The following is a 144,179-nucleotide window of genomic DNA, read 5'->3' as shown; positions in this document are numbered from 1 at the left end:
TGGTTGACTAGATAATGCTTCTAGCATTAAGTCTGCCAATCGTGCTATACATTTGTTATTGGGCATTGAAGTTTAAATAAATAAAATAAATAAAAACTGAAAATGTTCTAAAAATAAAGAAGTAGGTGTCAATTCTTTGTTATCTAAACAAGTTACTTAACTTCCAACTAACGTTACAATAGAATTCAAACGACGGCGTGATAAATTGTTTTTCGTCTAAATAACAAACACCAATACTGTTCGATGTGGGAACAGTATTTTTATGGTTACAGAAGAATAACTTTATAACTGCGAAAATTGGGATTATAATTTGAGAGTCAGTACGTCTTTTATTTTATTTATTGCTCCCTAAGGTAGGTATTATGTCTATTTGATCTAAATCTGAAAAAAATTGTGTGTCTGCAATTTTCTGAAAGCTGTAAAGATAAGAAATAATATTAAGAAGCAGGGTCAGGTCGAGAGTAAATGAAAGCTTCAATGTAGAGATTGATGAATGTGGGTGCACCGAAAGAAGTATGCATTGATCGTGGCAAGTGGAAAAAAGGAGTATCTGCTTACGCATTCGCTTTTTTGAGAAGCAACATTTGCCGGATTTTATAGATTTATATCTATAAAAATCTATGAACACTCTAAAAATACAAATGTTTACCTTCTTCTACGTTTATGCTATGGCGTGAAACACCAATCAGGGCTTGATTGATGGACTTGTGGAAATTTCAATCTAGTGGAGGCGTCTAAACGACCGGCCAACCTTTAACGGGTTAATGTTTTGCCGGTAGAAGGATGAAACCATTAATAGAGATGTCTTTTGGGCATAAAATTGTCATTGTTTTATATATTACATACGTATAATCACGTCTATATCCTAATGTCAATTAAGAAACTAACTCAGGAGTATTAACAAAATTCTGTGTTTGTTCCGATGCAGGAATATTACTATTTTAATCGCAATTGCACCATTAAGTAAATATTCTATCAACTTAATGACCTAAATAAAAAGCTTCTGAAATATGGTATGCTACCTAAGTATATGAACTTCTATTTACGGGCAAATTAGAGAAGCCAAAGAAAAGGCTTATAAATTTGGGCTTTGGCAATTAACTGGCTAGTAACCTGCCACTATCTTTTACTTTTTGTGCCATCATTAAGTTAAATATGCCACATTTAACTATGAAATGCTCACTATTTAACAGACGTAAATCCGAATTTGCAATACGTTTAAAGAAACTTCGAATCAAACTTTGTATTTTACGAGTGCCATAAAATAAACCTGGAAGTTAATGCGTCTTACAAACTCGGTCAATGAAATTGTCGTTGTGTAGGAAAATATTTAGTAATTATACAAGTATTTTTACTTTGTTAGGGTTTTACAAAGCAGAGATATTACCAGTTTGTTCCAAGTTGTGCACGTTCGAACTCTATATATGCAACCATGTGCTAATATATCCTTTGAGAGTATGATTATGTTAGAAAAATGAAGAAACCTGCGTATTCATGCAACTGGAAATATGACCATGATTGAAAGCCTGCAAGGTGGCGGAGGTCAGACGGTGAGTGTTGCAGATCCAGGATTGTAACTCCACATTTTCCGGTACGGTGAGGACGTTCTCAGACGTTATTCGTGTTTTTAAGCTAAGATAAGATAAATTTATATGCGAAAACATGTGTACATAACATATAAATGTATTAAATGTTATGAACACATGATGTCAATATATCCTTCAACTTCTATAAACAAGGGTCTACATTCAATGGCTAGGTTCAATTATTGATATAGAATTACTAGACATGCTCATTTATCAACGCTCAGAAAAGCCACGTATCTGATTTCATAATTATCCGCGATGAAAACATAATAAACACCAAGGATATTACTTTTTGTTCAAAAGTGTTCCAAGACGAAGCTTTCACTCGCACGGAAAAGTTGGCTTTATGCATGAACTATTAGCAATATGCGACGTCCGCGCGACTTAAGCTTCTTGTAACAGCTGACAATTCAGTATTGCGACATCGAGCGCATGGTTAGGGGACCCATCGTAAAGGATCAGGCTTATCGACGTCAGTCAGACAGAAGTCAGGTGTTTACCTCAAGTATTTCAGGTAGTCGAAATCGACGAGCTTGCATGGAAGTTATGATTACGGATGCAGCGAAAGAAGTATGCAGGGATCGCTGCAAGTGGACTATCCTTAGCTCTTCGGGATAGAGGTGAATCGATGAATCGATGTTGAATCTCAACACTACCGTTACGCCTACAATCCAATAAAAGTAAAGGCTGTTACAAAAAATACAGATGACACGACTGTACTCTATGTTGAATGTACTCTATGTGAATTTCAACACTACCGTTACGCCAACAAACCAATAAAAGTAAAGGCTGTTACAAAAATACAGATGACACGACTGAATGTACTCGCATGTAATTATAACAGCTATTCACGATGCGAAACGAAGTGTTCAGGAAAAACACATCATTTTGCGTGAAAATTCCTGGTTATGATTTGTAAGCAACAAAGGGTAGGAAGGAAATTTGACATGTGAGAATGAGAACGGGGCGCGAATAGAAATAAAATATGAACATGCAATAGAATACAAACGCGATGACGGGATGAATGAGGAAGTGGCGATGTCAAGGGATGATTTTTTTATGTTTATGATGTACTACTAGCTTTCACCCCCGACTGTGATGGTCTAAATGATGATGTTTATTTTCCACGGGTACTTAAGTACTATATTTTGATTTCGCTGTTATAAATTTATTTTTACTTTAAATTAGAATTCAAAATGACTTTAAAAACATCAAGTAAGATAAAAAAATAAACAAAGAAAAATTAAATATCAATTTTACGTTAATAATGTTAAATTGTAAAATAATGTTAATTATGTTAATCCTCGTTAATCTGCTTTGTAAAACCCTAACAAAGTAAAAATAGTTGTATAATTACTAAATATTTTTCTACACAACGTTAATTAAGAGATCGTGGCAAGTGAAAAGAGGTAGTCTCTGCCTACCCCTCCGGGAAAGAGGCGTAATTTTATGTATGTATGTTAAACCTGGCTTGATGTCGCAAAAAATAATGTAAAGGTACCTACAATAGCCTTTAAGTTCATTAAAACGTCGAAAAGCTGCTACTTTTGGATCCAAAGTTAGACAACTGAAAAGAAATTTCAAAAGCATTGCTTTGGACGATGCAACTGGGATCCCATAAGGATGAGATACAGAATATTAGATTATATAATACCGTTTAGTAATATGAATGATTGATAAGTAAAATATAAATTTGATGCACAATTTCATAGGTTTTATTGTGTGAACACTTTTACACAGTCTAGAAATTTGTCTGCTAAGACAACAATAATAGAACTATTTTATAAAGATTCAAAAGACTGAACGCTAAAGACTGAACCGAACTGACTGTTGGCTCTGTCTGCCCCGCAAGGGATATAGACGTGATTATATGTTTATGTTATATAAATGTTATTTTATAAAGATTCACTCTGTAAGTAGGTAAATAAAACGGAATATTGTATTTTTTATGTTCCAAATTGTCCATTTGTAAATAGGCACTTATCTCGCGGAATATCAAATTGGGGAAAAATATGGTAAAGCATGGTTGTCCTCGGGCGATTCTCTCATTTGTATGAAAGAAATCAAGTTCACATTACGACGAAAACAAGGAAATGAGTTGGTTCTATTTTGAGAATTTGCCTTTTGAACAAAGAAGTAATTTATATTAAAACTAGGGTACACCTGCAGCTCTGCCCGCGTGAAACGTAAAATGTCGCTGAACAAACAAATCCTACTGCGGGAATTTGGGAATTCCTCTCTTATGTACCTACTATTAGTGTATGTCTAACCGGTCTATGTAATTTCACACATATTTTACGGTATTTTTCTTGTTAATTTATTTCAAGGGTTACATTTATGTAAGTCTATTATTAGTAATTATACATATTAAATTGAATTTTAGTTTGTAATCATAAATTTTTTCTTTCTTTTTTATATCATAGTAGTAGTAGCTTTAATTTTAATTTGAGTTCATTTTAATTAAGTTTTCTATTAGACAATACTTATTTAACTAATAAACATTTGTAGATTGAAAAAATAGTAAGTATATTGTTTGTATTTGCAGGCTTATGAATTGGGATTCTTGTTTTAGGCGATGGGCTACCAACCTATTCACTTTTTGCATCTTAATATTATGTTTAAGCCATTCACCTAAACGTTGCCTATCAGTTTTTGTGAGAATGTCGGCTCTGTCTACCCCGTAAGGGATAAAGACGTAATAAATTGCATATATGCATATATATATACAATACTTCATTCTGGACTCAGAACCTACCTAAAAATGCAATCAGTGGCGAAAATGACGATAAAATTGTGAGAAAGAGCCCAAAAGAAAATGAAATGACAAATGACGTTATACATTATGGCATGAATTTTTATCTTTACGCAGATAAAACGGTTTCCCTTAAGGACGGAAGAACGTGATGGTGTTCCTTAAATGGATTAAATGCAGGGTATCGGACGCGAAATTTTCTTCTTATGGTTTGTTTTTGTAATAAATTTCTCATCTGTCATGTTGTAAAGTTATTTGTTGTAGCGATTTAATAGACGTATAACTATTTTATCCTTTACGGGGTAGACGGATCTAATGGTTTGGAGAACACTGAAAGGCCACGAAGCTACTCTAAGTTAAGATTAGATTTTGCAGTAATAATCCATTGACATGAAAAAATCACTCACATTTCTTAATGTGATATTGTACATACATATATAGAGTCACGTCTATATCCTTTGCGGGGTAAACAGAGCCAACAATCTCGAAAGTCAGAAAGAATAAATTCATGATGGAATACAGATTTATATAATAAATTTCCAGGAACCACACGGCACAACCTTAATAGTACAATTAAGTTATTAAATATTCCAATGTTTCACGTCTAGGAAGAACACGAATTTCACGGTCAAAATTTAAGATATCCATTTATTTTCCAACTGCTGGGGATGACAGAAAACAACAAAATGATACTTAATTGAGTTTACCTCACTTTTGACAAATGATTGGCGTAACCACGGCTAAATTTTAAGACGCTTTTAAGGTAACAAGTTCCGATGTAGGTACATAGTATAATTTTGGAAATTGTCATAAACAGATCGGTTTCCTGGTAATAATATTTAAGAGGAGATACTCTTAAATGAATTGATAAATGAAACACTTTGACGTACATCTGGAAATGAACAAAAAATTAAACATGTGCTTGCAACTTGTAAAATAAATAATGTAAAAAAAAAAATGATTCCAGTCGTGTTCTTTGAAATATGACAACTCCATCTCTTTCCTATTGATTTCGTAAAAGGCGACAGAGAAAGGCTAAAAAACTTAGGATTCCACTTTTAGGCGATGAGCTAGCAACCCGTCACTTTCCTGTCAATCTCAATACCATCATTAAGTAACTGTTGGCTCTGTCTACCCCGTTTGAGCTAAAAACGCGATAAGTTGGTAATTTTATATATCAGCAGTAAGTTAATACCGTATTCAGAGCAAATACCGCAAGGCAGCAGTTTACAGGGCTAGTTAAGAAAATACAAAAGCATGAATAATTCAATAATGCATCGCACGGTTCAGTGGCGGTCTTTATGCACCTGCATATATTTGCATTTGTGATGTAGAAACATCAGGGATATTTATTTGCAAAGTAAATGTTTATTGGTTTAACACTGATTGAAAATAAAATAAAATTTCACTACCCAAAGGTTGACTGTAAGAGATTGGTTAGCGATAAGTTCGCCTTAATCGCGTGATAAGGCCGCTCGGGACTTCGTCCGCATAGAACTCCGGGATTAAAAGTAGCCTATATGTTATTCTGGGTCTTCAGCTACATACCAAATTTTATCCTAATCGGTTCAGTAGTTTTTGCGTGAAAGAGTAACAAACATCCATACTGACATCCTGACATACTCACAAACTTTCGCATTTATAATATTAGTAGGATGTACATATTTTTCTACTAGCTGTGCCCGCGACTTCGTCCGCGTGGAATTGTTATTTTGAGCATCATTGAAGCCCTCAAGGATGAATAATTTTCCCCGTTTTTTTCACATAGTCCATTTTTTGTTTTCTCGTTAAAGTTGCAGCGTGATGTTATATAGCCTAAAGCCTTCCTCGATAAATGGTCTATTCAACGCAAAAATAATTTTTTATTTCGAATCAGTAGTTCCTAAGATTAGCGCGTTCAAACAAACAAACTCTTCATCTTTATAATATTAGTATAGATTATGCAAAAAAATTGATGTACCTACGTGAGTGCTTGTTTGAGGATGCTATTCAATCACGCAAATTCTATTGGATGGATTTTGATGAAACTTACGTACACGGGAAGAATAATGCCTGGAATAGAACATAGTTTATTTTTCTTACACAAGCAAAGCTCGGAAGCGCAGCTATTAAAAAACGAATAAATTCTAAAGACAAAAAAAGGAAATTATAATAATGGAAAGTTAAAGTACCTATCTCTTTGTTTACAACATTTGCTGTCTTGCCCATTGGAGACATCACAAATTAACTGTCACAGCAGGTGACCCGCGAGCAAGCGACGTAGAGTTGTCCGTGTGAGAAGCAAATCGTCCTGAGGTCGACTCCGGCTGCTCCAAGTATTTGACCTTGTGATTTGTTAATTGTCATCGCGAAACATATAGCCATTGGAAACTGTACACGCTTAAATTGAAAAGGAAAGTTGTTGGGAATGAGGGGAATGCGCGGTATAAAAACAATTTCACCAGCTGCACAACCAGTAAGAATTTTAGCTTCTATTATAATGTTATGAAGCGACACCACTTTAAGGCAGTCCCATTACAAAATGGAATGTCTACTTTTAGAGCAATTGTATGCGCGGGCAGTCCAGATGCCGAAAGTGAATTAAGGAACTCTACCGAATAAGTACCGATGCTGCAAGCATCGGTACTATCTAATTTTGCCAGCGGCTACAATCGCGTTATTTCTTAAATTCTCGTGGCGCCATCTCGTATCGGATGGTCAAAAAATAAATATCTAAACCACGGGAACTAAATCAATGGTGAAATGGTAAGTACTGGCGTTACTACATGTGTGTTATTCCTGCTAATCTTGCGGAGCATGGCAACCGTCGCCGATGCGGGGCGCGTCAAACTACCTACATAAAAAAAAATTCTTCTCAAAGATGTGGTGAAACGGTAAGTGCTGGCGAAACTAAATCAATGAATAAAAGAAGTTTTAATTATATAATTAATTAAAATTTTTGCCAGCGGCTACAATTGTGTTATTTCTTAAATTCTCATGAGGCGCCATCTCGTATCGGGTGGGCAAAAAATAAATATCTAAGCCACGGGAACTAAATAAATAAACAAAGCATAATGAATTTAATCAATAAAATGCTATTTTTTTAATCATAATAAATATGATAATTAATTATTTATAGCTTTTTATATCGATTCAAATATGACGAAGTTCCATACAAACTTGCACCCCCTATTTCATCCCCTTGGGATAGAATTTCAGGATAAAAAGTAGCCTATATTCTAATCCAGGTTACTAACTATATCTGTGCCGAATTTCGTTCAGATCCGTTCGGTAGATTTTGCGTGATGCGCGTACAAACATACAGACAGACAGACGGACAGACAGACAGACAAAAATTCTAAAAAAAATTGTTTTGGCTTCTATTGACCCTAAAAAGACCCCTTATAATATTTTTTCTTAAATATCTTCAATGTACAGACAATGTTCAGTTACAGTTTTATTATATGTATGGATTACATATGTATTTTTTGATGAGCAATAAAGATAATTTGTATTGTATTGCCGTGTTGTTTCCGTCACCAATACAAAAAAGAATAGGACCACTCCATCTCTTTCCCATGGATGTCGTTAAAAGCGACTAAGGGATAGGCTTATAAACTTGGGATTCTTTTTTTAGGCGACGGGCTAGCAACCTGTCGCTATTTGAATCTTAAATCTATCATTAAGCCAAATAGCTGAACGTGGCCTATCCGGTCTTAACAAGACTGTTGGCTCTGTCTACCCCACAAGGGATATAGACGTGACCGTATGCATGTATTGTATTGTATTTATTTGAATTTAATTGACGAGACAAATACAAAAATTGAAATACCTTGATCGTAACCTGATCCAATATGGGTTAGGTTTCCCTGCCCGCGTCACTATTATAAGCCAGCCTTTGGACCGAAGCTTTAATTTTTCTCGGAAATGCCCAGACTTTTTTTTGGTATAAACCTATTGATGAGGACAACTAGTCCTGATTTATAATTTTTGACGAAATAAAACTCTGGACTCGATAAAAAGATGTGTATTCGGACAAACGTTCAAAAAAAGGCGGGAAGATTTTTCTTCTTTTTTTTTTACAATGGAAATTGCGCACAGATAATTAATTGGCGCAAACATGCCCCCGGGCGTTGAAAGCCTCTCTTTCAACCAAACTCTGCGTCGACGGGTAGAGGGCAAATCCTATTGAAAGCTCTTCGTATGACTCCAACAGATGTGGTGATGTCTGCCACCCGAACAATTCCATCTGATCCAGGATGGACGGCAATGACTCTTCCCAATCGCCATTTGAGAGGAGGTAGATGATCTTCCTTTACGACGACCAATGCTCCCAGCTTCAGTGTATCGTTGCCCTTTTGCCACTTGGTTCTGTGCTGCAACTCAGATACGAACTCCTTACTCCAACGAGCCCAAAAATGCTGGCGTAACTGCTCTATTCGTTGGAAATGTGATAATGAAGCAGTGGAATGGTCCTTGATATCATGCCGTGGAAGTGAAGTAAGAGGCCGGCCTATCAAAAAATGTCCTGGAGTCAATGGGGTGCAATCTGCTGGATCGGAAGACAGAGGCGTCAGTGGACGTGAATTTAATATTGCCTCAATCTGGACTAATGTGGTGTTAAGTTCTTCAAACGTAAGGTTACAATTTCCCAACACTCGCCTAAGGTGGAACTTTGTTGACTTAACACCCGCTTCCCAAAGACCGCCGTAATGAGGGCTATACGCAGGGATAAAATGGAATTTGATACCATCATTAGCTAATTGTTCGCTCAAGGAATCACAATTAGTTTTAAGAAACTTCGAAAGTTCATTGCAGGCCCCTACGAATGAGGTACCGTTATCGGAATAAATATCATCGGGCTTTCCCCGTCGCGAAATAAATCGAAATATAGCTAGTAAATACTTATTACTCGTTAAGTCACTTACCAGCTCCAAATGGATAGCCTTGGTGGTGAAACACACAAAAATTGCAATGTACACTTTTATCAGCTTACATCCGCGACCTTGCCGACTAGCAGCCATGATGGGACCAGCATAGTCCACACCAGTGCACTGAAAGGGGTAACCGCCTGGAAGGAGACGCTGCTGTGGTAAATTGCCCATTATAGGACTAACTGTTCTACCTGATATGCGACAGCAACGTACACACTTACGATAACAACTCCTCGCTAAATTTCGTCCGCCTATAGGCCAGTACGAATCTCTAATAGAAGCCAACATCAATTGTGGGCCTGCATGCATTAACCTTATATGTTCAAATTCAAAAAGTAATTTTGTAAATTTATGAGTGGACTGTAAAATAATAGGGTGCTTTTTCTCAAAACAAAACAAGGAATTAACTAAGCGTCCTCCAACACGCATTATTTTATTATCATCAAGAAATACATTAAATTTAATAAGGGCGCTTTTATTTGGCAATTTACGATTACCAGAAAGCATTTCATACTCAGGAAATGATTCCTTTTGACTTTGGATAATGACAACATTTAGTGCATCCTGCAAATCGTCTTGTGACAGAAATTTACTAGCTGTAGGCTTTTTTCTACCCAATTTAATAAATTTTAAAACAGTACCTACAGTGCGGATAAGCCTTAAATAATTTGAAAATCTACTAAAATCTATAAGAGTGTAACTTAGACTATCATTACGAATAGTAGCGCTCAAAGAAACAGAAGGTCGAGTTTCAGGCAGATCGTTTAACTCTAATGATTTACATGGAGAAGGCCAATGTGAACTATGTTGCTTTAGAAAGCTGGGACCGCTCCACCATAAGTCTAAAGATTTTAGAACACTAATATCCACACCACGAGATATTAGGTCTGCAGGATTATGATCGGTTGGAACGTGTCTCCATGTGCAGTGGCCCGCCTTGTCTAAAACTTCAGCAACGCGATTGCGTACAAATGGCTGAAGCTTAGCAGGCAACATCTGCAACCAACCCAATACTATGGTGGAGTCAGTCCAGAAATAAACTTGACTTGGTTTTACTCGCCAAGAACTAAGAACCTTCTCACATAAACGGGCTCCGACCACAGCCCCACACAATTCCAACCTTGGAATGGTGGTCGGCTTAATCGGTGCCACTCGACTTTTAGCCGTTAGAAGCCGTATCAAATATTCACCCTTATGATTAACACTACGTACATAGACGCACGCGCCATAGGCACGCTCAGACGCATCTGTAAATATATGAAGTTCCAACGTAGTGTAAACGTCACACACAACAAGGCGCGGAACACGAAAATCATTAATAATTGGCAATGCCTTCACAATAGTGTTCCAAATATCATTAAGTACCGGAGATAATGGCTCATCCCATGAGATTTTATCCAACCACATGCGTTGCAATAGCATTTTCATAGTTATTACACAAGGTGATAAAAGACCTAAGGGGTCGAAAATCCGTGCTATGGCAGAGAGTATGTCACGCTTAGTCACACAATCCTTAGGAGGCAACGTGGAACAAGAAAATCCCAATTCATCAGAACTAGCAAACCAGTCTAATCCTAACAACTTATTAGATTCGTTAGATCCTATATCTAACTCTAACGATGACTGAGAAGCTTCAGAAACTAATTCCGTAACATTAGATCTCCATTTTCTAAGCGGCATACAAGCCGAAGCCAGTGCGTTGGTAACCTCTGTGCAAATAAACTTAACCTCATTTAAATCATCACTTCCTGTCAGCAGGTCATCTACGTAAAAATCCTGCATGATAATTTCAGCAATCTTATCTTTGCTACATGGGTATGACTCACCCATTTGGGAATCGTTATTTTTATAATCAATACCTATTTGCTGAAGGCAACGCGTAGCAAGATATGGTGCACTAGACGTGCCATAAGTAACTGTGTTTAACTCAAAAACTTTGACAGGATCGCCATCATTATCGCGCCACAGTACCTGCTGCAGGTGCCTATCAGCAGGATGAACATAAATACATCTATACATCTTTGCAACATCAGCTGACAACACGTATTTGTGTTGCCGGAACCGAAGAAGTATAGATATGAGGTCATCCTGCACCGTAGGTCCCACCATCTGCACATCATTAAATGAAAGTCCTGTAGAAGTAGGGCTACTTGCATTAAAGACTACACGCAACTTTGTAGTAGTGCTACTTTCACGCAGCACTCCGTGATGTGGAATAAAATATCCTTTACTAATATCAATATTAGTTTTTTCAGTCATGTGACCTAACTCTATATATTCAGACATGAAATCTCGATACATAGTGCCATAGTCAGGCTTTGATTTCAGTCTACGTTCTAGAGAATAAAAACATTTAGATGCCCTTTGGAATGAGTCTCCTAACATGGAAGGACTTTGCTTCATTGGAATACGAACACAAAAATGACCATCATCTAAACGTGTCGTATTTTTCAAAAAATGTTCCTCACATAACCTTTCTTCAGGTGAATAATGAGAGAATGGAGGGTTTATCTCTTCCAGATTCCAAAACTTCACCAAATCATTGTGAATTTTATTAAAATCATTATTAAAAGAGGAATCTGTCTGAGTAAAATAACAAGAAATATCATTTGACCTACGCTTACCTGGATTATAAGTAACAGGACCGGAAACTATCCAGCCTAATAATGTGTGACACAGTGCCGGCTTACCTACACCTAGTCTAATTCTCTGTGACCCGACCAAGTCCCAGAAGAGATCAGCACCTATTAATATATCTACTTCTGACGGCTTATTAAATGTGGGGTCCGCTAAAAATATGTTATCTGGAATATTCAAGTCTAAAATGTCGATTTCACGACAAGGCATAACACTCATTAATGATGGCAAAATAAAACAACTTAACTTTGCAGTATAAGAGTTGCATAAAGACGTCATCTTTACCTGACAAATTTTGCCTACGTGCGAACTCACGTTATTTATGCCATAGACTGAACCATTAACATGACTTGTATTCAAATTGAGCCGAGTACATAAGCGTTCTGTCATAAATGATGAAGTACTACCACTATCAAGCAGGGCGCGCACTATGTGCTCACGATCGTTCTGATCACATAACTTGATGAGAGCGGTAGACAACAAAACACCACCGCGGTGTTCACCGTTATCACCACAAGACGAACTGAGATCCGCAGACAAAGTTAAATTATTTGCACTCGCATCAGTGCTTGTCCCAGCGTCAGCGGACGGTAACGAAGGCATGGAAACAAATGAGCTATCTCGTGATGTATTTTCATTAGCATTATTATTGCAAGAATTTGAAACATGCTTGTTATCCGTCAAATGCAACAATATATTGTGACGGCGTTTACACAATTTGCAACCCGGCCTTTTACAACGATTGGCGAAATGACCAACACGAAAACAATTATAACAAACTTTATAGTTAGGCATTAACTTGTAACGGGCGTCTACACTAAGCGCAAGGAATTGTGAGCAACTACTTAACAAGTGATCTGACTTACAGTGCGGACACAACTTATTATTTAAATTATAATTATTGGGATTCGCAACAAGCATAGATTGTATTCTACCTGTACTATGCTTAGAGGGAGAAGCATTATTGCGAGCTCGCGCTAACTCTAAGGTTTCCAACAAGTCAGAGCGCGTGCGAATGAATTGTAGGAATGTACTAAATGTTATTACGATATCTTTATCTATGCGACCCTTATGATCCTCCCACTCACGCAATGTTTGCTGAGGTAATTTACAAGTCACTATATATATTAATAAAGTGTCCCAGTGTTTCACAGGCTCACCTAGTGACTCCAATGCACGTAGATTTTTATTAAGTTGATCAATTAAATCTTTTAATACAAAAGATGACTCTTTCACTATAGTGTTTAAATTAAATAAGGAGGATAAATGATTCTGCACCAATAATCTTTTATTGTCAAAACGATCACATATCAATTTCCAAGCTATGTCGTAATTTCCGGCTGAAAACTCAACGGCATGAATTACAACAGCAGCAGATCCCTCCAAAGACGCTCGCAAGTAATGGAATTTATTAATTTGGTCAATTTCGTTATTATAATGAATAAGGCTGATAAAAGTGTCACGGAACTCCAACCAATTGCTATAAGTCCCGTTGAACTTTGGGAGCTGAATGGTGGGCAACCTAACAGGCTTACGTTGACTAATACGGGTAATTTTATCACTACTTACCGATTCTTTATCATTATTGTACTTACATAGTAAGTCCTGTGCCCTAGACAGAGAGTTGTAATACAAAGACTCGAACTCAGCTCGTTCGGTTAATCGAAAATTGATATCGTCAGCTAAACATTCTAAACGTAACTGTACCTCATTGTAAAGTTCATACATACTTTCGATCTTCCCCATCCGTAATTGCAATTCCCTGACCGTACAACTGTCTAACTGTTCATCAAATTCTGGCAACCCATCCAGGTAATTGATGAATAACGTCAAACGTCCCTTAAAACTACCACGTTTCTTAACAAGATCCTTTTCTTCAGACATATTGGGAAACGGATGTGGTCAACCTGAAATGTTTACAATGTAAATATAAACAACCGATGTTTAAAGTAAAGATACAGTTATGCCTACCAATTTAATGCGTTAATTATCTAACAATAATTTGTCGACAATTAAAATAACAAAAAGCATTAATTGAAAATGAATGTGTCGATAATTCTAATAAAACAAACTTTACTGTCTATTAAATCATAACAAGGGCCTTAGTGATTTTTGTTGCAAAATTAAACTATCAAGTTAACTAATTACTTTGCATTGAAAATAAGTACATCACCATAAATAAAATAAGCTCATTAATCCGAAATAACAAATGACAATCATACACGACGGCAACCAAAATTGACCTACCTAGGTTCCTATGATACACCTGCGATGATAACTTAGTAACAATAAATTGACCTATGCACCTTTATTTTACGTGAATAATAAAAGAATTTGCTAAAATAACAAATAATATATCCAAATAATGAAACAACAATGCTTCCTATACCTATTTAATTAAGTATAATTTGGATATAATTATAGCAAATATTACGTAAAAAAAAATGGAGAAAGATGCTAGGTATTAACAAACATAAAGTGTAATAAATAGTACTAACCTTATAAAATCCTTAATTAACACACTTAACATTACCTGTTCGAGTGTTGGGTTAGTTATTTAAATATAATATTACTACTTAACACCATATAAATGTACTTCGTCATCTGCAGAATTTTCCTTTAGGTAGTAATGCCGCCTCGAGTCCGGTGATATTAATAATCGTCAAATTTACTGAAATTATTCATATTAACGCTGATCCTCATTAATTATTCATCCGGCTTCGGTTTTGGACCATGATGAGGACAACTAGTCCTGATTTTTAATTTTTGACGAAATAAAACTCTGGACTCGATAAAAAGATGTGTATTCGGACAAACGTTCAAAAAAAAGGCGGGAAGATTTTTCTTCTTTTTTTTTTACAATGGAAATTGCGCACAGATAATTAATTGGCGCAAACACCTATCTTAAGCTTGTTTATTCTACATAAGACGCTTATTGTGTAGACAAGACACAGGTTTAGGTAAGGGCTTACAAAAGTACCTTAACATTTACTTACTTTTGCCGATCAAGTGAGATATGAATGTGAATGAAGTGTAAGAAGTGTGCAAAGATCGTGACAAGTATGAGGTGTAATTTTTATTATGTAGGTACGGTGGCCTCATTGTGAGATAGCTGTGCCATTTTGCTTTGATTGGTGTATGAGAAGTGACACGTGTATCTTCTGAGCGGTGTGTACTATGTGTAACTTATAAAAGTAAGGTGTACTACAGACTCTGAAATAAAACTGCTAAGAATGCAACTGGGAGCATGCTCAGATGATGATTGTGTGGAGTTGCTACGTTGTAGACCTGCTACGAGTACATCGTAGACTTGCTACGCCGTAGAATTGCTATGCTAAAATGCGTTTGCTGAAACGCATTTTAGCGAAAAATTATTAATGTTATCTGTGAGCAGCGAAAATTTAAATAACTTTATTGAGTACTAAGCTCTAAGCGGTATCACACTTAAGAATAGTTTATTTCATTTAAATAAAACTTAATCAAAAGACTTTTACTTAGTTGTCCGAAAATTAAGGTAACTTTTGAGAAGAAAGTTTAAGATTTTAAGTCTTGAAGTATTAAATTTAAATAATTCAAGGCTTTTGAATTTACTGTTAATCTCACAATTATTTGCGTCATTTATTTGTAAATAAAATATTTCAAAGACCGCATTAATACCATTATAATGAACCAAACAGTATGAAGCGTAATAAACACTCGTCATTCACATATAAAAGATACTCGCACCAAAGCAAATGTACCACAAAAAGGCAATAACGCCACTCGATCAACCGTATCAGATACACAAATAACGATAAAATCACTGTTATATTTCATCTCGTGAACACCTGGGTCTCCAAACAAGTCGAAAGGTCTATCTCACACTTCACGGCCCGTACCCGGGACGTGGCTGACACGTGTCTCGTCTGGAGGTTAAGTAATATATAAATATTTACGGAACAAATTACACAGATTGAGTTAGCCTCGAAGTAAGTTCGAGACTTGTGTTTCGAGATACTAACTCAACTATACTATATTTTAATAAAAATACTTATATAAATAAACATCCAAGACCCAGACCAATCAGAGAAAGTTTTTTTCTCATCATGCCCTGTCCGGAATTCGAACCCGGGACCTCCGGTGTCACAGACAAGCGTACTAACGCTGCGCCACATTGATGTAAATATCGCAGATTTTGTTTATGGGAATCTTCTCATATTGTATCACAAAACACATAACTTTGATACTAAATTTCTAACCCAGGGGTTTATGCTTTGCATTGATATATCAGAGAATTAGTCAGTCACTGTTCTTTTTTATTATTTCATTAAAGACGATACATTTTCTGTAGATTGACTCTCAAGCTCCGTGGTCTGCATGGACGTGTGTGTTAGAATTTATAGAAAGTGTAGGTATGTACGGTAATTTTTTTGCAAACCACGTCCTTGATGTTTGGGAAAGACCTTAAATAAGTTGATTCGAGACTTATTCGTTCGTTCACCGTACCAGTCGTGATATGAACACAAGTATTTGAATACGTTCTGTGACTGCCGCTGTTTTAAATTTAGAATTTCTTGATATTCGAGTTTGATTGTAACTGGCATTAACGAGAAATATTGAGTTAAAAAATTAATTTATAAACTTAAACCCGACTACTAAAACACGATCTAAAAATATTTTTATTTGAAAAAAGATGTTGGTCCCATTGTAAGGTAAGAGGCATATTGTGAGCTTGCTGCATTCCTTCTCCCGGTTATATCCTCACTTTTTTGGTGAGGAGACTAGAGTACGCCTTCTTGAACGGATTGGGCGCATTGCGGGCTCAACAAACTATATTTTATGTGCGATATATACTATTGTTGTTCCGTTTCAGCTCATTATAAAAAGCGAAACAGCGATAGTTTATTGTGCGATAAAAACGGCGTCGCGCGTGTTATGCGCATGCTACGGAGGCATATATCAAATCCATTTGATTCGGTTGGTCACACTTGTCCACTACACCAAAAAGGCTCAAATGAAAAATGTGAATGATAAGTATCGTTACATATCATGCATTATTGATGAATTGTTTTCACAGCAAACAATGGGACCAATCCGGACATGTTCCTGCCAATTTAAAGGGAATAATGAAATTGTGTTGATTTTAAACGAATATGCACGCGATTAAATAACTCGATCGATATATCCCTGATGAGCTATTGACAAATGGGCAATTATTGCTTTTTAACAACTGTTTAAAAAAGTACCGTGTGATTCCCGGTACCAATATGAAAAAAAATAGGACCACTCAATCTCTTTCCCATGGATGTCGTAAAAGGCGACTAAGGGATAGGGTTATATATAATTGAGATTCTTATTTAAGGCGATGGGCTAGCAACCGGTCCCTATTTAAATGTCAATTCTATATAGCCAAATGGTTGAACGTGGCCTTCTTCAGTCTTTTGAAACCTGTTTTTATGTATATTTAAAAACATTACATACATATGTATACTCACGTCTTTATCCTTTACGGGGTAGGCAGAGACAACATTTACGTTGTTCGTAACGTTTCGTGCATAAATAAACATATTCATTTCCATAAATATCTTTGACATATGAGTATCACAGTTTTATTGCTAAAGCCATAGAATTACGAATAATATGTGACTTTAGAGGTGACAAGTACAGGTATATAAAGTCACAAGTGATATTTGTGACATTATAACGTTAGGTTTAAAGATATTTGTCGATTAATAAAGATTACGTAAATAAATTTACAATGAAACTTGGATTGATAAGTAGTAACTTGAATTCAAAAGTAGGTTCATTATGTTTATTAAGTTATTACAGCAGTTTTTAACCTATGTTTTACATTTTTAAATGAATTGTGTATGAATTGTTAAGGTTTTTATATTGCATCTCAATTCTGATTAATTTAACAGGTTTACTACTGCGTGGAAGTTATGTCGAAGACACATCATTCTCAAAGTTTCAAGTACACTTTGGAATTTCTATTGTTTTATAATATTACGATTTCTATACTATTGAAACAAACGGAATAACTACAAGTTCTGGTTTATGAAGATTTTGACTTCAAGTTTATAACTTGTGAAACTTGAAGAATTGAAAGTTTCTTGAACTCTAAATCTTTTTTGATCATACCAAAAAAACATAGTTTGAGTTATAACATAACATCGACATCAATAAACAAGTTAAAATAGTATGTAGTTGCTATCATCTAGATAAATGTAATTGCGTCTTTGCCCGGAGTAGACGGACCCAAAAGTTTAAAACCTCTCAGAAGACCACGTTCAGCTGTATGACTTAATGATATCGTATCATTAAGTTTACACTTCCCAATGTGCGGCAGGCAAATGTGGATATTAGTATAAGTAGTAAAAGATTAGATTTTGTTGATAGTACTACTTTCTTAGGAATAACATTAGATTCAAATTTGAAATGGCATGCTCACATTTTAAAACTTTCTAAAAGGCTTAGTTCTGCAGCATACGCTATTCGTCGTATTAGGCATTTGACGGATGTGGCAACTGCTAAGCTAGTATATTTTAGTTATTTTCATAGTTTAATGTCATATGGTCTACTGCTTTGGGGATCAGCAGCAGACATACAAACTATTTTCATTTTACAAAAAAGGGCAATTCGATATATCTACGGTCTTAAACAAAGAGATTCCCTTAGAGATTTTTTCAAAAACCTAAATATTTTAACTTTGCCCTCCCAATACATATTCGATAACATCATGCATGTTAGGAAAAACTTAGACTCTTTCAAAAAAGTAGGTGAATGTACTAGTAGATCACTGCGGAACAATTACAAGTTGTCGATCCCAGCACATCGGCTGGCTAAGGTAGGGAAATCATTTCTGATTAATTGTATAAGATTTTATAATAAATTACCAAAAAGTGTTCTTGAAATGAATGATAGAAAATTCAAACAGTATATTAAAGTTGAGCTTTGTAGGAAAGCCTATTACAGCACGGATGATTATATTAATGATAAACATGTGTGGCCCGAGCTGGACATAATAGCCTCTTAATTCTTGTGTATTTTGACATGATCTTGACATAATTTGTACAGTATGTACATATTTTATTTTATATTTATTTTATTTGACGAAATATTCGTATTGACATAATCAGTTCTACATTCATACATGTTTTTTAATGTAGACAATGTGCATTCGTCCACGATTTTGATTTAAGAGATCTATATTTGTAAATTGACGTCCTATGAAAATGCTGCAGTGTAGTTTGTTCCGCCGCTTCTTCTACACATGCGCTTTGGAAGCGGTAGTAGTTATAATTAGATTTAAGTTATGTGACGTCAATAAGTGATACCTTGTATCCAATTTTGAAAATAAATCTATTCTATTCTATTCTATTCTATTCTATTAAGTCTATAAGATACCTATTCAAATAGTGACTGGTTGTTTATCAATAGCTTAGAAAAAAATACTTTTAGTCTTTCCCTTAATTGACTTTTACAATCGGTACGGGAAGAGAAGAACCAGCATTGAACCTTGCACTAGATGAATACTATTCTATTGCCATTACGACATCCATGGACGAGACATGGAATGTCCTAAATGACACGGCACCAGTAGGTATAAATTTCCCGAAAATCGAAGTTGGAGAGGCGATGAATAATTTGGAGTAAGTCGAACTCAATTTCCAACACGCACACGTCACGCCATTAGTTCCGTTGTAACGTGGGTCACCTCGGTTCAATAGACGTTTCACGGTTATGAACACGCGTTTCAAATGTACAGCCGGGGGTAGGTTAACCTGACCCTTCTATGGCGTAGGGTAAGGTCCGTCGAGTGTATTAATTTCGATATAATTTTGTGGTTTTGATTATAGGTCAAGTGTATATTAAATTAACGGGTTTGCAGTAAAAAGTTGAATGTGGATGTAGCAACGGAAAAGGTAAAGACTTAGTCTCTGCCTAACCCTCAGGGAAAGATTTATGTGATACGTGATTTTATATATGTATATAAGACGATATAATTTTTGCATAATAATGATGGGTTGGCGTCTGCGCGTTAAAAGATTAAGTGTAACGTTGCAAACATTGCAGTGAAAAACTCCAATATGACTAAACACAAAATATATGTATACATCCCCTTTTTTAAAGGGTAGGCAGAGACTCAACATATTAAACAAGATTTTCTTGAAAGCAAAGAAAGTTTAGGATACACTTGACCCGAAGTTATAATAAATAGTAAAACCTATATTATTTTACCAGTGTAAGATAAATATTACTATAAATTTCTGGACGCCACTTTTGTTCTCAAAGTGAATACAAAGCGTATGACTCAAGTTTACTTTGTCGAATTCCTTTCACTTGCACGCTAGTGGGACACACGGCAACATATTACATGCCAAAACGCTTAGTTTCTTCTTCTTCTCTTAACAAATTAGCAATTAGCTAAAAACTTCTTCGTGTTTCTTATTTCTAAATACTTATTAAGGCCAAGCACCTTGCCCCCATTTGAAATGAGGTACATCTGACTAACCATCCTTGTTAATTTATAGATTACGACCGCGGCTCCATTCGTAAAACGAAAAATTCTGTTGATTACCGTTGCTACAAAATTTTGGCAAAACAAAATTAAAGATACCAATAGCTCTTAGATATCATAAGAAATCTACACCTCAAATTATCTACATATATTATAAAGAGAAGTAAAATCACAGTTCCAATTTATTAATTCGTATAAAAAAGTGCTACGATAAGGCTATAATGAACACACAAGATAAACATACAAAAATCTTTCAGATTAAAATTAAGAAATGCCATACAGATCCCAAAGGAGAAAACCAATCTGCTCGACTTCATCCAAAAGGTTGAGAGGTGTGATGTTGCTTTACACAAACTAAGTACTTAACTTACATTTGACATTTAGTGAAGTGTTTAGGTTAGTCAATGAATATATGTAATTATCTTCAGTTTATACTTAATTCTAAAGATTAGAAATGTGAAATAATTAAAAAAAATATTTAATTAGCAAAGCAAAGACGATTTAACACGTAAATTTAATTTAATTTATATTTTCTTTATATTTAAAATCACTTTACAAGCAACTCATATACTATTTATAAAAAATTAAACAAATCATTACACTGAAATAAGTACATAACTGAATATGACTTAAAATAAAAAAAAGTAATAATAAAAGATAAAATTAAAAATATTGTGATCTAAAATTTAAATTTATTTTGCTTAGAAAATAAACTCATTCAATGTGACAATGCTATCAGTCTTCAAGGCTTTTAGGCACACTTCCGCTACTGGAAAAGATGCAAAATTTTAGTTTTTATTTTGTGTTATTAAATTTTTATTGTAACTTAACGCTTACTTACTAAGGACATGTAAACGCGCAACATTTTCGCTTAGTACTTAATCCTACCGGATTGAATGCGTGAAACATGATCCGACTAACTCGTCCCAACGGGACTTACCTCTGTCCACTTGAATGACGCGGGTGACTTAAAATACATTATTTCGTATTTTTTTGCTCACAATTTCATGTTTTATCTTACTTTTGAGGATATGCAACAACAAATTAAGCCAATTTTTTTTCAGGTTACGAGTATAATCTGCCTTTTTTCACGCACATACTGTAAAAGTTGGTCGAGGGAATGGGTGTTACATAAGAAAATATGCACATGTATTTTAGTTGTGTTTTTTATTGGTTTAAATAACACAACTAATAAACATACAAAATATATCAAAATCACCCTTATTTTCGGAGAGACTACATCTTTCACACAGTTACCTACCACAGTTTCTGCATATTTCTATCGCTTCTTCTTCTTCTTCTTCTTAAATTATATTCATCACTCTTTTCATGCGAGCTCGTGGTTTTACGGCTCTTGACCTGACCTTTCGCCAGGACGTAGATACAAAGCAACTCATACACTATTCATAAATAATACAGGTATTAAACACGCACATAGACATATATATATATATAGTAACAAAATTCATTTATATTATTTGTTACAGCAATTTCTTTTACAAACAGAATTCTCTACCGTATTTTTGTACTTCGGAAACGTTTGTCGTGCCGCACGCGAATTCTTACGTCTATTGAAGTGGCAGTGTGTTGTACTTGCTTAAGACATATGTAGCGTACATAATATCCCTATGTGATTATGTAAAGTCGGGAATTTATAAAAAAAAAACATAAAGGTATTTTTGAGAAGAATTTTTAGAAATAAAATAACAAACGGTTCATTACATAAAACCGTTTGGAAATCACATTATAAATTCACGCTCGATTCGGTTTTAGTGAGAATATAGGAAATTCTTCAACGGGAAAACTTAAAACTTAGTTATGAGCTGATAGATCACTCACCCAGTTGACATTAATGTTTGTAGCACATATCAGTCATAAAATCTACATTCTAGTTAGGTGAAAATGGTCAGCTACAATAAAGATACTTTGTTTTTTAAACTACAGTTGAAAGACTTTCCCAACAGAACCATGTCATTAAGTTTTTAACCACGTGTTTTCTTTTATAACGCAGAAAAGTCTTTGTCGTGACGTACTTGAAAAATTAAGTTGAGGGAGAACATTGTTTCAGGAACAAAAGGATGTGTAACCAAAATTTAATATGCAGTAAGATCTCCTGCAAAGATTCCCGGAAAGAGACAGGACTCGCTTCATTTAAAAATTTAACTTACTCTTAGATCATGGTCACAGGCAGAATTCGGATTCTTTTCCAAAGACGTCAGGACGCCACCTGTACTAGTCAGGAGGATGGGTGATAACATGCTAAAATCTACGGATGTAGAAGACCCGCTCGCCGTCCCTGCTCGATTCAAACTGATATTTAAAATTCTTTTTCACTCGGTAAACGAAACAGAGGCGATTAAAAAAGGTCGTTAATGACATTTTCCGCAAATAAAGCATAGTTATGTGCTCCGGCACGTTTTATCCACCACTAGAGCAGAAAATGGTCCGGTGCGGTATAAATTGAATTCGCAAAATTCGAAAATTCACTACTAACAGCCCTCCCTGCTACCTTCTATGTAAAATAGTTTGCATACATTTTGAGTTTGTAACTTTGAAAACGGATAGGAAGTGGAAGGAAAAAAGCCACCGAAATTCGTCAGAAATCATGTTGCTATTGCGCGCGCTGACAAAATTTGTAAGAATTATATCAATGATTTAATAGTACATTAGAAGAGCATGGTTGGTTCAATACATACTCGTAAGTAGTAAGAGAGTCAAATGCAAGATTAGTGCGCATAGGGCCGAATCAAATCATTCTTCGGCGATGTACCAACAACTCTTTTCTGAGTTATGTACATCAGGTGTCATCAGCACAGCTGCACATTCATACATCTACATGTGAAACTTTGATTATAATTATATTCTTTAGGTTTCGCCACAAAATATAACGGTTGTCAGACAAGTGTAGATCCGTGTAAATAATCCCATTCAGAATCAAAGCCTTATATAGTACCTGGGCTTCACTTTAGGTAGGTGAGGATACAACAAATACTAATGTCAGGAATAGGTCTAATTAAATACAATATTTGGGTTTCTATGTTAAGAAGGAGTTGATAAAATAAGATAAACCTAATGTTATTACAAATTAAGGAATGAAAGTCCTTAATAGTATAAATGTGTGGGGAACAAAAAACGTACCAAATTCCAACTTAATTAATCGGTCCGATGGATTCCGAGCGTTTGGCAATTGGTTGTGATAAACGTATTGGCTGATTGAGTGATCCATTTAAGGTTATTTTTCGCATTATAAGATCATCCACTGCCCTTACGTAGAATTAGTAACGCTTATTTCCTGGAGCGGTAAGCAAAGACTACGTTTTTCCCTGCATAGTTCTTTCGCTTCATCCATATTCATAACTCTCTTCATGCAAGCTCGGCGTTTTAGGATATTCTTGACATGACCTTTTGTCAAGTCAAGAGTAGTAGGGTCTTTATTCTTTAATTAAATAAGTTACGTGCTGTTTCTGGCACTTGTGAATAAGATCACTCTATTTCTTTCTCATGAATGTCGTAAAAGGCGGCAAAGGGCTATATCCCACTACTATTATAAAGGCGAAAGTTTGTATGGATGTTTGTTACTCTTTCACGCAAAAACTAATGAACGATTACCATGAAATTTGGTATGTAGGTAGCTGAAGACCCAGAATAACACATAGGCTACTTTTTATCCCGGAGTTCCCGCGGGATTGATAGGGTTTCCATGCGGACGAAGTCGCGGGCGGCCTCTAGTAGGCTAATAAACTTGGTATTCTTTTTTCCGGTGATGGGCTACCAACCTGTCACTGTTTGAATTTCAATTTCATAATTAAGTCAAGCCGAACTGTGGGCTTTGTCTGCCCTATAAGGAGCATAGACGTGATTAAATATATGTATAGAATAAATCTTCAACAGAAACTTTTCTTCCTAGAAAATTAACACGGCAGCGATGCTTCAGGCAAAAGTCAAGTATGTCATTGAATTATATGAAAATTTTGTCACTCTATGCAGAAAAACATTCTTTGCAAAGAAGCACTCTCACATTGCTTAGTTAAGAATGTTGCACTAATGTCATTATTTTTATCTTTACAACGTCTCAGTTTTGAACTAAGACAATTAAGCGTCAAAACTTAAGCAATATCATGGTAAAACTTCTAAGCGTTTGGTCTAGGAATCACTGTTAGCATATCTTAATGTAATTAAGGACAGTGCTAGTATAGGTTATTCTATTTTTCCCTTTGAGTTTTCATAGAGTGTGCAACTTCATATTGCTCTTAAGTAAAAAGTTTACCACCTGCAATATTCTTATGATATGAATGGTATACTATTATTCTATTTTTCTTCTTAACAAAATGTAATAACACCATTTCAATAAACATTGTGAAAAGCGGTTATTTTTCTGAATTTTATATTCGAGTTTTATGGAAATGCCTAGAGTAAGGCGGCATTTGCGAACATAGCTGTAACGGAAAATTGAATATTTCAGTTGCTTTTGATCGGATTTTACGTTGACTGGCTTACATTTTCGATGTTTGAGGTTACTGTTTGAATTTTCTAAAATTCACTCGCTTTGATAACTCGGGCAATAACGTAACGCAAATCCACTGTTTGATTTGCCTTGAACAGTTCTTTTGTCCAAGAAAAGCTCATAGCAATACTACTTAATTATAACAATCTGTTACACACAGTTGTGATTATTTAAAAAAGATTGTTAAAAAAATGCTATTTCAAAGCGACTGGACTTCAAAATTTAAAAAAATCAAAATTTCAATGGTACCGTTAAGAGGCCTATGAACTGTCAACAAAATGGACGAATGTAACCTCGATTTAACGCAAGCCTAACGAGAAGGATTACCGTTCCAATAATAATAAAATTGAGGCGAGCCCAATATTATTCAAATAAGGGACCAATGGGGTAAATGACCCTTATAAAGTGTCCAAAATGAGGGTGGATCTAGTCTACATTGGCTCCAACATATTTTTATACAGCTTTCCATTTCCGACCCAACATTTTCTGAAAACCAATTGAAAATATTTTTGTTATTTTAATGTTTAAGGGATGTTTTCTGATAGGAAAATGAACATAGTTTGCTATTGGAATTTTTCAGGAAAAGAGAAAACTTCTTTCTGAAAATATATAATCGTTTTTTTTTCTTTTGCACACAAATTGATTTATTCTTAATTTATGAGATTAATTGATTGAATATATACTATATTTTATGAAAATCAGTAACAGGCTTAGCGATAAAAGCGTAGCAGGCGGACGGTTTTTTTATAGTATTTTATTATGAATTTGGTTTTTATCATGATGAAATACAAACTTAGTCACTATAGTCGATTAAAGAAACTCTTGACCTGACCCTCCGCCAGGACGTCCACGACTCGTGATAATAATGATTTATCAAAATTTATAGTCTGGTGTGAAGTTTAGGTAAAACGTCTAAAGTTAAGGTAATTTAAAAATCCATAGAATAACTACAACCGTTATTAGGACGACTTCTACAATCGTTTAAAGAGCGTGGGTTTAGCTATAGACACGAGATCCAGCAAGAAGCCGCCAGAGGACAGCGAGCATCTTAACTTGGTGAATGCTGAAGTAGTCCAAAGGAGGGTCTGGGCGCCGCCCGGGCTGTGAAGAGGGGCGCAGGGGAGACCACAGAGGCACGACGTCACACTGGCTTTCCGATTCCAACATTCCTTGAGAATATTCGTAACGAGCTTATCTCCAGTTCTATTTGTCTCCGTACTAACAAGCACAATTTATGAGTCAAATCGGAATCTCAGACACACAAATGAGTGTAAGCCTTAAATTTACTGTTTGTGTACTTAGCATAGTGTGACTGTTGGTATTTTGTATAGACTTTAGCGGAAACAAAACTTTCAATTATTATGTTAAACAATATTTGAATTTTTTGAAAATGTAGTAGCATTTTTTATCATTATATTTAGTTGATTCATGGTCACTCATGAGATGATTTTAGATACAATAATGAAGTCTACCCCCGTAGAACGGCACGTGTGACATTTTAATCGCGAGATCTATCGCTGTCCCGTTTCACGTCGTTATAAAAAGCGAATTAATAATTGAAAGTCTTGTCTTTGCTAAAAAAGGATGTTTACATATCGTGATTTTGAAATAAATTAAAAAAAAGACCAGCATCTACGTAAACTATTACAGTCTTTCTTTGTCATATATGTACATACTAGTGTATTTTTAAATTTATTCTAAAAAGCACTTGACTACAATTAAGATATAATAAAAAAAAATTGACTGCTAGTGACTTCTCCATTAGCATTAAAAACAAAAAACAAAATCACTTGTTGCCTACATTTCTATGATAGAAGCGTAATAACATGTTAATGTGAATAATTTAAAAGCATGAGAATTTTTGGAAACAAAGTAGCCTATCGTTTCAAAAATCGCTATCGCTTATGATTTTAACCCGTCTTTGGAGTAAACATTGCTAAACGTGCGGATGAAACCTTAAACACACACATTCAAAGTCATGTATTCTACGACTATTTTATTGTTACATAGATTTTGTTATTATTGTGCGAAATGTTATTTGCTTTTCTTGTTTGCAACGTTATTTTCTTTTGATATTTTTGATATCCTTTGTTAATAAAAATAAGTTTGTACGATTGAATATGTAATACTTATAACTATACATACACACACGTGAATACGCTTCTTTCTCTCAAGAACAGGTAGATGTAACATAATCTTACCCGCCGTGGTGTTGCCCGCGTAAATAAAAAATCTCGTTAATTTCTGTGCCCGCGGGAATTTACGGAAATTATGTGAAATAGCATTAGCCCAAGAATTGTTATTAGATAAGTCTGAGATAGTCTGAAGGGCACGATAATTTTATTACATCCAGTGTCAATAAAGCATTGAGTGGACTTAGACGGGACATAATACACCGCAGATCATGCACTGTGTTATAAGTATATATTATATATAGTAGCGAAAAAAAATATCAATAAATTCAAATAAACTTGGAATTATTTTTTTAGGCGATGAGCTAGCATCCTATTACTATTTGAATCTTAATTCAATTATTAAGACATATAGTTGAACGTGGCCATAAACTTTTGAAAAAACTGTTGGCTCTGTCTACTTCGTAAGGAAAAGAATAGATAAGATTTATTTTTCGAAATAAATTGTTTGTGTTATGATTCCATTCCATGCCCTATAAGCACCTCGTGCCAAGCCACGTACAATGGGCCCCATAGAAAAGTACACTATCCTCTATATCCCTTGCGGAATACACATAGCCAACAGCCTTGAAAACGCTGAAAGGCCACGTTTAAATTCACGGGTTAATGATGGAATTGAGATTCAAATAGTGATGGGTTGGTTACCCATCGCCTACAAGAAGAATTCCATGTTAATTAGCCTTTTTCTTAGTTGCCTTTCATTCAATAGAATACATGACTGTAAATTGCCAGCAACCACACGGCATTGACCTGTACTAACGAAAATAATCCTAACTCCTGAAACCAGCATCGCTTCCGCATCGTAACAAAAAAACGACGACTAAAACACACTGTTCTATTATGAGGTTCTTTTGTTTATTTTTAAATCGATTTACTAGAATAGCACCGTCCCTTACCGTAAATAATTTACTGATCTGCCACTGTACACCTAGCGGACATTAAAAATAGCCTTTAGTATTGATTTATAGAAAGGGCTGTACATTATTGCTTTAGCAGGTATTACAGAGCGACATTGCAAAGAGGGATTAGTACTCTTAACACATATAAAAAAGTAAGCTAAATTGAAAGATGTTTGTTTATGAGATACATTATATTATTATCTATATATGTATCTCAGGTAAATACCGAGAAATTACTTTAATATAATTTAATTACTGTAGGCAACCTTCTTAATGTACGCCATAGCAACGGTTGCCTTAACTAGTTTTAGTAAAAAAGTAGTTTTAGTGAATAACAAACTTTGCGACTATACTTCTTACATTACAAATTCTTATGCTATATTTCTTTTATAAATTCCTTACTAATATTAAAAATGCTAAAAGTCTTTCTGTTCCGATTTGCACAGTTGCACCGCTGGACCTATCAATTTAAATTTGGTTTGCATATAGTTCCAAATCAACCCCTTAAATATTAAAGTAGCGAATGAAAATTTTGTATGAAATATATCATAAATGCAACTCGTGCGAAGCCGGGGCAGGTCGCCAATAAAATAAATATTATACGGGACGCAACACAAATTATAATAATTGTTGTGTATGTATATAAATTGTAAATTATACGGATTGTGTCACTACAAATCCATAAAATATTCATTCGAAAATACTACATGGACAGTATATTTTGTAAAATATTTATTGGCAATTATAACAATTCAGTGAGAAATATTAAGAAGATTGTATTGATATTTTTCATTTAGTTCTGTGAATATTTCGAGAAAATTAACGTTTCTGAATAATATTTGAAATGAATAGATTTGAAACATTGAATTTTAAATTTGAAATCTCAATGTTACAAATCTAAACCGCATAATATGATTTAATGCTCCACGAACTTAAAAAACGCGCGAAATTGTATAAAATTTTGTGTTGGCAGCAAACCATAAGTAGGTATACGAAAAATATTGACATCAATAATTTTTCATTCAATTAGACATTTAATTAAAATATTCACTTTATTATTTCAAGTGGGTTCTAATGAAAAATATTTATTTTCAAAAACAGATACAAACGAGTATCACATTATTATAAGCCAAAGGAAGCGTTTCTCTTATCTTTGAATGTTCCCAGTTGCACCCTCCGTTGTCATGCTTTACTCCCACAAATTATCAAAGGCATTTGTTCTTCACTTCTTGTGAACATACAATTAAATTTCTATATTTGATACAAAATTTCGAAATAAGGCAATGAAATATTTATATTTAAAACACCTTTTGTGACATGTTGTAACAATAAATTCGGCGTAAGTTTTAATAAGCGTTCCGAACGATACCGGTGTCTGTCTGTTGAATAATTAATTTGAAGATAAATTAAGACGTGTGCTACAATGATATTTTCGGTACAATTATTTTGTAGTATTATTTTTAATTAAGATATTTTTTTATTACGGTAGTATTTTAAGTTTATTGTTTTTGCCTGACATGGATAATGGTGTAAAGCATAATATTCAGGCAATTGAATAATTTTATGATCTAATCTGTAAAGGTATGTAATAGCCTGACCTTCCCGTTCTTGGGATCATGGTCACAGGCAGATCCCGGGTCCATCCCTCGGGCGCAACTTTTCAAAACAATGCCAATAAGATGTTGATTTGCGTTAATAAAAAACATTGAAGGAAATATTATTACAAAATTATGAAGGTATAGGTTTCTTTTTTATTTTTATCTTAAGAACATAGGTGGTCGAATCGGTAAGGTGCCTTTTAAAATGAGAAATACGCAGAAAGGCATAGGTTCGAATCCCACCTCAGCCATGTACCAAGGAATATTTTCGAAAGTTATGTCATTTGTTTGAATATTTATTGATGCTCTTATGGTGAGGGAAAACATCGTGAGGAGACCTGCACATTCAGACAACTGGATCCAATACGGGTTAGATTTACCTGCGATGGTTGCGGAGGTCAGATGGGAGTCGCTTCGTGTAAAAACTTGTCTTACACAATCCAGGTTCCCTGGTCAAGGTATATACCCTGGGCACCTCTCCAGAGTGGTGAGGATGCAACCGGGACTAAAGCCAGGAGGCAGAAGATGATTTCTTTTTATTTTTCTTCTTTTTTGATTGAGTATTTATTGTTTGTTATTAATAAAGTGTATAAACATGTCTTAGAGATTTAGAATCATGTGAAAATCACGACGTTTAATTTACCTAATGATAGGCTTGAATAACTTAGAATCATAAGACCACAATCTAAAATCAATGGAATCCTAATATATTCAAAGTCATTTTAAAGATTTCATTGTTTGCATGCGATGTCATGGATGATAGGTTTAATGAAACAAAGAAGTACAATAAAATAAACACATATTTGTTTTAAAACAATGTTCATTTATGATTTCAAACTTTTCGTTTCATTTTAAATCTCGGATTTTTGCTAACCCGCATACATTATTCAGCAAAAATCGTGGTTAGCAGAATATGTAAGTCTCCCAAACGAGGGCAAAGATAAAATAAGGTCTTTTCATCGTAGAATTGCCACCAAACACTCTGAAAAGGGGACACGTAATCGCAAAAAAGGGTTCCTTCACAAAGCAGTACTTATGTCACTAGATTCCCTTCAATTTCCCCGAATGTTAGTAAAAACCTAAATTTATTCTGATTTAGCTTTCAATGTATGTCCTCGAATATATTCTAAATAAGAAAATATGTGTTCGGTTTCGTAAAAGGGTAAAGTGTCCGATGTTGTTTGATTTTAGTCTACTTGTAAAATTGGTAATAGTTTTCATTCGGGTCTGTCATCATATCAAAAATAATACAGTGTATTCGTGCTGTTTTTCTTCTCAGTCTTAAAAGTCCATTCTAGAATTCTTCTTTTGGGCAATGGGTTAGCTGCTTTATCACTACATAGTATAAACAAAGTCGCTTCTCGCGTCTTTGTCTATGTCTGTATGTATATGCTTAGATTTTTAAATCTAAACAACGGATTTTGATACAGATTTTTTAATATAAAGAGGAAGGTTTATATATATAAATGCTAACCGTGCATAGCCGGGGAGGGTCGCTAGTGTATGAATTTAAATTACATTTCTTGCTATGAAGATTATGGTAGCCTGCGAGTTATTTGTTGCATATTGGTCCTGTCTACCCCGTAAGCCTGATGAAAAATTTAATATAACAAATTTTACATGATGCTTAAAGATATGAAATTCTCTTGACTTTATTACACCACTCGCCTGGAGCGAGATAAGAACTTGCTTATATAATACTAGCTTCCGCCCGTGACATCTGTTACTAGTGAATTGTAACTTTATTGATATTCTGATGTATGTAGCTATATTGAGCTTGAAAGCTGTACTGTAGAGTTTCATATTATATTCCAAAAATTTAAAACATACTTAACTTAATTATTTTTGACCTAGTCACTCAGTTTTAATGATCTCTATTTGGATCGGACAGGGTTCTTTTTAGATATTGAAAAGAATGTGTATACTAAACCATATCACTAATATATTAATAATCTTATACAGGGTCCAAGTACAGGTTTCATTTTCACTCCAGCCTTTCAATCTGCGATCTAAACGGGTCCAGTGGGTCCATTAATATAAATATTTGATGTTCCTTTAGGGACTGTTCATGGATATCCATGTATTTTTTTATTAGTATGTAAATTAAGTCGTGTTAAATATGTTTGTGATTTTAAAGCTCCCTTGTAAACTCATTGTTGCCATATCAACATATTTTCGCTTTCAATTTTATTTATATATTTTTAAAGAAATTCATGCTTATATAACGCTTCTTTCCTTGAGGGGTAGGCAGACTACAATGAAAAAATTTTGAAAAAATTATCAATAAATCGTTTGAGAAAACTCCACCTGTTGTACATTTTACGTGCATAAAGTGTAAATAACATACATACATATGGTCACGTCTATATCTCTTGTGGGGTAGACAGAGCTACCAGTCTTTAAAAGACTGAATGGCCACGTTTAGCTATTTGACTTAATGATAGAATTGAGATTCAAATAGTGACAGGTTGCTAGCCCATCGCCTAAAAAAGAATCCCAAGTTTGTAAGCCTATCCCTTAGTAGTCTTGTACGACATACAAAGTTAAAGTGTAAGTAAATGAATAAATAATCTACCTACTTTCACAGGCAATGGCTGCATCGGTGCCGGCAAACTATTGCATTTTATCAGCGCTAGATTTAATTACTTTACTACATGTAAGCTTAAACGCTTCAGAAAATATTTCAAAATATGTCCCAGCATCCAAAAACATAAAACATCTGAAGCGATGCCATAAATAACCTTAATGTGTGAGTATGCATAAATCTTCAGATCAAAATAAATTTGTCATTGTAGTATCTGTTAACATGACCAGCCTAAGCTGATCCCTATTTTACTTGTATCCTTCAACATTGTGATTCATTGTGTCTTATCAAGTCATAGCCACACAAAGGGCGGAGCTAAGCTGGCGAAAATTGATTTCCATACATTGAATATACTGTATCACGAAAACGAATATTATGCCTTTGAAAACTTATACATATAAGGTCTATGGCGTTCTTGCTGTATTAAAAACATACAATTTCAACAGCCATTTGTTGAAGATGCCAACTTTATATAGTCACATCTTTAGGTACTGAAATAAAGGTTAATAATATTGATATTAACGTATTTAATTGAAAAAATCATACACAGGTAGGTACATATAATCATCACGTCAATCACGTCTTTATCACTTACGGGGTACACAAAAAACATATATATGTATATAAAATACAATATAAAATTATCTTCATTAAGTGCCATAGAGCTGAACGAAACCTTTCAGTTTTTTACATGATGCTTAAAGATATGAAATTCTCTTGACTTTATTAAACCACTCGCCTGGAGCGATGATGAGGCCACTAGTCCTGATTTATAATTTTTGACTATTTCGTCAAACTCTGGACTCTATAAAAAGATGTGTATTCGGAAAACGAAAAAAAAGGCGGGAAGATTTTTCTTCTTTTTTTTTACTATGGAAATTGCGCACAGATAACTAATTTGCGCAAACAGATATGTTGTTATTTAATTAAAGTTCTGTTGATCTCCGAAATGCTTAGATTCAAACTTACACGTGCCATTTCACTGGCTAGACGATGAAAGGTAGACTTGAATTATTAAATAAGGTTTTAAAGCTTACCCTGAGCTGTCATTATTATAAATAAACACTTGAATGAAATGTTAAAAATTCAGTAGTTTTGTAAAGAATTTTGATTAAAAATTATTCTCGTTAAAGGCGACTAAAGGATGATGAATGGGCTGATGAACAATGTATTATTGATTTTAATCTACTCAAAATGGAGTGGACACTTCTCTAATTTGGGGGAAAACATGCGGCATGTAAATATGCTACAAACCGCTTCCAGAGCGGAAGTGTAAAAGAATCGGCATAATATTTTCTTCGACATATTTAGTATTTAAATTTCCAAAGCTAAGTAGTAGTAAACACATACATATAATCACGACTATATCCCTTGCGGGGTAGACAGAGCCAACAGTCTTGAAAATACTGAAAGGCCACGTTCAGCTGTTTGGCTTTCTGATAGAATTGAAGTTCATATAAAGTGATCGGTTGCTTGCCCGTCGCCTAAAATAATCCCAAGTTTATTAGCCTATCCCTTAGTCGCCTTTACGACATCCACGGGAAAGTGATGGAGTGGTCCTATAGTTTTTTCTATTGGTGCCGGGAACTGCACGGTACGGCAGTAGTAAATAAAACTACCAAAATATACAATGAAATTTTATTAGTAACTATTTATAATTGTCTCTTTAAATCAAACTCAAGTATATACGTAACCTAATATATCACGTAGGTAATAGTACCAACACACGATCAAATCTTAGGCCTTGGGCCAACACCGTACACGCTAATGCTGCGAATACAATCACAGTTTTGAATAACGGTTGCTCCGTTACAATTAACACTACTAATAACGTTATAACCGTTATTTTTGATGTAGGCTGAATTGATTGGGTCCCCGCGTGGAGCTCCGCCAGGCTCTCTGAAACAAAATAATAGGCCAATTAGTGATATTGTTAAGATAATATTGAAGATACTTTGTAAATACATAAGTCGACCTTTATGTTTTCCTCCAATTATATTTGTGTTGTTAAGTAGCTTTATAAGTGCTTAACTCTGTTTCGGTACAAGAATAATAATTAATATTATAAATTGTTATTATTTCAGGTTTCTGTAAATATAAGAATCATATTATTTTTGGGTACACTTTTTTGGTGTGTAGTATTCGGCACAGTAAGAGATTTTAAGGAGGAAATATATCGTGAACTGGACTGAAGAACTGGATAAATAACCGCTATCAAATATAGGTTAGGTTCCCCTGCATGTTCGCAAAAGTGACTGACATTTCCCAATCCAGGATCATGTTCCTAAACGCACCCTAGGCTCCACTCCAGAGAGGTGAGGATGTAACCGGAAGTAACGACAAGAGGAAGAGAGAATAAAATAGATAATACCTATGCCTGAATGATGACTAACATTAATATCCACTTCTATCCATCCACAAGAAAAATTAATGGTAATTTCAGGCACATTTCCAAACTTTTACCGGTTTTCGGTTAGAAGGGATTCGTTGAGAACTTCTACCGTCATTTGTCACAGAAACTTGTCCAATCTTTTTTATAGCAGATTGTCGGTCTTAGGCGTTCCTTCAAACATTACCTTTTTATGAATAGGCCTTTATGTGATTACACACTAACGTAAAGTGCGCCAAAGTGACATTAGTTGAACTTTATGCTAAGAATCTTTTATCAGTGACAAATAGGGTTGCCAATTATGTTGATCAGAAAGCCGGGCGGTAATACCAACCTCATTCCTTTTTTCTAGGGACAACCTTAATGAGCTTTCTTTTTTGACGTCGGCAGTAATTACTTTTCTTCAACGAAAAAAAAACACACGACTATGTAGATCGGAAATCTGGAAGGAAAATGCCAACCTCACTTTTCTTTTTTTCTAGGGAATTCTTAAATGAGGTATTTTTTCGTGGTCACCATGACCAAAATCCGGGTGTTTACCTACGTGAAGGCCTGGATACTTAATATGCTTTTGGTCTTCTCAGGAAAAGTTGGCAACTCTAGTCACAAGCTTTGAGATAAGTAAATATAGTAGAATATAGATATCTAAAATATGATTGCATAGATATGTTATGTAAATAAACAGGCTTTCAACCTACATATATTTTATATAACTTAGTAGTATTATGGATATTAAAAGGTATTTGGACCCAAAAGCTTATTTTTTATCTCTCCGAACAAATTAATTCCGATTATAATTTTCTCAGTACAGGATTTGTTATAAAAATGTTTTAATTGAAAGCTAGTTTTTTTTATATTCTTTTAAATTTTGCCTTTCGATTCTGCGTAGGCTGTAACCTAAAAAAGTAAGCTCCTTTTCCAATATTTAATTTCGCTCTTTGTAAGCAAAAACTGTTAAAGTTTGGATATTCCCCAGTAATCTAAATTACAAAGCTACATTTAATAACCGCCAAAGTTGTAACGAAATTATTCGAAAGAGTTTTAGATGAATTATGAACATTGTTTCGCTAATAGAGTAAAATATTAATTTTTGCCTGAAGTCAATTTATTGGGCCAGTTTCACAGTTTATTATAACCGTTTGTTAGGGTAATTGGTTCGAGTTTAAATGACGTTCAAGTTTAACTGCTTTGGCCTACTTGCTCATAAAGTTACATGTGGAAATTTTCAACTTGAAACATCTTAATAATGACTCAAGGAATTAGATTGGACATTTCGTAGTACGAAATTAATTTAGAGATTTCGATTGATTTATATTTTAATAATAAAACTGACGTATGTTCTTTTTTCATTGCTTCTGTCATCGTAGAGTATTTTCGCAATCTTTTAAGCTTAGGGGTACATTTTAGACAATAATTTTTCCTTACGGAAACTTCGTCGAATGTATTACACTATTATTTCCAAACCTTAAAGCGTTAAAATCCTTCACATAAATTTCAAGCATAAGCGTGTATACGTCTTTACACTGTAATAAAACACACTTCTTACTCAAGTAAAACAAAAGACTGGTATAAAATAATAAAATATTACCCCACTAAATCATATCGAACGAAACGTGACATGTCTGTTATTCTAGATAAAGTATTTGTCGCTACATGCAGTACATATTGGTATCGTACAACAGCATACGAACCTATCCAAATTCACGGCAAATTCGCCTCTATTACGTCATCATAGAGTTCCATGCCAGGTAACTTGATATTAGGTTGACTATACGTGCCCGGGGTGCGAACTGCTGATAGACATGTGTCAAGACTCACCTTATCCCGGTTAAGGGACGTTTATCCAATTTAGAAGTCCCCTCTACCACAAAATTGTTTTTTCATTCTTTTTATTGGGTTAAGGGTGTTTACATACCGGGCGTTTTCTTTAAAATACTCTCTCTACCGTCTTATAAAAATAAATAACAAAAGAGGTAAAAACATTGAGTTAACCTAAAATTAAGTCGTATTTTGAGTAACTTGTTTACTTACAAAATAATAGGTACCTACTGATCAAGTAATAGAACCCATCTGCAAAATATTTATAGAAAATATATATTTTTTTAAAACAAACGCCTATTAATTCATAAGAAAAAAACATGGTTTTAAAAGTCCCATTTATTAAAACTCATTTTGACTTAATAAATACATTTTTACTCGTATGATTAATAAATAAATATATACGGAATAAATTACATAGATTAAGTTAGCCTCAAAGTAAGTTCAAGACTTGTGCAAGATATACTTTTCAACGATACTATATTTTATAATAAATAATTAGATACAGACATAAATAAAATAAACTAAACTCAACTAACCCGGTATGAAAAAAGCCTTATACTGATTCTCTCTTTGAACTCAGTTTGAACCTAATATATTTAGAGCCTAGGACGAAATCGGAATTGACGTCCGCGGGTTAATTGACTTTTCGTGATTGATTGAATTGTCCTAAAATGTTATTTGACTCAATTCACTTGGCCTAAACCTTAATTGAATTTTCGTCTTGATTTCAATTCATATTAATTTAGTTTTCGTACACCATGTTTTATAAGTCTAGAAAAATGTTTTTATGATGTATTAATGGAAAGGGTTCTTAGAAAATTTTTGTTTTTAATTTTGAACAACAACTGAATTTATAAGTTTATCGATGTCAGAATTATTTAGTTGGTGTTGAGAAAAGTCATACTTACCTTTGAAATGATAGGATATACCACTGCGGCGACGAGCGAGCGATATCAATCTAGACTTTAGCAATAAATGACGCAATCTCATGCTTTCTTACACTTCCTCCATTTCACTCGGCGTCATTTACTATTCTGGTATAAAATATGACCTTAGTCCACACTGTCAAAATATAATATAGCTTAATTTCTTACCATTGAGAGACCTTGCCCCTCTTACATACATATATATCATCACGTCTTTATCCCTTGCGGGGTTGACAGAATCAGCAGTCTTGAAAGACTGATATTCCACGTTCAGCTGTTAAGCCAGATGATAGAATTGCGATTCAAATAGTTCTGCTGCTGTTTTCGAGGTCGAAAAGGAGATTGTTCGCTGCTCAAGTGCCGTGTGGTTCCCGGCACCAATACAAAAAAGAATAGGACCACTCCATCTCTTTCACATGGATGTCGTAAAAGGCGACTAAGGGCTTATAAAACTGCGATCCTTTTTTTAGGCGATGGGCTAGCAACCTGTCACTGTTTGGATCTCAATTCCATCATTAAGCCGAGCAGCTGAACGTGGTCATTCAGTCTTTTCGGGACTATTGGCTCAGTCTACGTAAGGGATATAGACGTGACTATATGTATGTATAGATAGATAGTTAATATAGCATATTCTCTTACCATTGAGCACATGAACAGACACGGTATGGGACCTTGCCCCTCTGACTGCGCACGTGTAATTGCCCGCGTCGCTGCTGTTCACACGAGCCAACCGCAGCAGGCTGTCAGCTCCACCAGCCACTTGTTCTGTCTTCACGCTGCGAAATGAATTTTATTGTTATATAAGAAGTAATAATTCGAAGCAGTGGAAATGTCATGTTGTGCACTTCACCGTGCCGTGCGTTTACCGGCACGAATACAAAAAAGGTCCTTTACCACTCCATCTCTTTACCATGGATGTCGTAAAAGGCGACTAAGGGATAGGCTTGCAGACTTGGGATTCTATTCTATCATTAAGCCAAATAGCTCAACGTGTCCAACGAGTCTTTCAAATTTGCTGACTCTGTCTACCCCGCAAGGAATAAAGACGTGATTATATGAATGAATGAAAGATGTTTATTTAAGTTTATATTATAGGAAAGTTAACCTTACATGCTTTAAAAACATGCATGTGAAATTTCTCTTTTAAATTCTCAAGGTAAAATTATTGAACATTTAACGAGTTGTTTCTTTTGTATTAAGTTACAATGTGACATGAATCGTGCAACTAAGTTAGTAACTTTAACACGTGTGTAAGTTGCCAACTTATCGAGTATCAACATGGGAAACTTCTGGAACAAATATATATTATAATGTGTGTGACGTTTATTACTTTGTGGAGTTTCTCTCATTTTGTAGACTTTTTTAAACAGTTTATTACACTGTGGTTTGAAGTGAAGGTGTGTTTATAGATATTATAAGTAATTAGCATAAACCATTCGCTGTATTAATTGAACCCTGAAACTATAGTTGTAACTATAGTTGACGGCCTCTGTGGCGCAGCGGTAGTCTGTGACACCGGGGGTCCCAGGTTCGAATCCCGGCCAGGGCATGATGAGAAACGAACTTTCTCCGATTGGCCTGGGTCTTGGATGTTTATCTATATAAGTATTTATTATAAAAATATAGTATCGTTGAGTTAGTATCTCGTAATACAAGTCTCGAACTTACTTCGAGGCTAACTCAATCTGTGTAATTTGTCCCGTATATATTTATTTATAGTGCACGATCGAAATGTGAAATTTTCAGAAAATAACTTGCTTAGTAAACATCTGTTTTTTTGGCCGCCTCCAATATTTTGCAAAACGAAAACACAACAGCGCGTCTATTTCTAGCATGTATTAACATGCTTAAAACCGTGTGGTTCCCGGCACCAATTAAAAAAAAGAAATATATGTATAGGAACTCTTTCCCATGGATGTCGTAATAGGCGACTAAAGTATTGGCTTATAAACTTGGCATTCTTTTTAAGGTGATGTGCTAGCAAACTGTCGCTAATGAATTCTCAATTTTATCATAAAACCGTGTAGCTGAACGTGACCTTTCAACCTTGAAAATAGTATAAGCTCTATCTACCCCGTAAGGGATATACATAGATGTGAATCCGTCAATCCGAAAATGTTAAATTACTTGACTTTAAAAGGGATCACATTTCAGATCATTTAGTTCAAAGGCATTCATTACGAATATTGAAATGTTTATTAATTATAAAACTAATACTCGTACATACTTAAATGAAATACTTAAAAAAGATGGTTGAATGAATGAGTCAATCCGAAAAGTAATAAAATTCTATTAGTGACTTTGTAAGAAAATTACCAACTATTATTGTAATTAGGACGGCTATAGAACGCCCATCAAACCCAGTCATTCACACTAGCTGATGATAGCTCATTTAATTGAACGACTTTATAAAATATAGAGAGACCAGAAAGGGAGAATTTGGGGTCAGATAATAATAGGTAAGAGATTTTGTTTATGAATTAAAATTTATGTCTTTTTTTTTGTAATCTTACCACTTTGGTGAGGAACCCGGCTTTCGACCATGGATTACTACCATATAGTTAGACCATAAGAGTTAGTCTCATCCAATTATTTCATAGTAAGTGTTTGTAGTAATTTTATTTTGTGACAACATCACGCTACAAATTATACTTAATGATGTTATTTTTCAGTGTTACGTATAAACGGTTATTATGTAAAAAGTTATAGTTTATGTTTGTCTTTTGTGAGTTGTGGATGTTTAATGTTTATGTTGTGTTCTTTGCTTCCTTTGTTAACTCTATTTAACACACGCTATCATAAGATTTTTCTTAAGTTTGTCTCCACACTCCTGGCTTTGCAGGTTAAGACCAAAGTTGACTGAACCAGCCGCTTTATTCTACTGTTCCTATCTCTTTCATTCCGCACAATACGATAGAGACAGCAAATGTGGTTTCTTCGGAGCTCGAAAACACTTGATGGCTTACGAATAGTCATATTTTTTTTTTAAAGATTCGATTCTTTAGTGCAATACTTTCATTAATAATGTAGGATTGTCTGATTTCTCCAATAAGTGGTTTCAGCATTGCCAAAGGAGTCATTACATGCCTGGCCTGCAGACCACGGCCAAGGTTGATTCAGCTCCGTGTTACTTTTCAAGAATTACCTGATTCCTCCCCTAGTGGTATCAGCGTTCAGGGCTCTACCCTCGTGAAGCCACGTGAGAACTGCGGGAGTCTCCACATGCCTGGCCCTGCAGACCAGCGCGAGGGTTGATTCAGCCTCGTAATACTTCTCGGAGAGTGGCTCCCCGGCTTCGTCAACCACGTTGACTTGAGGCGCTGTAAAGATATAAATAATTAAAAAAAAATTAAAAGTAAAAAAAAAATCCGGACTAGACTTTTTATATCAACTTAAATTGAATTTACTACAACAAGGCTTTTTTATAACGGTCTATTTCGTATCTACCCATGACGTGATATGTTGTAATCCGTACAGTTAGTCATTAAAATTTATCAAATCATGAAGTGGGTGATATGTCTTTGTATTTCTTTACCTATATGCTAATATGGTCGCTTCACCCAACTGAGTTAATAATGCAAAAATAAGTTTGCAGGTACATTTGTCCATTCCTTGGAGTCATTTTGAAATTAAGGATTGTTCCCATACAATTTTCGGTACATAAATACAAAGGCAAAACTATGCGAAATGGCAAAATAAAATACTGCCCCCATTATTTTATTTTCTCTCGTCGAAGCCACCCTCGGACACTTATATTTCTATGTAAATGTCAGTTACTACTTTATCTATCGCGTCGATGATTTGACTCATTCAAATAGGATTTTGAATACTAAAGCTTCTGACTCAGAATTTAGATTAGTAAAGACGCTGACGAAGACTCAATTAGAGCATTTTTATTATATTTCAAGTCGGAGATTAAAGACAAATTTTATTTTTCACTCAAGAAAGTATTTTCTTTTATGAAACTGCGCGAGTGCTTTTAATAATGAGAAACGTTATATGATTTGGCTCTCAGATTTATAAAGGATTTTTTACTGAAATATTGTTGATACTGCGGTTAAAATATTATATTACATTTGAGTGTATTGGGATACGTTTTGTTTATGTATAAAATAATAAAAACATCATGTAATTCGTTTTTCGTGCTTCAAACAATGTCTGTCATTAAAATTATGATCGGGGATTGCCAAATACCTATATTTCACACATGGCTAACCAATACAAATATAAGCGGTACTTGTACTTACATACACAAAACATCTTTATACCTTACGGGGTACACACAGCCGTCAGTCGCAAGCCAAGATTAGCTGATTACATTGAAATTCAGGTTCGTTATCAGTACACAAAACAAAATACTTACTATTAACATGCAAATAAGTCCTGCTGACCCTAGGCGGGTGTGTGGATATTTGGCACTCGTAGACCCCCTCGTCTTCAGGTTTCACCTCCTTGATGAGGAGCCTCCAGTTGCCAGGGTATCGGTTGGCGACGGTCATGCGATTGTCAGCTGCATACGTCACGGTCCCCACTGTGAGAAGTTCGGGCATATCGTCTCGCCCTCTCCGGCGGACCCATGATACCTAGGAGATGATGATAGAATAGAATAGATTTATTTTCAAAATCGGATACAAGTTATCACTTATTGACGTCACATCGCTTAAATCTAATTATAACTACTACCGCTTCCAAAGTAGACTTATTTTCAAAATCGGATACAAGGTATCACTTATTGACGTCACATTGTTTAAATCTAATTATAACTACTACCGCTTCCAAAGCGCATGTGTAGAAGAAGCGGCGGAACAAACTACACTGCAGCACTGCAGATATTTGACATATCTCGTATAATTATAGTCTCTTACGGCGAGAGAAATGTGTAAGCACGATTCAATATGGGTAAGGTTTACGTCCCCGCAAAGTTTGCAAAAGTAAGAAATAGGGTGTCGTTTCGTTTATAAACTCGATTAATCACATTTTAGACGTTAAGCCCATTCCAGGATCATAATCAGCGCAGGTAGCGAGGTACCTTGGCACCTTGGCCCTTCTTCAGAGACAAGATGCAAGATTTGTGTACGTCCAGGGTCCGATTACATGATGGATATGTCAGAAACACGAAGACACACCTCACTGGGCTGCGAGATCTTTTTAGTAGTAATAAATGAACGTAACCTATCTTGGTTCATAGTTGTTACTTTAAGTGCTTAAACTTTTAGTCGCCTCTTACGACACCCTTGGGAATAAGACATTGTATACTTAGCAACACTGTCTCTTCACCTTTCTTAAGAGGGGACTTCACCTCAACTTAAAATTCCTTACACTTTTACAAAGCAATTTGTAGAACAATAACATGATTTGAATAACCCGTTAACAGATTCCTAACAACGGCAATTACCCCTCCAGCCGTTATGCCAGCCATTACAGGAATGTAACAAAGGCGACCATTAGCAAATTTTCAACCACTCTTATCGTCATTACTCTATTAATCGGCGCGGAAGTGGTGAGAAACTTTGTATAGAAAATTGGATGACTTGAAGTTTCGTAACTACGGCTGGAGTATCAAAGGGGGTATGAGATTGTTAAGTGATGGCATAGCCTTGGTAGACGGGTTTACTATAAGACGATTATTGTTATAGGTGAAAGGGAAAATGCAATTAGGTCAAGCGGCAGGAGAACGATGATGAAAATAAAAGGAGAAGAATTTGATCAACAAAAAAAGAATTGCTCTTTCATCCAGAAACACAACGTAATCTCAATTCTATAATTAAGCTGAACGTGGTCATTCAGTCTTTTCAAGTCTGTTGGCTCTGTCTACCCCGCAAGGGATATAGACGTGCCCATATGTATGTATATATGTACACAACGTAAATGTGTTCAGTGTACCACTTAGCTCGGACCTACGGCATTCACATTATTAGGTTAAATACATTTTTGTGTATTCTTTATTGATGTGATTGTCCTAATAAATTAGTTTTCTTTCTTTTTTGAGTATTAATCTTGAGACAACCCAATTTGATCTTGAGAATTTGTACATTCAGATAACTGATAATGTCATTTACGTTTAAAGAGTTTTTGTTAAAGTTTTATGTATTTTAAATAATTTATTTGTATGAACATATATGGATATTATGTGTATATTTATCCCAAACCTAGTCCAATCAGCAAAATATAATAAATAAAACATGGATTAAAATGGTTTAGAAACAAGAACATTTCTTCTGCGTCACAGAAGCGTAAATCTTGCTTTGAAGTTTTTTTCAAAGATTACCTAACTTTGCAATTATTGTATTTAAAAAATATCAAATCAAGTTACCTTGAATTCTATTCAAAGAAAAATGGTAAAGCCAAAATATCTTTTGTAATAATTTTCTCGTTAGAAAAAAAGAAATTGCTACTACAACCCTCATAGTTACCATTTCAGATTTCAGTAAGTAACTTTTGTTCTCTAAATTATTCGAGATTTCAGTAAATAACTTTTGTTCTCCAAAAGTAAACCAAAAATAAAAAGTTTAATTTTTAACTGTTGACTTTCTTTAAAGAAAAATACCTGCTACTTTTTGAAAAGAAAGGAAGAAACAATTTGTAGGCAAAACTTCTCTTGTTCGAAGTATCCAGTTATCGAAAATTTATTGTGAATTCTAAAATAACTCAAAGGAAGTGGAAAAGTTTGAAACGAGGTGTTTTTCTAGTAATTCAATGGACCTGAACTAGTTCATAACGAAGTTCTATTTAAAGACTATATGAAATTAAAATTTATTCCTAGATAGCTCACGTTTGACAGTAAAAAAAAAATAAGTTTGGTTAATTATTATTATTATTACACAGTAATTTAATTATTCTTAATTTGTCAAGAGTTCGTGCCTACTCTAAAACGACGAGGTTCCAAGTAAGAGTTATGGATGTGGACAAAGCGAAAAAATTACGTAGGATACGTGGCAAGCGGAAAAATTTAGTCTCTGCATACACCTCCGGGAAAAATACGTGACTTTTTTAATACTTAATTATGTAGATTTTAAATAAAACTTACCGTTTTATCCCTAAGCAGCGTGATTCTGCAATTCAAAAACGCGTTGTCTCCTAATTGTACTTTAGTCCTAGTAATGTTCCCTTCAGGCGTGTCCTCAAAGGTAGGGCCATACTTCCTATCGTGGTCAAAATACGTATTCTTTACTGAAACCACATGTGGTACTATGACTTTAGGGTACCCAGGGGTTGTTTGGGTCCCCGTGGGTTCCGAAGGCTGTGGTACTTTGAAGGATTTGGTGCTGTCGATGGTGGAATTTCCCAGTTTTAACATGACAGGAGCGGGGGCGATGCCAGTACTGAGCGCGTAGAATGACGTCACTGTCCTGTCTTCTTCGGTCGGTTGTGTTGGGTTTTCTGCAGAAAAGAACCAACTTATGTATCTGTGTAGGTAATGAGTGATCAAGATGATATTAAGAAAAGATACATTTCTTGGTAACGGCTTACTATTAAAATATATATTATTTAAATTAATGTCGATAGTTCAACCAACTTTGTTTTGAATCATAAACTCAACATTTTTCTGTGTGAAATGCGGATAAATCTTGTTTTGATGATCCCCCATATATCCCAGAAACTAGTATGTCAAACAGTTTTCAATCAATTAATTAATCAGTGTGAAGTGGTTTATTAAAAAAAAAACTCTAAGTAGCTAAAATACTCTCTTTTTGCATTACATTAATTTAAAAAATACTAAAACTGTGCCACTCTCGTGCAGTGTAGTCACACACGTTCTTTCACAAAAGCTAGAAACAAAAACAAAACTAGCTTCTGAAGTCTGAACACACGATAAGAAAGTTCGTTCAAAAAGATTTTCATATAAGATTAGAACATACCAGTAGAAAATTGACACAGGACTATCTGCGAGAGAAGATATAAGCCCACACTCCACATCGCGCCAGAACGACGTCCCGGTGTCGAGACTTCATAATCTGGAACAAAAAAGATATGAACATCATTTTCCTACTTCAAAAAGTTATATGAAGATAGGATTTTACTTATAATATAGGATTAGTATAGTGTAAAATAATAACGTGTTTTCTCTTTTTCATGGAAGTATCAAAATAGTTCTTTCCTATACTTCTCAAGAATAAATACATGGCTTTGACTAGGTAAAGGTAACATGCATTTTTCTAATTCATATATTTTTCTATCTATGTATGTTAGTTTTGTCAATTAAGGGAATGTATAAAATATTGTTTCCAATTTACACAACCTACATTTTTTATTATTATAACTTCAAATTTCCGGCAACATTGTGGTTTTGCATCTCACCCATCAGTGTCTAAGTTACTTCTAACTTTAATTATAAACATTGGTTGTTTGGTAGAGCCTCATTGTATCAAACTCCTTCCCTATATATCCTTTATTTCTCAGAATGTTCCTCAATCATGCAAAACTTACTAAACTTGCTTCACTTTGAAGAAATAAAACTAAATCACCGTGACGTATAACATGACCCAAATTAGCACTGAATTCTCATGCATGGATAGACTACAAAGGGACCAAACTACCAGTAAGAGGAAGCCACACTAACTTCTGTTAAACTTGTGTGGTTTTCTTTGTTCATCTCACAAATCAGCTTTGTATGCGCCAAAACAAATACGGATTTCAACTTGTGCCAAAATCCTGGTTTGACCATAGAGTAGGTTGTGATGGAGACTAAGCTATTAAGCTGCCGGCAGAAAAGTTTAGAAATAGTCCATCTCTTTCTAGAGGTAGCTTTGCGAAGGTTTTTGTATGTGGGTAGGTGGTTTGCTATAAATGTGAAGTGTTTCCTTCAGTATCGAACCATAAGTACTTATTGATTACCTGCTGTGTTTGGTGTCGGGCGTCGAAGTAATTAATTGGCAATAAAATTGCATTATAATAAGACAGTTTTAGCTATTTCAGTTGGGAAAGATAAGACTGATATAATGTAGTTCATCCGAATTTGTTGCATATTTTTTTTCTAGTTCAGTATACGACCCGTAAATGTAAGACCTACTCAAATTGTATAAGTCAAACATTTTTTTTATCGTATTAAAAATATTTATTGCAAACTTTGTAAGTTTTATATTTTACGACTTAGTGCTTATAAACTTGGGTTAATTCTTTAAAGCGATGAGCTAGCAACCTGTCACTATTTGAATCTCAATTCTATCGTTCAACGTGGCCATTCAGTCATTGCGAGACTGTTGGCTCTATCTACCCCGTACGGGATAAATATGTTTGCATTAATACTTTATACATGGCTTAGTCTATACAATACGACCTACTTTGTAATATAACTGTGGCATTATATTCTAGGATTTAGGTTGGTTTGCATAGTGGAGCTTAGCTACGCTGTTAGGTTTGCCTTTGTAATATTTAGTGTCTATTCTACTTGTCGCTCGAAAGCTTAAAAATTTTAAATACTTTTATGACACACTAAGAAATACTATGTTACTAATTTAATTGTAAAAAAAACTCAGGTCATTATCCCTCACGGGGAAGACAGAGCCAGCAGTCTCGGAAGCACATAAAAGCCATGTTCACATTTAGGATGCCTTAATATATGTAGGTTATTTCAGTATGTATCTTATAATATCTCTCACGTTTAAAGACGTTATGAAACCAAAACACATAGACATAAAATCTTTAATTGATTTAAACACATACACGATTGCTTCATAAAGTTGTAAACGAACACACAAAATAATGGTTTGATTAAATTCATAATGAGACAGCGACATTTTCGAAGTGGGTAAACTGTGCACGCATAATAGCGAAGAAAGTTCATTAAAACAATCAAGAAACCGCTGTCATACTAAATGGAGTGTCTCCAAGTCAAGCTACTTACGTGGTAGATGAAGATCTGTGAATATCTTTTATCGAATATAAGATTAAGACTGGGAATGCTGCTTTATTTTGCACAGTGTTGATTAGCGCTTTGTAGCGTATGGTAATGTACTCGTAAAAAGTCGGTGAATTTGTTTTACATATTAAAGTATCATGTTTTTTTTCCTAAAGGGGTAGGTAGACAAAGTCAATAGTTTATGAAAATCCGATGCCGTGCTCATAGATATACATTCAGTCAGAAAAGTATCGGGAATGGATTATTTATTTATGGTTCCAAATTCAAATTTTTGTTTTTTTTGTTGTTGTTAGATTGGCACAACTGTTTTCCATTTTGGCGCGGAGTTTGAGTTGCATCTGTTGTTTACATTAAATACAGTGCTATTTTTAGTTATATCATATCTAGTGTGTATTGCTAATTTCATAATGGATAAAAACATCGAACAAAGAGTTTGTCTTAAATTTTGCATTCCCAATGGAATATCGTGTTCGGAGTCACTGAAAATGTTACAGAAGGCTTACGGTGAATCGACTTTATCAAAAACTCGTGCTTATGAGTGGTACAAAGCGTTCAAAAGCGGTCGAGATGTGATGGAATATTTGCCTCGCTCTGGTAGGCCATCAACGTCTGCAACTGAAGTTAACATCGCAAAAGTGAAGGAAATAGTGACTGAAAATCCTCATTCAACTTTGAGAGAGATAGCCACCGAACTTTCTGTATCTCACGAGTCGATCCGTACCATTTTAACTAATAATTTGGGTATGAAACATGTTGCCGCTCGGCTAGTCCCAAAAGACCTGAATTTTTTTCAAAAACTCAATCGCATGAGAGTCGCTGAGGACATGCTAGAACGAGTCAATTCCGACCCAACATTCATGAAACGCATTGTTACTGGTGACGAGACGTGGGTTTACGAGTTTGACATGCAAACTAGTCAACATGCTTCGGAGTGGCGCCTTCCAACTGAACCGAAACCGAAAAAACCACGCCAAAGTCGTTCAAAAGTCAAAGTCATGTTGACTGTTTTCTTTGACTATCGCGGTGTTGTGCACTCGGAATTCTTGCCGGAAGGTCAAACGGTAAATAAGGAATATTATTTGAGTGTTATGCGGCGTTTAAGAGAGCAAATCCGACGAAAAAGGCCAGATTTGTGGAAAGAAAATTCTTGGATTTTGCACCATGATAATGCACCTTCGCACAAGGCCATCATTGTGAACGAATTTTTAACCAAACACTCAACAAATACCATCGAGCAACCACCATATTCACCAGATATGGCTCCAGCCGACTTTTTTCTTTTTCGTAAACTCAAATTAACACTTCGTGGCACCCGTTTTCAATCGGTAGAAGACATAAAAGAGAATTCGCGGCGAGAACTGACCTCAATTCCGGAAACAGCGTTTAAAAAATGTTTTGATGATTGGATTATTCGTTGGCGTAAGTGTATCGTTTCTAAAGGAGCATATTTTGAAGGTGATAAAATAAATTTAGATGAATAACAAACAGTTTGTGTATTATTGATCTTTTCCTGCTTCTTTCTTGACAGAGTAGTATATAAAATTTGAGATTTAGAGTTGTGTGATGAGTGACAGGTATTTTACATCCTTTCCTTTTACATCGATATATAAAAGAAAATGCCTTAATGATATATACAGTCAGTCAATATCTGAACCACAAAAGAGGTTTGCTGTTTGAAAATCTAAATGTACAAGATCATTACAAAACAGACTTAATTTTACCAAAATATTTTACGAATATTTGCAAAGAAACTCTCATAAACAAAATAGCCTAAACACTAACGACTTCACGATCTAAATGTCATCAGAACATTACGCTGCGAGATTGAGTTAACTTTATCGAGTTACAGCCTTCTGGTTATCGTAGCCGTTCTGAAATGGTAAACAAAATGGTGAAAATATTTTTAGTAATTTGATAACAGAGGAAAAAGTGTACGCCAAAGGTGTCAGCATGATTGTTTACAGAAACAGTGTTAAGGAAAAATACTGGTTGAAGCCTAGGAAGTACCTCATTATGCATAAACGAAATGAGAAATACTTGAAAGTAAAATTGAATTTTCTTGACATTATTTTGTAAAAAAAAATATTATTTAAAATTGGAATAGCATTTCATTTGACATTAAGTTGTAATAAAATAGTTATTTAAAATTGGAATAGCATTCCATTTGACATTTTCTTAAACAAAAACAATTTATTGACTTAAACCGCCGCCTCTCTGTCTACAAGGTGCGTTATTTAAATTTATACAGGGAGTTCTGTCATCATTCCTGACCTTCGTCGTTTATCTAAGGCCACGAGTCGGGGCTTCGTTTCTAATTACATTTCATTTTAAAACTGTGCTAATTTGCAGGATTTTAACTGAATGGTAAAAGATTCATAGCTTTAAGTGTACATGTAATAGGTAGATAAAAAATATCTTTCAATAAATTCGTTCTGCAATTTTATTGTAGTAGGTAACAATTATAAATTTTCTGATATTACATAATATTTAAGAGTTTTTAATCCAAATGCCAAACAGAACTCTATTTTTTTTAATAGCCCAAGGTCTTGTTTACATTTATTTACTTAGAGATTTTATAAATAAAATACAAAAAACTGATAAACAAAAATCTAAATATCGTTTCTTCCAAATAATAACTATTCGGCTTACTGAAAACGTCAATCGACTTATTCATTGATACCTGGTACACGACGATATGTCCCCCCGATTACCATAATCGTCTATTTATGGTAATCTAAGCGATCCATCTACATACATTACCATCTGTCCCCATCAGAGGTCCTTCGTATTTGCACGTAAAACGTATAATTTGACCATTACAGGACAGTTCATGTAAGTATTATGAAAAAGTGTTTCTTTTTAATATTATTAGTCACTATGTGTGTAATAGAAACGTTGGAAGAGCATGGTACAAAAAGGATAAAACAAGTTATTTCATAAAGGTTGGTAAAATCAGATTTTTATAAGTTAGTTACTTAGTAATTAATGTGCCGTGCATTCCCGGCATCAATAGAAAAAAGAATAGGACAACTCCATCTCTTTCCTATGGATATCGTAAAAGTCCACTAAGGGATAGGTTTATTAACTTGGAATTCTTTTTAAGTCATGGTGTAGCAAACTGTTACTATTTTAATCTTAATTCTATATTCTTTCAAAACTGTTGGCTTTATGCACCTAGCAAGATTTAAAGACGTAATTATGTATGTATTATTAACAGATTATAACAATATGTACTGAATAGTCCTCAATCAATTATAAAACCATCCATTCCTCAAGTATTTAAGACTTTCCCAGACTACTTGCTCTGATTACCCCAAAAGACATACGCCACAATCATATTTCCCTCATCTATAACTTTATCTTTAAAATCGGCAGCTTTCAATTTACAAAAAAGCTTGTTGCTTGTTACTCAGACGTCCAATAATATGTCACACGCGTGTCTACTTAGTGTCTGTACTTATTTGGACAAGTGTCACAAAATAACAACTCTTACTTCCCTACTTAACTTTTATTTACCGCCTCTTACAATAACTATTGGATTGACATAAGCTTTGGTATAGTTAAAACATGGATTGGAAAGAGACTTTACAAAAATATGTTTTAGTATCTACATCCAAACTGAGACGGCCCAAAAAATGCGTCCGTCCTATTTAAAGGTAAATGAATAATTTTGACATACATGTTACACCACATATTATGTATAAATCTTATATATAAAATGCTCGTGTCACAATGTTCGTTCCCGTACTCCTCCAAAACTAAGAGTGCACTAAGAGAGGATTTCCTGAAATTCCCACGTGGGCGAAGCCGTGATTATATTCTAATTAAGTTTAAGTGCACGGTTAAGTGACTAACACAGAAATTTTTGTTTTACTACGTATGTATAAATATCTACCTTGTATTTAAACGGACGGATTTTCATAATAAAATAGAGTGGATGATACTCATCTTGGGGGGTGAAATTTCAGCTTAGCATTAAGAAAATTATTCTACAGATATATTTTTGAGGCAAAGATTAAAGTTTAGGGTGCGCACTTCCTGACTCAGCAGTTTGGTGTCACAGCACGCTCCCTCGGGAACATTAACGGAGTAAGCTAGGCTTCCTGCGAATTGAACTCTGATTTAATTAAAGCCGTGGTACAAATTACGAGAAAGAAGCGATGTATTTTTTTACAAAGTGGCATAGGACACTCATTGCATCTCATTTTTCTCAACCTTCTTTCGTTGCCGCAAGAAAAATATATAAATCGCCGAATTTTACATAGGCGTAGCCACTTTTATACAGATATAGTATTCATAGTTTGTTGAAATTTAGTTGATGTATATAAAATGCTTATTTGCATATAAAACAGCGTAATATAAATCGGATATAAGACTACTCGAGATTTATCGCAGTATACTATATTAAATCTTTCAAGTTTCAAACACAAAATTATGTATTGTATTCTTTTTTCATTTTGAAAATGTGATTTATAAACTTTTTTAACCCTACACGCTCCTGTTTAAAATTTACACCACATATTTGAAATGAACAAAGGATTGTAGGCTCGGTTAAAACAAGCTGCAATTAGAAACGTAATCTTCGTTTCAATATGCAAAAGAGACATAATGACGAAACTAATACGTACATTAGTTTGCTTGTGAACCGAGGTTCATTAGAATGCGAGGGGAAACATCGTAAGGAAATTTGCACATTCGGGCAATTGTATGAATAACTATCATTTAGTAGGGTTAGGTTGCTTTGCAGAGGTTGCGGAGGTCTGGCGGGAATGGCTTCGTATGATAACCTGACCTATCCAATTAAGTATTACTAGAGGCCGCCCGCGACTTCGTCCGCATGGAAACCCTATCAATCCCGCGGGAACTCTGGGATAAAAAGTAGCCTATGTGTTATTCTGGGTCTTCAGCTACCTACATACCAAATTTCATGGTAATCGGTTCAGTAATTTTTGCGTGAAAGAGTAACAAACATCCATACAAACTTTCGCCTTTATAATAGTAGTAGGATATGGTCATTGGGACACTGGGTTCTTTACAAGGAAAGGTCACCACGGGATAAACGTTAGGAGCTCAATGCTAAGAGAAGAGATTTTTCTCCTTACAAGCGTATGAAACAACAATTATTACAGAAAAGAGTAAAATTTATCTCTGAAAGTAGTTTCGGAGAGCATGCGTGGTATGATGTAAGTCACTTTTTGCTTTTTGAGCGAAGTGAGTGAAGAATGAGTGAACTATTTTAAAGTGGGTCTACTAAACGGTTGAAAATATTTGTATGTATGTAACGCGATAACTGTCGAAACGATAGCCTGATTTTTATAAACTTTAAAATGTATGTAGTATTATTATATTAGTAGTTATACATTCAGTCAGAAAAGTATCGGGAATGGATTATTTATTTATGGTTCCAAATTCAAATTTTTGTTTTTTTTGTTGTTGTTAGATTGGCACAACTGTTTTCCATTTTGGCGCGGAGTTTGAGTTGCATCTGTTGTTTACATTAAATACAGTGCTATTTTTAGTTATATCATATCTAGTGTGTATTGCTAATTTCATAATGGATAAAAACATCGAACAAAGAGTTTGTCTTAAATTTTGCATTGCCAATGGAATATCGTGTTCGGAGTCACTGAAAATGTTACAGAAGGCTTACAGTGAATCGACTTTATCAAAAACTCGTGCTTATGAGTGGTACAAAGCGTTCAAAAGCGGTCGAGATGTGATGGTAGATTTGCCTCGCTCTGGTAGGCCATCAACGTCTGCAACTGAAGTTAACATCGCAAAAGTGAAGGAAATAGTGACTGAAAATCCTCATTTAACTTTGAGAGAGATAGCCACCGAACTTTCTGTATCTCACGAGTCGATCCGTACCATTTTAACTAATAATTTGGGTATGAAACATGTTGCCGCTCGGCTAGTCCCAAAAGACCTGAATTTTTTTCAAAAACTCAATCGCATGAGAGTCGCTGAGGACATGCTAGAACGAGTCAATTCCGACCCAACATTCATGAAACGCATTGTTACTGGTGACGAGACGTGGGTTTACGAGTTTGACATGCAAACTAGTCAACAAGCTTCGGAGTGGCGCCTTCCAACTGAACCGAAACCGAAAAAACCACGCCAAAGTCGTTCAAAAGTCAAAGTCATGTTGACTGTTTTCTTTGACTATCGCGGTGTTGTGCACTCGGAATTCTTGCCGGAAGGTCAAACGGTAAATAAGGAATATTATTTGAGTGTTATGCGGCGTTTAAGAGAGCAAATCCGACGAAAAAGGCCAGATTTGTGGAAAGAAAATTCTTGGATTTTGCACCATGATAATGCACCTTCGCACAAGGCCATCATTGTGAACGAATTTTAAACCAAACACTCAACAAATACCATCGAGCAACCACCATATTCACCAGATATGGCTCCAGCCGACTTTTTTCTTTTTCCTAAACTCAAATTACCACTTCGTGGCACCCGTTTTCAATCGGTAGAAGACATAAAAGAGAATTCGCGGCGAGAACTGACCTCAATTCCGGAAACAGCGTTTAAAAAATGTTTTGATGATTGGATTATTCGTTGGCGTAAGTGTATCGTTTCTAAAGGAGCATATTTTGAAGGTGATAAAATAAATTTGGATGAATAACAAACAGTTTGTGTATTATTGATCTTTTCCTGCTACTTTGCAACAAAATGGGTTAAGTGGTTTTCGAAATATTCATAATCACAATTTTATAAATTTTGTTCACGAGGTCTAAGTTCGCGGCGAACGACTATTATATTTGCAAGTCAAGCAAAAAAAAGCGGCATGGCCATACTATCCTTTTCTCGAAGCAATTCAGGCTATTTTTGACCCCCTATAATTTCGATGTGGATAAAACAAGAAGCCTGAATTTTCAGTAACTATATTAAACTTGACTAAAGAATCTAATAGAATTGTAATATTCATTGTGTTTTCATGTAATCTCCAAGTCGATCTTTTTGTTAAAAACGTAAAATATTTTTAATATTGGCATGATAATAACTTATGTTATAACTTAAGACAGAAGATCCTTTAAGTAGAGACTAAAAAGATTAACCTACTTGGTATTACATGGATCTCAAAACTTTTTACGGTAGAAAGACTGAGCTGTGAGACTTGGTTGTTTTACAGGATTTTTTTGCTGGTATTGCTTATATTAATGATAAACATAACCGATTAAACAAAAAAATAATAAACGTAGTAACAATGATTATAAATCTTACTATTTAACGAAAAAATCTAATGTTATAAAGACTAGATTTTTTTCGTTAGATATTACTTATCAACGAAAAATATCTAGTCGAAAAAAGCCCACAGCTAAGATAAGATTCCGCTTTTGGCAACCGAACAAAATAATAAATGCGAGGAGCGGGTGAACCAATTTGTTAAATTCTATTTGCTTGTTACTCCATCACGTCTCAACAATCCCAATGAAATTACGTAATGTATCAACGAGAATGAACGCATATTTCCTACAACAAATTTAAGTTTACGAATAATTTCACTTTACACTTAATGTAATTAAAAACAATTTTTAAGGTAAATTTTTAAATTTCTTTCACTCCATCCACATTCATAATTTTCGTCATGTAACCTCGACGGTTTCAAAGTTTTACTTAAAAAAATATGTTTGTAATAATCATGTCGGCAAAACAGAATTTGGAAATTTAAGCACATAAAGAATTCTAATCCTAGAAAAGTATAATGTTGCGGGCAAAGTATACTACCGTATCAAATAAATTCGTATGTTCCACAAAAACTCCACAATACTCTCTTGCTAGTAATAATCATAGTTTACCAAATAATAGAAGTAATCGAGTCGAATTGTCACGAAACCTTAGCGTAATGGATTGAACAATTTGGGACATTATTTTAATGGTCTTACGTGTGAGTTTCAAGAAAATGGGGCTCATTCAAATATTATTATCGTTTAATATCATTGAAAGCAACTATTTACAAAACCGCAGTATATCTGTAGGTTACTGATATCTATATCTTTGCTGTTCAAGTATAGTTATCAAACTATCACATTTTTTATCCTTTACGGGGTAAATAGATCTGGTTCGTAAAATTCTTGTGGTTTCATTTTTATTTTGCGTGTTCCTAGTTAAACCCTCTGCCATTATGCTTTGAGGTTTAATAAAAAACCGCTTTTACATAAATATGCAAAATATTCACGTAATCATTAAGTGTGATATGTTTTAAACAATATATGAATAAAATAATTTTAATTAGTAATAATTAAAATTATTGCAGTTTCAAACTTTATCAATAAAAAAATCTACTAATTAATGTAAATAGATAAGCATTATCTGTAATCAACAATAACACACATTACGCACATTGGTTTGCGTCATCTTCAGAATTAAGTGGTTAAATATAATTTCCTACATTAATCTTGATAAAAGAAAGTTGAATGAACTTGGCAAGCGCGTTTGAATTTTTCTGAAAGCTTCTCGAAGTTTCCAAAGAAGTGCTTTCAGTTACTACACTGACGTTTCGAGGGTGAGTCTCCATTAGCGGCTGACGTCCGGCGAACTCCCGTGCAGTCATTGACTTACATCACAACCATAGTTCATTTTTAACCCCCGATGGAAAGAGGGGTGTTACGTGTTTGTCTTAGAGTTTGACGTGTCTGTCTGTCTGTTGCATCATAGCTCACAAACGGATGAAGTGATTCCAATTTAGTTTTTTTTTTTTGGATAATGGTCTTTTTATGATTATCAGTTGAGCCGTTTATTAGTTGTGAAAATTGGAAGTGACGAAGGAAGACCGAATGTCGGCGAATAAGCTCGAGTGTAAGCGCACTGATAGCGAATATTGACGATTTAGAAAAAAGAAAAAGAGATGTGTTATAAGAAAATTTGTATCGGGGATTTTTTTATGTTAACTTCATTTTTATATGTAATGTGTGGGGCTGCATTACATTACTGCATTACATACTATGGTTGTGATACAGACGAACATAAAATCACGCCTCTTTCCGTAGGGGTAGGCAGACACTACATCTTTCCAATTACCATTTTTATTAAATACATAATAGGTAACTCTGTGTCGGCGGATGCTCGTAATTTCAGAACTAAGCTTTTCTATACGAGAATGCATAAAGCTCCGTGAAGCCGATAAACAGAAGTTTCTCTTAGGTACGTACATATTATCACGTCTATATCCCTTGCGGAGTAGACAGAGCCAACAGTTTTAAAAAGATTGATTGGCCACGGTCTTAAGTAAAGTACCATAAAAACAAACACGCTTAAAACAAAATTAAGGTATCAAAAAAACATAAACAGTAGCTACCGCCTTGGCCGGTAAGTTAATGCCTTGTAAAGGCTTCTAAAGAAAGGCGAGAACAAAAGTTGTCGCATAAATTTTCATTCATTTTGTAAATTAATGCCACTCTGACAACGTTAACAAAGAAATGCCTCTTAATTGAATAATAAAAGTATCTCTTTTTCTTATTTATGGAGATTACCGTGGATTTTGACTTATAATAAGGCAAACAAGCGGATTACGGAAGATGGATTAAAAATTATATTATAAATATTTTGTTATCATGAAAAAGTTTAAGTGTAATTTTTCCTTTTAAGAATCCTTTTTGTGCACCTCTTTACCACACAACTTTACCTGTCAATATATATTGTTAAATAAAACAATTTAATGTTTTCACATTAAATTTAATGGTGTAAATCACAAAGAGTAAGTATGAATATGTCATATATATATATATATATATATATATCTCACAGCGGTTTGGGCAATCATCAATACACACTCGTAATGTCAGTAAGTCAGTATCCTCTTTTGTATAATAAGACTAGACTAGTAAAGCGAAAAATCCCGTTTGTTTCCGTTTCGAAATTGCAAGGAATCTTCACTTATTACAGCGTTATCCTACATTGAAACCATACATACATTATAGACACTCTTGCGGGGTAGACAAAGGCAACAGTCTTGAAAAACTGAGAGGCCAAGTTCGGCTGTTTGACTCAATAATAGAATTGATTTTGAAATAGTGACAGGTTGCTAGCCTATCGCCTAAATGAAGAATCACAAGTTAATAAGACTATAAAAGAGCATAGATACCAACATAAAAGATACCGGTTTGGGCTATGCGCCGTTATGAGACTCAGTCAGTTTATTTAAAGAAATACATTCGACCATTAACGTTAAACATATAATTGTCAATTAAATTGAAGCTGTGATTTAATCTCATATTATAAACACGAAACTTAGGCAACATAAGATTAATTCAGGGCCTTAATTTAATCTCCCCTGATGTAATCAAATTTGGAAGTTCGGGCGATATGAACTGAATCTCATTATGTTGCAAACGCTAACCCATGAAGTTCAGTATAGGACTCGACAAGCGTGCTAAAGTGACAGATTGTAACCCAGACACGTATATCTTAATCTAGTAACTAGGACATAGATATATTGGATTAGATCACTCTCACTTCGGAGAGTGTGCACTGGAGTTGCATAATTTTACGTGCAAATTCTTCATTGAAAATGCTCATTCAAATATCGAACGACGCGGCGTGGTCAGGGATTCCACCCGTACCTATTCGCCGAATCTTTTGTCATGCGAACCGCTGTGATTTGTTTTTTTTTTAATTTCACTTTTTATTATTTTAAGACCGCATGTCCCTAATAATTTTCTGTTAGTAACTGTTAGTTTTTTGATAATTTAAAAACCAAACATTTCTTTTATATTTGCAATTACATGCATAAATTTATATAATCAATTGATTTATTATGGACGGATTTTTTATCTTTGGAATATTGTTATATGTCTTTTTTTTTTGTTCGAGCTGTAAATTAAAATAAATAATAAAACATTCAACAAGAACATAGTATGAATCTTAACGTGTTTTCAGAATTTCCTTTTTATTAATTTTAATTTTAATTCTTTGTGAGCTAGTTTTAGGCAACAGCTTTGTAGTATCTGAAGCTGAGCTTTCTTAACACAAAGTATTTAACCTGACCTAGATTTTAATCCTTGCTAAGCCCAGATTAGAAACGCCCACATAAGCTTTGTGTTAAGAATCACCTGTAACATTTCTATTAAATTCATCCTAGACAATCTTTCGTTTTGCTTTCATTTAAATTTTATTAAAGAATAGAAATAGGAATAATTATTCAGTTAGTTCTATGGAGATCCTAAGGTTAGCCTAAACGCTAGATCCTAGAATGAGCGAGTCAGGTCCCGAAGTATCTCTGCCTGACCAATGTAACCTTTTGGTACTCTAATTTTGCTTCGATTAAGGTTTTTACACTAACTAATGAGAAGGCTAAGATTAGCATCATCATTTCAGCCGTAGGACAGCCACTGCTGAATAAAGCCTCCCCAAATGACTTCCACCTCGCGACCAGCATCCAATGTTTCCTCGCAGACTTCGCCAGATTATCGGTCCATCTCGCTGGGGGCGTCCTACACTGCGCATCCTGGTGCGTGGTCTCCCCTCGACGTCTTTTTGGCCTGCCCATTGCTACTTCTGTTAACCAGTTAAGGTTAACATTCTAGAATCTAAACGGTGCTTGTGGAAAGATCAGGGCGGTACCCTAAACCGATGAGATTGCATGCAAAAACTTGATAAATGGATGTTAGTGGAAAGATGAAGTCTCTGCCTGCCACTTCGTAATGGAGTCGTTCTTATATATGTAAAAGATGGAGTGTGTGACGAATTATACCTAACACAAAACGTATTGACATCCATCATCGTTTATACACTTGAGTAATCCCCGATAGGTATACAAAAGATGAAAAAAGAAATCGTTAAACCACTTTCTATCAGACCACAATATCTTGAGTCGTCCTAATTGATTACTTTTTCGGAACAAAATACATTTCTTACGAACAAAAAGTCTTGGTATTCGACACCATTTTACGCTCCCAACATATCAGTTTCGTTCAGTTCGCTTCCCCCAATCTATTAACTGGATCCATTCCAATAGAAATAATGTAACTTACTAAGCCATAATGGATAGATCTTACGAATCGTACTACTTTCAGCAGTTTATGATAACGAAAATGCATAAAAAGATATGTTTGACTACTTTTTTGAACGTCTACCTCAACGGTGTCTAGTCTTACATCATATTCCTACTAAAAGTTTGTAAATTATGTATTTGTTAATCTTTCGTGCAAAACCTATTTCTTGTTTTTTTTTTATAAATTAAGTAAGTACATGGATTATATTATAACCTAGAATATGTAACATAATAGGTACTTTTTATCCCGGAAATGCCATGAAAGCGTAGCCTCGGGGCGCAGGTAGTATAATTGGGAGGCATAGTAACGGTGTAATTATGTTTTACGAAAATCCAGTTAGAGGTTTCTTGGCGGTGTAAAATAAGTCAATTATGTACTCAAAAGAAACAAACTTTAACAAAGATCGGTTCATTGTTTTGTGCTAAATCATATTTTGGGTTTTAAAAGATATCTCATACCCTTATCACGTCTTTATTTCTTATAGACAGTGTAATTAGCTATATATGGGAATGCCATATGTAGCTGAATATCTGTGGAATTGAGTTTCACAGATAGAGACAGGTTACTAGCCCATCTCCGAAAAGATGATTCTCAAATCCTTATCTAATCCTTTCCCTAATTCGAATATAAGTTAAAATCTACGAAGAGAAGTTGCAAGAATAAAAATTATATTTTTAACAATATACATACAGTATTAAATCAGGTTATAAATAAGTTTAAATTTATTATTAGATTCACTATACAAAATGAAATTATTAACTGTCTACCAAAACTTTCATCACCAATGCTTTGTGTGAAGTTTAGTAATGCAAGTTTAGGCGAACTGTGAGGACTTGGGAAGTTATACATACGAGTAGGTAGTTAGCATCTGTCCTTGACTGTATTCGCTACGTCGTGATATTAACGTTTGAAAGACACATAAAATTATTTAAAGACCTACTTTTATTATAAATGTGGAAGTCTTTTCTTTATGTCTGCTACGTTTTGAAGGTTAAAATAGAAACCGATTTTGATAATTTCGTTATGCATATATTACACAAGACATTTTTTATTAAATCATCTCGCGTTGGTGTTTTAGGGACACTTTGTGTGAAAATCGTTTTAACTGGCTATAACATAATATAGACAAAAATATCTCTGATATTACTTTTCAATGCTGACGGAGTTGCGAATAAAAGTGCTAGTGTACCTAATGTTGCTGGTCGATAGTCCAGTATCGATAGTCTATCGATAACTAATCGATAGACTATCGACCGTAGCTTAGCGCGATGCCGATTTCATCACGCGAAAAATTATCGCTGTTTTGCTTTTTATTATGACATTAATCTCAATTGTATTATTAAGCCAAACGGCTGAACTGAATTAGTATTTCAAGACAGTTCGCTCTGCTACCCCGCAAGAGAAATCGACGTGACTATATGTAAAAATAATTATATAAATGTCTTCAGGTATCTCCCTGAATTGTTTAGATAAGGCTCTACCGATGACAAACATATCATCTACATGATTTATTGTTTTTATCATACAATCGAAGTTGGATAAATGTTATCTGGGAAAAGTTACAGCTTACCGCATTATTTTCTGCTCGTTTTATCCACCTTGTATTAAGTTTACTGTAATTTATGAAATTACACTTTATTTTCTATACAACGACGCGCGTGCAAGTAAAAGAAAACTAGATCGCCGACAGGGGCAAGTAATGTACATGGTCCTGTTAATAATATTCTCGTCTTGGTATAAGATTGATCCGATGTTTATCAAAGTGTTGACGGAATAACAGATGAAATATTTTTTATGACGTCTTGTAAGGTCAAATGCCTAACTTGGATCTGTGAATTATGGGACGAAATATTATTGTATTTCCTATAAATTCACCTTAGCTTAAGTCTCCGTTATTGGACATTTTTTATTTTCTGTTTGACTTTTTCTTCGGTATTATGACTTGGATTGCGCCTTACTTTCCCATGGATGTCATGAAAGGCAACTAAGGGATAGACTTTTAAACCATGGTTTAGTAGGTATGCAAGTAATTATAAGCACATTTAACCTTCTTTAACATTTAAAATGAATTCAGTTAGTAAATTGTGCAAAAACTTGTGTTACTTTTGACTTATTACTTTTTCCTTCACTAAAGATTTTAATTACTATCAACATCAACATTTTGCAAGTCAGCTTCATAAAAATCAGATTCGATAAAAATAACTGGCCTAATAATATCAAAAGGACCTATTAAAATCAGTCAGTGCTTAAGTATTGTGTACTTTCACTAAGAGCCTTCCTATCCCTTTTAAGTGCCAACAACTTCATATCCCAATCGAGAAGGGCAATAAAAGAATGACCTGGTAGTAAAGGCTAATATACTCCCCAAGGACCATACCTCACGCTCTCCAGATTACTTCTTCTTCTTCTTCTTCTTAGTCGTGTCACTCTTGACAGAGTGGTCGTGGTCATCATGAAGTGTTGGAGGCGGGCGCCAATGTGCGCCTTACGATGTCCCGCCATTTCTCCCTGCTGGAAGTCATCCTGCTGCACTCGTTAAGTGAACCGCCAATCACAGACTTTATTTGGTCGGTCCATCGCATGGGTGACCTTCCGCGCGGTCGAGAGCCTTCCACTTTACCCTGGACAACAAGCCGTTCTATGGATCCGTTGCCTCTCCTTGTAACGTGTCCAAAGAATGACAAAATGCGAGATTGTACTAAGGGAAATAGTCGCTGCTTAATACCGAGCTCTTGGAGTATCGAGACGTTAGTGCGGAACTCTGTCCAAGACACACCAAGCATTCTCCTCCAGCACCACATCTCTAGGGCGTCTATCTTTTTTCTTTCCACTTCTCGCAATGTCCACGTTTCAGCAGCGTACAAAAATATGGGGAAAATAAGCGTGCGCACCAGTCTGGTCTTTGTGGTCTTAGTGATGCTACGATTCCTCCATACTTTTCTCATTCTGTCCATTGCCGATCTTGTGATTGCCATTCGTCGCTTTATCTCGTCGATACATCCACCGTTATTCGAAATCAGAGCGCCAAGGTAAGTGTACGATTGGACCACGTCACAGTTCGCGATTCTAGTTACTTCTGGCGAATTACTGTTAGCGCGATCCACAACCATCATCTTCGTCTTGCTGCGATTTATTTTCAGACCGAACTCGAGGCCAACACGTTCCATTTTCTGAAGTAGATCTTCCATGTGTTGGGTACTAGTTGCAAAGATTACAAGCATCGGTATTTACAGATAAAGGTTTATTTCTGGATTCCCTGTCCTTTTGTAATGTCACTAAGGGCTTGTACACATGTTTGAATTTAAAAAATGTCAAAGTTCGAATGTTGTTTGATGCTAAAGAAGAAGAATTAAATGAATTACACAGAAGCTAGGCCATGATGATTTAAGAAAAGTGTTCCAATGTTTGACCTTAGAATAATAAATTTGAAAATATTAAGGGATGAGAAAGCAAGTTATTTTTTGAGGTATATTGATATCATAACAAAATTCAGTTATTCTTATTGCCACCTATTTATTGTTACTGTTTGCCCTTGTGCTGGGCAAAGAACTTCTTTCGCTTGTCCTTTGTGAATGAAATAAGAAGTAAGTACACTTATTTGTCAATTTATGATGACTCTAATATTGAATATTAACGTTATTTATTTCATGATTATTTTTTAATATTTTTTTAGATTGTTTTTATTTTTGTTGTGATTTAAAGTTAGTATTGCAACAGTCTTTAAACTACTCACAGATTATACAGATTGAGTAAGCCTCGAAATAAGTTCGAGACTTGTGTATGTTTGGGTTTGAACTGATACACAGTGTCGGTTATTGAAAATTACCTATTACCAAAAAAAAAACATACATACATATACACATAAAATCACGCCTCTTTCCCGAAGGGGTAGGCAGAGACTACCTCTTTCCACTTGCCACGATCTCTGCATACTTCCTTCGCTTTATCCACATTCATAACTCTCTTCATGCAAGCTCGGCGGCTCGGCTCGGCGGTGCAAGGCGGTTTCGGGTAAAAAAAAACTAAAAGTTTGATGAGTAATGTAGCTCTCTGCTATTTATACTACCATACTGTAAGTAAGCGAGCGAGCGAGAAACTTTTTCAACATTTAACCCTTCTTTTATTTTTTTTTCAGCTTTACTATCGGGCAGATTGAAGTCAGTTGAAGTCAAATTATCAATTAAAAGAAAAACCTTCGGTTTAATCGCTCGCTCGCTACAGGGAAACGCTAGCTACCTATACTTTGAAATGTGGAAGATTGACTCACGCCCTTAGCTATTAAAGGCAATGGAAGCAGCAAGGTATTTCTGGGAATAAGAGCGGTATTAATGAGGGTTTGATATGAAATTAAAGCAAATACTCACGGCGGTCGTATACGATATTACGATGGAATAAAATCTTAGCAATTTGCTCATATGAGTGCGAAAGGTTGGGAACAACAAAATTTATTTGGTTGAGGATTATTTGGGACAGAGCCCTTTTTTTGACCTAGCTTTTGTCGATGTGAATATTCTTTGTTTTACCAATTTCGTTTCAAGTAGGTAGTAAAATACCAAGGTAAGTAACTTAAAATAAGATTGGTCAGATATTTCATAAAGTAATCGCAAGAAACCTAATGTCCTATAACTTTTGATCTATTCGAGAATTAGTATACTGTAGAAAGATTAATTATACAATTTTCGAAACGTTAATTCCACACCTCAGAGAAAGAGGAAGATTTCAATCGCCCTTTAAAGATTATCTGCATCTATCGCTCTATGAAATACCGGACAATACAGTAGTCATTTATAACTACTACCAATGCTAAGTGGTACCAATGTGACTTCGTTTGTTTGTCATCTTTTTACAGTCAAACCACTGAATAGCTTTTCATGAAATGCTGCATACATAGTGTGAAATAGACATACAGTACTTTTCAAGCAAGCGGACTTAAGAAAATATACTTAAATATATTGAATTAAAAACGGATAAGCATTTATAAACCTAAGTATAAATAAAATCACATAACAACGACGACGTCCAAAATAATTTCAACAATTAAATGTGGTAGCGTACGTTTATATCCTGCTATAAATCAAGCTGCTATATTAAAATGGCAACACTGAACCAAATTGAGAGAACAATAAAAGGTTGCCTTTTCGTTTATATTTTTAGCGCACGCGATTTGCCTATTTCTAGAATTTATTTGAACTCGATTACCTATTTGATATGCAAGCCTTTGTTTTTATCGTCGTTTTTGCGAATTTCAGCAAACTATATAATGTACAATGTTAATTAAGTATTATGGACACGTCAATCTTTTCCCTTTTAAATTTAAGCTAAAACTTGGATCAAGCTTTTTAAAATTATAATCAAAGTAAGTTCTAGCGTTGGAATCACCTTTTAGATATTCTTCTTCATCATTATACAATATTTTGCGCAAACGTAGGCTCCAGCGGGAATTTCCAGATAAAAATACGGACCTACATCTGTCCTAAAACCATACTTATTTGTGCCTAGTATCATAAATATCGGTGCAGTGTAAATCCACATCATTTAACATTAGTATGGATATTGTATTATACTCGTAGTAAATTGTTACACTACGACTTCACTTTGTACAACACATTGTTATGAGAAAAGGTAGCTGAAATCCTGAAATCTTTTACAAATTTATGTGCCTCCACATACATTCCAATCTTGCTGGGCAAAAGAAACAGAGTGGTCAATAAGGAGTCATTTCTTACCCTGGTCACGTATCGTCTACTCTATTACACTGAAATGGGGGGCGGGATTTTTACTGTCTCACAATTTGGCACAGATACTAACTGACTCAATTGTTAGTACCTAGTAACATACGTTTATTCATAACTGATTTTAAACTTTCGCGTTGCATTGTGTTTTTTATAAATACTACAGGTATTAAATGCGCACGTTTATTAAGTTTTACCAACATACATACATACGGTCACGTCTATATCCCTTGCGGGGTAGACAGAGCCAACAGTCCTGAAAAGACCGAATGGCCACGTTCAGCTATTTGGCCTAATGATAGAATTGAGATTCAAATAGTGATAGGTTGCTAGCCCATCGCCTAAAGAAGAATCCCAAGTTTTTAGGCCTATCCCTTAGTCGCCTTTTACGACATCCATGGGAAAGAGATGGAGTGGTCCTATTCTTTTTTCATTGGTGCCGGGAACCACACGGCACGTATTAAGTTTTAATACGGCGTATGTAAAATTATTAGCAATGTTATGCTTAGTATTGATGTAACAATTTTTTTTTAATTAACCGGCGTCACCGTTTGTGCTTAGCCAAAATTAAAAGTTTATCTTAAGGCATATTGTTTTTAATTGTCTATGTCTAAATCTCGGTTACTCGTAGACACCTGAACTAAGTAATTTTTCACTGGAGCAGGGAAAAGGTAAAGTAGTTGCTACAGGATTTGAATCTTCGTACCTTGAATAAGCTAACTTATCGATCAACCAAGCTATTCCACACTTTAGCCTGTACGTTACAGTGTAAATATTTAGGTGTGTGTACGTTTGTGTTTGTCAAGCAAAGCACGTATACACGTTTTCGGCTTTCGGGTAATCTGATCTGTGAATTTTGGTTGCTACAGCCATATATTCAAATTGTTACACAACATCGTCGACCTTTTAGCATTTTAAACGTGTACTAAGGCACATTTTTTTCTGAACATGAAGAAAATACCACAGAATTATCATAAAAATCTAAAATTTGGCATACACAAAGCATTTGGAACAATTTAATGTGTATTTTTAAAGATGTTTAGGATATATACAAATACCTAATAGCTGCACTCCGGAGCATTACTAAGTAAGTTACGTTATTCCAGGTTCTAAAACCTGGACAACTAAAAAAACTAATTCCACCATCTGTATGTGTACCAGATATAATTAAAATCCACCCAAATTTTGCGTGAAAACTCTTTCAAAAACAAACATACACACACACATAGGCATATCTTAATCACGCCTTGGCACAGAGACTATATTTTTCGGCTTGCTACTTTCCTCTCATATTTCTTCTGCTTCATCCACTTTCATCGCTCTCTTCGGCACAAGCTCGTCGGTTCAACGTTTACATACAGTTATAATGAGGATAAAGCGTTTGCTATGATAAGGACATAGATCGTACTAATATGTGAGATGTCAGTATGGATGATTGTTACTCTTTCACGCAAAAACTTCTAAACCGATTGCAATGAAATTTAGTATGTAGGTAGCTGAAGACCCAGAATAACATATAGGCTTCTTTTTATCCAAGAGTTCCCGCGAAATTTCGGGATTTTGCGGGGTTTCCATACGGACGAAGTCGCGGGCGGTCTCTACTAATCTATAATTATGAAAGCGTGGGCGCTCAAAGGATAAGAATTGTTATTACAATATTTAAGATTAAAATATTTACTCATCGTTACACCACACGTTCATTTTTATATTAGCAAAATTGATATAAATACCGTTAATTATGTATCTCTGTTAAATAAATAAGTGATTTAGAATAGATCTACCTGGTTACTCCACTGTGGGTCCATGAGCTATCCAATCTCCCGTTTCACGTATAATTATGTATTTATTTATAAACAAGAGCTGTGTAAAACAAATAAAAAAGTTAATTAGCATTCTCATGGGAATTTTATAATTTTCTCTCTTGTGCATCGAGACGAACGAACTATGTAACGTTACAATATACACAAGGAACTTACATTTATTATTTTAATCCGATTCCAATGCCGTTTTCTCTGTCTATCCCATTATAAAAATATAAATATATAAATTTTCTAAATGATGTGTGAGTCAAGTCAGAGGACACGTCGCATAACTACTAGCCTACTGTCCTAAAATAATATTAAAGTATTCATTATCACTACCAAAAAACCGGACATTTTCCATCTAACATTTATGATACACGTCTCATATTATCCAATTAACAACTTTAAAACAACGTGGTAAGACACAGAGTACAAAGTTGTTAAGTCGTGTTTTGTTTTCCTAATTGGATTACGGCGCGGATAATCTTAAGCTTGCCCTTGTAAATGTGCAGAAAGTTTATTCTGTCTGCAAGAAATGGGATGTAATTTTGTATATGTTTACGTCTCATTACACGTGCGGTTTTAATTTTCGTCCGTCTAGAATATAAATAATAAAAAATACCTTTACTGAAGTACTAGTTAAGTACTTCAGTAAAGGTATTATATATTATATATACCATATATCTATATAATTTAATCTATATCGTAATATATCGTACTTAACTTGTACTTCAGTGAAGATATTTTTTATTATCATCTATAGGTATTATATATCATGTAAATTAAAATTTTATTTCTTACAAACAATATTGTTTCAAATTATTGCAGAGTTATATCAACTCAAAATTTATACGATTGTGTCCCATGATTCTCCCTAGGTCAACGCTCTTACTAAACGTTTTTAAAAAATGAGAAAAAATATTTCTTAAACACTTATATTCAACATACGTTGCATTACAAACATTTAACTTAAAACATTAATGCAGTGTAATGTTTTGGAAACAATCAAATTTAGATATTATAAAAATAAAAAAATTTGGGTGTAAAGAAATTTATTAGCAACTTATCAAACTATCATTACTTGTTATTATTACAAACCAATAGAATTAGGGTGAAAAAAGATAGAATAAAATATCATTCGATAAACTTTTCATTCGCCCCATTTAGCTTAAAAACATTCATGCAGTTTAACGTTCTGGAAATAATTGAATTTGAATAAAATCCTAATCGACTTTGGATAAGTAAGAACCTTAAGTCCAAAAGTTGTTATTATATAATACTTATAATTTCTAATTTATTGGAACTATCACTGCTAGAGCTGAAAGATTTACATACATACATACATATAATCACATCCCTTGCGGGGTAGACAGAGCCAACAGTCTTAAAGACTGATAGGCCACGTTTAGCCAGTTGGCTTTAAGAATTGAGATTCAAATAGTGACAGGTTGCTAGCCCATCGCCTAAAAAAGAATCCCAAGTATGTAAGCCTATCCCTTAGTCGCCTTTTACGACATCCATGGGAAAGAGATGGAGTGGTCCTATTCTTTTTTGTATTGGTGCCGGGATCCACACGGCACTGAAAGATTTTGTTGCAGATTTTTCTATCCTCCATCTGCTACCAATGCAAAGTTACAGAGTTCCCTTAACGGTCAATAATGGACACGTGGCGTGCCTATAATCAGAATATCATGAAACGTTAAGCCTACTTTTAGTTTTCTCATAACAAAATTCCCGCTGAATATATTTTCTTTATTGGTTTCCTCTTTGCAAGTAAACACATAACCCTAGTGAAGTAATTTGTGCAATAATCGCTAGAAAATTAAGCACTTAAGCAACTGAAAGGCTATGATTTGAAGTGGGCAGGTTCGCACATACACTGTACTATACACGGCATCTGAAAGTTCTCCTTGTAATTAGTTATTCTCGATGAAGGCGCACTAACATATCTACCGCCAGAGAGATGATCATATCTTTGTGATAATAAGAAAGATATGATCATCTTCTATACCTATTATTTCATCGCTTTAGTAACCTTGTCTCTTCAACTGCCTATAACTGTTTGTAAATATATTTATCTCATTATTTAACTACTTGTTCGCCGCGAACTTGATCTCGCGAACATTTAAATTCTGAGTATTTCAAAAATTACTTCACCGATTTTGATGCCACAAAAACTTACATATTCTCAAATGACTTTTAAATTTCTACAAAATCAGACTAGCAATTAGATAGTTATTGCGTTACTAACATAGATACAAAAAAAAATTACTCTAAGTTGCTTGTTAACCTCAATTACCAGGCGCGCTCGCTTAACAAATCAATACACGCAGAATTTTTAAACTAACTAATGTAGTTGTTTGAAGTAAATTAAAATAACACAATTATCCTAGCGTTATAAAGCCAAAAACTATATACATGGTTTTAAAATTCCGCTCACCACCATGTTTGTTATTCATAGTAAGGTGAACGCGTTAATCCCTGCTTATCTCAGAATGATACCGTCAAATGTTCAAATTTGAATTATTTATGAGGTAAATAGGGCCACGGGGTGTAACGAGAATTGTGAGTTACATGGAGTTGAATTAATTTTTGGAATACACAGAATTTAGTTTGCAACAACACACTTAAATTTATGTAGGCATTGATTTTTGCTAAAATTGTTTAAGAATAAGACCAATTCATCGTTTCCTGGATAAAGGAAGTATTTTTACGTCCAGAATACAAGTGTTTTGTTCGATTTCATAGAAAAGTTATAATTATCTTGTATGCGAACATTGGGCGGGAAGCCTAGGCGAACATACTGTAATGTGTGATATGTCAGGTATAGAGCACTCTACACCGATGAATGTGAGGCAATGAACATTAAAAATCGACTGAACATACCGGTAAAAGGACCTAAGGTGCCAAGAGGAGCAAAATAAATAAAATAATACAGTGTCTGTGTAGCCCTTGCTATATATTTTAAATTTTACTCACATAAAAATTTCCAAAAATCATTCCCTTTTCTATCATACCCACAATCGGTATGACTTCTTGCTTTTCCTTCTATATATTGCTAACTACCTAAATAATTCCAATAATGTCACCAGGAAACCAGAAAAGGAGGGATCCTTATTAATGGATCTCGAAAAATACCCAAGTTAGGGCCTCGTACGTGCGTACAAACTGTCGTTATCTCACTGGATATAAATGGGCTTGCCGTGAGGACATGACAAGGGCTGACTGCGAGCCGTGAAAAATGGGAGGCGGCATACTTTGATGGCATAATTTCGATTGAAAAATTGACGCCATGGTTTTTGAATAGGTTATTATTTTTTGATTTCTGAATTTTTTTTTAACACCGTGAGTAAAGCCGGTGCGATAAATAATCAAAAATGTAATATGCGGCGTTAAGACAATAAGAGTATTTGTTGCATTTAATGGTTTCTCTTAACTAACGAAAAACAGTTGTAATTGGTAATGAACAGAAACCGCACAAGCTTTAAATGTCGTCTAATTGACTGATGAAAATTACAAGCGCAAAACTAACTAGTATGAGGTAATAAGTTCATAGTCTCTCAGGAGTCTCTGCCTATCCATTTCGAATAAGAAACGTGATATGTGTATATATATTTAGTAATACATACATAAAATCACGCCTTTTTCCCGGAGAGACAGCAGGAGAGCGGAGGGGTAGGCAGAGACTACATCTTTCCACTTGTTACGATCTCTGCATACTTCTTTACATTACATTTAGTAATGATATATATTATACCACGATATTTTTAAAACAAAGCTATTTCAGCAAAATGAACACATTTTGCATAGTTTCAAACGAACCGTGCAGTTACCTAAGCTTTCCATATAGGCTAAGCTCAGCTTTGTCGCAGCACGTCCATATTAAATTCATAGCACTCCGGGACACCAGCCCAGTCCACAGTAAATGGCTGAAATAATATGAACAAGGCCTGCACACTTATCATGGATGTCTCACGTCTGTGTTCCAATGTACAATCATTTGTTTCTACTTTCACTTCAATAGTCCCTTTTAGGATAACGCAAGGAAAAAAATTGTTAAAGTACACAAAAATACAGGCAGACGGAAATTTTAAAAAAATCAGATGTTTGGTTTCTATTGCTCGTATACGTAGATATTGCCAAAATAGGAATAGTAAATGACCATTTTTTGGCAACATCTTTCAAGTACAGATATCGGTAATTTATTTATCAGAAAAATATTGGATGTATGGATGATACATACATACATAAAAACACGCCTTTTTCCCGGAGGGGTAAGTAAGCAGAGACTTTTCATACTTATATAGCCGCGATCTCTGCATACTTCTTTCGTTTTATTCATAACACTCTACATGCAAGCTCGGTTTCGGGTATTCTTGACCTGACCCTTTGCCAGGACGTCCATAATTTGATCAAGATACTTATGATAAGATATGGATGATGCCCAAAGTAAATTCTCAGAAAGCATTGAAAGAGTAACACGAGGTGATTGCTCTGATTGATCATAGCTATTTGTGATTGAGTTAAACAATCCGCCAAATATAAACCGGAATTAAAAAAAAGCAATATTAAAAGGGTAATAGGTATAACCATCGCATCATATTCTTATATCAGCGGCAATCATTTGAACATTTGGCACTGACGCAGGGACCGCCTGCCAACTGGGTTTTATTCCGACTTCGTATTCAGGACGTATCAATTCTCAGTCTGGTTCTAGTCATGTTGCTTTGTATTTTAAATTTTGTCTCGTTTTATTTCTACTACTAGTGTTCCCCCGCTATTCCGCCGGCATAAAGTGTAGTAACCCGTTAATTTACATTTTTTGGAAAGTTTTGGAAAATCGTCCTGGTAAAGGGTCATGTCAAAAGTACCCGAAACCGCCGGCTTGCATGAAGAGAGTTATGAATGTGGATGAAGCAAACGAAGTATGCAGGGATCGTGGCAAGTGGAAAGAGGTAGTCTCTGCCTACCCCTCCGGGAAAGAAGCGTGATTTTATGTATGTATGTATGTTTTGGAAAATCCTTTCTTACTGTATCTCAAATAAAGAAATGTAAATGTTTCAAAGCGGTTTGAGCTTTTTGATATAACAATTAACACTCAGTGTCCCACTTTATATAATATTTAAGAAGAATGAATAGCTTTTATCTGCTAATACAAATAAAGTTTCGGGAGGATAAAATTATTTTTGGTTTCCACTCTGTCGAAACTATTTTAGTATTTGTGAAAACTACTAAAATAATTCGGCCGCTCATCACTCAGAAATTTTAGTGAACATATCTTTAGGTTTAAGAGAACGTATATTGACTAGCATAACCACTCACAGCCCAAACTGCTGTCTCAAGGGATTTGACATATAGGTCCCCTATATGGTCTACACATGCTCTAGAAGAGGATTTCTCGAATACTGTACTTTTGTATATAGATTAAAATATAAACAAAAACATGTTTGCTTGTGCAGTATTTATTTATACTCTTTATTTTAACGAATCATCCGGACTTAACTTTCATACTTAATTTTTTAAAAGTATACTTACGTCATGTTAAAAGTTGTAACAAGGTACGTTGTTAAAAGTCCAGAGAGAAAAAATCAAACGAAGTACATATTTAAGTACTGTTGTTTTTTTAAATATTGATAAAGTATAAATAAACATTGCATTATCTTTGACCTCTTTTGTTATTTACTTTTGTTTGGTTAAATATTTTTATGTTACAAAATTATTTGCTATGACTCACGAATTAGTCAATTAAATAAGTATAGTATGTATAGGTTGTACTATACGGAAATACATACATATCAACATGAATATACACCACAAGGGTATGCAGAGGGCATGGATTTCTACTTGCTCAGATCCTTACAGATTTCTTTAGATTACTCCCAGTCCACACTCTTCACTATTAAATATATTCTCGATAACGGGTACTCATAATATCTCCCTTTTTAAAAAATCAGCTATTTCCCTCGTAATATCTTTTCGTTAACCTGTCCCACCATTCCCTATTCAATTCTGATCACCACATTCGCTTTCACTCGCCCCGTTGCACTTACATTAATATTCCTTATTCGATATTTTGAATTAACACCACACAAACCATATAAAGCTTTAATTTCAACTATTTCGAATACGAATTTGGGATGTTCGCATGCACACATAATAGAAACTCGAGTCTACAATCTGCATTTTACGAATGCCATTGACCACATTTTATTTATTTTAGACTCTTTGCTCAGTTCTGGAGGGTAGCACGACGCGCTTGGGCGTAATTTCAAGAAACTTATAGACTCTCTATTGAATTCTTTATGCTTTTAGTATGTAGTTTTGGAAATAAACCGTTCATATATTACTGTGACTTCCTTGAGGCATCGTATTCTGTATTTGATATTGTTTCTGCTGTTTCCGGCATTATTTTCTGTTTTCCAAAATTTTTCGAATTTTGGTGTGTTTTACTTGATAAAAAATCTCGGATCTTAAAGTAAAAATTAATAAAAACAAATATATATATTTTTTTCATTTATTACTAATCGACAATAAAATCATTTTGCTCTTTAATTGTTTCTCATAGTTAGACCAACTACGTGATCGTGCTATCTCGCCAAATTGTACTCTTGGAAAAGATTGCAGATGTCAGACGGGAGTCGCTTTTTATAAAAACATAACTTACCCAATCCAGGATCATAGTCAAAAGCGCATGTCGAGCTCTTCTCCAGAGAGGTAAGGATGTAACCGGGACTAACATCAGGAAGCAACAGAAGTTATCCCTTATTTAACATCAAAATCTGTACACATACTATCTAATACTGGTAGATTTCCCTCGTTGCGAATGATTAATTCTGCTAAAACCAACTGGGAAATTATTTATCACTGGCTTTTGTTGCCTTTCTAATAAGATATCGATTTGTGAATCAACATTTATTGGCTCTTGTAATGTGGTTTGTACGTTTGTTAGTCGTTGTTCGTAGATAACGAGTGGGTTGGTTAACCGTTAAATTGCGAGTAAACATTAGAATTGAAGGTTTCGCACAAGATATATTCTTATACAATTTCTTGATATCTGAACAGAGTTACAGAGAGAGAGAGAGAGAGAGTTATCTGAAGCAATATCATGGTCAAAGGCGTACCAGTAGTACCCAGGGCTTCATTTCAGAGAGGTAAGGATGCAATTAGAACTAAAGCCGAGAGGAGTTGAAAAGAGATTAAATTAGTTGTCATCACTTTTAACAGAGCAATTACAGCCCTATTGTTAGAATTTAAGACAATGTACGTAGGTTTCTAATGATTATGAGAATTAATTTACTATTAAGGGACTTAACGGATTTAGATACCTTGTTACTCCCAAAAAGGGTAATAAGTATTTAAGTTATTTATAATATTAAAACAAATCCTTAGTAGAAAGGTCCAGCTATCTACAAATTTCCAATTACCACAATTCGTAAGTAAAAGTAGTTAAGACAAAATAAAAATATTAACATTTACTTGTAGAAATCCTGTTTTCCCTTCAAATAGTCTATAGCAACAAATTGTACATCAGTTCCAAGCAAGCGTGGCATTTGGCTACGGGAGTTAATCTACATTCGGGATTACGCAATGTTTGGCCCAGATTTCTGAAGATCGCTTTATATTGTATATTTTGTTCATGGAAATATTTTAATGTCCTGATTTATGTTCTGTTATTATTGAGCTTTTAATTAAAATCCTCGAAAACTATTATTACTTACAAAAAAAAGTTCAAATAAAATTAAATAGATAAACATTTCATATCGTATGCGTAAATTATGTGAAAATTATAGTTTTATTCGACCAATTAACAAAGTCTAAGATTTTGTTAAGCAATGTTTTCGTTATTATCTTCTTCATCAGCATTCAAACATTGTTTCTTTCCTCCCATATACTCGTACTAGCTTTTCGATCTATTTATTAATTCAATTGCTCATTCAATAAAAAAGACATCGTACTTACGTTTGTATAAAAAGTATTACACATTGTACTTAATATAAATGCCTATTGTAAGGATGTATAAAAAATACTGTCTAGGTATTTACTTTGAGCATGAAAGCCCTTAAGTTGTATTACAGATATTAAGTGCTTCAGAGACCTTTGTTTGAGAATTGCGATCTCGTCTAGGTATTCCCTTTATGATTTCAAAGGCGTAAGGACTAATTTCATGGAATTCCTGCGGGAGCCTTCTAGCTAGTAATACGAATAAATACCTACATAACATTATGAATTTCATGTTTGTTAGTCGTCCTTTTGACCTTTATAAAAGGAATCATATTAAACAGATTAGACTTGTTAGTCATCCAACTAAAGATCAATTATTTACATAATCCTTATTAAGGAACGTGTGAAAAATTTAAATAGAAAGTTTTAAGTAAATAAAAAATATAGTTCTGTATCTGTGTAAACTTTATGTTGCACGCAGAAAAAAAACCAGCTTTGTAGGTAAATAAGTTATTGTATGCATAATAAATTGTCTTAATTAATACACAAAAAAATATAATACCGTTACCAATGCTATCTTCAGATTTAGAAAGAACTTTATGCACTTTAATATTACTTGAAAGAGTATTTTTAGTATATGCATTAGCAGAAAGTGCATAATTCTATAAATCCGTGAAATCAGGATTCTGTGGACACTTGATTGAAGTGGAGCTCTCTCATTGGTCCAATCTGCACAATTTCACTCCCTTTCTTCCTTAAGTGAACCTCCAAATACCTCGTGATATTCGAGCAAATTCTGAAAATCGGAGTTAATCGCCTTTATGCTCAAGCGAAATCCTTAGAAATCTCGATACTGTGGTTTTAAGCAGTTTACGTTGATGAGATTAAGCTAAAGTGTCAAAATATCAGTGTCGGCTCATTTTTCTTTACAAGTTCTTTGTAAAATGTTTAAATTTTATCGCTGTCAATTCAGTAAAAAATAAACTCGGATTTAGTATTGTTAATAATGAAATTTTAGGGATGTAGGTACATTGATTCACTTCGAATCGTCGCGTTTGCCAAAAAATTCCAAACTATTCCTAACACAAAAACAAATGGTCCAAAAATCTGTCTATTAAAAAGGTTGTTCAGTTTCTGTGAGCAATACGCCGTATCACAAAAGTTACTAGTCAAACATTACGGGTCGGAGTCGGTTCGTAGATTTATCGTGTTGGCTAGGCGGACACTTTGGTACCTTCACGAAAACATTATTTCTCCTTATCATAGTCCAGTCCAGTCCAGTTGCCTGAATGTGCAGGTTTCCCCATAATGTTTCAACAGTGCGGAGATAGGATTTGGACCTGCCTCCACTCGCATCACGCATTTTAGCCGAAAACCACTGACGCCTTTTTAAAATAACATCAAATACAAGTACACAATAATTATTGCAACGTAATCTCAATTGCGCAATTACTAGCTATTATTTTGGATTTTGAATGTAGCCGTATAATCAGTTTGCTAATGAGTTATTATAATGAAGTTAGTAGTTTTACGAAATACCTACAATATTACGCAAAGTTTAAAGTTTACATTTTCATTAACTTTTATAATAATTTTAAAACTAATTTAACGTATAGTTGAGCTTATGAATTGTTATAACAGTTTTATGGCTCATGAAAGCTCATGCTATCGTTTTATATTTTTCCTTTTTTAAACCAATATGGCTCTTATAGTTTCATTACTGGGTGATGTTAACGATCATAGACTCGTAACATACTAAAATTAAAGTAGTTTAATGAGAGAGGAATGAATGTTATTTTGTAATTTTAATTTCAAAAACAAAATAGGTGTGTAACATTTTAACGGTATTTTATTAAAAGTAGAGCAGAAACGCATACATTTTTGTAACAACTTGTTATTTAACTTGTTTTTTATTCCATTTTTCTTTTTAAATAAGCTGTATGAAATTAAATTACAAAAAGACATGTATAAGTCGTGATCTCATAATACTATAAACAATTCAACAAAAATAAAGGCGTGATATTGAATTAATCCCATATTTCTAACATAAGAGTTGAATAATGTTGTAGGCTCATAAATATCAATTTTTTGGGAACATCTGTCTTCAATGTCTGCCCACACACTGTGCCCCAGATTACTGTATGTGGGCGGCCTGCGGAGAGTAAAATCGGCCTAGTGCGAGTTTCTACCGCATAGTGAAGACTCTGTACGATATATTTATTTTTTTAAATTTATTTCATAATTAATTAATCAGCATTATTAATTAAACTTTAACAGATACATATTGTTTCTTTACTGTAAATGTGGAGGCAAGGTACCACTATTTTTAACAATGTTTGAAAGTCTTATATTCTTCAGACTATAAGAATTTCAAACATTGACTTACAAACAACTGCAATGTTCCAATTTTATCATAAAACCCAGAATGTGATTGGCGTGTGTGTCTGTCAGTCTTTTTGAGACTATTGGATCTATATATTCCGTAAGGGATAAAGTCGTGATTATGTGCATGAAATATTAATTTTAAAGTAAATATAAATTTTACGATTAATTAAAAAGTGAGTTCTACCTCTTAATTAAATTAAATTTGTTTGTACAGAATCTCATCCTGATTAAAATTGATTATAATCGATTTTATATATTAAGAGCCATACGATGTTCGAGAAAAACCAAATCATTTAAGTTATTTTCGGATTATCTATACGTCCCAATTTAAATTATGAATACCAAAATAAGTTTGCCTGTATGTATGTTACCATATTACAATTAAACCACTGAACCGATTTTAATGACATTTTGAATACATATAGTCTGTAAAAAAAGAAGTAACAAAAGCAATTTTTTTTTCTGCAATTTCCTACGTTAGTGAAGTTTCCCGCAAAAGCTAGTAATTAATAAAAGAGAACTCAAAAACAAAAATTAGATGTAAAATTTAATTCTCTTCATCCAACAAGTGATAGTTTGCTTTTTCTGTTACACTAATGTACACAGTTTTATATTGCGCACAGTTTTAATCTCTTTTAATCTCGAAGAAAAGAAATAAATTTTACAGTTGTAGGGACACCGCTTTTTGTACGTTCGTTGAAATTATTTTTCGTAGAAGTGTCGTGGTAAATGAAAATGGATTGTGGTTTTTGTCAAAGTTTATTTTTCGGGTGAATCTAGCTCCAAAACGACTTTTGGTTAACACAAAAGATAACCTTTTGCACTTATAATATAGCCTTGCTTTTGTGATTTGTGGTCATTTTTTAAGGCTTCTAAATGGAGGGAATTCTATACTTTTGTCTTGTTCAACTCTTTTTTCATATGTCACAGCTTTTTTTCGGAGGCTATCATTACTTTTCTTATTGCAGTTTATCCTGGTTAAATCTTTACTCGCCTGCATATTTTGGGCAAAATCCTGAACAAGGTAAGTAAAATTTTTACACGAACAAAAGGCTCCGTAACATTTGAAGAGGAACTTAAAAAATATTGAATCAACCGTAAAAGCTGCGCTTGATAAATTTTCAATGATGCCGTATAAGGCGACTATTACCGTAAGTCTTATTTAAAGAGATGAAACAGTTATCTCATAAAATGCTGGAAACCTAACGGTAATAAAAAGCAATACGTTTAGTTCAATATACATACATTGACCTCATACCGTACAGCAAAGTAAGGGACAACTTAAATTCAGTTATAGGAGCGTGGGCTTGTTGCTGGTTTATTTAGGATCATCGGGTTATCTTGTCTCCAGACAAACAGAGGTCAAGTAACTTGTATTGAAAACTGATTGGGGTCTGATCAAATTCATACCTAATATACTAGACTTGTTCGGTAGGGTCACTTATTGTAGGCAACCTTCTTGGTATACGCCATAGCAACGGTTGCCATGATGTTGTTTGTTAGAGATATGTCAAAAATATTTTTTATTGTAAAAGATTCTTAATTTTCTGTTGAATAATATAGACATTTTAAACTTATTATTTTCTCCTATTTTCTCCTTCTATCTTCTGTAGGAATAAATAACTTTAATAACTATATTTCCTACACTTACGAATAATGTCTTGTAAAATAAAGTGGATTTATAAAATTATGGATGCGACGTGTGACCATGTGTAAGATGAATTGTAGACTTTTTATAATTTAGTAAAACTTTGTTGATCCTTTAAAATTACAAGTGGACTTAATTCTTGACTGTTTAACTACTTATAGTAGATATAGTATGATTATGTAGCGAAAAAGACGATGGTAACTTACATACATACATACATATGGTCACGTCTATATCCCTTGCGGGGTAGACAGAGCCAACAGTCTTGAAAAGACTGAATGTGGATAAAAAGGGTCTGAGCACTCAGCTATGACATAGAGGCAGAGGTAACCCTAAAAAAGATAAAATATTATAAAAGGCCGGATAAATTCCCTTTGAAATCATCAATTATTTAAATTTTACGTACGCACAGGTATTGTAATGCAAATTAATTGTTTACTATTCAATATGTACTGAGACAATAGTACCCGCACTTGCTTCGTTTAGTTAGCAATATTAATTATTCAAATGATCTAGTAGGGTTCTCCTGAATTTTAATTAACAACATTTTAATTAAATCTTTACCAGTGAAATTGGAGGATTTATGTTGTTTTGTTGGATGTTGTTGATAAAATGAGGAGATTAAGTTTTATCAAAATAAATACCTACGTGATCAAAATCTTAATCAAATGGAGAACGTTCTGGAAAAAAGTTAGAACGTCGTCGGTTTAAGTTAGTTTGAATACTAAACGATGCTCTTACGGTGAGGGAAAAAATCTTGAGGAAACCTGCACATTCAGGCAACTGGATTTGCAACCATGATGGATCCAATATGGGTTAAGTCGCTTCGTGTCAAAACCTGACTAAGCTATTCCAGGATTTAAGGTCAAAGGCGAACCTTGAGCTAATCTTGAAGCGCTTATTGCCAGAATATTGAAGATGTGGTGTGGTCCCCGGCACCAATAAAAAAAAGAATAGGACCACTCCATCTCTTTCCCATGGATGTCGTAAAAGGCGACTAAGGAATAGGCTTACAAACTTGGGATTCTATTTTAGGCGATGGGCTAGCAACCTGTCACTATTTGAATCTCAATTCAATCATTAAGCCAAGTAGCAGAACGTGGCCATTCAGTCTTTTCAGGACTGTTGGCTCTATATACCCCGCAAGGGATATAGACGTGACCATATATGTATGTATGAATGAATGTATATTGAAGATGCAACCTGGCCTTAAGCTAGGGGAAAGAAGTAGAAAAAACTCAAAATTATGTTGAAATGAAATCCATGACACCCTTATGAAAATATCATAATCGGTGTTAAATATATAATTTGCCATCCACTCCTAGCTTAGCGCGTGTATACCCCCGTAAGCCATGCTCGGCATACGTTCATCCTTTTGTTTATAAATTATTAATTGAATAGGAAAATATCCAAGCGAGTAATGTTAGTATATTAGTATTTAGTATAGTATCTTAATCAAATTTTAGAGCGTCAGTTAGGTCGAATACTTGAGGTACCTACATTAATATACCATGATAAATAAAGAGGCGCAGGTTCTAAAATTAACATTATCATTGGTTGCTACCTTAATTCCAGTTATCTAAGTTATGGACAATATTCTAACGTACATGTACACTAATAGTACAATGTACTAATGTACATTGTCTATAACTTTGATTGTTGAGCGAACTCCGCTCTTACGGAAGGAAATAGTTTTGTGTAAATATCAGACTTATCCAAAATAGTAAGGTGGTAAAATGGGCACTCTGGGCTTCCAAATAAAGAGCTGAGGATGCAACCGGGATAAACACCAGGAGAATGATATTGCGTTGTTAAAATGAAAGTTGTCACTTTTGTTGTATCTATAATTTAATAACAGAAGCGAGGGAACCATTCGAGACTGGCACGATCTTTATAGCTCACGTAAATCAAAAGGGTATTCCTTGGTTTATGCAAAAAATATCGTAAGTTTATTGGTTCCATTTCAATGTACTTGAGGAGTATTAATCTTATTTTAAGGGTAGGTACAGTCAACTATATGATGCGACTGTGGAGACATATTTACGCCACAAGTCACAAAAATAAAATCAAGCGACGCTATCAGCCAAAAATAGCGAAAAGTCTAAATCGCGCAAGCAAAGATTTCACGGATTGGAGCATAATGTACAACCCCCGACACAACATCGGCGGAGCCGCGGTTCCCCAGGCATAACCTCTAGCCTGGTGCCTGGCGGAAGACCTTTCCTTTGGTGGCAGTCGAGCCGAATCATCGCTCCCGCTACATGGTAATAGAGACAAATGCAGGTTTATATGCTGTTAACTTGTAACATAGAATTCTAAATAATATAAGACTGTAGAAGTGATGTGACTGTAGAGTGAATGACTCGCAACTGATGGTAACCCCAACAGTTGGACTTTGCGTGTGTCAGTTAATCAGTGACTTTTTTATCGTAATTTACTATATCGAAAAACAGTTACCAACGTTCAATCTGTCACAAATGCTGGCAGCTGAAATGTTTTCCGGAAAAATAGATAGATACATTCGGGCAATCTCTGATTAGTACTCCACGCGGGGGCATTAGTGCCGTGCCCATTACAGGGGCGTAACGACTACTATCTGATGTAAGTACTTGAGCGTTTGAGGTTCGATGGAGGCCGAGATACACTGAGATTTCCTTGCTAATTGAGAACGTTCTCTGAGATTTCCTTTTGAAAAAGGAAATTATTTCGTCATCCTGGCGTTCATTTGTTCGGTTGCTTTCAAGTTATTTGGAATAACTTAAGACTGTATGTTGAAAGTTCGTTGCGAATGATGGTTGTAACTTCGTATCGTTTTTATATTGCATCTTAATTCTGAGATTTATTTGACAGCCCTAAACTGCGTAGAAATTTGAGTACGATTCAAGGCGAAGACACAACATTCCTATTACTTAATTGGCCTTTCTATTGTGTCATATTATTCGATTTCTATGGTTGCATATTTTGTGAAGAGGACCCTTGGTATCACAGATAACCACAATCCAAGAATTGATAATTTACTTAGTTATATACAATAATTTCCTTCTGATCTTTGTGACTAGGTACTTATTTTAGGTTAACATCCAGAGGTAACCCAGCTTGGAACATATTTTCTTCATACATGCATTCATACATGTATCAACGTCTTTATCCCTTCCGAGGCAGACAGAACCAAATAGACTAAAATGTATTTAGTTCTGTCTGCCTCTGAAGGATTTTCAGCTGGAAGGCTTAATTGTGGAATTAAGATTGAGATATTTACAGGATCTCTCACTAGGTAAAAACTGCTGGGTTCTTTTAGGTATATTAGCTAAGCTTCTTGGCTGAAAACAACCGTTTACATAAATTATCGTGAGTATAACAACTGTATCTCTAATACAGCAGAATGACTCTGCATGTGGCAGTAAAGTTTTAATTAAAACTCGTACCCTTGGAGTGATAAGAAAGTTACGGATAAGAAAAAGGCTTAATATTCCAGCAAACAAATTAAATTTGTTACATGACTTGAGAAGTTTAATTAATGGACTTTTTGACTGCTTATTTTGGCCGATTTGTTGCTGGCCAAATACATTTTTATGGAACCACCTCTTCAAGGTGAAAAAAAAAAAACTAAAAGCGATGTCGACATTCTAAATTGAACCAGGATATGCAGCATCATTCGATCTAAACTAACTATTTGACAAACCTCTTTTGGATTCTATTAAATTAATTCATTTAAGTAATTTATACTCGATACAATACAAAGTTTGTAATGCAAACGACAATATTTTTTGGAAGTTAGCAAAACAGCAATAATAAATCAGATTTGATAAATTGTCCGCCGTCTGATCTGCCTTCATAATTCCTTCATGTCTGACTTGTTGCAAATAAAAATACCGTTTTCTTGGGAAAAAGAAATAACATTAAAATGAAAAAGAAATTTAAGATTGACTAGCTCCAGACCGTGGCTCGCGTTAAACCTTATGTCTTTCTTCTCTACACTAAACATATGTATGCAAACTCATGAAGATAAATATGTATATTAAGAAGATTTACTTTGAAAAAATGACAAGCAAATAAACTATTTAACAGCCACGTTCAGTATGTCTGAAAGTAAAAAATTATATTTATACTCTTACTGTTTTCATTGCTTACCTCACCAACGGAAAGGCTTTATGGCAAAATGGGGCAACTTGGTAGTTCCGGCAGGCAACGACGGCTGATTCCTCTCAGTCATAAGTCCGAATTGATCGAACAGAGTGATAAATGAAAACACGCCTAATCTCTACAGCAATTAAGATGGTTTTCCTTTAACATCCATCATGTTTTTTACGTTTGTGTTTAATTGTTTTGCTTTTGGGCAAATCTGTAAACAATTACGCACCGTTTATATTAATCGTGTTTTGATAACTTAAAACAGTATGAATGCGCATGAAGCGAAATAAGTATGCAGGGATCGTGGCAAGTGGAAAGATGAAGTCTCTGCCTACTCCTCCGGGTGAGAGTCGTTATATTATGTAGGTATTACAATAAAAACAATAATTACTAAAGAAGGTTCTACGGAATTAGTAAAATAATGAGAAAAGTCGGTTTAAAGGAAATAAAATTAATCGGGGTGTCATAATCACTGCATGACAAACCCCCTTTCAAATATTAAAGATAATAAAATAAAATATCTCTAAGATATTAAACAATATATATTTGCCTGTCATTGTTACCAATAACAAGTACATACAAAGTACAGATAAATTCAGGATATAACATTACATTGTTTTCGATTTGAACAAAAGACGACCACAATAATGGGACCTCCCAATCGCTACAGTTTCCGCTAACAAACTGTCAGGCACAAGGTGTCGTACACATGACACTAAGTTCTACCTTGTGTTAAGACAAATGAAGAATATTGGTTAATACTTGGTTCTGTAATTACAGGCATTTATTCAGGCCCATTTGCCTCAGTATGTATAATGGAATTTTCCAAGTAAAATAAGACTTGGTTGTTTGGAGGTGAAAATTATATGATAATGTAATGTTCAGAGATTAACTTTTTTTAAATGACCATGTAAATAAAATCAAAATAGGTTTATGTGAATGAAGAAATGTTACAAAAAGTCGTCATTAGACTGGCAAGTATTTATTTTATTAATAATGTGTGAAAAAGACACGCCATGAACCAAAAAGTAGCGATTTAAAATAAATCGCTACTTTTTTTTATTTTTTATTAAGTATGGTATTTTTTTAATAAGACTGCATAGTTATTAATACATACTGTAGCAAAGACCTTTACTTAAGATACCAAACGTATTTTTTATATAGAGACTTATTCATTTACTTTTCTAACAATTTTCCTCTCCACCGAATGTCTTTTGTATCCAAGCGAATCTAGTTTTGCTATCATTAATCATGCCTACCCCGGATTTTCGTCTAATTACAATGAAACACCGACTTGCCAAGACGAACTAATGTGTATCTGATAGGCTATTTTTATCTAGATTTGTAATCTTATCAGCATCTAGATTATTGCTAACATATATTTATATAAAAGGTGTTCTTATTAATTCTGGAGTAAAAGGAAGAGTGTTACAAAGATGTCATTGTGCTTATGAAAACATTTTGATGAGAATTTTATGCATACATACAAATATATTATCAGGTCTATGTCACTTAACGGGTAGTCAGAGTCATTTGTCACAAGAAGACTGGAACGTCACGCCACGTTCAGCTTTATTGAGATTCAAATAGTGCTTGCCCATCGCAAAAGGAAGAATCCCAAATATGTTAAGTTTTCTCAAGATTTTTACAATCTGTACGGAAAAGTAAGCTGTTGGAATATACTATACTTTTTTATCGCTATCAGACCAGTATAATGGTACTTTATTTACTGAAAACATTATGCCACAAACAACTAGGTAAAAGAGTATTCTCTGCCCGGCAACCTTCAGAAAATAGGTTTGCTATTAGAAGGTGTTAACAAATCCGAACTATTAAAAAAAATATTTTACAAATAGACATAAAGTACGAAATTCAATATTTCATTTAGTGTTAAGTGTCGAATTTTCACAATTTAGGACTAGGAATTTATTTATTACATATTTTTTCTTTTTTCTTTTTAGAATTTAATTGGGTTTCAAACTTCAAAGACTTACAGAGAGGTTTTATATTTTGCGAGTATATATTTTATCTTAAATCAGTCTGCAAAAAATCTATTTTCATATCATTCGTCGGAATTTATTATAACGTTGTTTTTATCACTTTCAAATTTTGAGAAATTATAACGAATGTATTTCGGAGAACATTTATATTTATTTACTGAAAGATTTTATCTAGACGAATGTTGTTTACTTGTATACGATATGAATAATATTTATTTCAAGTCTTCCTCATATCCTACTACTGAATATAGAAATGATTTGAATATTTAAAAAAGCAGGTTATTTACCAAATTCCACGGATTGAAAAAAATATACCTACCACTTAATATTAAACTTACACGGTAACTTACATGCCAACACTAACGCTACGAATAAGGCCTTTTTAAATCTGACCGACATTTTGTAATATATTTTATTTCATTATTTATCCCTCTCATTTTTCGCTGTTGCACCCAGAGCCAGTGCTTTGAAGCCCGGACTTCGCTTTGTTTTCTCTTAACAAATATTTTTTATCAAAGAATTAAATAGCATAGCAATTTATCTCAGATATAATAATGAATACACGCTAATGTCTAGTTCATTGTTCGCAGGATATTCTGGCGTGACCTTTCTACCCTCATCTGTGAGTGGCATTTTAACAGTTTGACCAGAAAGTATTTAGCGTGTTTGTGGTCTTTAGGTATTGTGCCCATTAGGAGGGAAACAAATGTGACAGGTGCTAAATTATAGTCATTGTACGAATCGGGTTTTGCATCGTTTTCCTTAATTAAATAATGGTTTTAATCGATGCAGTATTACTCCGTCAATTTTCAGTATTACCTTAATAGCTACTTTTTTGTTTGTTATTAATACTGGTGAGAGTCTAGAAATCAAAACTTAGCCTAGAAAAAAATATAGCCACAATTTGGAATAGTTTGTAAAAAAAATATTTCAATATTAAATAAATCTAAGCAATGTAATAGTTAGTTCTTTTTCAGATTCCGAATAAATATAAGTAAAATACTAAGTTCGAGTTGGGATTGCTCCCTAACAGAGCATATCAAAATCTAAATGAAATTTCACATGCGCATAGTTTAGCACGGGTCAACAGTATATATCATGACATGCGACATTTTCAAGCATGTAATAAATAACACTAGTACGTCATCACCACACAATTACCTCTATTATTACTGGGATAGAGTTGAAAATGGCGTGAAAGCGGAACAATTCAATTTGCTTGCAATATTAACATGTAGTTCGAAGTGATGTGTTTCTTTCTTGGTTCTTTTTTTTGTCCTTTTTTCCATTTTTAATAAGGGATTATTTTATTAAATAATTAACCCTACGGATCAGCAAGACGTATAAAAGTAAAAATGTATCAAAAGACAATCAGTGGGTCATTCATGTTTCCATAAGTTATTTAACTTACCTTTTTTTTCTGTCTTCCATTTTTTCAATAATATGGTTTGATAAGGCTTATTAAATTCTAGTGTGGTGATTGGTATGGTATTCTTTCATAATTAAATATAAAAAAAGTATATAGTATAATCACTGATTAGTCGATTTGAGAGATTTATTTTAGGAATAAGTCCGTACATTTTCATTTTGTGTAGCATTTATTTTCTTTCTTTTTTTTTAATATTATCAATACAATGTCGTATTTCTATCAACATTTTTTACAATAGAGAGTTTAAAAACCAAACAAAACATAAAGTGAACTCTTGTAAAGTTATTTCCTTTACAGTTCATATTGTTCTGTAATTTATTACACTTCTGCAATCGAAGTAAGTTTCCAGTCGTAACGCGAAGCATAAACATTAAATTACGTTCGAAACAAACTTTTACCTGCTATAAAATCGTGCCCGAAGAAGTAACCATAGTTCTCTTGAAGTATTTCAACGTTTGAGTATTACCTGAAAATGAAAACAAATTCATATTAAAAATATTATAAGTATGTAATGTTACTCGTAATAACGCTTTATTGTCACTATTTGAATCTCAATTCCATTATGAAGCCATAAAGCGGAACGTGGTCCTTTAGTATTTTCGAGACTGTTAGCTCTGTCATCCCTGCAAGGGATAAAGACGTGACGTTCTTTTTTAGTAGAATAGAATAAATTTTACAATAGAGCAAGCCCGCGTGAAGCGAAAACTTTATACTATAAACATCGTTTTCCCAATCGTGAATCGAGGTCGGCTCCTCCCCGGAAACAATAATGGCGGGATGATTGTCCATACATTATTGTAAAAAGATGATTATTGTTAAGAAAAACTCCAGGACAAGCATTTGTCTAGGAATTTGCTCAGTTTGTATTTACATGAATGGGATGTACTGATCAGGTCTTTTCCTTGCGGTGCATAGCCGAAAAGTTTTTGGCCAAGAGTCAAAAAGTCTATTGCACATTCGTAGATCTGGAAAAGGCCTATGACAGAGTTGAGAGGAATGAATTGTGGTCAGCACTTTCTATGCATGGGGTGAGCAGTCTCTTAATACGAGCACTGAAATCCTTATATGAGGATTCGAGTGCTTGTGTCAGGATAAACGGAGCGCACACTGAGTGGTTTAAGATTGAGAAAGGCGTTAGGCAAGGATGTGTTGCGTCACCGTGGCTGTTCAACCTATTTATGGATAGCTGTTTGACAGATTTGAAAGAGTCTAAAAGTGGATTAAGGATGAATGAGTTACTCGTCAAATGTCTGCTCTATGCCGACGATCAGGTTATACTGGCGTCATCAGCGGAGGAGTTACAGGAGATGGTAAACTGTATGCATGAAGCTTTAAAAGAGAAAGGAATGAAAGTGAACGTAAGTAAAACTAAAACACTGGTTTTTGAAATGGAGAAAGAAATGACAGCATGTAATATTTTGATTGGAGGAGAAAAAGTGGAGCAAGTGAAAGAGTTTGTATATCTAGGATCAAAGTTTACATCAGATGGCAAGTATGATAGTGATATTGAAAGGAGAGTGAACGCGGGGAACATGGTGAATGGAGCTTTGCATGCCTTTATGAGCAGTCAGAAACTATCCAAAAAGGCTCGACTGGCTGTGCACAGGGGCGTGTTGGTCCCGACATTAATGTATGGGAGTGAAAGTTGGGTATGGCAAAAGAAGCATGAAAGCAGAATAAATGCAGTGGAAATGAGAGCGTTAAGGAGTATGATGGGTGTGAAATTGAGTGACAGGATAAGGAACAGCGTGATAAGGGAATGTTGTGATGTGAAAGAAGATGTAGTTACAGGAATAGAAAAGGGTATGTTAAGATGGTTCGGTCATGTGGAGAGGATGAATGAAAGCAGGTTGACTAAGCAGATATACAAGGAGAGTGTGGAGGGAAAGGTCGGAGTGGGAAGACCTAGACGAACGTATCTTGATCAAATTAAGGACGTCCTGGTAAAGGGTCAGGTCAAAAGTACCCGAAACCGCCGAGCTTGTATGAAGAGAGTTATGAATGTGGACGAAGCGAAAGAAGTATGCAGAGATCGTGGCAAGTGGAAAGAGGTAGTCTCTGCCTACCCCTCCGGGAAAGAGGCGTGATTTTATGTATGTATGTATGTATGTATGTATTTACATAAATCTGTGTGATAAAAAGAAAAAAGAATCTGTATCTCAGTATCTATGTTTATGTTTAGTTAAAATGTTCGTGTTGGCTCTGCAGTAATAAATTACCTTTGATGTCACTATAAGAGATTTACCATCTCATACTTTAGAGCCGTGTGGTATCCGGCACCAATAAAAAATTCTTTAAACTTGGGATTATAGCAACTTGTCACTATTTGAATCTTAATTCTATCAGCAAACCAAATAGCTGAGGCATTTAAATATAAATTACACATCATTTTCTTTTACACTTATATGTTAATGTATCGTCACATTAATCTTACTTTGCTTTCGAGTTACCTAAATTTAGACACGATTCATCATTTAACAATGCATAGAAACTATATGAATAGAATAGACAATGCCTAAACCTGATGACAACTAAGAGCTTACCCATCGCTCCTTAGTATTTGCCTAGTCAGAAATACTAATCCCAAACTCATTGTTGGCTCGAAGCGTCTTAGGCTTGCAATATATTAATTCTTGGGGTTATTATCAATCGTTAAGTAAGGAATCAAAACGATAACAATGTGTTAAAAAAAACACAATAGCAGCGCAATTACAGCTTCAGGCTCGATTCAACGTTCCGCTTTTACTTTATAATGTTACACCTGTGGCCTAAGTGAAAATCGTTTGCATCGAATACAGTAATATTTTTGTATAGAACAAGTTTAAAATAAATTATAATTAAATAAAAACTGTGTGAAAAATAAAAGATAATCAATGTGTCTGTAAATGGTTTTTTTTTATAATTTTTATCATCCTTCTTACTTTCATGAAAGATGTCATCCAAGGTTTGTGATACCATTTTTTTTACAATTCCCATTGAAAAAAAACCCCTAAAAATAGTAAAGTACTAAGTATTAGTACTTGAAAATCAGCATTTCCCTTTTGGGAAAGAGGTGTAGTATATTTTGTGATTCTAAGTGAAAAATACAACCATTGATTATACAAAACAATAAGTCTCTAAACATATCACATTCACAGGTTTGAATTAATATATCACAAGCCCAAGACGCGTCGAGCCAACAATGAGTTTGGGATTAGTAACTCTGACTAGGCAAATTCTACGGAGCGACGGGTAAGCCCTTAGTTGTCATCAGGTTTAGGCATTGTCTATTCTATTCATATAGTTCTATGCTTTGTTAACTGATGAATCGTGTCTAAATTTAGGTAACTCGAAAGCAAAGTAAGAGTGATGTGACGATATACTAAATGTACTAGTTTTTGCATACAGCTTCATATGTTTTATTGTTAGATATGTTTTTGTATAGAATTATTAATTATAGAACACTAGAAAAACCTGAAATAGGTGTAGTTTTGTTCATCAATACAGAGAACGTCGAAGTTTTGTACATAGATTTGGCATTAATAACAATGTAAATGAATAGAATCCTTAAAATTATATGCAAACCAAGGGCTTAGCAAAGCCTTTGATTGAAACTCTCAAAAATAGACTAGAATCGCTTTCCAGCTTCAAATGTATTGATATATTAGAGTGAGAAAAAATATTCTTCTTCTCAATAGCTTGGTAGCTAAAATTTGTATTAAATTCGCTCGCTCACTCTCAACTATCTAATCCGAACGAAATTCATTCCCATTATTCGCTCATGTTTTGGACCACAGAAATTCCCGTTTGCTATCTGTCATGAGTTGGCAATGCTTGCTGAATGGCATTTCTCCAATGCATCATCATTTCTACGCCATTACCTGAAAATAGGACCGCAAAAAATAGGTTTTATTTGAGAAACTCTTCGTAAACGACCGATTTCATGTCGTAATTTGGATTCGAATTCCAATGGAGCATTAGCATGACAAAGAATTCACGAATACTCAATGGCGGGAGACGAATAACAGTTATTTTTATATGTCGGTATAATTGTACAATGCTATACAATGAACGCACGGAAACGTCTAAGTATTATTCCCAGAAAACGATTTTTATTTGGAAAACATACATATAAAAAATGTGTTCTCTTTCCCAGAGGGTTGGAATAGATTCTGTCCACTTCTATCGTTTCATCCACATTCATAAATATTTACGAAACGCCATATATAATTGTATGGTTATGGTTGGACGCAAATATTACAACTTTAAAAAACATGATGCACGAACAAACTCAGCAGCTAATCTTGTATTGCGGCTATCTCTTTCTAATTAACTCCAAGAAGATTTTAATAAGGCAGGCTTAACATTAACAAACACTGGTGAAATCTATTAATTAAGAAATAATGATGGCTTAAAATAATCATCATCGTAATCTATATCTGACAAAGTAAATTAATTATTATGTTAATGTAAAGATCATGAATAAACAAGAAACAATACAGCTATCATAATAATATTATCATCATCATCATCAAGCTGATACCAATTCATACGGAGTGTCAGAATATTAAGTTCTTCTTGGACTATATAAATTTAAATCTATTTGTGTTATATATATACATACATACATACATATGGTCACGTCTATATCCCTTGCGGGGTAGACAGAGCTAATAGTCTTGAAAAGACTGAATGGCCACGTTCAGCTATTTGGCTTAATGATATAATTCAGATTCAAATAGTGACAGGTTGCTAGCCCATCGCCTAAATCGAGAATCCCAAGTTTATAAGCCTATCCCTTAGTCGCTTTTTACGACATCCATGGGAAAGAGATGGAGTGGTCCAATTCTTTTTTCATTGGTGCCGGGAACCACAAGGCACTCATTGGTGCCTGGAACCACACGGCACTATATAAATTACGGTGTTATATAAATTATAAAATTAAGTGTAGTAGTAACCTCTAATCATCCATTACCTGAGTTTCCCGCGCAAACGGCGCCCCGGGCTTTAGGTAGTTACAAAATGTTGATTGTGTGCCTGATAACAAATTCTGTTTAATAGCTTTCCATTCAGTTCGAACCCTCTGGAATTAATTTGTATGTATGAACTAAACTTGAATTATTAATAGCTGAATGTGCGCGTTAAATTTATTGTAACTAGAGCTTTAATTGTAATGGAAGCTGTTATATTTAATTCAAGCTTAACGAGTCATTTAATTTTGAGGTAAAATTTGTACAAATTTCCTATTGTAGGTACATACAACCTTTAGTATTGTTAAAAAAAGAAATAATTTTGTCGGGAAAAGTTAATTGAAACGCTTCAAGTCAAATTTGTAAGAATGCTATGAGGATAAATATAACAATTTTTGTAGTGGTGGATAATAATTGTTTTTGGATGAAATTTTATTACCACCAAATATATATTTTTTTCATTTATTTATTAAGCACACAAACAGAACAGAAATACCGTTAACAGCTTATAATTAAATCTTTTGCCGTGCCGTGGCAAGCGCGTGGAGAAAAAGTAACGGAACCAATATGAGGATATGTGAAAATTCAAAATTAATGATTACGTATAAGTACTGTTTTTTAATTTTTTTTCTAACAAACTTATATCCGCTTTTTGTATCCCTTTAGGGATTTAATTTCGCAAAATTCTTATCTCAGCACTACGTGGTACAACATAAAGCAGATGTTCAAATTTCAAGTCTGTAGCTTCTATGGTTTAGGCTGGGCGTTGATGAGTGAATCACCCTTGTTCCATTATTTTAACAGAAGATATCTGGTTTTAGTTTTCTGGCAAGATATGCTAAGTAGCATATAGGTTTACTTGAAACTTAAAGATCACTTATATTTTTACTTAATTTGTACTTACCTCTAAATAAAACTACAAAACAATACTTACATATTATCTAGAAATTTTCCTTCCTAATTCATACCAACAATGGCGAACAGAAGTGGATATTATAAAGATGAAACGTATTTTACTTCAACGGGGCTTAAGTAAAATTTAATAGGTCTCAGGAGTCAGGGCTTACACGAGTGGCGGCTCGTGTATACAGTTCCACGAATTAAAATGATCACGTTTTCGGCCTATAAATTTTTAATCAACGAATTATTTATAATCACCTCTCAAAAAAAGACAATGTTGGTAATTAATATAAGGGTGAATCTCTATGCGTGTGTTCAAAATTAAAAAAAAAATGTATCACTAAGTGGCCTTTCAGCCCAGTCTCGGCCCTGTCTACCCCGTAAGAGATAAAGACGTGAGTATATTATGTATAAGAATCCCTATCTTCAAAGGAGATCGCAGGAAGAAAATAAGATTCTGTTTAAATCTTTACGGTACGTATGAGACTTAAACAATTTTCTTTAAAGATAGTGGAACATCAAAAAGAAAAATCTCAAAGTGGGGCAAAATTTTGTTTCTTCTGAATATTATCGAGAAAGTAAAAAAGAGATCTGTTCCCTGCAGTGGGACACAACAAATGCTGTAATAAAAATTCTTCTCATTTCAACCCTTTGCTGTTGTGCTTTTTAGCCCAAGGCCCAGGCTTTTTAGCGTTTCTCTCTACACTTTCACACTTTTCTGTCTTAAGTATACCCAGTATTAATTCAGTTGGTTTGCATCAATCACTGTCACGTCTAAACAGTTAACGATCGAGCTTGATACTCTGCATTTTACATTCATGTAATTTAGAAAAACAAAACTAAAATAATTTTCATTGAATATTTTTTTTTCTCAAAATTTCCTGATTAAGTTACCCCCTAAATGTAAACAGTGTTTGACGTGACATCAGAGGGATTCAATTACCCGCTCACAAGTAACGCTTCGTTCGACATTTTTTTAGCGGAGGATAAGGGTGTGTTCACACCACAAATATTTGCATGTTGTACGACAGTAATATTTTTTTTTATCGGTCAGTTATCATTAGATAAATATTCGAATTTGTTGGGGATGCTTAGGTATATACTATATGTTTCAAATCATTGATTATATACCGTAATAATAAGGTTAATTTTCCCCTGACGATACTTGGGACGGTTACAGGAATAAAGGCAATGATATTTAACTGATTAAAAGTTTTAAAACAATCCCGATACTCTTAATCTTACTGCTTTAAAATTGATCAAAAGTTATACGAAATTCAGCAAGGAAACTGTTCGCTTTATAATAGGTTGCGATCGATTATGTTTACGAAAACTTGAGTATCGAAGAACCTAGAATAAATATGATATATATATATTTTTTAAAGGGTATGGTGGTCCTTTGTGTCTACCAACAAATACACACAAATGATGTTTTGGAAAAAAATTTTTTTGTAAATTTCCTTTTACCTACTTTTAATAAGTAGGTAAAAGGAAATTTACAAAAAAAAATTCCAAAAAAAAAACTAGTTTCCAAATTCAAATGATTGAAATCAAAATCTTTTATTATTCTTATCAATTAAGTAGCTTATCTATCTACACACCTTAACTTTGAAAATATATGTACATATTTTTGGTAATAAAAAGTTTGGCAAATCCCTCTACCGTCAGTAGCATCGCTGATAATTTTTTTATTAATCAATTTGTCTGTTTTCCTTTTGATCATAATCTCATTACGGCTTCCTTGATCATATTAATTTCAATACTTGAAACGGTTTTGAGAATTAGAGATCCAATTTATCTGCGTTCAAGTTTCCTCCCAATCTGCAAATAGAATATTAATGATATCGGAACTACGTAAAACGTGAATATTAGTCGACGATTTTTGATAAAAGTCTTATTTTAATCAATCAACTCAGGTGGATTTATCCAGTGCAAGTAAGTAAAAGGTCTTTGGAAGGACCTAAATAAATCAAATTTTGTGCGTATCGGTTCAAATGAAATGGATTTCTTCAAAATAAATGGTTTTTCGCTAATGCTCTAGTAACTATCAAATCTTACAAACCCCAATATTTTTTTCAAATTAAATCTCATAAGGACTTATTAAATAACCAAGACAAAAGTTAAACAAATACCTTAAAAAAAATTATATCCTTTTTAGGAATCCAAAATCTAGTGCCATTGTATACAAAACATAAAAGTTAACCTGTCATGCATTAAGCGACTTACAACAACTGAAACAAACCCTGTCTCTACCCAACATGTCCGGTAGATTAATTCCTGTAAAAAGCTCCCTGAATAGAAACGCGTAGCTAATTCATCACATTGATCCGAACGCTAACTTTTTTGCTTTCCCTGTTCCAATCTAGTATAGATTGGACGCTATAATTGCGCCTTATTTAGAACTTTTTAAGTAATGGTCAAGTTCGGTAATAATGTAGCAGTTTCTAAGAAAGTCTCTTAGTTTTATTGCTAGTTCTGGCTGAGCTGGATGTTCATACATTGTTAATGAAATAGTATTATTAGAATTACTTAAACATATTGAGCTAGACTTCAGTTTCTGTTAAGTTACTTAGAACATATAGTTAGAATATAGTTTATGTATGGTTATGAATATATTATTAATATATGTTTATGGAAATATTTAATAAATTATGGCATCCACAATGCTTTTTATCTGCACTGCTTTTTTTAATTGGGATATTCCTATTTTGATTTGGTTGATCGGAAGAAATCCTAATTGGAATAAGTCCTCTATTGTACATATTTATAACACCAAGAACTTTTTTTTTGTTAATTTTATTTAATTTTTTAATTAAAGAGTTTACAAACGAGATAGATAGATATGTATAAGTTCTTTTCTCTGCTCTTGTTTGTGTTATGTATAATTATTTTCAAAGTCTTAGTAAAAAAAATCAAGACTATTTGAGATGGGTATTTGACAATTACATTTAAATAAAACCAATATAACAAAACGAACCTGGGCTTAATCCATAACTTAACCACTAAACCACACAGGTGATCGAAATAAAATAATTATTCAACATAAACAGCTATTAAATTGGAAAACGACTGTTCATAAAAACCTTTTATATTTCTTTCATTTATCGCATTAAAGCTCACTCAAGCGTACAACATAAGCAATGGCCTACCAGTGCCAAATCACCGATACTGTAGGGCGGAAACGGAAGGAATGCCGATAGGAAACGATATATACGGACAAATAGCGCCACTTCATATCTAGGTTGAATTGGGAAGTGACGTAGTGGCCTATTTGTTATATGAATGGAAGTAGGGAGTAGGAACAATGTTCAAACTCGCGCCACAGTTACATACATACATAGGATATATAATCATGTCTATATCCCTTACGGGGTAGACAGAGCCAACGGTCTTGAAACGAATGATAGGCCACGTTGATTTTAAAACATCCATGAGAAAGATATGGAGTGGTTCTTTTCTTAAGAGCTGGAAACTACATATATACATATACATAAAATCACGACTTTTTCCCGCAGGGGTAGGCAGAGACTACATCTTTCCACTTGCCACGATCTCTGCATACTTCCTTCGCTTCATCCACATTCATAACTCTCTTCATGCAAGCTCGGCGGTTTCGGGTAGTCTTGACCTGACCCTTTGCCAGGACGTTTTTAATTTGATCAAGATACGTTCGTCTAGGCTTTTCCACTCCGGATACTATCGGCATATATATGAATAAATATATCATTTCTTACAAAACAATAATAAACTTGTAGAAATGAAGCTATCTTAAGCGGATTACTCTCGTTTTTATCTCATCGAACGGTTTTCCGCATGACCACACAAACAGTTTCGGCGATTCAACGCACTCGTATCCATCCGTTCTATGTACGGTCGAGTTGCCGTAAAAAGAGGTCACTCTACTTTCATTTTCAACAGTTTTTCGTGTAAGGAATCTTAACTGTGCTATTTTTATTTTTCACTTGATTGACTTTTTCATTTTGCATGGGTAAAGAAATAGCGGGCACACACAATGATTTTTCTTTGCCGCTAGCCCAGCGTTGAAGCTAGAAAGAGTCAAAATACAACGCTAGCTGAGTCCTTAGTTCGTATAAAAAGTTAAGCGTAAGCCTAAAATTCAGAATACTAGAAGTGGTAAGTACTAGTGAATGTGACGACGCATGAAATGATTGTGATAACATAAAATCACGTTTTGTTTTCATTTCGATAATTCTGAGATTTTATACTTTTAATGTTTGTTATTCGTTTTGTTATTCGCGTATGGTTATTAATGTATGCAAACAGGAATTAACGCTAAAACACCGCTTTTACCTGGCAGATGCATTTTTTATCCCTACTTTCAAATCATAATAAATCATTACTTTTTTCTGTTGCATTATAAATTTAATTATTCAATTACTTTTTTTTTAATTTCGGTTAGTTAGTAAAATCAGTGTTGAGTGAATATTTTATTTCTATTCTAGGAATAACGCGATGAGTCTAGGAGACCCTATCTAACATTGTATATCACATTTATATTGCAAATTTTCCAAACGAGGAAAGAGCTGTGATGTACTTTTTGTTTTGATATTTTAAAAGATTGTTTATACGTTTGTTTGTTTCTGAGTTTTACTGTTAATACTGGTGTTAGTTTTTTTAGGCTGCATAATGGCATCTCTCACATGGCTTAACAACTGCCCTCTGGTGATGATAACCGAAGCTAATGCCGGCTCACCTTAAGTTACGAGGCATGGAGGAGCTCGGGAAAATTTAGTACCATTTGCGGTCACCCATCCAAGTGATGACTACACCCGGGATTGCTTAATATGTCTAAGCGCTTCAAATGCTCACGTCAATTGAGCTATCGGGCTCATCTTTATTTTATTGATCCTTTTTATTTATTTGATTGCGTACATAGATCAGTGTCGGGTTATTTTCGACCAGAATTTCGTATCTGTCGAACGTAGATTTATATTTATCGAAGTATCAGTGATACTCGTTCGATCCAGGTGAGAAATTAACCTACATCCCGGCACAATGGGTATACATTAGGCAGCGAGTTCCACCCACGCCTGAAACGCGAGGTTTTACTTATTCAGAGGCAATGTGCGGTATCCATGTTGAAGGCAAGTTTTGAGGCTTGTGTTGCGATTTTAACCCACCCGAAAAAGGTAGTTTTCGTTGTTGCCCTTTTTAAGTAGATAGAGATAATTGATATATTAAATCGGCAAATACGAAGTTTATAGTTATTCGCTACACTGACTATCCAGGTAATTAAAACTTAAAGAAATCTTTACAATAACACTTCTTCGTGTATTTTTGTGGGTACGGCTGCCCCTGAATGCAGCCGTTTTGTGTCGATAAGTTAGTAATGGGGGCCGACATGATCTCGCGTTATGCTGGGTGTTGAATTTTATTTTAGAGTGGAGATACTCAGGGATCCCGTGTCTTATAACTCCGAATAATAAGCTAGCAAGATGTAGTTGCCTGCGCGAGTCCATATTTAACATGGAGGCCTTGTTAAGGTATGGCGTAATGCGACTTCGAGGTGGAATATCAAAACAAAACACGCCTCTTTCTCAGAAGAGACTACATCTTCCCACTTGCTACGAGCCCTGCATCTTTTGCTTCATCCACATTCATAAGTCTTTTCATGCAAGCTCGTTGGTTTCGGTTACCTTTTAATTTTACTTTTTCCTTTTTTATTTTGCTTTTAATTTTTTATCTTTGAAAAATAATTTTTTTTTATGTTGACAGAGCTAACACTCTCAAAACGACTTACATGCCACTTTCAGGGAGATGACTTAGTACTAAAATTGAGATTGATTTAGTAACCGGTAACTATCGCTCAAAAGAAGAAATCTAGGTTTTAAATCCGTAACAAAATTTTCTTTCACAGAACAATTCCAAACAAAAATAAAATAACAATAAAAGTTTCAGAACAAGAATATCGCAAAAGACTTGTTTCTGAACTGAAATAAAGATCCTATTTCAAAACACTAGCCTCTTCAGTTTCGCTGGAGATACGTAAGGATTCTAAGAAAAGCTCTCAAATTCCAAAAATATAAATATATATGGGACCAAATCTACAGATTAAGCTAGCTCCAATGTAAGTTTAAGACTCCATGTCTTATTCGATGGTAGGGATAAGCACTTGTACTTGGTAGGAAACATGCATTTTATGGTGGACTGAAACTGGATGTGGAAACATGATCCAATATGCATTAGTTTCCCCTGCAAAAGTTACGTAGAATAACCAAGGATCGCATTAATAAAAACCTGACTTACTCAATTCATTTTGTGTAAAAAAGAGACTTAATGAAGTTAAACTCATCCTCTGCGTTGGACTGACCAGATAAAAGCCCTAACCAACTTTTTGGACAATGACAGTTCGAAGCGTCTGTTCAAGATGTGTACCTAAGTAATGAGAAGCAGTGCTGAACGCCCACAAACAGCATGCCTGACCACAACTGCTCTGTCAAGATCATACGACAAAGAATGTGTATGTGTAGGTATGCTTTAATATTTTATATTGTAACTAGCTGTTCCGACAAACGTTGTTTTGCATTTTGTGGATATGAAATATAATGTAGATGTTGGCCGATTCTCAGACCTGCTCAATATGCTCACAAAATTTCATGAGAATTGGTCAAACCGTTGCGGAGGAGTACGGGAACGAACATTGTGACACAAGAATTTTATATACGAGTATAAGATACTTTAAATGAGCGTCTGTGTTCAATCGGTTAAGGAGCCCGGCTAAAATGCGCATTCAATGACTCTAGTCTGAGTTAAGTACATTTGTTTGAGTGCTCTGATGAGGGAAAATATCGTCAGGCACCCTGTACATTGAGGCAACTGTATGAGTAACCATGATCCAATTTGAATTATCGTCCTCGCTTAGCGTAACAAACTGACTTACCCAATCCAGGGTCTTGGTCGTAAAAGCGCACCAGGGATCCTCTGCATCAGGACTAAACTCCGACTCCGCCAGGGGCTAGAATTTTAATATTTTCAGTGTCCCGATTTGTGTGATTTACCCCTTTACCTACTGAATTTTCCTCAATTTCCCTACGTTCTTAAATAATTCGTGACTCATCTATTTCTTACACCGTCTTTTTTTGAAGTGTATTATTTCTTGCTATACTTAAAACATCCTTCTTCCATCATTTCTCTACAGAAGTTGGAAGTTGAGAAGTGAAAATATTGACCTAAATTTTCGCCAAACATGACATATTACATGAAACCAATGCGACTATAACGCGGACGATAAAAATAATGGCTATCATCTCGTGAACATTACTTCAATCGGCCATTTCCTAACAAGGCGATAAGTTATGACCACGAGTGATAACATCGGGGGATGTTTGATAGATAGGCCTTTGAGGAATGGTTCATAGGGACGACGTTACTATGTAAGCGAAATCTGTTCATAATTTCTACAAGTTTAGGATATTGCCTTATGCCTTGATATTGGCAGATTTTTTTTGTTATTAGTTGGAACATGACAGATGTTCTCAAGAACGTCAAAAGCAAAGTGGTGTGAAGTGTATCCAGGAGTATGTAGAGATAAGGGAGAGCTTATTGATGCTTTAACGTAGAGAAAAATCGTGAAGAAAGATCCATATTCAGCTGATCACGAATTTTTAAAATTTTTTAGCTAACCATTCAAAATTCTTTATACATTGAACATTAGAACTTGTTCTTACCTCTGAAGCTCGAGTTGATTATTCAGACATTCAACATACATATTACAATCACGTCTATATCCCTTCCGGGGTAGACAGTGCCAACTGTCTTGAAAAGACTGATAGGCGACAAGAAGGATGCCAAGTTTATAAGCCTATCCTTAATCGCCTTTTACGACATCCATGGAAACAAGAGGAAGTAGTTCATTTTTTTTTGGTGCCAGGAAACCACACGACATTCAACTGAATGGGATATTAAAGTCTTATGACTATAAACTCTGTCTATCCCCTGAGCGAGAAAACTAAACAATAATTCGGGCCCATCGTCAACCAGGTAATAGGAGGTCATTTCAAAACAATGTTACCCCAAAGCCCCGGGAACCGCTATCTTCAAAAGCGTGGTAATTTTCATAAATTTCCTTGTAAATTAAAACTAATGACGGCATGTTTGTCGCCTCTGTTACCTATGTAATATCATATATGCTAATTTATTCACCCTGTTTACAAGGTAATGTAATTATTTGACGGTGACTCGGCAAGCAACTGAATCAATATAAGGCTGTCAGTTAACTGGAAAGTTTAATAGTCTATTAATACATACATACATATGGTCACGTCTATATCCCTTGCGGGGTAGACAGAGCCAACAGTCTTGAAAAGTCCAAATGGCCACGTTTAGCTATTTGGCTTAATGATAGAATTGAGATTCAAATAGTGACTGGTTGCTAGCTCATCGCCTAAAAGAAGAATCTCAAGTTCTTTCTTTCAATCGCCCTTTACAACATCCAGGGGAACGAGATGCAGTGGTCCTATTCTTTTTTGTATTGGTGCCGGGAACCACACGGCTTCTATTAATAATAAGAAGAAAATAGTAAATCCATATTGGCTTCTGCAATTCTAATAATAAATAATACTGGCTAAGGATTGACTACGTATCTAAAAATACGTTACCATTTTTTTAAGTATGTTAAAGGTTATTAAGAGTAAATGACTCAAAGATGTTAAAATACTTAATAAATACTTGGAATTGTTTTTTTAGCCTATCTCATTTTCTTTTAATCTCAATTAGATCATTTAACTAAAAGTGGTATTGGCCTTAAGATCTTTTTAATCTCTAGAAGTAAAGATAAAATAAAATAAAATCTGGAAGAGATCCCTTCATGGGATAAGTCCGCCATTGCAAGTGATTTGTTTCTTTTATAACTATGTACTATTTTCTTGTTACTGTGTAAATTTCTATGCAATAAAGATATTACAAACAAACAAACAAAAAACACTTATGTATTGAACAAGTAAGAATGTTTCTTGTGTTTATCATTCCTATACCTCTATGTACATGAATAGGTTTAAAATCACAACTAATATTATAAATGGAAAAGTAAGTTTATTTGGTTTTTGTATCTTCACGCGTTATCTGCTGAACCACTACTCTGCAAATTTTGCTTACAAATAATTAAGAGTCTGGAGATGATCATAGGGTACTTTTCAACCATTATTCTGCAAATTTTGCTTTTAAACAATTAAGAGTCTGGATCTGAATTAAGGTCATAGGGTACTTTTAATTCCGGTAAAAACTAAAATTACCGTGGATAACCACAAATCCCACGATTTGCTAAACATCTGTTTTATTTTGTTAGGTGGCGCTAAATTCGTCACTTTTTATAGATGGCTTTAAATTTGTTACTTTTTTATAAATGACGCTAAATTCGACGCTTTTTGTAGGTAGCGTTTATATCGCGAACGAAGCTGCTGGTAAAAGTTAGTAAGGAATAATTATATATAATGAACGCTTTCTACAGCATGAAATTTATTGCTATGTCTGAAATATTTCATGAAAGTCTTAAAAATACTCAGTAGGTAACCATATTTACATTCTTTACCTCGCCTCCCTAATTTGTGTAAGCGCGTCAAAATAATAATTTCGCCGAGTCCGAGGGCATCCGTACGTGATTCATTACTCTTGTCTTTGTATCTTTATTATGTCAGTTGTAACCTGTTTTTAAAATATATTTCAAAAATTTATTACGACAACCTTTTTTTGTGTAACAAACGGACAGATATGCGATACGTTGAAATGTTTTACGAATAAGTGTGAAGGATTTTTTTAATAGAAAGGAATAAATAATAAAAAAGTAAGAAAGTAGTGCTCTAAATGATAAAGAGAAACATCAGATACAAAACTTATATTCTCTTCTACATATATACATACATAGTTATAGGTTCCAACAGTCTTGGAAAGACTGCAAAGCTACAGTTAATGATAGAATCGAGGTCATATAGTGACAGGCTGTGCTGGCCCGTCGCCTACAAGAGGAATTCCATTATAATTAGCCTTTACCTTAGTCATCTTTTACGACATCCACGGAAAAGATACAGAGTGATCCGATTCCAAAGTACCGGGAACCACACGTCATATTATCTTATAATTGTCAAAATAACACGTTTAACAATTCATTAATTTTTAACGTAACATTTACAAAGGCATCATTTCTAAAAAAGAGGTAAAAGGCAACTAAGGTATAGGCTTACTAACTTGAGATTATTTTTTAGGCGATGGGCTAGTAACCTGTCACTATTTGAATCTCAATTCTATCATAAAGCCAAATAGTTGAACGTGGCCTATCAGTCTTTTCAAGACTGTTGGCTCTGTCTAGCCCACAAGGGATATAGACGTGACCATATGTATGTTTGTATATCATTTAACCTAAATGTGACACGGTAACACGTCCCAGTAACCTACATGACGGTTTCCACTTTGCATTATCATGATTACATAAACAAACTGCACTTATTTTTATCACTTTATAGATAGATAGATAATTTTATGTATTTATTCTTTATTGTATAATAACAATTACAATTTGTAAAGAACAATTGGCGGACTTATTTGTTGCTATAGAACACACACATAAATAACAGAAAAAATATTTTATTTCATATTTACTAGCTGTTATGCGCGACTTCATCCGCGAAAAATTAAGCCTGTTTTTGACCCCAAGACTTAAATAACTTTCATTAAGTTTAAGACAATAACAGCGTGACAGACTTTCGTAATAATTATATACCTGTTGTTCGATTTTAGTCGCCTTTTACAACATCCACGGGAACGAGATGGAGTAATCCTATTCTTTTTTTAATAGTGCCGGGAACCATAATGCATTTAACCACATAAGTTATATATGCGATAATTTATAATTGTCTGTGTACTCTGTTTTACTGTGGGCTCTGTCTATATACATATGACGTACATATACATATATACATATGACGGTGATAGTAATACATACATACATATGACGTGTGCATATGTATGTATGTGTTACTGTAAAAGCCCGAACTGTGGTAAATCCTAAGATTTTCCGGTAAAACCTAAGATTTACCAACTTTCCATGGTAAAAGTCCGAACAGTTCTTTTATTTCGAACTTTTACCACCATTCACTAGGTAAATCTTAGGATTTACCTCAAGAGCACGGTAAATATTGAAAATGATTTTTTTACTATAAGAATTAAGTAAATGCTAGGTTTTACCAATGATGACTGGTACATATTAGTTTTGGGAATAAAAAAAAATATTATTCTTAATCATTTATTTCTACCTTTAGCATTATAATAGGCATGTATTTATGAATCTTACATAATTATGTATTTAAATTACAAAAATAAAATATCTTCTCACAAACATAACGCTTAAGTTGGCTAATTAAATCTCACTAAATCGGTATGATTCTTATAATTTGGTATTTTAAGGAACAAAGTTGAAAAAAAAGACAATCGTCATTAATTAGTAGGTACTAAGTACCTAAGAAAAATATTATTTGTTACAACACGGAGTGCTATTGTGGCACTTAGAATTAGATACAAAGTAATCCTGATACGAGCTGACTTGCAAGCGCATTTCTTCGACAAGCATTTTTTGAGACAGTTACATTTTTTTTTTACCGTGGCATTATGGTAAATCCTAAGATTTACCAATTACATGGTGGTAAAAGTTCGAAATAAAAGAACGTTCGGACTTTTACCATGGAAAGTTGGTAAATCTTAGGTTTTACCGGAAAATCTTAGGATTTACCACAGTTCGGGCTTTTACAGTAACATATGTATGTATAATTGTCATTTATAACACGCAACACAATCAATACTGACAGATGAATTAAACTCTGCGGCTTAACACCGGGCTTACGCGGTCACTAAACCACTCTCGGTATTATGATCCTGGGCCCATTACAGTTAATTATCTTTAATGACCCATAATAGTTGGTTTGTGGTGTCCGAATGCTCAAATTGTTATCTGTGCCAAAACACAGTTAGATAGCGCAGGGCTTATATTAATCAGGGCTTATATAAATCGGTCTAGGTTTATATAATTTTTTCGATTCCTTTTTTTTTTCCACATATTTCCATTGTATTTAGAATCTTTTGAATTATAGAAGAATAAATAAATTTATTCTCTTAATTAAAAATTTCGTTTATAATTTTATATAGGAAAATAATTGTATACAGGATTTCTTAATTGAAGTTACAATAAGTACTCAAGTCTTTATCCTCTTGTGAGGATATCTTATATTCCTGTCCAGGAAGAAAAGAATTTAAATTTCATGTTGTTAATTGAGGACCGACAAAATTGTATGTAAGTTCATATATGTACGTAACATGCTTTGTTTGCTTTGCCCAAATAATGCCTTACATCAACTGGCTTTGCTAAAGAAAAGCCTTTAGCTGCATTAAATTCTGTTTAGAGACATTTTACTTTACCTTAAGTTACCATTAAATAGTATTTAATATAAATAAATATAAATGAATATATACGGGACAAATTACACAGATTGAGTTAGCCTCGAAGTAAGTTCGAGACTTGTGTTACGAGATACTAACTCAACGATACTATATTTTATAATAAATACTTAAATAGATAAACATCCAAGACCCAGACCAATCAGAGGAAGTTCGTTTCTCATCATGCCCTGACCGGGATTCGAACCCGGGACCTCCAGTGTCACAGACAAGCGTATTACCGCTGCGCCACAGAGGCCGTATTTCTCTCAATAGAGCGTCTTTGGTCGAATCAGTAAGGCGCCCGGTTAAAATGCGTGATGCACAGAAAGGCACAGGTTCGCATCCCACCTCGGCAATGTACCAATAACTATTTTCACAGTTAAATACATTAGTTTGAATACTAACCGATGCTCTTACGGTAAGGGAAAATATCGTGAGAAAACCTGCACATTCAGACAACTGGATATAGAACTATGATCGATCCAATACAGGTCAAGTTTACCTGCAAAGGTTGCGAAGGTCACATAGCATTCGATTCGCGTAAAAATATGACTCACCAAATCCAGGATCCATGGTCATAAGCAAACCCCGGGCTCCTCTCCAGAGTGGTGAGGATGCAACCGGGACTAAACCCAGGAGAAAGAAGTATTTGTCTAAATAATTCATATAAAGTAATGGTTTTATTATTTTACAGTGCGCATATTGCAATTCCTTTCAACAATATCTTGGTCCTCCATCATCATTATCAAATATCAATACAATATACAGTTGTTACAAAAAATGATCATATATTGTTTGGTCCACAATACCAATATTTTGAACCACGACACAAAAAGCGGTATCAGTCTATTCTAGAAAGTGTTTTTGCTTTTTTCTTTCACACGTTCCCAATGATTGATGGCGTGTCTATATCAGGGGCTGCTAAAAATTTAACCTGCGTTACGTGAAAAATCTCGGTTGTCTCGGAAATGTGTGTGAATTTTTTTTCGTTTTGGACAGGAAAAAGTTTAAGACGATATTTTTCTCGGAAAATTGGGTCCTTGCTCGTTAATTGATGACACTTAAAGCTTTTTAAGGCGACTAGCTCTTCTGACCGGTTTTGCCTTACGTTGAATATACATATATGTATATACCTATTTACTCAAAAATATATTTTGCCACATAATATATCTTTGAGTAAGTATTTCTTTCATAACATATTAATCAATATTTATAAGATTGTCTGATCATAATACATTTTATGAAACTCACAAAATTACAAATTATTGAACCTTTCCTGAAAAAGAAATAATACGAGTATTATCTATTAAGCGTGTGTATGTAATTTGAATAATCTCAACATATATGATTATTTTATAAAAGTCATGCTTAAATAACATACGACATACCTATGTAATATCTTCTATAAGTATTTATTACAAAATATAGTATAAAATATAGTATCGCAGAATTAGTATCTCGTAACACAAGTCGAACTTACTTCGAGGCTAACTCAATCTGTGTAAGTATATTTCTTTTATATATTCAATATATAACCTACCATAGCATTATTGAATTTAACATAGCGACAGAAACAAGATAGATGAACCACTCATACATATACTATCAATCATATAAATGATGTCCCTCAGGAGACGCCCTCAGCTAATTCGGTAAAAAAAATATAAGACTTTTTTAGTTATCGAGTATGTGAAATTTCACTTCATTTGAAATATATAGTCATGTTTATATCAGTTGCGGGGTAGACAAAGCCGTGATATAGGATGACCGTGTGGTTCTCGGCACCAATATAAAAAAGAATAAGACCACTCCATCTCTTTCCCATGGATGTCGTAAAAGGCGACTAAGGGATAGGCTTACAAACTTGTGATTCTCTTTTAGGCGATGGGCTAGCAACCTGTCACTAGTTGAATCTCAATTCTATCATTAAGCCAAATAGCTGAACGTGGCCGTTCATTCTTTTCAAGACTGTTGGTTCTGTCTACCCCGCAAGGGATACAGACGTGACCATTGTATGTATTTTGAGTACCGACGGCTCGTGACGAGAAGCACTTCAAACCTCGTTTGCTAAAAATATCCTTGACATGCGAGCAAGACGTGATCTGCAATCATTATGACTGAGTTCCTAAGGAGTTTACGAGGTCGCCTCGAGCCAAAGGAGCACTTAACTCGGTTAGAACCCAACCGTGCCAAAATGCCGTGTGGTTCCCGGCCAATACAAAAAAGAATAGGACCACTCCATCTCTTTCCCATGGATGTCGTAAAAGGCGACTAAGGGATAGGCTTACATACTTGGGATTCTTTTTTAGGCGATGGGCTAGCAACCTGTCACTAGTTGAATCTCAATTCTATCGTTAAGCCAAATAGCTGAACGTGGCCATTCAGTCTTTTCAAGACTTTTGGCTCTGTCTACCCCGCAAGTGATATGGACGTGTCCATATGTATGTATGTATATTGTAGAACCCAACATCTACAAGTCTTTGGTACAGTTATCATTCAAAATTCAAAAAACTTAACTTTATGAGCGCTGAAGTAGACCTAAGGCGAAGATCCGGGGGGCGCGCGCGCGCTTTTAAAGGGTCCCCGGGTGATGGAAAAGGGCGTAGGGGAGACCGCTGCTACTCGACTTTACTACACGTTGATTGATTGACAAGGCCATAGGCTATTTAAGATGTGATTTAATTAATATCTTGAAACAATTAAAAATCATACCCATTTTTTTCATCATACATTTTTACGACACCAAAGTCATATTTTTTGTAAAACAAGAGAAGAAAATGATTGGAATTCGAAATTCGAATTTCCTAGTAAATTTATAGCGTACACAGTGAACGCTGTATCGATCGCATTGCATACAATACAACCTACTTAAATAATAAAGCGTTCGGCGAATTTCTTGCGACCGTCCTTTAATGTTTGCTGTTCAGAAGTTCATGTTTATCGGGGAAACAAGAGTTTCATGCGAGTTTGAACTTTAGTTTTATTTGCATACAACTTTGTATAGCTTTAGTTGTATTTATAGACCACTGGTTAAAATAATGCTGTGTTCAGTTTAGAAAAGGACCACTTCAATTTTTTCCCCATGGATATCGTAAAAGTTTACATTCAGTTTCAGGTTACATTAAGTTGCCTGAAAGTGCAGGTTTGCTAACGATGTTTTCCCTCACCGTAAAAGTAACTTAATAATAATATTAAACTATTCTTCAATTGAAAAGTAAATCGGTTATTCATAAATATACTCTAATAACTCAAGTATAGTCATATCTAGCTTTTGAGTAAGGTTCGGGAGTGACATGTTGAACTATTCATATTTGTGGCAAATTTTAAAATTGTGTAAATGTATTTTTAAATTGTGATACCCAACAGGGTTCATATTGTACCTATTTATAAGCTGTGGCTGTTATTCAACTGATGTACTTTATGATATGCAATAAAGATTTTGAATTACAATAAAGGCGACTAGGGGAAAGGCTTATAAACTTGGGATTCTTGTTGAGGACGATGAGCTAGCAACTGAAATGTCACTACAGCCGTACATTCTTTTGGCCTTCCATTCTACTCGAGATTGTTAGTTCTGTCTTCCCCGTATGGGATTTAGACGCGACAATAGCATACGTCAAAAAGAAAAATCAAATAGTACCGTAAATGTGTAAAAGTACCTAAGCGACTGAAATTTCTTTCTATTAACTCCGGGAGTACATCCAGTGTCCCATTATTTCTCTCCGTTTTCGGGACACACACTTCCGTACTGGCTTTTCCTGTTTCATCCCTTTCTTCGCGAGTATAATAGAATTACGGGAAATTCTACGGTGTCTCGTTATTATTTTGCTACGTGATACTGGGAGATAATCATACATTGTATACGCAGTAGTAATAATTTTAGTATCGAAGTGAATTGTGACAAAAGTAATTACACTAGCTTTGGTTGCATATTTGCAACTAGCTTACGGATTTATTACGCCGTATTAAAGTGCCCTAATAAAATTCTGTACTTAACATTGTAAGTATGCATGCTAAATTTCATATTAATGAATACATACATACATATAGATATGGTCACGTTTAAATCCCTTGTGAGGTAGACAGAGCCAACAGTCTTGAAAAGACTGATAAGCCACGCTCAGCTATTTGGCTTAATGATAGAATTGAGATTCAAATAGTGACAGGTTGCTAGCCCATCGCCTAAAAAAAGAATCCCAAGTTTGTAAGCCTATCCCCTAGTCGCCTTTTACGACATCAATGGGAAAGAGATGGAGTGGTCCTATTATTTTTTGTACTGGTGCCGGGAACCATATGGCACCACCGTATTAATGAAGTAGAAAGTTATACTAAGTTTTCCTTAGTCTAAACTCTAGTTGTATTTTTTTAACCTTCATGGATATTAATATATAAATAAATAAATAGATACAGAAACATTTATTAAGTTCGAGGACATGAGAGATACCACTTGTATCTCTCTACACACACACACACACACACACACACACACACACACACATATATATATATATTTTAAATATATATATAAAATATATGTGCGTGTGTGTATAATAAGGTTAAGTTTGCATTTCAGAGAGACGGACCAACAATAACAACCTCATGTTACAATGCTTAGTTTGCTTATCTCAAACTTAGCACCAACTTTGACACTTAGAATTTCATACGCAAACATAGTGTAAATTGTGTTATAATTTGATTTAATGCTTATTGCTTTATGGGTTAGTTTATATGTGAAGTTTATATTTGAGGTTAAGGGGTTAAGAAGTTATCCTACATCAAATTGGCATCGGTGGCCTAGTGGTATGTAAGAATATCACATAGCTCGTGTTCATATCCTGTCGATAGGATATCAGATCAGGTTGAAAAAAACAAACTTTTTCTGATTAAGTTCGATTTGATAATTTTGCCTTTAAACACTATGGTCACAAATGTATATGGTGAGAAGAAGGTATTCCAATTGTTTCATTTATTTGTTTCGTATTTTGTTGTGTGTTCGAATTTAATGCATACAATGCATTAAAAAGACAATAATGCTGGTTGGCTCAGTATATAAATAACTAAATGAATCAAATGAGACTATATTGCCAATAATTCAAATGATTGAATCATTTCGAGAAATCTTGTGCAAATCTGGCTTAATTTAATAACCCATCATAAAAACATAACCATTTGGAGGTTATACAGTAAGGAATAACTATGTAATTAAAATACGCGCGACAAACTTCTAACCTGTCATTTAGCGGTATAGGTAAGTTGTTCGGTAAACCTTTTTTTCCACTAAGTTCTATTTTATTACCTAGTTCTTGCTCAGGGATCCTACAACGTTCTCTTTTTTCGCTGCCTAAGTTGTTTTAATATATGTATATACATTGTTTGAATTAGTAGTGTTTTAACGAATTTAATAAAAACTACACAAATGATGATTATTTTTTTATCAAACTCCCATAAAGCGAACTAGTGATATCAATCATATCTGTGGCTTTTTAATGTTCATATTTATATAATTCATAACATTTCTGGTTTAGTAATAATATGGATACCTATTATAAACTTATATCTTTGACACTGGAATAAAGCCCTAACCCGACAAAGTGCGTGAGGTATGATGGAGTAGGAAAATCGGAAGTACTACGGGAAATTTCGTGCTAAAGTTAAAAAATCACTTTAAATTATTAATTCATATAACTTCTGGTGGAGGAAATAGCTTTTTAAATATTTTATCTCGTGGATATTTCTGCGGGGACCAACTTCGAAGTGCTGGATTATCCGTGGGTCGGGAATAAGAAACATCAGGTGGGTTTACTTTTAAAAACGATGTTAAGTTTGAGTGTTTTGTAAGATGCATTATTTATGAAATACATATAGACTCTCTCGTTGACATTGTGAACCGGGGAAAAAGTTAAAAGACTTGAAAGTTTTAAAAGAATGAAATATTTAATTTATTTAATTTAATTTAAGAAGAATAACAGCTTACGTTTCTTGGTTTCATTTTGTGCTAGAATAACCCAATTAGATGTAAGAAAAAGCAATAGCGTTTACATGTCATTAGAATGTAGTTAAATAAATAAAAAGCAGATGACTCACTATAGCATAAAACTTACCCAAAGATCCGTACGAAATTACACAATAAATCGAAATAAGTGCGGGCGTGACGGGAAATAATGTTATTACGGTTTTTTGGGCCACATCATAAAACGCCTGTTGGGTATCAATCGCTCGGACCGGCCGAACGGTGAGTAAGCTGATATGAATATGATTGAGCATTTTATTATACTTCTAAGCTTAAAGCTGTTGGTTAAAAATCATAGGCAAATTATGAATAGGAGTGGACCTTATGGTATGATCATGAGTGTATAAATAGAGAACTTTTTGATCATGATAAAGTTGCAATAGATCAATGTGTTTATGCCTTTAACCTCCTTTTTCGACGCATTAGAAAGAGATGAAGTAATCTTATTCTAAAGTACTGGAAGGGAACCACTTGGCTAAGTGTATCTATTTCACGGTGCAGTACAGCTTAAGTTGAAATACAATAGTATACCTAAATAAATGTCTGTAAATACCTGTTCTAGCGAACTCCGCTCCTTAAAAACCTTCCGTCACAAGACTACTTTTTCAGAAATTCTTGCTGAAAATAAATAGCTAATAAAATGTTTGCTGTGCACAGTACTACAAAGAGAAGTTTCTTCAACAAAGTAACGTCAATGTTTTGCACTCATTCTCCACAATGTTAGACCAACAACACATGTTTTCTCTACTGTCCGCTATTCCGCATGTATTTTCTATGCAACATCACAATTTTCCAGCAATATTTCGCGCTCGTCAGAAATGCATTAACGGCGTATGAACATGCAGTGTTGACACCGCTCTAGATATTTAATGGTAAAGAAATGACGCTGTGGGATAGCCTTGGGATGATTGCAGATTAAAGACATTATTGGTAAACATATAATATATAAATTGGTATACATATAATCACGTCTATATCCCTAGCGAGGTGGACAGAGCCAACAGTCTTGAAAAGACTGATATGCCACGTTTAGCTGTTTGGCTTAACGATAGAATTGAGGTTGCTAGCCCATCGCCTAAAAGAAGAATCCCATGTTTATAAGCCTAACCCTTAGTCGCCTTTTACCACATCCTTGGAAACGAGATGGAGTAGTCTTATTCTTTATTTTATTGGTGCCGGGAGCCACACGGCACATATGTAACACATATGTATAATAATTTTTAATTTTTTTAATAATATATAAGTACTAATTTATTACATATTTTTCGACTATCATTCTGAATATATACAGTCAACTTTGAAAATCAAGATCGACTCACTTTTGCTTCGAAACATTTTAGTTTAATCGTATACTTGATCAATTCATGAGAATGTTTCACGAAAAACCGGTAACAATTTATAAAACTGTCACAAAAGACAGTATTCAGGGAACTAACTAAGTAAATTTTTTCTCACCAACATATTTTAATTTACTCGCGAAAAATCTTTCTATGTCAAAATCCTGGTAGGTATGTATGTACATACATATAATCTTTTAAAACATTTGATAAGATTTGAATTAAACTTATATTAAACTATTATTATTTTTTTGTATTTTTTTTAATTTCAATACGTACTCGCTAGACGTATTGTTACCTATTTAATCACAAATATAATAAGCTGCAGCTGAGAATTTGCCGAAAACCAGAAAGCTTAATAACATTGTTTTTTTTTTCAGAAAGACTCATAATTAAGTATAAAAACCAAATAAAAAAATGATATACATATATAATAATTTTTATACTTGATTTTACAAACAGTCAAAGTAATATGGCACAAAAAGTAAACTTATCGAATCGCAGGTATGTCACATTTCAATCTGCAGTCAACCCTCGTCTGTCTTCTATTTGGAGATGTCTCCAGGCAATAGTTCAAACGAACTAGTAATCGATCCTAAATGATATTTGCTTACCAAATGTATTGACTCGACACTGTTTATTCATGATGAATTACTTGCGGAAATGTTCAACTTGTGTTTGGAGAACACATTTGTCAGCTACACTTAGCAATGCTGTGATGGATTGTGGACTTTATGGATGCTCCTTGTTTGCTTGACAAAGGTGGACATTGGGTAGGTTAAGAGCAAGGTTGAGTGGTTAAGGTATGCCACTCAAAAGAGCATGTCCGTTCCAAGGACACAGGTTTGAATCTTATATTCTACCACGATAGAGTATTTTTTTTATTTCATTATTGTCAAAAATCCGCCTGCTTTATTCAGTCCTGTTATATAGGTAATGTGTCATATAATACCTCTTTAAGAGAATAAGTAATTACAAACAGATGGTCAGAATTCCTGAAATCTCAGCACAGAGTGCACGTTCGCACTTTTGACCTTACGCACTCCCACGGGATCTATATGGTGGTGAAACTACACCAGATTACATTTAATATTCATAACTTTCTCTAGGAAATGTAAGTGTTTATTTCTTACAACGATTTTTTTGTGGCGAACGGATCATAAGAGAACTTGGATCAAAGTTATACGTATACGTACTACAAGTTTCCTTACGATGTTTTTCTTCATAAGAATCGATTCGTTTATTGTTAAAACAAAAGAGTCATTTATTAACCACAATCAGATTGCAAGCAGGTTGACTAAGCAGATATACAAGGAGTGTGTGGAGGGAAAGGTCGGTGTGGGAAGACCTAGACGAACGTAACTTGATCTAATTAAGGACATCCTGGTAAACGATCAGGTCAAGAGTACCCGAAACAGCCGAGCTTGCATGACGAGAGTTATGAATGTAGATGAAGCGAAGGAAGTATGCAGAGATCGTGGCAAGTGGAAAGAGTTAGTCTCTGCCTACCCCTCCAGGAAAGAGGCGTGATTTTATGTATGTATGTATTTATCAGTTGGATCTGACGCACAACGAGGTCTAAAGTGGTGCAAGAAAGCTCAAAGAATGCCTATTCAGACTTTGTCTTGAAAATCCCCAAGTTGTCTGAATATTAATCTTGCAACAGCAATTTTGAGTCGGACACTTTAACCAATCGACCACCAACGCTTATATTATACGGTTTATATACACGCTATCACTTATTGTATAGTAAAAATATAAGGAAATTGTATGTTACTATACTATACTCGTATATTGTTGACGCGTACCCGCTCTTGGGAAATCTACATCTGAATATGAACCACGATGATTTCGCAGACAGGTAAGGAAATACAATGTTTCAAGTAAAGGTGAAGATCAGGCTAAATAAAATTTTATTTCATACCATTTTTATTTGTGTTTTTAAGGTATTTTTTATTCAAAGCATTTTTATGGAGATGCCGCCTTGAGTATATCATTTTAAGTATTAACATCATCTTAGTTTTGTAAGGATATAGATACAATTTAAGCACCAGAAATAGAATATTTTTCGCAAGGAATATGTTATGCCTTGAGGTATCGCGGCTCAGATAATTTTGAGTCGGATATTATAATTATACTCAAATCTGTAGAAACTTTTCAATTAAGCTTTTTTTGAAAAAGGTGTCGTCAAAATGGAGCTCAGCTGTTTATTTTAATCGTCAAGGTGTAAAAGCCATTAGGGAAAACCCCTGACGAAAGGGTTTATTTCACTTGTAACACAAGTAAGACAAAAGGGAAGTAAAGCATTCAACCAGACGAAGCGCTGAACTGTGGAGGTTTACTAAACAACTAAACCTTAATAGCCGTGGCTTTATACAAATTTAACCAGATCTACTATCTCAAAGTCAGCAACTGGCCAAATGTGCTTTGATTCAAACTGCAGTAACTGCGGACGAGCGAACTCCAATCCGTGACAAATGTTGAATAATCCAACAGTTAAGTATTTGGATTGCTTTGAAAATTCAAGACTGGCGCCGGTGAAACTCTCCGGTGGGAATTTTGGTAAAGTTTGTCAAGGCTTTATATATGACTGGATAGACAGTGTCGAGTAATTAAACACAAATGTTTGTTGATTATAATGAATAGTAAAAAGATACATTGCTTAAAATATTAAAAATAATACTCGTATAATGGTTTCTTGAGTTTCTGGTCAGATGAAAGTCAAGAGAGAAACTTGACTCACCCAATCACCTGACCACTGACTCACCCACACCCTGAGCTCCTCTAGAGAGGTAAAGATGTACCTAACCAGGATTAACGTCAGATGGAGGAAAAAAATCCAATTAATATTCTTAAACGTTGTACTACATATATTTTGCAATTTAGATCCATGCAATAGTATACCAACCTAAATACTTAATAGAATAAGATTTATTATTAACCTAAAAGAGAGGATAAGTTTAATTCATTCACAAGTTTTGACGCGTTCCAAGACAGTCTAGCAGACACTATTAAATTTAATCGTTATTACGTCTCTAGCAAAACCAAGTTTTAAGTGTCCCAAAAAGTTTACATTTCGCTACTTGGTAATTTACGTTTTTGGAACTAACACATAATTATTTTTTAGTTATAAAAATAAATTTATTATTTATCGGTCATGACAGAACTAACAAAAGTTTCTAGTTCGCTACGTGATAATTTTCAAATTGGAAATCTATTTAAAAAAGCAATTTTTGTTCTTATTTCTTTTTTTCGATGTTGAAACAATTGTGAACTGTGAATTGGACTGGAATAACAAACGGACAAATTTTCAATTAATTCATACAAAATTTTCAAAGAATGAAAGAATCATATAATAAAATGTTGATTTAAAAAATCATTTGATCACATGCTTGAGCGAGTAACAGCTTTTAATCGACAGCATTCATTATCTGATTTTTCCATGAAACACGCGGTTTTTTATCGGTTCTCCAAAATAATTTTGAATAAAATATTGGAACATAAAAGCGAATGATTAACATATGAATGATATATTTATTTCAAATCCAGATTATCGCTTTAATAAAGCCGGGCTTTGCCTATGTAAGTTTACAGTCGTTTTCTAAGGAACAAATTTTTTTTTAATGTGAGAGTATGTAATGTATCTATATCTTTCTAAGTACTCTACTCTTGGTTTACATATTTCAATTTTTTTAATAAGTTGCATTATATGGTAAAGCGTGAAATGACACCCAAATATAGTTACTCAATAGATCCATTATTGAATTTTCAGAACTATTCAGTATAATTGCTGAGATAATGTCGATATATCAATTTGAAAATCAAATAACATTTGTCAATTAAAACCAAAGTTTATCAACAAAGTAGTAGTGTGCTTTTTGACTTCCCACATTAAGCATCTACATTTTAATTAATAAAATTTCAACGTCATAAAATTAAATTACAAAGTATCTTCTAGACCTCTCGTTGAAAGAGGCTCGTGGGAGTCATTCGTTTTATATTTATATTTTCATATCATTACAGGTAGTAAATGTCATAAACACATTTAGCATTTAAAAGACCCTTTTTCATGCTTTATCCCTTTGGGCTTTGGAGGCAACTTTAGATGTTATTTATCGAAATGCCCAAAATACCAACTCACATCAAAGACCCAACTGAAATGGACAAGAACATTTCTGGTATTTGGGGCACAAAGAGGCTAAAGTATTTCATTTTTTTTGCTATACATACTTATGTTATAAATGCAAAAGTAAGTTTATTTGTTTGTTTCTTTGCTTATGTTCTCTTCACCCGTTATCTACTGAACCAATCTTCTTGAAATTTTGCGTACATATAATTAAGAGTGGAGAAGGACTTAGGTCATAACCAGAGATCGGAATAGGTAGATTGAATTGGGGTCAATGAACTGAAACGTATATATTAATATGGTCATGCCTCCGGGATTGCGGGATTTGTAAATTATTAAGATTTTTTCCGGAATTTTCACAAGTTGGATGAAGAATATATAAGTGGTAGCTGTTTTCCCCCGACTTGCTTTCTATAAATTTCATGTGTTGTAGTTTGAAAATCCATAAATTTATAATATTTAATTCAATCCCGTAAGTACTGAAATGAAATCCCGGAAAAGAGGCTTATCCATGTTATGCTTTCAATGGTAATTCATGATGCAAGTACATAAAATCAATCTACCTAATCCGATCTCTGGTCATAACCTATGGACCTATATGTTGACCTATGGGTCATCTCAGTTAAAAACTACAGTTTCCGTGGAATTTGCGAAACCCCTGTATTCTTTTGAAGTTGGCGCTAAATTCGCACGTGTAGGCGGCGTTAAATTGGCGCGGGCGAAGCTACGGGCAAAAGCTTGTTATTTATATGTATAATGTTATTTAAGACATGCCAGTTCCATCTTAAAAGTTAAAACAATCAACTTGTATGTTGACTTTTAAACGATTGCTTTGAAAATTTGCGAAATACACATATAAACTTAACCCTTTACCGAAGGGTACGCAGAGACTATACATTTCCTCTTACCACGATCACTACATACTTCTTTCGCTTTAACCAAATATATCCATAACTCTCTTCATGCAAGCTCGTCGGTTTCGGGTAATCTTGACCCAACCATTGCGAATACCTATACCTCGTATTATTTGCAATCGATAAAATATGTGAAGACATGTAGCACTAATAAGAAGTAGCTATAGCTGGCTTGGAATTCACAAAACTTAATATGTTTATTACCAAAGTTAATTTTTTCCTTCATTCATATTATCACGTCTATATCCCTTGCGGGGTAAACAGAACCAGAAGTCTTGAAAGACAGATAGGTCACGTTCAACTGTTATGCTAAATGATAGAATTGCGACAACAACAATTGCAACGGGATGCTAACCCATCGCCAAAAAAAAATCTCAAGTTTATAAACTTATCCCTTAGTCACCTTTTACGAAATCCAAAGGCAAAGATATAGAGTGGTCCTATTCTTTTTTCACATTGGTGCCAGGAATCACACGGCATTAATTACCAAAGTTAACTTTTAGTATATAAGTATCAGGTTAGTTTTATACGTAGGGTACACTTACAAACATACATATGTATTGCCACGTCTTTATCCCTAACGAGGTAGACAGAGTCAAGTCTTGAAAAGACTGAAGGTCACATTTAGCGGTTTAGGTTGATGATTGAATTTGAAACTCAAATTGCTAGCTCATCGCCTTAAGAATGAACCTCAATTTAATATTAGCCTTTCCCTCGATTGGCTTTTACAATCTTCACGGTAAAAGATGCAGCTGGCGCAGACTTTGTTTTTACTTCGCTACGCTTATAGTATCGCTTTAATTTGTAAAATACTTATACTGCCTTTGATACTTAAGTTACGTTGATACTTTATGTTGTTGTAACTTTGTATGTTTATTTGAAAAAATATAAAACAGATTTAAAATTTCGTGGAACGTGATACCTACATACTTAATTATATTTATTTTAAATTAAATACTCGGAAATTATAAAGTATCGCTTTAATGTGTTAAATATTTAAACAGCCTTTCATTTCGTAATCTATTATAATTGAGATTAAAAATCCATTACGCCTCACGGATCGGAAATCATTTGATCTTTTTGACGTAAATTTTCCGTCTTCCACTTAAAAAGTTGTCTACGCGGAATAATTTGGTGGATGTTGTTCGTTGTATCATATCGACTTCCTTATTGACTGTCAATGGAGCGGACATTTGCGAAAATAATTTGAATGGCCTCCCATTACCAATATTGTTGTTTATATTTTCGGTATACGTAATATGTTTCATGAAAATAAATTAAAAGTAAACAATTAAATTTAATTAAATTAAAATTAAAATAAGCAGTTAAATGTTGCGCGTCACTTCGTCTGCCGTAAAACGAAAATTAATATGGAGAAATTTTGTAAACCTATTTTTTAAGTGGGACCAAACTTAACATATACTTACCTAAAAAACCACAATTAAAATCCAGGCAATAGGTTTCGCGTAATGCGAGTACATACAAATATACATTATATACACAAAAACAGACAGATATTTTGTTGCGGAAAAAGTCATAGGCAACACCTAGTTTATGAATAAGAACAAGTTTACAGTAAAAGAATCATTAAAATATTTGACTGTTGTTTTAATTTGTCTTAATTTTTGGTTTAACTGATCTTTGAACAAAAGAGTTGTCTACGCGTCACGCGTAGGCATCCTAATAATAGCCCTATCAACTTAATTACCAAATGTGGTCCTACTATTCATTTGTCAATCTTATGTAACAACTTTTTTTGTTCAGTTAAAATACTTTTAAAATTGCCTTTCTATAGTAATCCTTTGCTGTTACTGTAGGTATCTTCGGTATGTCTTGATGTTACAGAAAATATAACGAAGACAAAACTATAAGGCACACTCTGGGCTTTGGGTGAAGCGTGAAGTTGTAACCAGGAGTAACGCTAGGAGAAAGAAGACATCCCCGAAATCGCTCAATATGTAACACGTTACCAAGGTATTTAGTGTGTCTCATAGGCTTCTAAATATAAGAAATAGATCATACCGTCAGCTGCGTCTTCTCCCACATATTGCGTAAGGTCGATAAAAGGAATACATTTATTCATGTAAGTGTGTCTGAGAAGCTTTCAGATGTCATATCTCGATTCACTATTCCATATATTTCGAAAGATATTGAATATTTTGTCGGATTTTTTTTTAAATATTTTTTTACAATTTAAGTATATTTTTTTCTAACCGACTTTAAAAAGGAGGAGGTCCTCAATTCGACCGTATTTTGATTACATGCAGATTAGGGTAAAATAAAAGTATCGGATTTTCAGAGTTTAGTATTTTCGTATTTTAGTATTTTCAAAACAAATGAAAGGGAAGAATGAAGTATTCTAGGAATTCCGGCTCTCAAGTTATTAAAAATAGGAACATTTAGCATCTTTATAATGCGTACCAATGTACTTCGAAAAAAACGGACGAATTGGAAGGTGGTCCTCGTGCAACTGAGAGAGAGTAGAATAAATAAATTAAATTATATTAAAATAATTTGCTCATGTTTTTTTACTTTATTGTTTTTCATCTCGTTTTTAGTTATATTTTAAGCCCATAATGTCAAGAGTAAATATCTATTATTATAATCTATTACATTTAGGTATATTTTATTTTAGTAATCTATTGCTTTGTTAAATTAATAAAATTTGATATATAAAATAAATAGCCGAACAGCTGAACGTAATCTATCAATGTTTTCGAGACGGTTGGCTCTGTCTATCCCGCAAGGGAAAAAGACGTGATTATATGTATGACTATTTTTAACTATTTTTTTATATTTTCTAAACTATTTATTAATTATTTACTATTCAAACAAAAAACCGGCAAAATAAAACTTAAAAAAAAAACACTAACCTGCTATATCGGTGAGTCATCACTGTTGCTGGTGCATCAACAAACAATCACATCACATCACTACACTGCACTGTTACCGTAAAACGAAACACGAAAGTTTGACCGCGGCCGATCCGCACGTTCCGTTCCAAGCAAGCGTGTCGCGATACTGACTGAAACATGTATGTTCGCGCAGGCCCACCAACTTAATCTTGGTAAAGGGAAACTTTCCTGAAACGTTTTGCGCGAATTGGAATAACGGTTGCGGTTACCATAAAGTTTTGTTGCTTACAGTTGCGTATGTTATTGTTTTATGGTTTTTATCTCTCATCGAGATTGAATTTTTTTTTGTATAGCTACTTGTATGTTAGTTCTGATAGAAAATTGGAATATTTCTGTTATTCGCTATTAACGAAAGTAGCGATTGTGTGCCTTTTGACGGTTCAGGTTCACACGAAGCAACTCCCTTGTGCAACAGAAGTCATTCAAGCTATTTTGCTTCGTTACAGATAAATAATAAATAAATAAAAATATGCGAGACAGATTACACAGAGATTCGAGAGAAAGATCGTTTCTAGCCCTAGTTGGGATTCAAACCCGAGACCTTCAGTATTACAGACAAGCGTATAGAGGTCGGCAAAAACACAGAAACGCAAAAGCTACACACACACACACAGCCAAATTAAAATTAATATTAATCCAACTTAAGACAAAAAAATTGGTATTTCTTTGAAATATAAAGCTTTAGGAACTTTGCCAATGCGTTGAGATGAGAAGTGAAGGTTTTTGGCACGACTGTTTCTTAACAAAAGTCTACAGTGCCAAATAGGGTATTCTATTGAAGGCTAATTAGATTACGATTTAAATTGATGGGGAAAAAAATTTACTCCTTAATATAAGCTTAGTAAGTTAGACGCTTCTTTTAGATGATAGGCTAGCAAACTGTCACTATTTGAATCTCAATTATATCATTAAAGCCTTTGAATCTTTTAAAGACTGTTGGCTCTGTCTACCGCAAGGGATATAGACGTGACGTATATATGTATACCTTGCGGGGAAGATAGAGCCAATAATCTTTAAAAGATTGAGATTCAAATAGACAAGGAATATAGATGATGATGAGGTGATTTTATGTATGTATGTAATATAGTCAACAAACTTCGCCCCAGGATTTCGGTGCTAAGAAATGTTATTCCAGGTTATATTCTACCCATGTACAAAATTTTATCAAAATCTAACCAGTAGATTTTGCGTAAAAGAGTAACAAACATATCTTGATGCCAACATTTTCAACACTTTTATTGGTTCATGTTAACCAACGATTCGGCTTTTAATGAAAGCAATTTACAAATAATTTACATTACATTTACATATTCGATAGCAGTTTAAGCATTGTGAAATTTTCACTATGTTTTTTTCCTAAATATATAATAAAATATTTCTATTTTTGAAGTTATATACATTAGTTAAAGTATTAGCCTTGCTCTTACGAGAAAGGAAAACATCGTGAGGAAATCTGCACATTCAGCCGACTGAATGTGTAACCATAATAATTATCCGATAATTGATCCAATATGGGTTAGATTTACCTGCAAAGGTTACAGAGGTCAGATGGGTTTCGTGTAAAAACCTGACTCACCCATTGCAGGATCCATGGTCAGAGGCATATCCCGGACTCCTCTCCAGAGTGTTAAGGACTCAACCGGGACTTAAGCTAAGAGCAAGACAATTAATAGTTTCAAAAATCTCGTTAAGTCTCATTATCTTTCTACTCTATCCTAAGTACTTATATGTTATTATTGTATGTATTTATCTGTATTTATGCGTATTTGTATGTATTTATATGTATTATATATAGATATATATTCTGTTTGTATTTTATTATATTCAAACATTTATTTATCTTGCTCTGCGCCAACGCCGATCTCCTGTTTTGTTTCCTTCCACCCAAAGGTTGACTGGAAGAGATTGCTTTAGCGATAAGTCCGCCTTTGTACCATCTATATCTGCTTTGTGTTGTTTTGTATGTTTTACTCTTATGGTGCAATAAAGAGTTTTATCTATTTTTTTTATCAAGACAATTAATATTTAAAATTTAAATACAGATAAAAAATATAGTATAGTGCCGTGTGGTTCCTGGCACCATTACAAAAAAGAATAGGACCACTCCATCTCTTTCCCACGGATGTCGTAAAAGGCGACTAAGGGATAGGCTTATAAACTTGGGATTCCTCTTTTAGGCGATGGGCTAGCAATCTGTCACTATTTTAATCTCAATTCTATCTTAAAGCCAAATAGCTGAACGTGGCCTATCAGTCTTTACAAGACTGTTGGCTCTGTCTACCCCGCAAGGGATATAGACGTGATTATATGTATGTATGTAATGTATGTATAAAAAATATACCACCTTATTTCTACTATGATGTTTACAGGGTTGCTTTAAAATAATAAGTCTTTAAAATAGGATCTATTTTGAAGACTTATTTATTACCTATACTTACCGTTACCACTTTGTTTAAACTTTCATTAAATAAATGTATAAATGCACAAAAATGAGAAGGCACATACCTAGTTAGGTAATTATATTAAAAAAAATTATGTTTTTTCATCGCTGCCAGATAAGCATGAAAGCCATCATATTCAATACTAGCTGTGCCCGCGACTTCGTTCGCGTGGAATAGTGACTATGAGCAGCGTTTTTTTTAAAATATATACTTATTTTTATTTTGGATCATAATCACAGTCATTTTGGGTAGCTAAAAAACCTACTTTAATGGCGCGGCGCGGTTCTCGGCGCGCTTTATATACCTACCCGCGCGCGCAGTCGTCGTATGCAACCGACAAACGTCCATCCTAAGCTGAACCGCGATTCCTAAACCGATAATTTTTATTTAACTTCTCTATAAAGATATTTATTATAAAATAAAAATTATTTTCAGTAAATTCTACTAACAGAGAAAAAAAGTAGTTATTCATAATAGAATTAACTCTTACTAATAATATAAACGCGAAACTTTGTATAGACGCATATTTGTTAGTCTTTCTCGCAAATACTACTGAACAGATATGGATGAAATTTGGCAAACAGTTAGTTTAGGCTTGGAAATAACAACACTTATGTTACTTTTTACCGCGGGATAACATCTCAGACCCACGGGAAACTGGAAGGAATCTGTTCGACATTATTCTTAAAATTCAACAGCTTACAAACTACCTTCAGCCGTAAAAGAACAATGTTTTTTCATTCCCATGGGAGTACTATGATTTCCCTCGGTAAATTATTCTTATAGTTTATGATATCAGCCTAAACTAACTTAAGTAGAAAGAATTTAGATGAGCCCTTTTAATTTTTTCCCATGGTAATCCAGTCAATTCCAAGGTAATAAGTACCTATAACATATTCTATTAATGATTGTAATTTACCTATCTAGTAACAATGATCGACGTCGTTCGCTGACCGGAACAGGCGTTAAAAAAAACAATATACTACCGATTCCCACGGGAAACGGATGTTTTCCCGCGGTAAAAAGTAGTCTTTATGTTGCGCCAGGCTCTAAAATATATCGGTACAAAATTTCAACCAAATCCGTCAAATAGTTGCGGAGATTAATGGTGCCTATGTATAAGCATAGAATAGTGTTCGACGTGATTCTTTAATTTGAAATAACTTTTTTATTTATGAACCGATTGACATGAAACAAACACTAAAGCATAACTGAAGCATACCACAATATATTCGTGAAAACCGCATCCAACTCGGTTCAGCCGTTTCTGAGATTAGCGTGAACAGACAAACAGACAAACCGACAAACAGACAAACCGACAAACAGACAAAAAAAAAGTTAATTACATTTTTGGGTTCGACATCGACATAACAATAACCCCTGCTATTTTTTTAATTTTTATTTTCAATGTACAGACAGCACTTTTCTACAATTTTATTATATGTATAGATATGTATAGATATACTAGATATATTTAATTTTTATATATATATATTGTGAAATAAATTAAAAAAAAAAAGGTTAATGAATCGTCCTACTTGTCGCATCACGAGACTAGTGCGGAATAGCGCCAAACTTTTTTTAAAAACTATAGAAATCAAACTTGAAAAGTAGGTATACTTTTCAGGATTAAGTAACAATATGTGAAACACAAATGTCAATATGAAGAAATCTTTGCATTTTCATGGTTAAGTGATTGCCAAAAACTTTTTAAGTTAACGCCGACTAAGTTAAATGTGGAGAAAGCAGTTCGCATTTGCTTACATGGCAATGGCAAAAATCCAATAACCTATTTATATATCATTCCCTGCGAAACTTACACGGACGAACAAATAAAACATTAACCACAAAGACGCAAAATAACTTGAGCAATTCAATTTGTTTATTAGTTAAGTGAGAAGGAAAATGGCGGGCAATCACGGCATACATAAGGAACGTGTAGATTTTTCTCGTAAAATATTCACGCGATCAAATTTATTTCACACTAGTTTCACATTGGGGTATTTCATTTAACCAATTAGAAATCGGTTACATCCAATTTTAGAATATTTGTTTATTTTCTCCAGCCTAGCCTAGCGCTGTTTCGCTTTTTATTATGTTGTGAAACGGGACAGCACGAGACGACACGAGACATGCGACAAGGACAAAAATAGGAGAAGCCAATAAATTTGGTGTTCTTATTTTAATGTCTTAAATAGAATAAAATAGATTTATTTTCACTTATTGACGTCACATCACTTAAATCTAATTATAACTACTACCGCTTCCAATGCGCATGTGTAGAAGAAGCGGCGAAACAAACTGCACTGCTTAAATAATTGTCCTTTCAAAGAGGTTTGCGAAGTGCCTTTTTTACCTCAATCCAATTTAAAGATATAGCAGTTTTATAATATGGACAGGTTACTCCTGCAGTCAACTTGACAAGTGTGAATTTCTGAAGACATATTTCCCTCTTAACAAATTTAGCTTTTATGAAGTCGGCCTCTGGGTTTGTTGGTGCTAATTAAATCGAGTTAGGATTGTTACACGTAAGAAGCCCCAAGGTTATAACAAAGTTACTAAAAAGACGCTTCTACGTTGAGATAAAGAATGACATCCACTACTTCCTCGATTCAAAGCTGAGCTGAATATTTACTTAGTAATTTAAATTTACATTCAAGAAAAAAGAATTACTAAAATTAACATCAAAACGTCAGAGAAATCTTTAAAGAAATTTGACAAATACTAATTCAAAAAAAGATAAAATGGAATGCTTTTGTATCTGCCTATCCCTTTATAAAAGAGGTGTGACGTGTGTGTATTTAAGAAAAAAAATATTTCCGACGTACATACGATAAATTAGTGTAGATGTATGAGTGATGTAAAGTATAAAAATCTTTCTAGAAACGCCTTGTATCAATCTAGTTTTACAAATGTGTGTATATTAACGCAACAACTAGAATTTTTAAGTATCTTAATATTAGATAAATAAACAATTTCTTTCTTGTTTTTCTATAACCTTGATGACGTATTAGAAAATATGAAACTGCTAAGAATGGCTTATTATTTTCTCAACAGATCATAACTAAAATGTACATAAATACGTCGTGCGTAGTTATGGATTGACACCTTTAAAAAATATTCCGAAGGCATGTGCCTTCGGAATATTTTGAAATAAACCCTAGGTGTTTTGTCAACATTTTGTCTTTAATTACTCCTTTTGCAGACTGTTAATCAACTCTTCTAAATTACTTGAAATTCTTATTGTAGGTAATTTAATTGCCAAAAAGTTTCATTGTCTCTTATAGCTATACTTTGGAAGAGTCACGCGAGTAGGGATTAATTTGCTAAAAGCATTACAAGTGGAATATTTGGTTTCCAAGATTTCTAGCACCGAAGTAAAGTAAATATTTAGTTTTCGCAATAAGCATTATTAATTAAAAAATCTTCTCTAAGCAAATGTTAAGGCACTGGTAAAAAAATATAAATTATGAAATACTCTTGTGAAAAAGCAGTACAGATGCCATGTCAAAAAGTGAAACAACTTCTTCTTGATATTTTTTAATCGTCATCCTCTGGGGGCTATCTTCCGGTTGCGTTTTTTTCTTGGGAGAAACCCATAGACCACCACATTAAAGTGAATGAAATTTTCTTTACGAATCTGACATATTCAACTTCTCAGTAGAAAACAATCCAGAATTTTTTTTTCTGAAGAACAGAATATCTGATTCTAATGACATTACATACCTATAAATACATACATATTATAGCGTCTATATCCTTTGCGGGAAACACAGAGCCAACAGTCTTGAAAACAAAGGCACGTTCAGCTGTAAGTTCATATGCCAATGGTGATGATATTTTAAACAATTAAAGGCAAAATAATTAGAAAAATTGAAAATCACCAAAATAAAAAATCAAATACTATAGGAAATAATAAAATTAGGCCACGTTCCAAACGAAGACAAACTCGCAAGTGTGCCAAAATCCTTATCTCTCTTTGGCTGCATACACTCGCTGTATCGTCATATGACGGTTGATATGTGACCCCATAACTTAGATAAAATAGGTCATGCACGTCACGCAATCTAGGCATTTTTCATTTTGGCCAGTGTTTCGGTTTCGTGCGATACCTACATAATACTTCATTTATAAAAAGAATACAGAGTTTACTTCTAAATTTAGTTGATAAGATCCAGCTGTTTTATCTTGCAAGAAGACGTTATAATGTTAAAAGCTAGACGAGTAATGTAAATGAAACTGTACTTTTCAAGACTGATGGATCTGTCTATCACGCAAGGGATATTAACGTGATTATATGTATGTATGTAACTTTATTTTTTCCTCTTAAATCTTTAAACAGACAATGCACAGCTCAAGCTATTGTGTGTATTCCTCATGTGGTCTAAAGGTGTATTATGAGAGAATTTCTTGAAAGTTCCGCGGAAACGGGAATCAACAAGATTTTCGGGTGAAGTCGCGGGCGTCCTCTAGTCATTTCCATGAAGCCTGCAGTACAGCAGTAAATTTTACATAAAATATCTCAATAAGGCCCTGGCGCGTCAATAAATCTTCCCGCAGATAAAGAAAGGGTACGAAAGCCTTCGAGATGAGTGGCCGAGCTAGGTTTTACGTTTACTGTCGCACCGTTTTTGTTAACGCTCGTACATAAACCTTGAATTTTGAAAACAAACAGAAAAGGGTTTATTTAGATCTTCTGTGTAAATGAGAACTATAATATATGACATATTATATTGTCGTCCTAGCAAAAGGTCAGGTCAAGAGTGCCCAAAATTGATGAACTCGTAAGAGGGTTATACAATACAATAACACTTTATAAGACCATAATAAATTGCAGCAAATTCACAATAATGTATTAACAACATAGCAGCAAAAAGGTAATAATAATTATAATAAATGTATTTATCTCAAAATATTACTCGTAATTGTCAGTACATTTTCCTTTAAATTATGTTAGTGTACCCCTATTATTCCATTATAAAAGTGAGTGAATGAAGCGATGTAGATGAAGTATGCAGGGATCTCGGCAAGTGGAAAGATGTAGTCTCTATCTACCAGGAAAGCGACATAGTTTAATTTGTGTTTGTATGTATCAATGAGAATAGGCGACTGTCCCATCACTTTAATTTTTTAAGTACCTGTTTTTGCACAAACCAACCATTCTTATTGTGACATCGTGGGAGGAATCCTACTAATATTATAAATGCGAAAGTTTGTGAGTATGTCAGAATGTCAGTATGGTTGTTTGTTACTCTTTCACGCAAAATTGCGCGGCCTCTTGTATGTTATAAAAAACGCTATGAAAATTTCGACAAGATCATCGCCCTGCGCCCTGAGTTCATGCACTTACTTTTTGAAACTCGTGGCTGTGTAAAGCATTCCCTACTTACTTTCGTGCGAAGAACTTCTGACTTAAAACTTATTGCTTTAAGTTATTGATAAAAAGAGTCAGAAGCCTGAACACTACATCCAGACACATTTTAAACATAAAATAATTATATATAAGTGCAGTGTGGTGGAGGACCAAAAGAAAAAAGAATAGCACCACTCCATCTCTTTCACAGGAATGTCGTAAAAGGCGACTAAGGGATAGCCTTTTAAACGTGGGATTCTTCGTTTAGGCGATGGGCTAGTAACCTGCTACTACTTAAATCTCAATTCTATTATAAAGCCAAACAGCTGAACGTGACCTATGAGTCTTTTAAAGACTGTTGGCTCTGTGTACCCCGCAAGGGATAAAGACGTGACTATATGTATGTAGTAATGTATATGAATTATATTGTATAGTAAGAACTAGGGTTCAGAAGTTCACATAATAAACAACGCATCCTTTTCCATATAAAGTATAGTGAGCGGAAGCATCTTGGATTTTGTCGCTTTTCTTCTGAAATAAGTTTGTGTCCTAAAATATAAAAGGTTAACTTAAATATAAATGATTGCGCATCTTTGTTGCTCGTTCCGCGCTCTCGCTTGCACTTCAAGCCTTACATGGAACGCCTCAGAGCGAGGTAACGCCGCATGAGTCATGGTTTTTCATGCGTGCAGCCGGCTCAATCGAATTATAAGACGTTGTCACGTCTAAAATAAATGAGGACAAAACGTTTAGAGCCAGATTGTGACCCAAAAACATTACACGACATTAGGAACAACTTTCTTGTATTTGACTAATTGTGTGTAACACTTGGTCCATAATAAAAACGCGACCGCTTACGAATTAGGCCCTATTGCCCACAACGGAAGTATCTGAGGCTTTATTTCCGACACGCCATAAAAAGGCGGCTGGAAATCCCGGTATTTGTTCCTGGGTACAGTCAACAGCATATCAAGTTATACCCACTGATATCTATGTTGCGGTACCTGTTAAAATAAATTTATAAAAAAGGACACTGAATGACTGATGTACCAATCCAAACCGCTAGCTAGGGATTTGAAATTTGGTGTATCAGATACCTTTTGTGTTCAAGAGCCAACGTGAAGCCTTTTTGTGTAAAATATGTATAACGAGGGCCGCAGGCGTATGCTTGTTTATTCAATAAATTCATACATACATACATATAGTTACATCTATATCCCTTCGGGGCAGACAGAGCCAACAGTCTTAAAAACTGATAGGTCACGTTCAGCTTTTTGTTTTGATGATAGAATTGAGATTCAAATAGTGACAGGTTGCCAGCCCATCGCCTCAAAGAAGAATCCCAAGTTTATAAGCCTATCCCTTAGTCGCCTTTTACGACGTCCATGGGAAAGAGAAGTGTTCCTATTACTATTTTTTTAATTGGTGCCGGGAACCACACGGCATAATTCAATAAACATTTGTAATTATTACGTGGCTGGCTATACCTGCGGTAGATGGTTGATGCCGAATCACAAATTATGTACGTGATGCTGATTATGGCTGTTATAAAATCAGTCACGGTTCGTTTCATATAACTTTTTTATTAGGTGGTTACAAAGTTGAGATCTCATTATGAACTTTAAGTATAAACCATTGATATTGTCAATTTTGCTAACCTTAAAATTTTGATAACAAAAGAGACTGACACAAAGATCAAAAACTGACACTTTAAAGTAGTTTAAAGTTATAACCACAGATCTCACACCAAGTCAGAACTCAACTCAAAAATAAGCGTTACTCATAAATAAAACAATTTGTTTTACTAATCATATTTGTATTCAATACGAAGATCAAGATGGTATCAAATCGAGAATGATGGTGAAAGGTCAGGTCAATATTAATCTGAACTAACTAATATTGATACTAGTAGATGAACCATATGAAGTATACCTACAGGGATCATTGCGAGAAAAAAAATGTAGCTTCTGCCTTCGTCGGCTTGAATATATGAATGCTTGAACTAAATTCAATAAAAATGAACTCAGAATCTGCAAATTCCAACTCGCTTAACTCCCGATAAAAGCCTTGATTATATAATTGTTTGGAATAAATCCAATAAAAAACAACTCGGAATCTGTGAATTACATTTCACATAGCTCCCGTTATTACAAAAAATAGACGCATACTCAGCAAACCCCTATTCCTATTGGCCACTATGGACAGCCGTCGTCGTCTCCTCAGATTTATGGACAGATCATATCATGCTTTTATTTCTTTCTGGGTACTGCCACAATATTAATATTCCATGCTTATTTAGTCCCCCACAATATTTACTGATATGTTTGCTGATAAATTATATTATTACATGAGAAGCATTTCCTTGCAATGCTACTGAAAGTAAGATAGTCTAAATCAATCAATCTATGGTATATATCTCTTGTTCAAATGACTTACTGACAGACAACGGCCTACTGAAAGTACTAAGAAGACCCTGAAATTTGACATGTATGTCCTTTGAGAGCACTAAGTGAAAATCTTGTAATACGGTTGAATCTTGAATGTTGTCTATGCCCGAGTAGAAGATATCTATGGTTGCGAGGACGTCCGCCACGCTTCTAGCCAAAAGAACGCTAGCAAGACCGACCCGAATATCGTCGTAAAGTACCTAAGAGTTAATATCTCGTAGTCGTTACGAGATAAAACAAACATTGAGATTCCAAAAAAGCCGTATCTCTGCAATAAATTTAAAAAATCGAGTGTTAACTATTGTACCTAAAAGTAAAACTTAAGAGTATTTTAACAGTTAATTATCACATACATACTTTGCTTTCTTAAACAAAACAAAATTTTCTAGCCAATTGCTGAGTATAATAATAGGCTTTCATAAGATGGAGAAAAAGAGACAGAATAAGGAAGTTCAGGGCTAGCATCTCTTTCCTGCTTGAAGACAAAAGCATAAAGGGTTAATTTAATGTATCCGTTTATTATTTATCGAATTCTGACTTCCGCACCTTCACGAATGAATGATCGATCAGTGAATGAAAGTGAATTAATTATGATCTTGAATATGACACTGGAGATGGATAACTAAACATATATTATATACTATTCTATTATATACTAATTTCATTTTATCAATGTTAAGAATAGTTCTTGGGTTGATTTCGCTTTTAGAATTAAGTAAAATATCATTGTCTAAAGGAAAATTTATCGACTCAATCGACTATCGACTTGATTACATTTTCGTTTCCCCGTAACATTTTAAAACGATACAAACCATTATCGTATAGTAAATTAATATTTAGTTTGGGCAAACAGTTGTTAATTTGTGTCTTATATTTGTGGACAATAGGGTACCGGACAACTTTTCAGATTGTGTTTAAAAATAATCTTTATTTATTTATATATCCATAAAAAATATTATTTTAAATAAATAAATCTTTTGGAGTATTTAAAAACGAGAAAAACGTAATTTATTTAAAATTGCCGCGAAAACAGCACTTTACGTCAATTCTGATCGCGTGACGTCATATGTTTGAAAAACAAACTACAAGCCATATTACAAGTGATCAGTGCTTGGATAATTTAAGTATTTTCTCGCAGATCTAGAAACATGCAAAACCCATAAATATCTAACCTTTAAAATCATAGAAAAAAATATGTGAAAATAACTTTGTAAACAATGAAACTAGTTTTAGGTTATGTTTTCGTTTGTAATTTCTTCAATCATTTCTGTTGTTAAGATAAACAAAAAGAGGTTGAAATACTTACACAAATGTTTCCACATTGCTAAATTCAGCAAATAAAAGTCGGTATTAGTGGCAAAGGAACTGCCCACCATGAAAATATCAATCTTTTGGGAGATTTCTATTGTCGGTTTGTAACCTTGTTCCATGATAAAAGCTTGATAGGCGGCTTCAAGCACTTGCGACAACTTCTGTTATGAGTAAAGTCCTTCAATTCGTAACTAATTTCAATTAAATATTTTTAGAAAAATGCAAATAAATCGTAGAATAACTCGAAATAACATACAAAGCAGTGGTGTTTACTTATCACTCATTACGTATGTCGTCACTCACTGTGATTGGTGTTTGGGTTCTTACGCTGCACAGATAAAAAATATTGGATTTTTGCAACTTTATTTATTGATTTAAAATTATAAATCATTGTTATTTCTTAAAAATCTTTATTATGTGATGTTCTTGTATAACAAACTTTATTTTAAAACACAACTTAGATTTTTTTTCGATTACTGTCCGGTACCCTATTGGTCGTGTCATTTATATTTATACTTTCAACATTTTCAGTTTATCAAGGAATTGTACTTACGTACATATTTTCTACTAGTATCAAAACTAATTAATTTAATACGACAATTGGTGCCCATATGTCTGTTACCGCGAGAGAAATGTCTGATAAAATGATAGTTCCAAAAAAAACATATCTCGGTAAGATTAAGACTTAATTTATTCTGTCGTAAATAATTTGCTCATGAATATCTTTTATCTCTGCGCAAGAAGTGAGACAAAGAATTTTATAAATAATCTTACTCTTCATTTCGAGCAAAAGACATTTTGTAGCCTTGAATAATAATATTTGTTTTCGTTGAATTAAGTAGGGCCTAAAACTGTAACCAAATATTATATTTATTATTAAATGTTTATGCTTTTTTATCCTTTTTTGCTTTTTTATAAACCTTTAATATTCAATGTCTTTGGAGCTACCTCGTCTGCGTTGTTAAACGTTTTTTAAAAGATAATGCTACAACTCTATGTTTTTCACTCATTGAATCTCAATTTTATCATAAAGCTGAACGTGGCTTTTAAAGTATTTTCAAGACTGATGGCTCTGTCTTCCCCGCAAGATTTGTAGACGTGACTATCTGTATGTTTGCATTTAAACTATTTTCAATAATTATACATAGAAACATGTTATCACATCTATATCCCTTGCGGGGTAAACAGACCCAAGAGTCTTGAAAGACTGTCAGGCCACGTTTAGTCAGGCTTAAAGATAGAATTGAGATTTAAATAGTGACTGGTTGCCAGCCGATCGCCTTAAAGAAGAATCCCAAGTTTATAAGCCTATCCCTTAATCACCTCTAACGACATCCATGAGAAAGAGATGGAGTGGTCCTACTTTTTTTGTTCCATTAATGCCGTGTGTTAAATCATAAAAATAATTATAAATCATTAAAATAATGCAGGCACATATAGCAACACAAATTCCGTCTCTCCGCCACATTTGTAGCTTTAAACAAATAATAAAATATATTTTTCGATTGCCGCAAATCCAACTCTCATGCCTTTTGGCTGCGTACTCGATTTTATAATATTTTGGATCATTTTACAAAATTGGCGGAATCCCGGTTTGGTTGTAAACAGGCCTGAAAAGTGGTTTAGCGAGCGCCAGCGATGCCGGAACCTACTTACCATGAGTTACGATGCTAAATTTTGATGTGGCAGTGATAACGGGTGGTGGAGTGTGAGTTATAGACAGAGATGTAGCGGTTTATTTTTCTCCTAAACTGGAAAATTTATTTTACAGTGCTCTTGTAAGTAAAACACTTTATTGCGGTTAAAGTCAAAAATGGGTACAATGTAAATTTCTAATCTTAAAACATAAATGATATCAGCTAGAGAAGTAGGAGTAGGCAGTAGGCAGTATTATTTTTTTATTTACCACGATCTCAGCATACTTATTTCATCCACATTCATAACTCTCTTTCTGAAATTGACATGTTGCTAGCCCATCGCCTACAAAAAGAATAACAAATTCATTAGAATTTTTCATGTCTTCTATGAAAAAGGGGTCATGTTTCAAAATTACCGCATCCATTGTCTTATCCGTGTAATTTCCCATATCCATGGCCTCGGGCGCCGTAAACGACGCCGCTTCCGGCTATTATTGCACGGGCCTCTATTTGCCTTTAATAAATCACACAGTACTGGCAATACCTTGGCCCGTTGTTTATATATTGCCAGTTATAATAATTGGCATATAGAGATTATTATATACTTATTGGCATATAATGGTAATACATGTGCTCAATTGGGGAAAAAGTATTTTTAATGAGGTGATTATGGATGTTGTGTTCTTACAGAAAACATGTGCAATTTGTTGGTAAAAAAAATCTCATCCCTAAAATAAAAATATCTAAAAATATCTGTTTTGGCAGAAAGTTGGACGAAATTAGACATTGAATTGAAAAGTTTAATTTCTTAGTCCACTTGGAAATCCCTGACAGTCTCAAATTAAACCTCGGATATCAAGGAATGATCTTGTTGAGTCAGCGATAAAAACTGACAGTCTGAATTTAGTACTCAAGATTAAAAAAAAATGGTGAGTCAACGATAATAAACTAACGTTAACTGCTAACTTAAGAGTTTTCTCTTAAGTGGTCATTGAACGGTGGAGTTAATAATATACTTTTAAAGCCAACAGAAGCTTGTTTCAAATGGTTTCAATTTGCAATTTGGGAAAATTTATATTTTCTAAAAGTTCGGACTCTGTCGGTTTTCAGAAAACAAAGGAAATTCTTTCGAAATTTGTTGAATTCACAAGAAAAAAAAAACATATTTTTGGTTGAAATTTGAATAGATTACGCATTATTTTAATATGAAAAGATACCCTCCTAATTTCTACCAATTATATACGAATAGGTACATCTTTGCCTACACATGTTGTATTGATACAGTCTTGGGTTAATCCATCATTGGATAAAAGTTAGTCCTCTTATTTTTTAAATTTTAACAAAAATATGTCCTCAATAATGAATTAGATATATAGGCAAGTTAGAAATACCTAGTTTTTAGACATCACAACTCCAATAACAAAATAAATAAATGTCATATGGTCATACAAAAATGGTAAATGAAAGTTCTACCGTTCTTCTTTATTCTTCTGTTCTATATTGAACAACGAAATATACGACAGACAACGCCCCGACTTGACCTACGAAAAAATCCATCAATTCTATAGTTCCCAAAGGAATTCCCGTCAATAGAAATACAAACACGATGCAATTCCCACCCAGACGCCGGTCGGTTATTGCTCCCAATAAATTTGCTCATTTTTATCACGTTTGAAAGACATTTGCTAGAGATTTTGTGTACTTTTATCGGTTCAAAGTCGTTTAAGTTTAGTGTTTGTTATTTATGAGATTTAAAACCTAAATTGTTGTCTAGAAGTCTGTGTGAACTGGATGGGACTTTTCAATAGAGGTGATATGAATATTTCCTTCTACATACACATTTTTCATCTTACACATACATACATACATATGGTCACGTCTATATCCCTTGCGGGGTAGACAGAGCCAACAGTCTTGAAAAGACTGAATGGCCACGTTTAGCTATTTGGCTTAACGATAGAATTGAGATTCAACTAGTGACAGGTAATAATAATAATAATATATTAGTTGATAATATACCTTTAACAGATGTTTTGATTATATTATAAGCAATTCATCTTTTCACCGTATAAAAATAGCATCCATTTAGAAGACAACAAATCAATATTTTAGCCCTTTGATTGAAGAAATACGCCCTTGACAGCATCACGAACAAATTTAATTTAATTTATACATGCACCTACAAAACAAGTGGAAGTCAATAATAATGTGATTTTATTTGGAATTTTCTGTAAAATAGCCCCGGGAGCGCTTTTTCGACCATGACCACTCAACTGACTGACTCACCCAATCTAGGGTGAGTCTGGTTTTTACACCAAGCGACTCCCATCTGACCTCCGCAACCTTTGCAGAGAAACCTAATCCCGATGGATGGATCGATGATAGTTACACATCCAGTTAAGGTTTCTAGACCGCTGTCACCTAAATATAATTCCTAAGCTTATGAGAGGTGAGGATGCAATGAGGATGAGGGTTTACGCCAGAGAAAGACGGTAACATTTATAAAACCTCTGTTATTATTGCTTTAAGTAAAATTTGCTTGTGACATCTCATCGTTACAATAACAAAAAACCTTTATTGCACTAACCAAGTTTATATGGATTATTGTATCTATGTATATTATCCCCATGTCGCGGGAAAGAAATGGCGTTGAGTATAGTGGCCCTAATATAAAGCCTTAAGCCATAGAGTACCCAGGCACCACGCGAACTATATAAATTATATTGTGAAGCAATATTAATAATTTACTTTCGTTAAAACAACATTATGAATTAATGTATTCTGTTTCCACGTTCAATCTCGAAAATTACATAGCTGAGCAAAAATATTCCTATCACTAGGGACATGTTTTAATAGCACTCAGAAACTGAAATTCTTAATTGATACAAAACATCTGGTTTTTTTTTGCCTGCATCCATTTTGTTGGTTGAATGAAATGGTGTATTCCACTATGTGTACCTAGATGTAATATTTAGTAAAAAATGGAGGCATTCATTGAAATAATTCTTAATTTTAAAAAATACACAACGGTCACATCTCCTAGGTACAATAATTCGACGTTAATAGAGGACTTTGTAAACAAAGTTACGGAGGTCATCCAATCCAGAATCTTTAGTAAAAAGGTGCACCGAACAAACGCTAGGAGAAAGAAGGAGAGATGACTTTATTCACCTTAGATTTTGTTCACTTTACTTGATTGATAAATAGAAACAGATTTCGTGAGACAATCAGTTCATGTTTTTATTACCTATCAGCTGGATGGTTTGATGATGGAAACGTAGTGGAATAAACCAATGAATTCCCTTCATTTCCTTTCATGCAAGTGTAGGAGTGTGGAAAAATTAAACGTGCAAGCTGCTTTCCTTCCGGCGTAGATCGTAAAAGTCGGTCAAGAGTCGACGCTTTTCCATTTTGTATTTTGCTAAACCATTTGCATTATCTTGTCTAAGAGTACCTACAGGTTTCCATAAAGTTATAGTCTAGAAGTATTAAGGCAGCCAACAAAGATACAGTAACATCTATACCTAATTCTTTTAAAACTACGATGCCCAAAAGGTCATATTGTACCTATTTATATGCAGTAACTGTAATTCAACTGATGTACTTTATGATATGCCCAAAAGATTTTGAATTGAATTGAATTGAACCTTCTTCTATTTCTTCTTCTGCTCAATATCAGGCCCGCGACTCCGCCCGCGTATAACGAAATTCCCGAAAATTTTGCTTCACCGTAAATTTTGGGAAATCCTCCACGCCTACAGCTCATTTGGAACCGGCATGCTAAATTTTTTGCCTCAAAGGCTAAACATTTCCAGCTGTTGGGGTTGTACGTTTATATGTCAGTCAGTGTCCTATTTTAAATTAAATACAAGCGTTTTTAGTACATAAATATCAATTCTTAATAGGGTAGTTAAGTGATATAGTGAATTACCTAACAAATTTGATTAATTTCCCTGAGAAGTTGTCTATATAGCAGGATAAAGTTGAACAAGATAACTCTGGTTTGAATAAGCAATCCCCAACATTGGCCGGCGTCGCCGATTGAATACTAATCAAATGGATGCAAGAAAAATGTTTATTGATCCTTCTTGTTATCGAGTAGACGAGGGACCGCTTTAAATATATGTATTTTTACTTAAGCCAGTATTCGATCAAGTTTTCATACTTACAACGTTGTGTTACTTTAATTTCCAAAGAATTAATGTATCATTGGTATTGGCTGCTCATTTCTATAGATTTTTTTACAATGAAGAAGTAAAATAATTATGAAGACACACAAAAAAAATAACACTAAGTAAATATTTTTATAAAAGATATATTCATTTAAAACTTTTGGAAAATTTTCAACTGATATCATAAATAATTTATATTTTTGTCGTTAAACTACTAATGTTTTTAGTTTGTATGTCTTTGTGATCTAATTGAGATACAAATAGTGACAGATTGCTAGCCCATCGCCTACAAGAGGAATCCCAATTTTATGAGCCTACCCTTTGGTCGCCTTTAACGACATCCATAGGAAAAAGATAGAGTGGTCCTATTCTTTTTCCTATTAGTTCCGGGAACTACAAGGCTCATTCTTAGATATAGTTTTTTTATATATTATTATTAAAAAAGAAGAAATATAATATGTTAAGTTTTATACGCCTACAAAAAAAGGTAAAACAAAAGATAGAGAATTTAATTTAATAGATTTCAACACTTTGTTCTTTAAATTTAGTGAGAGAACATTTTCAACAAACTAGTTTCATTTCAAATTGGTGACAATTTCATTACTGTTTTGTTTTAATCTAATTTAACAGACTCTGAACTCTTTGTTTAGACAAAACTAAATGACAAATTAAACTTAGTTATTATACGTTTAAGATAGAAATGAACAACTTCATTTATTGCATCATTAATAACAAAAAAATAAAAATAAGTGCCGTGTGGTTTCCGGCACCAATAAAAAAAAGAATAGGACCACTCCGTTTCGTTCCCATGGATGTCGTAAAAGGCGACTAAGGGATAGGCTTATAAACATGGGATTCTTCTTTTAGGCGATGGGTTAGCAACCTGTCACTATTTGAATCTCAATTCTATCATCAAGGAGATATAGGTGAACGTGGACTATCAGTCCTTTCAGATTGTCGGCTCTGTCTACCACGCAAGGGATATAGGTATACCTGATATACACATACATATATACGGTACTGATATACGAGTATGTATATATCTGTACCACTTGAAAATAAGGCAAAAGTAACCTACAGAAAATATCGTTTTGCGTGTATTGCACGATAATCTAAAAATATAAAGGGCTTTTATTGCCAAAAGTTGTAGCATTTATGACACGAAATTGGTAAAACACTGTAACAAAGCCTCCTCGGGTATTATTTCAAACTTTTTTGTACAATACAGGACGTAAAAGGGAAACAAATTGCAATTTAATGGTGTATGGTGACAAAGTTTTGGTAGTCTCTAATACATGACGATAAATTATAGGCAACTTATGTTAAATGCGGAAATTGGATAATGTACATTCAGTCAGAAAAGTATCGGGAATGGATTATTTATTTATGGTTCCTAATTCAAATTTTTGTTTTTTTTGTTGTTGTTAGATTGGCACAACTGTTTTCCATTTTGGCGCGGAGTTTGAGTTGCATCTGTTGTTTACATTAAATACAGTGCTATTTTTAGTTATATCATATCTAGTGTGTATTGCTAATTTCATAATGGATAAAAACATCGAACAAAGAGTTTGTCTTAAATTTTGCATTGCCAATGGAATATCGTGTTCGGAGTCACTGAAAATGTTACAGAAGGCTTACGGTGAATCGACTTTATCAAAAACTCGTGCTTATGAGTGGTACAAAGCGTTCAAAAGCGGTCGAGATGTGATGGAAGATTTGCCTCGCTCTGGTAGGCCATCAACGTCTGCAACTGCAGTTAACATCGCAAAAGTGAAGGAAATAGTGACTGAAAATCCTCATTCAACTTTGAGAGAGATAGCCACCGAACTTTCTGTATCTCACGAGTCGATCCGTACCATTTTAACTAATAATTTGGGTATGAAACATGTTGCCGCTCGGCTAGTCCCAAAAGACCTGAATTTTTTTCAAAAACTCAATCGCATGAGAGTCGCTGAGGACATGCTAGAACGAGTCAATTCCGACCCAACATTCATGAAACGCATTGTTACTGGTGACGAGACGTGGGTTTACGAGTTTGACATGCAAACTAGTCAACAAGCTTCGGAGTGGCGCCTTCCAACTGAACCGAAACCGAAAAAACCACGCCAAAGTCGTTCAAAAGTCAAAGACTGTTTTCTTTGACTATCGCGGTGTTGTGCACTCGGAATTCTTGCCGGAAGGTCAAACGGTAAATAAGGAATATTATTTGAGTGTTATGCGGCGTTTAAGAGAGCAAATCCGACGAAAAAGGCCAGATTTGTGGAAAGAAAATTCTTGGATTTTGCACCATGATAATGCACCTTCGCACAAGGCCATCATTGTGAACGAATTTTTAACCAAACACTCAACAAATACCATCGAGCAACCACCATATTCACCAGATATGGCTCCAGCCGACTTTTTTCTTTTTCCTAAACTCAAATTACCACTTCGTGGCACCCGTTTTCAATCGGTAGAAGACATAAAAGAGAATTCGCGGCGAGAACTGACCTCAATTCCGGAAACAGCGTTTAAAAAATGTTTTGATGATTGGATTATTCGTTGGCGTAAGTGTATCGTTTCTAAAGGAGCATATTTTGAAGGTGATAAAATAAATTTGGATGAATAACAAACAGTTTGTGTATTATTGATCTTTTCCCGCTACTTTCTTGACAGAGTAGTATGTGTACAAAGGAATAATGTTTTTAGTCGTGAATGGATAATTTATGTAAATTGAGATCTAGCTATAACTATTTGATTAATGTACGGGTAGGCTATGTTTGTTGTCCGATCACGTTTTGACTAACTGAATTTGTTTGATCACAGGATAATTGGAAGATACTTGTATAGCACTAGTATTAGGTAATTACAAAATACGTACTAATAAAGAGTTTGTAAATGGAAAAATTACAACTAAAAACATTAGTAGTTTAACGACAAAAATATAAATTATTTATGAAATCAGTTGAAAATTGTCCAAAAATTTTAAATAAAGTGTTGAAATCTATTAAATTAAATTCTCTATCTTTTGTTTTACCTTTTTTTGTAGGCGTATAAAACTTAACATATTATATTTTTTCTTTTTTAATAATAATATATAAAAAAACCTATATCTAAGAATGAGCCTTGTAGTTCCCGGAACCAATAGAAAAAAGAATAGGACCACTACATCTTTTTCCTATGGATGTCGTTAAGGGCGACTAAGGGGTAGGCTCATAAAATTGGGATTCCTCTTGTAGGCGATGGGCTAGCAATCTGTCACTATTTGTATCTCAATAAGGTCATAAAGACATACAGCTGAACGTGGTCTTTCAGTCTTTACAAGAGTATTGGCTGTATCTATCCCGCAAGGGATATGAACATGACTAAATATATGTATAAAACTTATCTGATTTTGAAGTTTACAAATTGTACAGTCTTTGCATAGTAGCGAAAGTGTACCCAGAAGGCAGGCTATAAATCCCCATACTCAAAAGCTTTTTCATTAATACTTTACATACATACATACAATCACGTCCATAAACCTTGCGGGGTAGATAGAACCAACAGTCTCGAAATGACTAAATGGCCACGTGATGGAATTGAGATTCAAATAGTAACAGATAACACGCCAACAAGAATAATCTCAAGATTATTTATTGATTAGATTATTATATTATTCCCCTCAGTCACCTTTTACGACACCAATGGGAAAAATATATAATGTTCCTATTCTTAAGTGCCAGGAACCAAACGGAACTTGTCATTTATCGCCATTCTTATTTTCCATTTAAATTGCTGGTACTTTATTTGTGAAACTTACTTCTGTATATTTCATTTGTTTATCGCGGGACAAAGTTAAATCGTCGTTTGTCAAACTCCCATCGTAAGTTACATTATTCTGACATTTAAACTTGTAGTGGAAAGCGCGTCTCTTATGAGCATAAACAAAGTTCTAGAACAGAACTTTACGAATTAAGTACATATTCTGCAATTCGAGACTTATTTATTTTGCATTCGCTTATTTGGTTTCAGAACAACTCGAATTACCTACTTATTATTATCTGATTTTTTTTTTTTGGCTTTGTGGTTGTTTTTGATTTTAAATATAATACTATAATTTCTCTCATCGTAAGAGCATCGGTTTGAGATTAAACAAATGTTGAAAAAAACAATGTACATGCCGCGGTTAGATTCGAACCTTGGGACTTTAGAATGGAAAAAATGTAACGGGAAAATGTTGGATACATCAACTGAGCAACCATTGACGCTCTAAATGAACTATATACTGACAAAAATTCATGATCCCTCCTACTACTCTACCAACCGAAGACGATTCAAGGGAGTGGTGCGAGTCAATCTATCCATACTAATATTATGATAGTGTGATTGATTCTGAATCGATCTCTATGAAAATTTGCATACATAATAGCGTGGAATATCAAGAAAGAGACAGATTTGCGGTATTTTGTCCCGTATAGAACCGCGGGCGAAAGCTAGTAATCAATAAACTAGAGAAGAAATGCCAAAATCCATACACTTATAAAAATGTTCGAAAACATGTATTCTTTTTTCTTTTATAGATACGTAAAACAAAACACCAACAAAAATAAACACTCATTCAAAAACTTTGTCTGTTAAAATGCATTATAAATATGATGGGGAACTTAATAATGGCATAGACATATTACATCGTTTCGAACTTGCGGGAAGCTCTCGTTATGAGCATGTTCAAGTTTGCTCCGAGCTTCAAGATTGTGTAGCAAAGCTTTTTTTAAAGCGCGCATTTCTTAGTGGCATAAAACACCACCACACTACAAACATATCTTACGTCTTTATCATTAACGGGGTGGACAGAGGCAACAGTCTCGAAAATACTGAATGGCCACGTTCAGCTGGCTTCAAGTATAGAATTGCGGTTCAGATTGTGACAGGTTGCTAACTCACCGCCTGAAATAAGAATCCCAAGTTCATAAGCTTTGCTTCCTTTGATGGGTTTTTACAAACCGCACACACACACTATATTTCTTTTACAAAACGGTGCGCAATGTACGCAACACTAATTGACTGGAATATGTATAAAAATCTAATCTTAAAAATAAAAAAAAATATGCAAATTATTTGTTTGTTTGTTTGTTTGTAATATCTTTATTGCACAGAAATTTACACAGTTACAAAAAAATATACATACAAAGTCATAAAAGAAATAAATCACTTGCAATGGCGGACTTATCCCTGTCAACCGGCAAACAATAAAGGAACTAAATAATTAAGTAAAAAAGCGGCAAATCAATAAACATACATAAACTAAGATAATTTGCCTGTAGTTCGATCTAGGTGCTCAAGAAGATAAGAATTAGAATACATTATTTTTGAATATATTTTCGAAAAATGAGTCACAAAGATTCATTTTTTTATGACGAACTATAACTACCATTCATATTTTTATCAAAATAGACAGAATAGATTATACCTTCACGAGTAACATGATTTAGGTAATTTTATATCTTGTAATTCCAGGATCAGAAAACCCGGGGAAATAGCTAGTATATAATAACGTTTTAAGTAAATTTAAACTGGAATAATTAAATACTACCATATTAATTTAATACTACACTACTATTAATTAATATTGTATCAATTAACTTAATACTACCATAGAAATATTAAATGAATAATTATTCAAATTTCAATTATATATACATCTATTATTCTCCACTTTTATTTTACTGAGCACTCTATAGAGTTTACAAAAGTTTCGCAATACCGGTACAAGTTCAAGTTAGCTTTCAACTGTACTACAGAAAATATGCCGAGGGAATAGAACAGAAAAAAATCTAATTTTAGAAACAAACTTTGCTGTGTAATATATTGGACTAATATAAGTAAACAAATATGATAATAATTACTTATGTTGTAGACACACATTTTTACACAACATTTTTGTTATTTTTTATTTTTTTTTATTTTGTAAGCAATGAAGTCCCAATAAAAAATAGAACTTTATCATCACAAATGCAGTTCGTTACAAATTTATATTCCCTCAAAAATATAAATTTTAAAATGAATAATTTAGTTAAGTAAGTTAGTTTTTGTTTATTTGAAATGTGCTGTGTGGTTTCCGGCACCAATAAAAAAAAAGAATAGGAACACTCTGTCTCATTCCCATATCGTTAAAGGCGACTAATATAGGCTTTTAAAATTGGAATTCTGCTTTTAGCCGTAGAGCTAACAACTTGCCACTATTTGAATCTCAATTCATTCATTTGTTTTAGTTTGAAATACTTTATGTCCCTCTGTCAAATTAAAAAATAATAAAAAATATTGAAAATAGTCTGGCGCAAGGCTCTAAATTGGCACAAAATTAAAACAAACATTACAAAGCTTATTGCTTATTTTAACTAAACAAAAAAAATTCTAATCTTGAATTTATTATAACAAAGTATCCTAGATTCATCCTTTTTTTCATCAAACAAAACAAAGAATTACAAGACAAAAGCTAGAGTAGGCACAAACACTTCATCGCGCATAAAACAACGTCAGTATTGCGCTGTTTATTTAATAACCAATGCCGGAACTTCGTTGGGACAAAATTGCAAAAGTTCTTCATTTTTGGGCGTAACAGCCTGGGCTAGTAGCAAGTATTTAAATATTAAGTTTGTTTATTAAGTCGTATTTCTTGAATTAAACTTGTGGCCGTTCAAAGTTACTTTGAGAAATTACTCGTGGAACTACGTGATTTTTTTGTGTATTCTGTTAGAAAGTTTGAATTTAATTTGTGTCGCATTTTTAAAGAAAAGCATAATACAAGTACATATATACGATATGTAGAAAAGTGGACCTCGGGCCCCAGAGCGGTGAACGGTGCAACAAAGGAAGGGAAAGAGAGAAAAGTTCTTTATAAGAAACATACATTATTCACGTCTATATCCCTTGCGGGTATGACAGAGCCATCAGCCTTGAAAATACTGATAGGCCACGTTTAGCTGCTTGGCCTAATCCTGTGTCCTTATCCTAATGATTATCTGTTCATCATTATATCAA

At 34.2% G+C, this 144,179-nt stretch overlaps 2 protein-coding genes across 2 annotated transcripts; both read right to left on the bottom strand.

Moving 5' to 3' along the window:
- Positions 1 to 8,315: 8,315 nt before the first annotated feature.
- LOC106140183 (uncharacterized) lies at positions 8,316 to 13,772 on the bottom strand. Its single transcript, XM_060948647.1, has one exon. It carries the CDS (start codon positions 13,770 to 13,772, stop codon positions 8,466 to 8,468), a length of 5,307 nt encoding a protein of 1,768 aa, XP_060804630.1. The 3' UTR covers positions 8,316 to 8,465.
- Positions 13,773 to 33,865: 20,093 nt separating this feature from the next.
- LOC106129557 (uncharacterized) lies at positions 33,866 to 119,910 on the bottom strand. Its single transcript, XM_013328154.2, has 7 exons — positions 119,775 to 119,910; positions 45,161 to 45,256; positions 44,329 to 44,681; positions 41,665 to 41,884; positions 40,447 to 40,621; positions 37,941 to 38,077; positions 33,866 to 34,064 (listed from the first exon to the last, which is right to left on the bottom strand). Exons 2-7 carry the CDS (start codon positions 45,216 to 45,218, stop codon positions 33,868 to 33,870), a joined length of 1,140 nt encoding a protein of 379 aa, XP_013183608.2. The 5' UTR covers positions 45,219 to 45,256; positions 119,775 to 119,910; the 3' UTR covers positions 33,866 to 33,867.
- Positions 119,911 to 144,179: the final 24,269 nt, after the last annotated feature.

This window comes from Amyelois transitella, chromosome 16 (assembly GCF_032362555.1).
Source record: "Amyelois transitella isolate CPQ chromosome 16, ilAmyTran1.1, whole genome shotgun sequence".
NCBI classification, from domain to species: domain Eukaryota; kingdom Metazoa; phylum Arthropoda; class Insecta; order Lepidoptera; family Pyralidae; genus Amyelois; species Amyelois transitella.
The sequence above is the reverse complement of the archived record's forward strand: the minus strand, read 5'-3'. Positions and strand labels throughout refer to the sequence as shown.

What these genes read in the sequence shown, in the direction of transcription:
- LOC106129557 (XM_013328154.2), bottom strand. Translation starts at nt 45,218, where the DNA reads ATGTGGAGTGTGGGCTTATATCTTCTCTCGCAGATAGTCCTGTGTCAA. An exon ending in CCTGTGTCAATTTTCTACTG is followed by an intron (nt 44,682 to 45,160) that starts GTATGTTCTAAT and finishes TCTTTTCTGCAG; the next exon opens with AAAACCCAACACAACCGACC. An exon ending in ACCACTAGGGGAGGAATCAG is followed by an intron (nt 38,078 to 40,446) that starts GTAATTCTTGAA and finishes TTCATTTCGCAG; the next exon opens with CGTGAAGACAGAACAAGTGG.
- LOC106140183 (XM_060948647.1), bottom strand. Translation starts at nt 13,772, where the DNA reads ATGTCTGAAGAAAAGGATCTTGTTAAGAAACGTGGTAGTTTTAAGGGA.